Source organism: Amphiura filiformis, chromosome 1, assembly GCF_039555335.1.
Source record: "Amphiura filiformis chromosome 1, Afil_fr2py, whole genome shotgun sequence".
NCBI classification, from domain to species: Eukaryota; Metazoa; Echinodermata; class Ophiuroidea; order Amphilepidida; family Amphiuridae; genus Amphiura; species Amphiura filiformis.
In genome coordinates, this window is record NC_092628.1 from 70,396,461 (window position 1) to 70,509,965 (window position 113,505).

The window sequence follows — 113,505 nt, forward strand, 5'->3', positions numbered from 1 at the left end:
TTTAAAAGGGGTTTGGGAAATTCTAGTCATTGAAAACCACAAAAAAGGGGTTGTTTTTGGCCACATTTTGTCCTCGATTTTGCATGAAAAGGGGGGGGGTGAATTTGATGAAAAATCATTGCAAAGGGGGTCTTTAAAAGATTTGGTAACTCTCATGGTTACCAACTTTTGTGTTGAGTTGGGGGGCCTCTGTGGTAACGTCATTAATAACAATTTGAAATCCAATTGGTCCCAGTTTTGAATGTAACATACACAGAAAAAGAATCATTTAATTTCACACATGCTGCCTGTTGTGCAAAAAATGGTTCTTCTCACACCAACGTCAAAAGAAAGATATAAATTTATGATCAATTACTGACATGGCATATGTTTATAGTGAGAAGCTGGTGGTTAATTTCAGGAGGAAATAAACATCTGCACTGATTAATCTGTATACCTGCTTACACTATAAATACCTAAATGTGTGATCAAACACAGCTTGGCATAATAGTACTCACCACTCCTGCAATGGCAGCTGAGGCAAATGACACTGGAAAGGTTACCTCCTCTTGATGAAAGGCCTTCATTAATCTAGCTTTGAGTATCTCAAAATTGAACCACATTATACCTGAAAGCAGGAGCAAAACATGAAAATGGTTCAAACTCAATTTAAAATCACAATAATTCGCATTAAAACAAATAAAAGGGAGGTAAATGAAACAAAAGAGTAAACAGGAAAGTTTGAATGCTGGATAAAATAGTGCAATGTTAAAAAGGAGTACATGTATTTCGTGATCCTAGTATATCCTCTTTTTATGACATTTTCAGTAGATATCCATGACAAAAACTCATTCCCAAAATTTCAGTTGATTCTGATTTTGTGTTTGCGAGTTATGCATGCATGATTATGTGTATTACACTGCTCCATAGACATTGTGTTGTAATTTTGCTCAAGTGTACCAGAACATAATTCAAATTTCACAATATTTTTGCTAAGCGAATTAATCTGAAAGAAAATTTTTTGTACATTATTTTTTGTATAACACTAGTGCACCTGCAGCTGTGAGAGCCCTGATGCTGTGAGAGCACTGGCATGATAGCGATACTGTTTGACCCCAGATGACCTTTGACCTCGGTGTAATCTTTTTCATGCTCCCCTCATACGCACGGATTCCACCTATCAAGTTTAAGCCCAATAGGGCAAAGTTTAAATTTAGCCCCTACATGACCTTTGACCTCGTTTGACCTCAATTTTGTTTTGCCCATATATTCCCTCGTATCAACGACTCCACCCACGACGGTTCAGCCCGACAGGTAAAAGTTTGAAATCCATGACCTTTGACCTTTGACCTCAGATGACCTCCATATAATGTTTTTCATGCTCCCCTCATACGGAAGGTTTCGACCCACCAAGTTTGAGCCCGATCGGGCAAAGTTTGAAATTTGACCCTCCGTAATGACCTTTGACCTCAGTTGACCTCGATTTTATTTCAGCATTATATTCCCTCCTATCAAGGATTCCACCCACCAAGTTTGGGCCCGATCGGACAAAGTTTGAAATTTTGACCTTTGACCTTGACCTCCGATGACCTTCAAAACCACATGGCCAACATGCTTTTCCCAAGACCTATCTATATCCCAAATTTCAGCACGATGCGTCGAAGCGCGGCGAAACGCATAGCCGGACAGACAGATAGATACACAGATAGACAGAGACCGCTTATTATTTTATTAGTATAGATAGATAATATGAACCCTTTAGCAAAATAATAATGTATGAAAATTATTGTGAGTGGGATCAGAAGGCCCATAAAATTGAAATGTACATTGAGTTCTTCCAACTTCTAGAAACTTTATTAATTTATTCCACAATTACATGATGTTGATTAGAAGTTGTCAATGTTTAGACTCATTAAAATAGACAAGGGCCCTTAGATTGTCAGACTTGAGGGCCCAAATGGCCCTTGGAAAGTTGGGTTGATTTCAGTCAAATTCAGTGAACTGACTCTCGATAGCTTATTACATCCCCTGTAGACAAATGAAATTCTTACAAGCAAATGGCGCATCACGTAGTACTGTTGGTCCCCATCCTCTCCATAATGATAGAACACCTCCATCTTGAACTGCAGTTCTAACGCAACCATAAATCTCCTTGAAGGTTAAAGGTTGTGACAACATCTTCGTTCTGATAAGTTCCAATGGGTTTATGATACTTACTGCATATACTATAATTCAAATTAAATAACATATTATTTAAAATAAATATTAATTTATTAATTCAAAATAATGTTAAGGTTTTTTTTTACTGTTAAGGATTTTTTTCTACTGTTAAGGATTTTTTCTGCCTTAATATTTGAATTATTGCCCAAATGAGGCAAACTTTTTACTAAAACAACTTTTTAAAGTCAAAGAGTCCTAATTGGTCAATAATTAAGGCAAATATCCAAAATATGTTTAAGAAAATTAATAAAGATTGATTGACTGATTGTTTGACACATACCTCACTTGAAAAGAGTCCAAAGATTATGGAAAAAACACAAGGAAGACCAATATTTTTGAAGGAACATTTTCTATGTTATCATAAGAAATGTGGTTCAGGCAAAACACATTGTGATTTTCTTCAAAGTATTTGTTTTCACAGCAAATCTGCTCTTATATTTAGATTCCGGTACTCTATTTTCTTTCGAAAAATATTTACTTTCATATATTATCGTGCATGAATAATATATAGAAGTTATGGCACTTTTATTCAATGCATTTAGACTTAACAGCAAAGATGCATATACATATATATGCAGCAGAATACATCTCTATTTGATTTAAGGATTCCCAACTACACATACATTTAGAAGTCGTACTTGAAATAGCCTTATGTAGGTAGAGCTCAAGTCTGTGGTTGTATTGATAAAGAACACACAAGTACAGTAGGAAACTCACTTTACATTCAGGATTTCTTTTTACAGAATATCACTATATAGGCCAGTAAAAATCAGCCCCAAAATCTCCAAAGGTCAAAATAATTGCAACATGAATTCTATTTTCGGAAAATGTTGCTCTTAAGTCTCTATTTTAACATACTCAAAGTCTACCAAAATCAACCTCTGCAAAAGATGTGTAAAATTGACTTTTTCAAAATGGCAGCCAAAATGTCGTAAAAAATAAACAGTTGAGATATCAATATTATATGAGTGTCCATGTGGGAATTGGGTGACATTTTGACCTACAAATGCTCTTATGCCCTTACCGTTTCATAAATATTTATTTGTCTCATGTAGTTTTTGTTCAAAATTTCAAAATGGCCGCCAAATACGTTCATTATGAGTTGTGAATACAGACAGGGCAATCAACTTTTCACCATAGAAGCTGAATCAGCATTAAAATAGTACATGTAAGTTATGATCCACATATTATGTGTATCGGATACTTTAGAGTAAATATTTGAATGGTAATTGGATGGACGGTCCTAATATAACATTCAATACAGCGTCGTCAAACATTTCTCCCACAAAGAGCTACAGGGTCGATTCTAAAGACCTAAAAAATCAGGGGTGATTCGAAAAGGTGATTTAATTGTCAGCATGACTGTAATATGACTGTAACTTATTTTTACTGTTCCACTTGAATAATTCTGGGGGCGACGATATACTTCGCCAGGGTCCGGGTCTCTCCCATATGCTTGAGGATCGCTGATGTTTGATTATGCGCTCTGATTATCAGGCAGGCGGCATCGGTTCAGGCTCGGGTGTGGCTTCGCCTATTAGGGCTGGTGGCCAGCTGCTCGGAGCTGCCACTTGCGCACGAGGAGATACAGCTATACTTCCTCGGGCAGTTGCAAGCGTGGCGGCATCCTCAGAGCCTCATAATTCCGGTCCTCGGCAGCTCCACTCCTGCCTCTCCTGGTAGATAAATCAACTCAGTATGACAGCATGACCGCTATGCGTTTTACATCAACAGGGAGGGGGCACCAAAAGTTCCAGCTATCAGCATTTGCAGGGAGACAGTGTCCCTTCTTCTGTAGTGTTAGTGGAGGTGGTACGGAGCTTCGAACGGGGTTGACTCGCCGATTGCTTGTCGGGTTGGGTCAGTCCTCATCTCTCTTGTCTAATTGAGTGGCACCTCACTCAGTAGTATGCATGTATCGGTCCATCTTTCAGAGGTTAGATCGTCTCAGAACCATTAGCTTCCGCCTTTTTTCACCCGGCATTGAGGGCGGTAGGCCGGGACACCATGCAGGAGAGTTGGGAGGGCATATTCGGTATAATGCCTTCCCTCCCATTGCCATGATCCTTCTGGTTCTGCTGAAGGTAGCCAATTCTTGGAACTGATTACTCCTTTTAGCCGCTTTCTCTGGCCCAAGCAGTGGAATGTTCTCCGCCTCTTGGATCTTCTCGTGGGAGAACCAGTCAGTCGCCTATGCCGCGAGATCTTCTCACAGTTCCGCCACGCCACCGGCACCAGGTACAGATGGAGTTGATTAACAACCTCCACCTGACTGTTTGGCGTACTTCCGCCAGTCCGCCCAGACAGCGGGCCATTAATATTCGACAGTCAACTAGACAGAGTTACGATTCGCGACTTCGCCGATTCTACAAGTCACAGATTTCCTTACCACGGGGACCGTATGCCTCGTACCGCTTAAGCATACAATACTGTCATTATAGCGATTCATCATGACTGGGGGGGGGGTATATGACGGTGTTATCGAGTCCAGCACTTGCGGACCTCATTAAGAGCATGGTGACAGAAAGACCTCCAGTTCGCTCCCTGGTTCCGGAATGGAACTTCATGTTGGTGTTGCAGTATCTACCCAAGGCCTTCGAACCCACGGAGGACCTCTCTCGTTGCAAGACTTGACACTCAAGACTGTGTTCTTGATGGCAGTGGCCTGCGATCGACACTGTTCAGTTATGTACATGTTCTTTCTATAGACGAGCACCACCTACGCTTCACCACTGGGGTAGTCTCTAACCTTCCTCGTGCTGGGTTCCTGGACAAGAACCAGACCATGCCCAGTCCTCTACTCAAGTTATCCGATGTGCCTCACTGATCTGGATCTCATTGCGGGGTATATGCGATGAAACCGTCACGCCCAGTGAGGGCTCTGAGAGGGTACATTGCGCGTATCAAAGAGATCGTGGGAGGTAAGTAGAGTTGCTCAGTGTTTACCCCACTCAGAAGTGAGAGGGAGATACGCATAGCGCATAATACTTACCTCTCACGAACTGAGACTGACCAGCGTTTTAGGCGTTCCACCCTCAAGATTGTTATACGCTCATACGAGAGGGTCACAAGAAACGTGCGTTGGTGGGGCTATATGTCGTTAGGGTTTGGTGATACTGGTTATCCCTGTTCCTCTGGGGGTGTCAAAAGCTTTTTCTGTGGTACAGAGGGTTTCTTGTGGTCCCAAACTATCAGTTTGTGTTTACAAGTGCTAATTATTTAATGCTATATTTAGTGATGGAATAATGATCGCTCCAGCTATTTTGGCGGCCATTTTGAAAACTTAAGTGAGAAAAAGTCATTAATCTTATTTCAGACTCTCGAAGCATAGCTTGAAACATACGAATCATGTTACTATTACTAATAAGTGACACAGTGAGTCTGTTTTCTATATTTTGTCCACCATTTTAATCATTTTGAAAAATCGATTTATCCATAAATCGATTTATCCATATTCACTTAGAGGTTGATTTTGGTAGACTTTTAGTATATTGATAAGGGCACCTAATAAAAATGTTTTCCGCAAAAAAATTCCATGTTGCAATTTTTTTGACCTTTTCAGCTGATTTTACTGGCCTAATACACTAGGATCCACAACATGCTCATCTATCAAGGCACTTCTTTAACCCCAATACATTTGTACATTCATTGAATGACCTTTGAAAAATTGGGTACAAAAACTCATACTCTAAAACTTGAGGTTAAATTTTGCACTGTGTTGTTTAATTGAGGTTATTGAACTATGCCATTGGGATGAGGCCATTGTGGTCCATAGTGATATATTTCAAACAAAATCAATCTTTTACTATTGTAGCTTGTCATCTGAACCAAATATATATTTTTTACATTATACTAATAATTTTGCAACTAATATTTTGACTGATAAACAGTCACTCTACAAAATCATGCTCTTGCATACATTGTATATCAATGCACCCACAAGTTCTGAAATGTTTTTTTTTTTGATTTGTTCGGTTTTTGACAACCCTGGATAACCCAAGAAAGCCTCTATTGAAGCTTATTTCCATTGGGGTCCATTTGAACACCGGGACGGGTTGGGAACAGTCAGGGGTTAACACCCTACTCTTTTTAAACTGGCTGCGAGATACATGTACAGGTATGGCTCTCTGTACACGGGACCGACGGCTTAACGTCCACTCCGAAGGACGGAGTACTTTCATGATTCATTTACCCAATTCTAAATGAACCATGGGGAGAGCGGAAGTCTGAATTTAATCTACAGAAGTTGCCAATTAATTTCAGACTTTTTTTTCCAAGTCAATATCCCAGCAAATCGCCACCGCCGGGAATCGAACCCGGGACCTCATGCACTAAAGGCAAGTACCCTAACCATTGCGCCACGCTCTCCCTGATGCTTTCAAACAATGAATGAAACATGTTTTGACACTAACCTTTAGCAATGCAACCTGCAACCACTGGTACAAATGTACTGGATGTCTCATATTTATATCCCATAACATATTTCAGCTGATCATAAGCAGTGAGATACAATATTGTTGATGGTACAAACATGACTCTGTCGAAGAAATACAAGAAATTACTTAGCAGCCCATTACTTGATTATAATAATTACAGTTTATTAGCACTCTTGGCTATTGTACACATATAATACAGGAGTGATCATTTAAACATGTATTTTAAACATATAAATTTTATTTACCTCCTCTATATAAGGGACCGCTCACAAACACTTGTTAGGGGGGCTGATGCAAAAGGTGGGGGCCTGAAATTTTTGACCCTCCTAAGGGGGAAAAAAAAAAAAAAAAATGACCACAAATTTTCCTGGGAAAATTGAGTTTATATGCTTTTCTATGGGGTTGATCCATAATTTTCATGTCAAAAAGGGGGGCCCTGAAATTTTTGAGGTCTGTAAAGGGGGTCCCTGAAAAATTTTCACGATGAAATTTTTTTGCATCAGGCCCCCCTTACAAGTGTTTGTGAACGGTCCCTTATATAGAGGAGGTAAATAAAATTTATAAGCACAATTTTGGACTTGAAAGTTGACAAAATTAATGAACAGTACCTATATTTGGGTATGCATACTACATACATTGAATTATGTTACTTCTGATCCAGTTCTAGGCAGAAGAATTGTTTCCGACATAACTTGCCAAGTATACTGCTGATGTCAAATTTAAAATGACCTTTACCAGCTAAAATTAAAGATGCTTACAAGATTCATGATCAGGATAACAGAAAGCCAAATGTATGACTGTATGCTTAAAAATGGTTCTTTTCTACAACAATGATTTTGAACAATACTTACAGTGTTGGAATTAGTCCACTATATAATTTTGTGATCCCTTCTGTCCTAGATATTTTCAAGATTGCATCCTGTGTAAAGAAGAAAGAAAACAGACAGGTGTGATTTGTGACATTTTCAGATCACAAACAAGCTAGATACATCATACATGTAAGAGGTATTTAACCTGAGTGAGGTATCAGTGATCAATGCATTCAGGGATAGCGCTAGGCTGCATTTGGGGGTCCTGTGGACTCACCAAAATACAATTTATTTACCTTCTATTTTTAAATTTTCTTCAAGTTCAGGGGTTCTTGCAGACCCCAGTTTTTTTCAATATAGCGCTACATTTACCACAAACATACTTATGCTGCATTTGTGCAACTCTGACTCACCAAACTCTACTGCAGACCCCTATTTTTTTTATTTTCTGCAAGTTCAGGGGTCCCTGCAGAGTTTTTTGTTCTAGCGCTACCCTTGATTCAAAGCAATTAAAGGCTTGATAAATGTATGTGACCCAATCTGATTCACTCATGCCAAAGGCAGAAATTGTAAAATTAAGAAACAGGGAGAAATGGGGAGCTTAAGGGGTACTACACCCCTAACAAATTTTTTGCTTATTTTTGTGTTTTTCTCAAAAATTATAGCGCATTGGTGACAAGTAAGATATACATTATAGGGGCAAGGACTACAACTACGTCCTGCACTGAAAATTCAGCAACTCAAGGCAAGTAGTTATTGATTTATTGATCAAATATTGGTTTTCCTCATTTTTGACTGTAACTCCACAACTGTTGTCTGTGCTGAAATAAAAATTTCCAGTGTAGCAGTTGTAGTCCTTGCCCCTATCTTACTTGTCACCAGTGCTCTATAATTTTGGAGACAAATGCAAAAATAGGCACACAATTGGGCAGGGGTGTAGTACCCTCTTAAACCAATAAAATAAGGTAATAAGCAATATCAGTCATAAGTAACTTACTAGCACACCGTTAAAATGTCCACCTCTATTATAATGTTGTTTAGCTGCACTCCTCCAATCCATCAATTCAGGTAGATGCCACATACACACATGATCCAGTAACCCATTGCAGTGCCAAAAATAGAAATAGATATACCATATTTAATAAATTGGTAATGAAAATACTAATTTATGGGAACTAGATAGAAAACTAGAAAACATAAGAGGGAGGGGAGACATGAATGATAATTATAATAATAGCAATATTAATTGATAATGTTAATAATAATAATGATTAACATACCACCACCAATTGGTTTTTTAACTTGTGCTTGAAGTCTTATCTTCACAACATCAAGAGGCGTAACTGGAGGTAAGAATATAAGAATGTATGGTTTATAGATGCAGTTGTATACAATATACATGTATGTGACACGATCTGGCCAAAGGAGGCATTTTTAAACATTGAGTTACCGGTACCGTACTGTAATTATTACATTATTCATACAATAGGCTATCATTTACTGAAAACACCAAAGGTCTAGCATACTTGGTTCAAAAGTTATGAAGTTTTTTGATGTCCATTTTCTTATGTATTTTATTGTTTTTTACTCCATATTTTTGCATTTATCTCCATTTCAAATTTGCTGCCTTTGGCCCCCATGGACTAGATCGTGTCACATATTAGACTTTTTAAATGACCAAACTTCAAAGACATCAAGAATGTGCTAGAGAGATATCTTTCTAATTTTGATGAAGATGAAGTAAACAAACCAACACCTATCCCAGATGAACTTCATGAGTACAAGAGAAGTTATTGTTCTTGTCAAAAGTAAAGTGAATATTATCATCAACAACTTACAAGTTACATGATTTTTTTGTCAAGTGGTTCAAGATGAGGAAGAACCCTGCAGATATTGGTATCAAAAGTGAAACTTGAAATACCGTATTTGATGGAGAAATTATCAATGAAAAATAGACTTTTGTATACAGTGTAGACTAGCTGATATTGATACTTTTAAAGACACACCAGCTAAAGTCATGAAGCCAAAGAACGGCATATGCTTCAATAGCAAACTGTTGCACTCGATCTTGTCACCCTACTCCACTAGTCTTGGAGTGTTAAGTCCACTCTTACATTGGCAAGATGGGACATCCTTTTGGAGTGAGAGTTAAAGAACATATTGCAGAAATTTAGTCATTGACAGGAAATATAAAATAGAACTGTGTCGACTTCCGTACTTTACAAATCTGTTATAACTGACCATGTCGCAATAGAAAATCAGGTCATCAACAGAGATGAGCCTTATACTACTCAAGAAATATGGAAATCAACAAACAATACTCATAGAAGCTACACATGTATATGGATTAGAAGGTGGGGGGGACAAAACAGTAAACCGGCCGACATTGGTACAAGTTACTCTCTTGATCACGTACATATGATCCACTTATTAAAGAACTAAGCAAACGAGGGATAGGAAAATTGCCAGAAACCACAGGAAAAGTGGATCCTCAGTGGTCAGTCTGGGAATTGTCAATCAAAAAATCGGCCTGATTAAGCTTACCTGCTACATGTTTAAAACAGGTAAGCTTAAATTTAAATACGGTTCAAAATACTTATAATTATATCCATGCTCACCTAAGAGAGTTGATAATACAGCTCCAGTCCCTGATGCTATTATTTGCTGTCCTCGAGTAACACCAAGGTCAGCGTTTTGTCTTGATTGCATGGTCATGTTGATATGATGTTGACAGTCATGACAGCCTCAATGTGCTTTTTCAATGTAACATGTTGAAATCATCAGTTGCTTCTTTGAATACACGTGACAGTAGGCTTTCTTACATTGTGATCTTGGAAACAATTCTTTCAAAACAGTTCAGAAACACACGCTTTGCTAAATGCATGTAAGCTTATTATAAACAGTAACATGTGTGTGTTGTGTCTCTGCTCTGGCGTTGTGTACATACCGATGGAAATACAGTATACTTCCGGGTTCAATCAGCTGCATTTTTCAGGGCGCATACCACCAAATGTTCTCTCTATTAAAAAGCACTTTGAAAATCAACATTTTGGGCGACATTTTCTACCCCCCGCGTGACACTAAATATTTTGCACATACAACTTTACAAGCTTTTATAGGCTTCATTTGCTGATTTTTCAGTTGCCACTGGATGTCAAATTCTCAAGTGCCTATAGGGGGTGATTAACTCCCATATTCAATTTTCAACCAGTGCTCAGTGAAACAGCTTGAAACTTTTCCCCGGGCTGTGCCCCCGCCCACCCCCCACCCCCGGGGGGCACTCAACTTTAGAAGTGACGGGTATGTGCCTACCGGCGTCGCAAAGTAGGGGCCTATCGGGCACAAAGCGTTATTTTAAAAAAGGGGGTCATCGGGTACAAACAAAATAAAAAAGGGGGTCATTGGGTATAATATTTTGAAAAAAGGGGATCATTGAGTATAAGATTTCAAAAAAAGGGTCATCAGGTAGAAAATTTTGAAAAAATGGGGCAAAATTTTGAGATTTTCGGCGTAATTTTGAAAAAATGGAGCAAAATTTGAAAGTTTCGGCATTATTTTGTTGCATTTTGATGATGCTATTCTAGAAAATCTAGAAAAAAGGGGGCTCATTGGGTAGCCGCAACAAAAAAAGGGGGTCATTGGGTAGCCGCAACTAAAAAAGGGGGGTCATCGGGTATGACTTTTAAAAAGAGGGGGTCATCGGGTATAGGCGACTTCAAAAGAGGGGGCCTATTGACAGGCACATACCGTCACTTCAAAAGTTGAGTGCCCCCCCCACCTTCGGCAAAATTCCACTTTTTGACAATTCAGGCTGAATGTCCCCTCCCCACATTTTAAGCCGGATTGGTACTTAAATGCCCTCACCCAATGACATCTTTTTTGTTTACCATCACCAAAAGACCCTACACTCAGTCCCCCATTGCATTAGTATTCGTACGCATAGTGGCGTAGCCATGGGGGAAACTGCCTCCCCTCCCCGGTCTTCCAGATGCTGGCCACCCTAATATTTGAGACTTAGCCACCCTTAGGCCATTCTTTCCTGTTCCTTGAAGCCCATTTTTGACCATCACACTAGAACTTTGCTTCCGGCCGTACAGTGCGACTTGAGTACGCCCTCAATATTTTTCAAAATTCTGTTTTTTACACGATTATATTGGTCTTTATTAAACATGTTAAACCAACATACCCTGCAAAAATCAAGACCCTAGGTGCTCATACTGCAGTTACTGTCCGTTTTCCTATACACAATACACAGTGCTCATTCCCATTGACGCGTGACCTCTACAAATAGCCCTACGTTAAAAGTATGGGGATATGACTAGTTAACGTCGCTGTGTGAAAAATAACCGGCCAATATTAAAAGTACTCTTCTAAAGTTCTAGAAAATATAGTTTTTTAACATGTCCTAAATTTTTAGCTAATTTAGATGTTTGGAAATATTCGTACTTTGGTGTTTTAGTTAATGTTATAGGTAATAGTACATTGCCTAGTTAACGCCGCTGTGTGAAAAATAACCGGACAATATTAAAAGTACTCTCCTAAAATTCTAAACAATATAGTTTTGTAACATGTCCTAAATTTTTAGCTAATTTAGGTGTTTGGAGAGGGTCGTACTTTTGTGTTTTAGGAAGGACATGTAAACGACAGATAACACAAAAATATGAAGAAATTATTTCCAAACCGTGTTAAGTCAACAATCATTACGTTGCTCATTTTCAAGAATGCTGGTTTACAAAAAAGCACGCCATTGTCTGATTTCGTGAACAAAGCCACACATACCATTGTTTCCTTTCGTTTCCTTTATAATCGGTTACCCAACTGAAGCTATGAATACCAGCTTTATTGCGATATCGCACATGAAAACAGACACTTGTGCACAACCAGAGAAGATCCGATTTAATCAGTTGAGCTGTTTCAATGAGTGTTATCTTGGTTTAATAGCTTTTAATGGGGTTAAGTCCTGCAAAGGTCGAGATGAATTCTACTGTAGACATGACTGCATCATGTGTAGTTTTGTCCCGGGGGCACTCAACTTTGGAAGTGACGGTATGTGCCTGTCAATAGGCCCCCTCTTTTGAAGTCGACTATACTTTTGAAGTCGACAAAATAATTTGCAAACAAAAATAGAAGTCGACTATACCTGATGACCCCCTTTTTTTTAAAGTCATACCCGATGACCCCCCCCCCCTTTTTTTAGTTGCAGCTACCCAATAACCCCCTTTTTTTGGTTGCGGATTTTTCTAGATTTTCTAGAAGAGCATCATCAAAATGCAACAAAATAATGCCAAAACTTTCAAATTTTGCTCAATTTTTTCAAAATGATGCCGAAACTTTCAAAATTTTGCTCCATTTTTTCAAAATTTTCTACCCAATGACCCTTTTTTTGAAATCTTACACTCAATGACCCCCTTTTTTCAAAATATTATACCCAATGACCCCTGTTTTATTTTGTTTGTACCCAATGACCCCTTTTTACAATAACGCTTTGTTACCGATAGGCCCCTACTTCGCGACACCAGTAGGCACATACCCGTCACTTCCAAAGTTGAGTGCCCTCCCCCCCCCAGAGTTTTGTCAAAATCTGAGATTTTGAATAAAACGCAGGAACCGTAGTTTGATTATTATGATGGAAATATAATGCACAAACGATGTTCATAACACAGTTTTATACATAGCGTGCGGGACCGTGATCTACACAACAAAGGAAAATGTAGTGCTTGAGATGCGTTTCAAAAACCATTACCTCCGGAAGTACGTATGTACTATCCTATGGGGCATTGTTATACAAGCTTTTTGCTTCCATAAAACTGCTGGAGGAAAGGTCCATACCTCATGCTCTTACATTACTTTCACAAGATTTCAAAAACAAGTAAACACATGTTAGGAACATGATTTTTTTATTGTCATTAAAAATTTGTTCTGAATAATAAATATATATATACAACTTTGTGTCAAGTCTCTGCTTGCCCTTCAAAGAATGTACATATTTACAAAATTTAATGTTATCAAGATACAAGAAATGCATTATGTATAACTACCATTTTAAAATTCATTAGCCGAGTGTAAGAAGGCGGTAAGAGCTTTGGTACTATACCTTTATGACCGGCCTTCTTGCACACAGCTGAGAAATTGTGCATCTGGGTCCAATTCACTAAGAAACATGAGGAAATGCTAATATGCTATGCATCTTAAGCAAGTCAATGAACTTGTTAGTTCCTGAAGTTGGTGTTGGGTTGGGAACTTATTTATATCAGGGGTAACATTTTATAGTCCATAATTCAAAAAATAAATTGCATCCTCAAATGAAAGTGCAAAGTACAAGTGGAAATAATGTTGTTTGGTGTTGAATTCAGGGTTACAATTAGGGCCAGGTTGCCTGATCCTTAGGATTAGCTGAGTGGGCTGACACAAGGAAAACAATCACCAATTTGTTTGAACTTTGATCCACTTGTGGATGGCACCTGTGAAATTGGACCCACAATAGAATTAGCAACAGCATTCTTAGCAACATTGAACATAATTATGCATATTACATGAGTGACATTCATTAACTCAAACTGATGCCAAGATCTTTTAAAATGTTTTGCAAACAAAAATAGAAATGAAAAAATGAACATTTGCCGACAACTATGTTTTTGATTGGTGGGTTCGAGACCATTTAAACATGATTTGTTACTTCTTTACAATACATTAATACACATGTTATACAGGTCATCAAATGACGGAATCTTACTCTTTGAACACATACTAATTTCAAGAATACTATACACGTATACATGTGTATAGCTATATCAAAATGATATAAAAGTCATCACTGACATACACCTCTTTTTGGTAGTGCCACCCAAAATTATTATGTAATAATAATGGAATCAGAATATAAGCCAAGTCCAGGGCTAGGGTTGCTTGATTTAAATCGCAATTTTGTGTACAAACAAAAGTATCTATTGTTAAATCAAGATATGATGTAGACAATACATTGATGACTATAATGGATCATTTTGTACATAAACATTTCATTTGAAGATGTAAATCATGCAACTCTGTGACTTCAAGTTTCAATGCATTGCAGTTACAAAGTTACATACAGTGACTGAATGACAAATCAGTTTAGCTTATTTCTTCACTGAAAGCAGTTACATATCCAGGAGGGTCGGAAGGGATTGTGATCACCATAGGCGTAGATAAATCCCCCCAATATTTTGCCAGAGGGGATGGTCCATACAATCCCCCCATGTTGACACCTGTATGTTTCTGACCAAAATAACCTCACATTTGGCCATTTTAGCTCTAAAAGTGCATTTTTTTGCATGCTTCACACAAATTTATCACACTTTTGCACCATATTTCATCAGTTAAGTTTCAATATGGCAAAATTTTTCACATGCTTTTCGCGCATTTGTACCATAAACTTATTCTGTTGCCAAAAGGTGCTGGATTCACTATATTTCAAGAAATGTTTTCCACCCCCCCCCCCATGTCAAAAAGAAATCTACCCACTGGTGATCACCCTTGATTTAAAGTGGGTTGATTTTGAAGAAGACAGCAGGCTTGAGTCCCAAAGCCACCTCCTGGACATGCCAAATGGAAATGTCATAAATCACAATGATGCAAATTCTGAAATGTGTAGGCCTATGTCACTACATGTATGTGTAACAATGCAACATAGCTGCTTTCATGCATTGGAATAACGCATTAATTTTGAAAGAAAATACATAACTTTCACAGGTTAGGCAAAAATAATTCTTTGGTCTCATAGCTCATGCACATATTCATTAAATGTCTTGCATTAAATATTTTGAACTATATTTTTTATTTACTTTTTTTTTTATTCCTGACAAAGTTGACCATAATTATATGAAAAAGAAAGGCAAGTATTCGTAAAAAAAAGTTGTGCAGCTAATCTATTTCTATATCTGAAGCATACAAAAACAATATTGCTAGCTCGTACAATAGTCCCTGTATCAAACTGTCCTTAGGGTAATAGTATTTAGATACATGTTAAAATCCCTATAATTGAAGTCCAATGGTACAAAAAAGATCACAAAATGCATCAAGAACACAGTGGAAGAATGTTGTATAAAACCTTGTTGTGGCACCAGTTTGTTCATTCTACCTATGGACGGATCACAGCTGCATTCACCTCTGGTGTTGCTCATTATAGCGTTGGAAGAATGACTTTCCAAATTCATAGGACCCTATCATGATAGCACAAGCTGGTACAACCCTTCCTAGCCTTGGTATAAAACCTGAAAATAAAAGATTAATAAAGTGATAGAAATGTCCAGAGTGTGACTTACAAACTGTCATGAGTGGTGTGACTTTATCATTTGACTTTTTGGCAAGATTATAAACATCATTTCATTGAAAAATATCTATTTATATTTTCTGTTTACGCACTTCCAGTAATTTCATCAACCATTTTTTAAATATTGTTTATAAACTGTTATGAGCTCATAGCTGTTTCACATGAATGAGAATTCTGCTTTCAAAGCTGAGGTTTTTTTTCCTCAAAATGATCTACATGCAACTTGCATATGTCACATACATTTTGTTTAACATACTAAAAACTTTCATTGTAGTGGTTGATTCTAAATCTTTATGACCTATTAAAACAGCAGATATTTTCGGCTCCAAACGTATGGTTGAATGCATTCATCAAAAGGTATATTTTCTACAAAATGAATAGCTATCAACTTCCATGCTTCAAGAAATAGCCTACCATGTCCTTTCCTGCCCGACCCAACACTCATAAACCTGTGAGCCATGCACGAGTGGCTGCAACTGACCATCTATAGTCTATCTACCTCCAGTCACCGGCACAATTATTGAAGTTCAGCGCATGCTGCGTTTGCTTAGCATTGCTTCTTGCGTGTACATACACGCCACTTTGATTGCGCGCATAGAAGTATGTAGCGTAGCACACGCTGAACTTCAAAGCTAGTGCCGGTGACTGGAGGTTGATATATGGACTATATAAACAAATTTCCTGGATAAGCTTCATGTTTCAGATAAGTAATAGGTAAAGACAAGGTATTTTCCCTTGGCATATGGGCCCAACACTTCACTGCTTACCTGCATATAAGCCATTCATTCCACTCCTGGCATATATCCTTCTTATGATCAAAAATGTAGAGGCAGGATTCCTCTTTACATCTGGAAAATAAAATGTTTTGCTGATTGGCTATATTATGTCATTGACAATATAATATAATACAAATGAAAATCAATGTTCTGGCCACGCCGGTCGGTGTTCCCGACCTGCACTAAGCTTAAATATATTGGTCACCGACCGGTACAAAAATATTTGAAATCAAAGAAAATGCACAAGTTACAACCAAGATGTTGTGTTTTTTTACCTGAGAGAACAGCAAGAGATGCATTTGTCTGTGTAGGGAGATTAAGAGATGAATTCATCCGTGGTATAGCTGTGTGTCAGGAGGGAGAACAGCTACACCACATACGAATTCATCTCTTAATCTCCCTACATGGACGAATTCATCTCTTAATCTCCCTCCTTGCACACACTCAGCTACTAAAATTAGCCGGCACTAAAATTGTGCTGGCTATAAATCTCAAATAGAACATACACATGTATGCTAGAACAGATGTAAATCCAGCTTGATTGACAAATATGTCCTGGTCAGAGTGTATTTAGCTCAAAAGAGCTGATAACTTGCCATGCATTAAAACCTTCTTTTTAAATAGTCATTGACGGCATTTGACAAGATTAGGGTCAGGTTGCACTTTGATAGTAAAAACATGTTTTTCGAGTACACGGTATGGCAAATATAACTCAACCATATATACACAGTTGGATTGTAAAAGCTCAGTATGGTGGGTTGATATTCATGCTTGCCAATGTTTACATAGTGGTGAATATGTGGGGGTGGGTACGTGCAGGTGTGTATTGATGTATGTGTGACAAATATTTAGTGACAGTATTTACCTTTCAAGGCATCCATTTCTCCTAGTTCAATCTGTCTATGTGTCTTGACTACATCAAAGGGATTAGTGAAGAATGCAGCAATCTAAATAGGAAGCAATAAATCATATTCTAGTAAAATATCGTACAAGTAAACATTTGATGAATCTCGGGCAAACACAATCGGATCTTAACAACAGGTCTTTGACCTTGGTCCAAGACTACCTGTAGGAGGTACTATTGATCCTACATCCAGTGGCATAGCAAAGGGGGGGCAGTTTCCCCATGTGAGAAGTCTTGTTTCTCCTCCCCCCCCATGGCATGTTGCCTGACCCTAAAATTTAAGATTTTAGGCCTCTGTCACACTTTTTAGCCTAATTATGACAATTTTCTTCAAAGTTTGCCCCCCCCTTGAAAGCTGCCTTGCCCCCCCTCTGAAAAATCCTCACTACGCTACTGCCTATATTCTAATTGAAGGATGGATCAAAACCATAACTATGAGGGTGGGAAGTTTCAAGTAATTAATTTGTACTCACCCCTGCTGCAACGGCACCTGAGACAAATGACACTGGAAATGTTGTCTCTTCTAGATGATACAACCTCATTAGCCTAGCTCTGAGTATCTCAAAATTGAACCATAGTAAACCTGAAGCAGAATGTAAACATAAAATCACAATGATTCACAATAAAAAGAATTTCACAAGAGAAGTATGTAAGAAACTGATTTCTGGTTAGAAATGGTCAGAGAAGATGTTTAACAAAGAAAAGGAGATAGATCCAGCTATCCTCAAACAAAATATGTGTGTTGCCGCTCATTCAAAAGCAATCACGCAATTTAGGTTTAACAATAAAATACAACAAAAGGGTTTGAACCCATGACGGGTTGCTGCTTACTAGTTTTAGGGAAAGGTCAGTGTCTGTATACCATCAATACTATGCATACCATGCATGCAGATCCTAACATCCAGTTTATTTCAAATAAAATATGACCGAAGTTCCATGGCAAATAATAATTTTGCACGCTTGGTTACGCTTTCAACCTCTACGATTTATGATACAGACTATTTTCAATTATCAAAATATCTTTATTAGGTTTGCAGGAAATGACAGGAAAATACATAAAACAATAAAATATAGATGATCAAAAATCATCCCTTTTCTAACAAAATCCTAAAACACTCTCCTAAACAGGGGCGGCGCCAGGGTATTTTGATAGGGGGGCAAAACAATTTTTGAAATTTGTTATGCGGCGCGATAGCGCTGCCCGTCGCGCTTGCGCGACGCAGGGGGGTGTCTGAAAATTTTCAAATGAAAGCACAAATGAAGCCATTTGATTCACCATTTTCACCCATTTTAGGGTTATTTATTTATTTTCCAACCGCATATTTTTATGGAGTTCATTCACGGGCCCGACTTTCAGCCCGCTGGTTTTAGGTATGGACCTACTCTAGTAAATCCAGCACCTTTTGGCAACAAAATAAGTTCATGGTACAATTGTGCATGAAGTGGAAATGTTAAAGAAGCGCGAAAAAATTGGCACTTTTTAGGCTAAAATGGCCAAATATGAGGTTACTTTGGTCAGAAACCCATACAGGCGCGTCAACATTGGGGAATGATTGTATGGACCATCTACCCTATCAAAATATTGGGGGGATTTATACCCCACACCCCAGGTCGGATCTAGCCTATGCCTCTGGTCGCAACGCGGTGTGTTAAGTCAGTTGCATTGTATATGATATGCCGTTTTTTTTATAAATTGGCACGATAAAATGATATGAATGGGGGTGTCTTGAGTTATATTTCAAACTGAAAGCCGAAATCAGGAGCGTAGGCGGGAAGTAGTCACCCCCTATGATCACTAAAAGCCGAAAAGCTCCACTTTGCGAGCGTAGCGAGCAAAATAACAGTTTTTTTAATGCTTTTTCAGCAGAAAAGGACAACATTTGCCCATTTGCGAGTGTAGCGAGCGAAAAAAATTAGGTTCTAGTATGAGGTTCTAGTAATTAGGTTCTAGTAAAATGAGGCGTTCTAGTATAGGTTTTGAATATACAATGAAACCCCGTAAAAGTTGTGTGATATCGGACTGAAAGCAAACTTATTTTTAATGATTAATTGCTGCATGACACAGAAAAGTGACGTAGCCATGATTTTTCCAAAGTAAAGTAGTTGGGAGAAAAGGCAAGAGAGGCCATGTGACTTTTATGGGGGAAAATTTGCCAAAAATGGGCCCAAAATATAAAAACCAACAACTTTAAAACCGTGTAGGTCAGCATTCCACAAGGGGCAAGATGTCCGAAGGGGGAGTTTCATCCTTCTAACCATGGCCAGGGAGGGGAATGGCTCCTTTTCTTCTTCTCCCTCCTTCTTCTCTTTCTCCTTTTCCTTCCTTTTACCTCTTTTTTTGAAAATCATAGGGGGCAATTGCCCCCCTTGTGGCGCCGCCACTGCTCCTAAATAATTAATATATGTTCCAAAATGGGCGGATTTTTTTGGAATCTTTACAAAACTACATTTCTTTCTTATAGTATCCACATGTGGTATCCCTTCAGAGCAACATCAGGTACTTAACACACAGGTGTCATACTTTCTAGGGATTTCTATAGAAACATTGGATATGGTTTCAATTCTGAAAAGTGAAAATTAATCAACCGTAGTCGGCAACACACATCACACCAAAGGCTACTTTCAAGTAGATGTGTAACTACTTGAGAATAAAGGACTATGAATAGGGGCGACAGGATTACCTACGGGATTATCTCAAGGATATAATTCCGTTCTCCCTCCTTTCTTTACATCTTCTCTGGAAATGGTGCAATGCTATTTAAAAGCAATCAATATTGGTAATTCCTTAATATGACAGTATATCAAAACTATAACCTATAACATCTCCCAAACAAAACCATATTAGAATATTGACTATATTAAGGGTATACGAGGTATTGTTGGTCGAAGCAGTTAAAAACAAAAAACAAAAATCAAGGGGTGTAATTTTCATTATCTGAATCAATATATTATTGCAAAAGTTCATTCTACAAATCATATTCTTTGAAAACTTGCTGAATTTATTGTTGATAATGAGTTATGTACATTTACGTTTTACAAAAGTGTTGTTGTTTCAGCCCAACATAACTCAAGAACCACAGGACCTACAAAAGTACATTGTATATCTGTGATATTTGAATTCTTCTACACACTCGCTATGATCTAAGCAATGTAGTTTTTGCTAAAGCTCACTACCATTCGCAAGATGCTGTGAACTACTTTTTTTTTTTCTGCTGCTTCGACCAACAATACATCTATTTTTATCTATAACACCGATGTTGATTGGAAGTCATTAATGTTCAGGCTTATTAAACACTTGAAAATAAAATTCTTACATGAAAATGGTACATCACGTAGTACTGTTGGTCCCCATCCTCTCCATAATGATAGTATACCTCCATCTTGAACTGCAGTTCTAATGCAACCAACAATCTCTTTAAAGGTTAAAGGTCGTGACTGCATCTTTGTCCTCACAAGCTCCAACGGATTTATGACACTGACGGCAAATACTATAATTCAAATCAAATAACATAATTCAAATTAAACAGCATAACATTTATAAATCCCACTCAAGTATTCAAACAGCCCTCGAATTAAGGATCTGAAGGGGCACGGCAACTTTTTTAGGGCAAGTTGATAATTGCCGTGGATTTTCACTGAAAAGGCAAGGCAGCACGGCAATTTGTAATATTTCAAAAGGGCATCAAAGCAACTGTTGAAAATTTGAGAAGGGCACCAAGGCAATTTTTCAAAAGCGAATAGATGCATTGCCGTCAGCTGAATTCGACACCAAAGTAAAATTCGACTCTCAACTTTACACTAAAACTAACCTGATTGCTTAAAAAACCTGCTTTAAAAATAATACAAAGCAATCAAAAATCAACAGTTTAATTTACTTAAATTTTGCGATCCCTAGTTCTGAGCTGCAAAACTGACTCGAAACAGCGATGAAACAGCTGTAACTTTGGTAATAATATTGATCAAATTCGCCGGGATAAAAACTATTTCGTGCACAAAATATCTAGAGATGGGCTTACATGTACAAGATAAGACGATACCGGAAGGGTATCGCCATCGGTTTGCAATGGGAAGTCAATGTTTGCTAATCGAGAGATCAATTGATTTGCCCAGCGCTCAGATTTTGTTCACGACACGAGGTCGAGGAAGCTTAGCTGCTTAGTTACTAACAGCGTTTCTGATTGGTTGATAGTATGCAGAAGGTATTTCTCTGACCAATAGAGAAAATGAAGTCGGATTTCTAGCAACCAGATAAGCCGATGTGATTGGCTGAATATGTAAGCTTACGTAGGGGTAATGAATATTAATTCACAAGACACTATTGTGTATACTGTGATTGATAGCTGGGTTACGATGCTCAAAATAGCGATCGTGTTCAAGATTTTCGATTTAATTTTCCACAATTTTGCGGGGATTTAACCAGTACTTGTTAAGGGGCAGGGCTGGCCGGCTAGGGCACCCACGGCAACTTCATTTAGGGGCACAGCAAGTGACTGCCGTCGGTAAAGGACATATTTTGAGGGCATTGCGGCAATGGGGGTGGGCACCCACGGCAATATGCCGTCGGTGCCGTGGGTTAATTCGAGGGCTGTATTCAAAGAACTGATAAGTGACTATTTTCCCCTTCGTACATTAGAACATATCTCTATTTAGTTGAATGATTCCTATCTATGCATAAATTTTGGAGTCATAGTTGTGTAAAAATAAAGGGAGGAATATATGAGAAGTATAAGATTACTTTAATAGATTTACAGGGGACAGTTACAGGAATTTCAAACACTGTGGGCATCATTTTGCCAGAAACATTTTAGACCAATGTACAAGCAATCTACTAACCTCTAGCTATGCCACCTGCTGCCACAGGTATTAAAGAACTGGATGTCTCATATTTGTATCCCATAGAATATTTCAGCTGATCATAAGCAGTGTAATACAACACTGTTGCTGGTACAGCCATAACTCTGTCAAAGAAAAACAAGACATTTACTTAAAGCAATAATGTGTTGATTTGCATAAAGAATAGATTCTTATTTAAATGTTTGTTTTCACTGATCACATTATCCCCTTTTAATTTTGAGCCAAACAAATGAGGTTTAATTAGTGATAGGCTGTACAGCCCAAAAAAAAGGGGTGATGTTTTAAAAAACTTAGGGTACCAGCTGAATTGAAGCAGCTAATCCTCCTGAGCATTTTGACACCTTTAAAAAAAAATTGGTTGAAAAATGAGACAGTGCCGGCCAAAAAATGACGCATAAGGGGGATTTCGTGGGAACCCCCCTATTTTTCACTATTTTGACAATTATGGGCATTTTCTTTGCTGTTTGTTGGATTCTAATGATTATTTACATGATTTTGGGTCCCCTGGATATATTTATGCAATATTTACACAAATCGTATGTTTTGATGCACGTTTAAGAGCCAATTTAGGATGTGAGGGCGCTGTTCAGCCTAATAGCTGTTACGTATCCCCCCTACTGAAATTTTATCATTTCTTATTATCAAATCAAAGTTACTGATAAATAACATCTTCTGTCCAAATTTGAACTCTCAACCTTATTTCACTTGTTTACCCATTTGAATATATGTAAAGACGCTTCCATTGACTTACATATGATACAAAGTTCGTTGACCCCTGTATATTGCTATGGGCAGGTTACCCCTGTATTAAAAATTAGTGCCACGGCCACACCAATGTGTGATAAATGGCTGAAAATGTCAGAATATGGATGATTCATGATTATCTCTAGTATGATTAACTTAAAAATCAAAAATGGTTGCGAAATGGGTCGCTAAAAGGTAAAGCACCCTCACGGCCTAATTTTACCCAAAACCATTAAGTTATTACTACACCCTGGCCAATTTTGTGCCTATTTTACATTTTTTCTCAAAAATTATAGCACATTGGTGACAAGTAAGATATGTATATTAAAGGGCAAGGACTACAACTACTACACTGAAAATTCAGCAACTCAAGGCAAGTAGTTATTGATTTATTGATCAAATATTGGTTTCCCTCATTTTGACTGTAACTCCACAACTGTTGTCTGTGCTGAAATAAAATTTCCAGTGCAGTAGTTGTAGTCCTTGCCCCTATAATATACATATCTTACTTGTCACCAATGTGCTATATTTTTTGAGAAAAATGCAAAAATAGGCACAAAATTGGGCAGGGGTGTAGTACCCCCTTAATTTTAAGGACACTAAAAGATTTCATTTGACACAAAGTGCATAAATGACCTTCCTGGACCTAAAACTATGTAAGTAGATACCAAAAATGCATTACATAATCCTTAAGGGCTGGGGTATGAACGTTTGGACAGTATTTATTTTGGGACATTGGAGCACATCAGACATATCGAATTGCATTCTGAATACGAAGAATGTCATTCTGATATCAAATCATTTTGAATTTTGAAATTAGCAATTTAATACACATTTTATGGCAAATCATTAAAATTGATATTTTTGATATTTAACAGTACTTGAAGTAAACTTTATAAATCTGATGATTTATACTAAAAGTGTATGTAGGTGGGTTGAAAAGCCGACGATCAAATGAAAATTTTGACCTTTCGTATTGAAGATATGGATTTTTTTTCCCAAAACACCAAAAAAAATTAGTTTTTTTTGGGAAAAAAATACATATCTTCAATATATGAAAGGTCAAAATTTTCAATTGACCGTCGGTTTTTCCTCCCTGCTACATACACTTTAAGAATATATCATTAGATTTATATAATTTACTTCGAGGACTGTTATATATCAAAAATTCGAAAAATATCAAATTTTTATAATTTGTCATAAAATTTGTATTATATTGTGATTTTCAAAAAATGAAAATTATTTGATATCAGAAAGACATGCTTCAGTATTCAGAATACAATTCGATAGGTCTGAGGTGCTCTCATGTGCCACAAAAAATACTGTCGAAACGCAATAAACGCTCATTTTAGATCCCTTAATGTGATAAAATTCCCTTAAAACTAGAAAATAAGGGACAAATCTGCCCCCCCCCCTTGTGTGTCGTTATTTGGCCGGCACTGTCTCAATTTTTGGCCTATTTCAATGAAATTGGTGTCAAATTACTCAGAACAACAAGCTCCATCAAATAAGCTGGTACCCTAAGCTGTTTGCAACTACACCCTTATACAGCCTATCACTAGTTTAATGAAGAAAATTGCGATTAATTCCAACGCCTACAATGCGTGTACTACGCTCGCTGATCGTATTATATGTAACTGCACGGAGCATCGCGCTCGACGTGTGTACATACAAGCTGACATCCACGGTACATGTTAGCAAGCACTCGATCGTTGAACTCTGAATAAAACCGGGTCAACGCGATTTTAATACAAAAAGTTCAATTTTACGGTTATTGAAGCACTTCAGGCTTAGTCTTTTACGTGATATTTTAGTATACCACTGGGCATTACGATTATGCAAAAAGTAGAAATCACGAGTAAAATTGAGGGCGTCGCTGTGAAGCAAATCACACATTATGGCTTTAATCCAAGCTACTGTAAATGTCATCTTCATGAAAACATAAAATACTTAAGCATGATTGAAAAGCTAAAAGATCAAAGGTTTCTCTATTCTTTATGTCTCTCTCCAGCATGTTCTAAATTAACTGTTCCATATGGGATATTTGTAATTGAGGTGAACAATAATATTTTATAGAAATGCAGAAATTACTTAACAATACTTACAGTGTTGGAGATAATCCACTCCATAATTTTAGGATTCCTTCAGTCCTTGATATTTTTAGGAATGCATCCTGTGCAAAGAAGGCATATGGGGAATATGTTACATTTCAATTTTGCAGTTCTTGTGAAACAATTTCAAAGTTGGAGAAAAAAGTAACATAGCAAAAGATAGATTCAAATATGTATTGGGCACAGGATAAGAATTTCCAGTTTCGCATCTCTTGACCCAAGGGCTAATGCATAATTGATATTGACTGTTGTGGTTAGTAACTCACAAGGGACTTCGGCCCACTTGTGATCAAGCCATCAGACCAGGTATGGCCAAAGCTAAAGTAGTGAGTTACTTTTTCATTGGATTTGCTCAGCAGAATGTTTGAAATTATTTAATCTACAATCCTACAAAATGCATCTACTTACTGAACACCTCATAACTGTGCAACCATTGAAGTACACAAAGAAGCAATGATCTCAGCAATAGCACACTGGATAAATTGTTTAAACTAATTATGATACGGATTTAATTTTAACATACATTGTAGCTACATGTACATGTACATGTAGAGCTCTCCTTTGAACTTGAGTAGATAAGATTATGTCATAAATAACTTACTAGCACACCATTAAAATGGCCACCTCTATTATACCACTGTTTGGACACACTTCCTCCATTAATGCAGGTACACACATGATCCATCAATCCATTGCAGTACAGAAAACAATGACCTGAAATAGAAACTGATATATTGGTAAAGAAAATACTAATTTATTAGAACAAGACACAGGTAACTACATTAAAAATATAACATATAATAAGCTTACATGGTTAAAGTGATTGAGAGAGGGAGTGGGCAGTGGGGAGAAAAGAGAGTTCTGACTACATTGTACATACATGTAAACAAAATCACAATATTACAAGATGAGTTGACTATGGTAATACTTTTTTCATAAGTTAATCAGGCACATCAGGCATCTTATTAGTTGTAGTGACTACAAATTTCAAACTTTTGAGGACACTGTCGGAGCCATAAGTTCCAATTATTGGAACTAGGCATCTTATAGTATACAGATCTATACTGAAGTCATTTCTACATTACGACTACTATTCTATAAATTACAAAGTGGTATGTATTAACATTCCAACTTTTTTGATTGAATAAATCACAAATTAAATTAACAACCTCCACAAAATATATTCAATTGCATTTTAATTAAAGAGACAATATACGCTACATGTGCATGCATAATATGGGACTGGGGGGGTAATAGAATGAAATCAAAATTAAGTGGTATTGGACTAGACTAAAACAAGCTTTTATTTGATAAATAATAAATATGCTCAAAACAATACCATATATAATACACTAGGTACTCGGACGATTACGGTAATGATATCTTTATTATACTGATTATGTCCTGTTTTTCATCATTTTGTTTTCAGTCTAGTTGAGTGCCAGCTAATTTTACTATCAAATTAAAGCAAAGCGATGAGAGCCAACAATTCCAATGTATGTACATGTATATACTTGGAATTGTTCACAAAGAACAAAATTGATAGTTGAAACTAACCTCCCCTTGAATGAAAAGTTTGTTCAAATACTAACAATAACAATAATTAAAATAATAATGATAACAACAATAATCAACATACCACTGCCAATTGGTTTAACTTGTGCTTGGAGTCTTATCTTCACAACATCAAGGGGTGTAACTGGAGGTAAGAAGATATGTATGTTTATGTTATATGTACATGTTGTTTGCAATCTGTAAAGCATATTAAAAAGCTTAAACAAATTATTTCTGCAACAAATGCTACCAAATTAGCTACATATTTATACCTTTCACACTCTGCTTTCTCAAATCATCAAATTAATTACTCAGCATTGCAATCAAGTCTTGTCATGGGTGACTATAATTTTTATGTAGACTTCATGTGGCGACTCAGATGGCTAATCATAAAGTATGATTTTGACCCATAATATTTTTGGACAGCATAACATTTTTAGAAACATTCTTCAGTAAAAATAATTCTTATTGATTAAAAAAACAAAGTACCAGTACTGTAGGCCTACATAAATCAAGAAACTCATTTGTATTTTATTTTATGTAACATAAATACTATTTGTCACTCACTCGCTGATAAAAGATGGAGCACCATCTGAAAATTCCGAGGTAGGAATTATTTCCATGTGTTTGGATCAAAAGTTTAAATCAAAATCATAAATACTATTTGTGTTGATGGCGATCCTGACTTTAGACCACCCGAGCTATATTATAAGGACTAAATTTTAACTTTTGCATCAAGGTTTAGTTTTGCATCATGGATAAAAAGTTGCCAAATACTTTTGAGTCATTCTCAAGGTTTAATGTATTGGAAGGAGGGCAGGGCTTCGATAAATGAGGGAAATTTTGGGGTAAAAAACAAGGTCAATGCAACTTTTTGAAAACAAGTGAAAATAGCAATTTTTCTTGGGAGTTTTCGTCATCACTTCCGTCACATGAAAAGATTCATACCAGATGAGTGAAAAGTTGCAGAAACTTTGAGAAATAGGTGAATTTTCTCAGAAAAATAGATCACATTTTTTGAGAAATTCGCCATCTTGAATAAATGCAGAATTGCGTCATGCAGTAAAAAGATGTCAAAAAGCACTAGAAAATGCATGATTCGCTGGCGTAAATTACTGGCAAAACGCACAAACATCATGTGCTTGTGCTACGCGAATGCTTCAGAGCTGCATATAATTATAAACACCGGTTTTGCATCTAGCTCTTTTACATCAAAAATAGCTATAAAAACATGAATTTTTTAACAAAATAAAGCTTGTTCGAAAGAAAATAAAAGGTATGTTTGTACAGTTGAAACACAAGTTTAACCTAGTTGAGAAAGTTTAATTTGATAAATTAGCAACTTTAAAGCCTCCAGCATACTTTCCTGCCGCTTGCCGCTGCGGCAAGCGGCATGCGCGGCAGGGCGTTTCAACCAATGACAAGCCTTGATTGTGTCCGTTTGTCTGCAATACTGGCGTGTGACACGCCGCTCAGCGGCAAGCGGCAGGGTAGTATGAAACCAGCATAACCTTAGCTCAGCCTCTCAGGTGGTCTAAAAAAGTCAGGATCACTGACGCGACATGTGTTGATCAACTCGCCGCCGACACTGTACGGTATAAACGGTAAATTTGTGAGAAAACTTTTATTATAATTTGTTTCACATAATGCTCACCTAAGAGAGTTGTTATCATAGCTCCAGTCCCTGATGCTACTATTTGTTGCCCTGGGGTGATTCCAAGGTCAGTCTTCTGTCTTGACTGTAAAACAGGCCCTGCTGTTGTTACATTCTTTGTAGACTCATCGCCTTTTCTTATCATAGCTGGACTTTCTTGAAAATAAGGTCAAGAAAATCGACAATCGTTTCATAATAAGTGCCTTACATTGTGATCTTACAAACGATCACATTTCTTTAAAATCAGGCAAGCAATATTATAGGAAAGATAAGATTCACGCCACACAAAACGTGCACTAAATTTGCTGCTTGATCAATTATTAAAGCTCCTGGCCTTGCTTTGGTAATACAGTTCACTTCCGGGTCAAAGTCGATCAGCTGATTTTTGGAATTTTGTGATTTTCTTCACTCATCTTTTACTTTTCAATAAACATGTAAAATGTAATGTTATAATATATTTTACAAAAAGTTCCAATATCATTTATTTATCAACGGTAGGAACATACACCACGGATAAGTTTATTTTGACCTTTGCTCCTTGACCTGAGTTTTGACATTTGTTTTTGATTACGCAATCACATGTCATCATACTGCTGACTTCCAATGATGTAACTTCCAATTTTATTTATTTTATGTTCAGGAATCGTTAAACATAGTAGTAAAAAGGTGAGGGTGTACATGTATAACATGATTACAAAGATAATAACATATATCATGAATATTACAGTAAAGTTACAATCATCAATAAATTAAAACATGGTCATGGTGGATCTATGTACTGTCTGAGGCCGAGGCTGAGCATGCTGAGTGTTTTTAAATTTTACTATCACATGATCATGCAATCAAGATTTAGGGGTTCATTCATATATTTTCATGAAACGATTGTTTATAAAATAAACAACGTTTAGTCATGAAAATATGTTCATACATGTACATGCGCAACATTCATTAAAAAATACCATTGTTTTAAGCTGAATTTATACTCAATCGCTTTTGCAGAAAAGCGATTCTCACGCATGCTCAATGTTTACTTCCTTTTCAGAGCGTCGAGCCGATCAATCGATACAAATCGCCGAGGGCGAGGCAAAAACGATGTCGCCTTTGCAAGTTAAAGAAATCTCAACTTCCCAGCGATATCTCTTGACACGTGAATGCGTCAACCAATCATATACAACCAACTGGATCTATTTTGCTAATTAATTTACATGTCTCGATTATTTACTTCTGGTGATGAATTAATTATAATTCAAAGCAATAATTATTGACAGCCTGCAGCAACTGATGTTTTAAAAATGTATTTTGTGGCATTTCGGATATTTTAATTGTCGTCTGCAATCGCTATCACCGACTCGCCATGATAAGTATAAATGCAAAAGCGACGAGCGATGCATCGCAAAATTCGGCGATTGCCCATCGCTTTCCAAAAGCATTTAATCGCAATCGCTCGGCGATCGAGTATAAATTCAGCTTAAGACTAGAAACTACCAGTTATCAGTTCCTTATTAAAAGTTTTTCCATCGCTAATTGTGAGAAAACGTTTACTTGCTCAGCTCAGGACATCATGTTTGGACGTGCGCGAATATCGCATACATCATGCATCACTCGCGCTTTGTGTAAAATTAGCTCACGAGCATACATGCATATATCTTATAATCCTACTCGCGAGATGTCATCGGTTCTAGCGCGGCTTGTTTACGACCAGAAAGCCGGGCATAAACGTTATTTTTGCACGTATGCTGAAAAAATTGCTGTTATATTATATGTGACCCCTCGGCACAACTGAGCCCGGATGTCGCCAGTGCCACTATTGAGATATGCTCCATCGAACTTAACAATAAACAATAGGAAACAAAGGATTTATTGACTGATTTATTGATTTTTCACTTCTTAAATGTCAAGTACTATAGACATGATATACATCATTTTAAAGCTAATTTCAAGCAGAATATTTTGGTTGAATATCTCAAAAATGATGATTGGCGACTTCAGGGCTCAGTTGTGCCGAGGGGTCACATATGTAGCGCGTATGAATTAGGGGTTCATTCATATATTTTCATTCATGACTAAACGGTTGTGTTTATGCCCAAGGGTCGCTTTCGGCCTGAGGGCATAAACAACTATTTACTTATGAAAATGTATGAATGAATCCCTAGTTCATGCATACACGCTATGTAAGCGCACGAGAAAGCGCACGCTCTCAACCAACAGTTCAAATCTGTTTTCAACTGTGAAGACCCATCAAACATCCCCAGCAAAGGTTCATCACCTTTTCCAATCATTTCGAACTTAACCATTGGTGTGGAAGGCGTGGCTAAACAGTTTGAAGAAATAAAACCTCATAAGGCCCTGCGGTCCTGATGAACTTCCGCAAAACTACTTAAAACGGTAGCAACCGAAGTGGCCCCGGCTATGCAGTTTCTTCTTCCAACAGTCTTACGACCAGGGTGTGATGCCTGATGACTGGAGCAAAGCCTTGGTCACCGCCTTTGTACAAGAAAGGAGCTAAACCGATCCCGGGAATTACAGACCAATCTCGCTTACATGCATCTGCTGCAAAATCATGGAGCATGTAATTCTCAGCCATATTGCCAAACATCTCTCCAACAACAGCATCCTTCTGGACAACCAGCACGGCTTCAGGGAAAAGTTGTCAACAGTAACCCAACTCCTCGATTCCACTCATGATTGGGCGCCTACACTCAACCATCGTAGTCAGACGGACCTTGTCCTGCTTGATTTCAGTAAAGCGTTTGACAAGGTCCCCCACCGTAGGCTGGCAGTCAAATTGGAGTACTATGGCATCAGTGGTCCCACACTCGGCTGGATTAATTCATTCCTGAACGGAAGAAAGCAAGCAGTTTCAGTCAATGGCAGCCACTCCAGTTGGGAGGATGTATCATCCGGCGTGCCCCAGGGGTCAGTTTTGGGCCCAGTGCTCTTTTTGATTTATATTAACGACATCAACCAGCATCTTAGCTCACAAATACGTCTCTTTGCGGACGACAGCATAATTTACAAAGAAATAAAAGACCCATCAGATCATATAACTTTGCAAAATGACCTCGACACCCTATCTACCTGGGCGGATACCTGGTTAATGAGTTTCAATGTTGACAAATGTGCCATCATGTCCATTACTCTAAAGAAGAAACCTAGCCTCCATCAATATTTCATCAAGGCAGCGGATCTTCAAAGAGTTAAACAGCATGTTTATCTAGGGGTCACAATATCAGATGACCTCAGCTGGACTACTCACTGCCAGAAGACGGTTTCTAAAGCCAGCCGCACCCTGGGTATGCTGAGGAGAACGTTATCTGCTTGCAGCAAAGAGGTGAAGGAGAGAGCTTACCTGTCGCTGGTTCGTCCCCTCAACTGGAATACAGTGGAGAGGCATGGAATCCATACACCCAATGTGACATCAACCGGTGGAACAAGTTCAACGCCAGGCTGCTCGTTTCGTCCATGCAGACTACCGGAGAACAACCCCGGTAACTCCTCTAGTTCAAAACCTACAATGGGATACACTTCACTTAAGACGTCTGATGAACCAAGCTACCATGTTCTACAAGATACAATTCCAACTGGTCAACATCCAATTTCCGCCATATCTCCAACTTTCAACTTTTTCAAGCCGTAACAAGCACAACTTCAAGTACCAACAACCAAGTTCAAAAGTAGATGCTTATGGATACTCATTTTATCCACGGACGGTCCGTATCTGGAACAGACTCCCTTCAGTTGCAGTCAATGCTCCATCCATCCAGACGTTCCGGTCGGCAGCACTCCCAGTTCTTAGGGAGATGCGCCCACCACCCAGCCTCAGAAGTCTCTAAATAGCAGCACAGCATCCGCACCAGCACATTTTCCTGTATTATACACCTGTTTGATGGCACCCGTCTCCTGAGTTTCTTTATTCTGCACCTTAAGTTGACACTGCACCGGCCGAGAGGTCATCGGCAAGTTACCTCCTAGTTTAGCCTTCAAGGCTGCTATTTTGGAGTACCGACTGAAGACTGAATGTAAGGCACTTGAAACTTGATTCTGAGTTTAGCGTCCACCGCCCGCGTTATGAAATTTGTGCCGCGTTTGAGATGTAAAATCTGAAAATAATTCATTATTTTGCAAATTACTACTAAAACCAGAAAGAAAATTTGTTCTGCAAAATTTTTAAACCCCTTTTTTGTATAGAAAGCCTTGAGAACTATTAGATGAAGCCATCTAAATATTTTAGCATTAAAAATATACAGGTTTTTGACCCTTGCTCTATCCAATTATTTCAATTATACCTTTGGGATGTAGACTAGAAGAGAACCTAGCCAAAATGTTTTTACCAGATGGACATTGTTGATGTTGTAAATAATTTAACTAGGAAAGCCCTAGTTTTGACAAATTTAATTGGTGCCAAAAATTTATTTCATAATGTTCTGCATGATTGTTATTTTTGTATAAATGAGTCAATCCTCCCCCTCCCCCATTTCCCTCTATCCCCAAATGTATATGGAGAGTTTAGTACAAATTGGAGTGAAGAAGAATGGCATGGTATACTTTGGAATACATTTAGTTTGTTTTAAAACTTGAAAAACAAAAAGCAAGATAAATTATTATACTTTTATAAATGTTTATGTGTGTTTGTGACATTATATTGCGACTGGCGATACCCAATTAAAATGAACAAAAGCGCATTTAGCATCGGTAAAAGGCCGCTGATATGAAACCTTGAAAATAATGAATAATGAAATAGTTGCCTCATTATGAGCTGAAAAAAATGGGATGCTAAACTCAACATCAAGTTTCAATAGCCTAACAGCGCGCATGATTGGTTGAGAGCCGGGCATAAACAGCGTTTATGCCCGGTGTCCCGGTTGTGAGATTGCCTGTTAGGGAAAATGAAGGAAAATCATGTTTTTTGATAATGTTATTTGTAATTTTTGTTACTATTTTGATGAAATAAGAATCACAAAATGTTCTGGTATGTATGAACGGGGTGCATTCATATATTTTCATGACTAAACGGTTGTTTATGCCCTCGGGCCGCAGTCATGAAAATATATGAATGAACCCCTAATTCATACATACCAGAACATTTAACAAATTAAATATTTAAGTTATTAAAAAAAACATGATTTCCTTCATTTCCCTACCTGGCGATCCCTACCCAAGCATGCAAGTGCTGCACCAGTACAGCGTGCTTTTGCCAACGTAGCAAATAAAAGCGCACTACCTCATTGGTGCTGGAAACCATTCGTTCGTCGCTCAGCGATGTCCTAAATTTGGCTTTAATAACTGTCAGGAAAGGTTTCTGTCCAGCTTAAAATAGCAAGGTGGAGTGAAAGAAACCCTACTGTCTATTTTGGCCAATGTAATGTTCACATGACAATGACATATGCATTAAAATTGATAAAATAATGATGATAAATGTAAAAAAAATCAGGCAATACGGCATATTGACTGTGTTTAACCAAACATATCAAAAAATCAGGTTTGAAAAAAATTTACCAATAAATTTCATATCGTGAAGAGGCTTTAGAATTGGCTCTACTTTTCAAACCTGGGTGTATTGATCAATACATTTTGTATATCAGATGTTTTGTTGTGTTTTCTTTTAAGCAGGACAGTTGAAACCATGACAAAAGGAATGCAAGGAAGATTCCTGTTGTTGTATGGCTCTCAGACAGGACAGGCTAAAGCAATAGCAGAAGAAATATATGAGAATGCTCCACATCATGGACTGCAACCAGAAATACACTGCCTTAGTATGACTGACAAAAAGGTAAGTTTGTACAGACAGAATTACACATAATTTGACCTTTGTTTCCAGTTCAGTGGCTAGTGCATGGAAAGACCAATGGCTTCAGACTCCTCACCACTCCAGTGCTTTGTCACAGACCCAACAGACATCATCCCAGTCTTCAATCTACCCAGGTCTGCTTGGACAAAATTAAACCGCCTGAGAAGTGGAGTTGGACGCTTCAATGCCAACCTGTTCCAATGGGGCTTAAAGAAAAGCCCAGCATTCTCTCGGTTTAATATTTTGACTTTTTAATGTTTTGACTTTTATATCTTGTTTCTTCCTGACATACGCAAGAAGAAGAATACACATTATGTATTCCTATGGCAGTGGCAGGGAAATCAAGGTTGACAATTATATACTTAAAATTCTTTGAATTATGTTGAAGAGAAAACCCATTAAATTACAGAATTTTACAAGCTGATGCTCATAAATGTTTTGGATTGTAAATCTGAAGAACAAAAAAATTGTACATATTTCATGAAGTAGAGAATTATATCATTTCATTTGTTGATGGTACTGGTAGATCTGCGATGTTAGAATTGTAAATATTGCTTAGGCACTCAATTGTGCTAGTAATATACAGAACACCCCATCAGTCAGAAACACCGTCAATCTGAACCCACATCAGTCAGAAAACCCGTAAGGGTTAGGCTTACCCTAACCCTAACAGGTTTTCAGACTGACGGTGTTTCGGACTGACGGGGAGACCCGTAAAATACTTTAACCTATAATTTGCATACCCAAAGATAATTATTTAGTGACTGACCGATCAGGTCCCTATCTGAATCGGCCGATTGGCCGATCAATTCCCTCTTTGATCTGCCGATTCGATCACCGATTACCAATTCCCCAATTGTAAACAATGGCTGCCATCGCCATGAGTAAATTTCACCTGTATGTTGAAAGGGTACTCGTACGCAAAGTATTACCATAATTATGTATGCTCTGAGCACAAAAATAAACTCCCCGTGCTCATTTACAATACTTAATTTGACCATGATTATTCTAAGTTCAATTTACCTTTTCCCCTGATATCCGAGTCCGTCGAATCATTCGACGCCCCATTTTAATATTGTGTTTACGTTCAAGTCAGTATTGAGTTTTGCAGACGGCCCGTAGCTCTCTCCAATCTGACACGCACGTGTATAACCCAGAAGTGTTGAGTTTTGCACACGGCCCGTAGCTCTCTCCAATCTGACACGCACGTGTGTAACCCGGAAGTAAGAACTACAATTGTACATGTGCATGCGGGGAATTACCTGATTATCTCAGCTGCATGCCTGAATCACGGTATGATTTTATGTTTATCGCCTACAAAGAAGCTTGTTCTTTTGCTAAATTTCGCTTGATTTAACTAGAGACTAATTCAAAGAAATATACCAATAAATGAATACTTGTTAAGCTTCAACAATTACTTTCATGATATTGGGTGATCGGTGCATTACATCGGCGGATGAAGGAAAATCGGCCGATGCAGATCACTACCGATAAGCTAATAATCGGCCTGATCGGGAAGCTACCGATCTGATCGGTCAGTCTCTATAATTATTAGACCCAAAGACAACTGTCTCTGCCATGTTTGCATGTTACTCTTGGAGGCTAAAATAGTGTAGTAAGTGTATTTCTGGATTATATCATCATGCGCCTATCAAACTTCTATTTAAAAAGTGTGTCCATTGCATGAAAAGTGTTGCGCCAGTAACCTGCTAAGCATTGTATATGCACAAACTTTTGTACCACTCAAGCTAAAGTTGGACGCAAATTATTGTTTGATTTCGGACTCGTGACGATAAATGGCAGAGGTGCACTATTTTGTTTTCCATCCATGGCAAACCAATTGCAAATTACCGTGTAGTGTTATATGCAATATGGTAATTCTGAGTTGGTTCTCTTTGGGCCTAATTATGTGTATCCCCGGTGGTGAATTCTCAAAATGGTCTGCCAAAAATCGCTGCCCCCCCCCCTCTGGCCGTGCCAAAAATCTTTGCCCCCCTTTTGACGTGCCAAAAATCTTTGCCCCCCCCTTTTGATGTGCCAAAAAATCTTTGCCCCCCCCCCCTTACACAGCAAGATTTTTGGGAACCTGAATTTAAAGCCTTAAATTGTCTTATGATATAATGCGTGCGCTGCGAGCAGGAAATTTTGCATATTTGAACGTGTTCCTAACATTTTCCTACACCTTTTTAGGGCGTAATATAGAAACAGTGTCCAAAATATCTGTGCCAAAAATCGCTTGCCCCCGCCCCCATTCGACCTGCCAACAATCGCTTGACCCCCCTTCCGACCTGCCAAAAATGCTTGCCCCCCCCTTTTGGCCTGCCAAAGAATATTTCCCCCTATAATTCACCACCCGGGGTACATATAATTCTCGCTATTCGCAATAAGGGCGCCGCCAGCGGTTTGCGGTGTAGTCGTGATGTATCATGGGAAAATCGTGATGTATCATGGGAAAATTCGACATCAAGTCCCCATAGAATATTACCATGCTATTACATAGGAACACGTGACAATATTTTTTAGTTTGTCAATATAACGGTATTACACGCAAATCGATAGAGAAAAAATTAATTGTGCACATTTCAAATCACATTATTAAGTATTATTGAGTATCGATGCGCGTGTAACACCTTTATTTTGACAAACTAAAAAAATATTGTCATGTGTTCCTATGTAATAGCATGGTAATATTCGTATTGCGCGGACTTGGATGTCGACCTTTTCCCATGATACATCACGATTATCGCAAACCGCTGGCGGCGCCCTTATTGCTATAATAGCGAGAATTATTGCACCACCCCTAATCTGTATGGTTTTACCTCAGACTGGTAGAGATACACTGTTTCTAGAGTTGGTTACAAAGCATATTTATCATTGCATTAGTTGGAAAATCATCTGATGAAACTTGTGTGTTTGATAATATTTCAGTTCAGCCTTGAGAAAGAGGCATGCATGGTGATGGTAGTGTCAACTACTGGTGATGGGGAACCACCAGAGACAGCTACCAAGTTCTGGAGACGACTAAAGAAGAAAACCTTACCTGGTGATCATCTAGCTCATTTAAACTACGCTATATTAGGTAAATGTAAATTTCTTCTTTGTTTGTTATTTTTGCTGAACCATGAAATGGTATCAGCCTATATGAGTGAATGTTACTAGCTTACTAGCTTACTAGGTTACGAGCTTACTAGCTTACTAGCTAACTGACTAACCATTTGGTCTGAAATGGACATATCTCTAAATGCCACAAAGGTATGACGCCATGAGTGGTGTCCGGGTGGTGTCATATGAAAGAGGAAAACATAAAGAATATAATAAAAATATTTCCAAACGTCAGAGGTCATCCAGGGTCACAGGGGTCAAAAAGGTCATTTTAACCGAAAATGCTCGATTGAGCTTAAATTTAAATGCAATGATCCTTATGATATTCTAAACATGTTTAAAACATTTAAAAATTTCTTTAAGGTCATAAAGGGGTCAAAGGTCAAGGTTTTCAAAATGCTCCAATTGAGCTGAAATTAAAATGCAATGATCCTTATGACATTCTAAACATTTAAAAAATATTTTTGAATTCATTTAAGGTCATTAAGGGGTCATAAAGGGGTCAAAGGTCAAGTTTTTCAAAATGCTCCAATTGAGCTGAAATTTAAACGCAATGATCCTGATGACATTCTAAACATGTTGGAAATATTTTAAAATTCATTTAAGGTCATTAAGGGGCAATAAAGGGGTCAAAGGTCAAGTTTTCAAAATGCTTCAATTGAGCTGAAATTTAAATGCAATGATCCTTATGACATTCTTAACATGTTTTAAATATTTTAAAACTCATTTAAGGTCATTAAGGGGGTCATACTGTGACAGTGGTATAGGCCTACCACAATGTACTGCCGAAGCCACATGGTTCAGCTATGGTGCGGTTATCGCTCTTGTTGTACTATAAAAGCCAATTATAACCATTTAGGTCATAGAAGGGGTCAAATATTACAAAGCTAGGACCAGGAGATCGAGAGAAGAATCAGAGCTACTGCATATTAAAGCAAGGAAAGGTGCATCCTTGTCATGTACTGTACAAATTGGAATACTCAGGGGAAAAGGAAAGAACAAAAATGATAAATCAAAGACACTAGACTTGATAAGTTATTGTGGATGCGAATATTGATTGCAATTCATTGCTTTTTGTCCTGCCTTTGTGTTTAGGTCTTGGCGACTCCAACTACAACAATTTTTGCAGGAATCCTAAGAATTTTGAGCAACGTTTTGAGGAGCTGGGAGCTAAACAATTCTACCCATCAGGGTTTGCTGATGATGCTGTAGGGTAGGTTTATCCTCTGTAGCACTTAGAGTGTATAATGAAGGGACACACAAAGATTTCCTAATTTTTTTCCTAATTGGTCAAATAATTGGAAAGTAACATAAATAGGTCAATTTAACATACTCTTTTCATAAGATAGCTAGTGTAATTCCTTTTGTATTATAGTATGTTGGCATATCACATAATCACTTCCTCAGTATTGTTATGTTGAGCATGATTGCCAAATTAAACTGCCGTGCTTACACACCGTTTCATTTTTGCTACACGCTTATTTCAACATTAAAACATTATTTCCAGCTGATTCACTGCAGGCGAGAAACTCTGTGAATATGCAGTATAAACACATACAAAATGAAGTGATATATGAAGAAAAGTTTGTATGATCTCTGCATGTCCCTTAAAATCAGAATGTCAAGTTTTGCAACAACACTGAACCCTGCATGAAATTAGAAATGGAGTGACAGCAACAGGTGCAGCATCAAGTGGTGGCTTAAGATTCACTCCTAAATTTAAATTTCAAACACTACTGCTCTAGTATTCTGACTCATTTTGAAAGACATCTTGGGAAAGCCAGTAAGTTTATATCATTCATTGAATGCCCTTTGATACCAAATGTCAATTTTATTTTCAATACATTACAAGATATCAATTAATATTATCTTGGATGATGGAGAGTTTGAATATCAGGATCTATGGTTTGAATCAGCACCATATAAATTGTAAGTCCAAGGCATTAACCTTTTCCCCCTGAGTTTGGTAGTGATGAAGGTGTGTATTTCATTTGAATTGCTTACCCTAACCTAATTCAGCAGAGCATACATATACTATGATCAGCTCTTAATAGGCGGGAATTATTCGGGTTTTTTTACTGCGCGAGTCAATAAAGTTCCAACTTACGCACGCGTAAATTCACAAACCCACGCGTCATTCACGCAAAGCGCAGTTCGCGTAGGTGCTGCGCCTAGCTGTGTGTACGCCATTCTGTATTAATCCACGATGTTATGAGTCCCGCCTATTACGAGCTGATCAGAGTATACATGTATACACATAAGTGTACAAGGGCAGCTTTTTGGCATGCTTTCGGCAAAAACTTTTAAAGGCACTCCTTCTAAAGTGTAATTTTGGACACATTCTTTAGCATGTGATTGGCTTTGTGCCCTAGCATGAATTAACCAAATTGCCTTGAAAATGGGTGCCCTTACAAAACGAATTTAAATCTCGTAGGGTATTTGATGTGATAATTTCTCTTTGAATTACAGGTTGGAAGTTGTTGTTGAGCCTTGGATTGATGGTTTATGGCCTGTACTACGGAAACAATTGGGTCTGAGTAACAGTGATTGCACGTCTAATGGTGTTATGGAGCCTACAGAAAACAAAGCCATTACACAATCTACAGGAGATGACAGCGATTCCGGTACCGATGTAGATAATCCATATGGACACAGAAAATCACATCAAGATGCTGAAAAAAGAACTTCACCAGATGTGAAAACCCAAACAGAAGTAGCCACAAGGACTATTAGTAATGATAACAGGACTAACCCAACAACTTTAAATAATGACACTGAAAACGATAAAGCAGATGCAAATCAAACTAGCACTGACAGTAGGACATCATCTCTAACACAGGATTCATTAAGAACTAGCCAATCTGAGGGTGAAACTGTTGTTGATTCTACACAGGATAAAGGCCCCTCGTTGACTTGTTCAGTGCCACCTTTGTCTGAGAGTGGATTGACTTTGCCTCTCTTACCACCAGCATATCTTGAAGTGCAATATCATAAGGATCTAGTAATGGTAATTAGCAGGTTTTGTTTTCTGTAATTTTATCTTGGAGTTTACATTGGCGAGTGCAAAAGAACAAACTCTGTATTTGACTTCAATTATAAAGAAAAGTATGCATGTCACTACCTCATTCCATTATGCTGCATATATCCTTTTACTGGAAGTTGGTTTATAGCATGGCAAAGTGTAAACATGTGTCCCTCCTTTAGAGAGACTTTGACATTATTTGCTACCACAAGTTCTTTCATTCCCAGAGAGTTCACATGTTTTCAATGTTTACCCACTTATTGTACAATGTAGGCCTATGATCTTGTCATACATGGCATAAAAAAGTTCAGATCGGGTTTTTGGCTACATATAAACCATGTCTGTATGAGTACACCTGGAATAAGAACAAATAAGTTTGAAATAATTTTTCACTGGTAATGCCATTTTCTTCAACATCAAAGAGTGTTACTAAATGTAGGGAGAATTGCAACCTATTTAGTTATTTGATGAGTGTAAGATGATATTGAGCCTGAAAATTAAAATGTGCTAAGGCAACAAAAAAAGCCCTGTTCAATGGGTCCGACCAACCTAGAATTTGCGTTTTGGAGAATTTTTTTTTAATTTTGCTGAAATCAAAACTGAAAATGTTTAGAAAATATGTTCAGTATGTTCAGATTTTGGTGAAATTAAGCTCCAAATTATGCGCTGCTTTCTTTTTTATATCACTGTTTTCTTTCTTTGTGTACTAAATTGAATCTGGTGGTTTTATTTACAGAGTCCAGACCAACTCGCCCTTCAAGGAAGTGCTAGTTACCCATCGGCTCAATCAGCTGTTTCCATGGCAACCATTGTATCAGCTACTAAATTAACCAGAGATGATGCTGTCAAAACAGCCTTGGACTTGGAGCTGGATATTTCAGTAAGTTCCTTGGAAAGTTTCCGATTCAAATCTTGACCATTTCTGTGGGATGGATATATTCCACTTACACTAAAGCTTACACGTTTGCATATCATGATCACAGTAATACATTCTACAAATGTAATTACAGGGAAGCCTACAAATGCTGGCAGAGAAGAATGACACTCTCTTGCACTGGTTAACACCCCCTGTTCCTGAGCAACATAGAGGGGATTTTGTGACCCTTTATGAGTATGAGACAAAGCTTTGTTGCAAAATCCGCCAATCAGATAAGCGGTCTGTTGTTTTGATTGTTGAAGAGAGTGCCATGCTTCTGTCAGCAAATGTAGCTTTTTGTAGTAATGAGATGATATCCTCTTGTTTTGCCATAGACATCCAATACTCGACTGAAATGTCATGCAGTCATCTTTTTGTAATAAAATCTAATCCAATCAGGCCAAAGGAGACAATATTGACAATTGAGTCATCATGTTTTCCTCCCTAGTGTTTCCTGAAGCTCAATTTCATAATTGCTGACTTTGGCCTGGATGGAACAGATAGCATCAAATATTGGTGCAAAAATTGCAACTACCTGCAACTTTTCAAAGCAGTGGCATTTCACTTTTGGTCAATGTTTTCAAACATCATCAAAATAAAAATATTCTACAATGCTCTGTTATTAGTTACCAATCATGATTCCTTGTTTGCAAACTTTAATTAGTAGCATACACTCAGACACATATATATTTCACTCATCTTCTCACAGGATGCACCCATTGACTACCAACCAGGGGATGCCTTCAGCATCATTTGCCCTAACCCATCCACAGAAGTTGATCTCCTGATACAGAGACTTGGACTCATTGAGCAAGCAGATAATGTGTTCTCTCTCCAACTCATTGCCAATACCAAAAAGAGAAGGGCAACTATACCTGATTACATACCAAAGACTTGTACTGTAAGACATGCGTTGACCCACTGCTGTGATATCAGAACACCAATGAAAAAGGTAATACAAACAATTTTTCACTTCAGTACTTCTAGATCTTGTCACATGCTGAGGCTCACACTGACAGATCATAATTATGTGAACATGCCAATCCTTCTAGTTTCAGTCATTTCTGTTGCCGCAGACACATTTCAAATTCAGAAACTTGCAGAGAGGCAATTCATTCAATTTTCTACACTACAAGACCACACCTTGAACTGTACTTATTGATTCGTCCAGGCGCTGTTAAGAATATTTGGGATCCAAAATGGGACACATTTGTTGCCTTGATGAGAAGTGACAAGTCATGCTCAATTCTTATACATACCTTGAGGAACATTGGAATGGGTAATGGATCTTACTTGTGCAACCAACCATGAGCATTTGCATCATGTACCTATTACATTAAAAAAAATATAGAAACTTAGCCATAAACATGTTTGTTTATCAATGTTTGTGTGTACTTCCTGGATCATTGCAGGCTGTTTTGAGAATGCTGGTGGAACATACCGAAAATGCAAGAGAAAAACGTCGCCTGCAAGAGCTGTGCAGCAAACAGGGTATAAATGACTATGGTGCCTTCATCAGGGAAGGATGTTTATCTATATTGGATGTCTTGATAGCATTTCCATCATGTAACCCTCCATTGGGAAGGTTGTTAGAACATTTACCAAGATTGCTACCAAGACCTTACTCAATATCAAGGTGAGTGCATTGCAAGAAAACAAAATCTTTGAAATTTTAATTGGAAAATAATGTTTTGATTGATATTGCCCACTGGTATTATGTGAACATTGTTATGTTGGGGTGATGATAAACTTGAAGTCGTTAGGACTTGAATAATTCTTCATAATAGGGAATGAGGACACAAATGTTCAAAATTAATATCATCACGTTAGGAAATCACAAACATGCAGTTTTAGTAAACTCTAGTTTGATTTATATTCTATAACCTCCACAACCCATTTTTCAGAATCGCGCACTTTCATTTGTTGAACATGTCACATGAAAGACCTTAAATTGCAATAGAGTGGCCAAGGCAATGAATTTAATGTTGTTCTCGCACAACCGCGCACAGCTAAGCATGATGCAGTAAGCACCGTAACACATTCTACGCAACGCATTATTGGGTGTAATAAGGATATTGCATTACCCTTTATTTCTGTAATAAAGTGTTGTACCAAAGAAATTCAGACAATTAAATGTAAAAACTTAATTTCATATTTTTGTAATGTTTTCCTTGTGGTATTCTTTTCTTACATCTCAAGATATATTTTTCTTCTTTGTATTTCTTTACACAGTTCACCTCTAGTTGACCCAAAAAGATTGCACTTTGTATTCAACATTATTGAGTTCCCTCACAGCTATGGAAGGGCAATGGCAAGACAGGGTGTGTGTACAGGGTGGCTAAACCATAAGACGCAACCAATACAGCAACAAGTCAGCACAGATGTCAAAGGTCAAGATGTTGAAATGAATATGGCTGCCTTATCTATATCTGAAAAGATCAAGGTATGTTTTAACTGTGGCTAGATCTCAATGTTACTTAATTATTTTTTTTGAGGTAATAAGACAATTTATTGGTGGAGGGGAAGGAAAGAAGGGAGTGGTTTTGACACACAAACAGTGACAGTGCATCATGGGGGGAGCATCTTTCTGTGCCTATATGTGCTATTGCATGATGATGCAGTCGCATCATGTGGGATATGTGTGCTGACAGTTGATTGGTATTGTAGCTTTATGTGGCTTCAGGTCCTGTTAGGGTTAGCTTACATTCGCCACTAATTTGTTCTAATTTACATGCTTTATAATTATGATGCTGCTGGCATCACTATTAGTACTATGCACCTCAGCGTTTGCATTACAGTTTGCACCTCATACTAAGCTCTTGCCTCAAGTACAGCAGGAATGGTCCGTTGTCCTGTGAATGTCAGTGTTAGTAATTTTATTCAAACCTCTGTGAGACCTAATCCGTAACCTCAAAGTTTTACTTTGTTAGAGTGCTCTATTGTCAAATAATCAACAGCTTGCATTGTTAAACTTTAACTTAAAGGTTATTAAATTGCAATTCATAACCTCATTAATAAACGCGATGCGTGCGATCCAATTACATTTAGTTATTTGTGAAAACGCGAACGCAAATCGAGGTCATTAATATCTCACAATTGACCGCAAAATGCGTAAATGTTCCAATGTCGCACACAATTGACCGGCGTTTGCGTGTTGTTGTCGTCGAACAAACTCTGCTGCGCTGGCTGTCGATTTGGATTGCGGCGCTTCCATATTTGGACAGATTGTGATACGCGCTTTTGTTATTGGTCGTCCTGTTTTAGCCTGATCGATTTTTGGAAAGGGAAGATATAAAAATCATCTATTTTTATAAACTTTTGAGCAAAATTTTGTGTTATTTTGTAAGGTGAAGAGATTACAGTGACGGTTATGAATGAGGTTAATAACTTTGCATCGGTAATTTGTCGGGCATTGTGAAAAATCTAAACATTTTGCTTTGGACCTCGGAATATCCCTCGGGGCTGCGCCCCTCGGGATATTCCTTGGTTCCAAAGGCAAATGTTTAGATTTTTCACAATGCCCTCCAAATAACCGATGCGCAGTTATTAACCTCTAAATGATAATACATGTACAAGTTGCTTTTCAAAGAAAGAGGTAGCATTTGGACATTTTATATGTTGAAGGGTCACATAAAGAAGGAATTCAACATAAGACAGCTACCCAAGTAGCCCTGAAACACAATTAAATATCCAAATGATCTATGAAAGGTGTAAGTGACAGATGAAAGTAAAAGCATGGGCATCCTAACCATGCTAACCCATAATCCAAAGATGTTGTACCAATGACTGACAAGGTAGATTACCTTTCACAAAACCTGCCAGGTTAAGGGATGGGGTATGAATGTTTGGACAGTATTTATTGTGGGACATTAGAGCACATCAGACATATCAAATTGCATTCTGAATAGGAAGAATGTCCTTCTAATATCAAATAATTTTGATTTTTTGAAATTCGCAATGTAATACACATTTTATGGCAAATGATTAAAAATTGTGGGATGAACAGCCGATGATCAATTGAAAATGTTGACCTTTCGTATTGAAGATATGGATTTTTGTTCCCAAAACACACACACACAAAATAGGTCTTTTTGGGAAAAAAATCCATATCCTCAATATGAAAGGTCAAAATTTTCAATTGATCGTCGGCTTTTCCTCCCGGCTACATACTCTTTAAGAATATATCATTAGATTTATGAAATTTACTTCGAGGACTGTTATATATCAAAAATGTGAAAAATATCAAATTTTAATAATTTGTCATAAAATTTGTATTACATTGTGAATTTCAAAAAATGAAAATTATTTTATGTCAGAAAGACATTCTTCGTATCAGAATGCAATTCGATATGTCTGATGTGCTCTCATGTCCCACAAAAAATACTGTCGAAACACTCATTCCAGATCCCTTAATTGAACCTGAAAAAGTTACATATTAAACACCTGATAATATCCTGCTTTATTATTATTTATTTCAACAGGTTTTGATCTTTGCTCGGACAAATACTCACTTCCGTCTCCCAGAGGATCCATCAACGCCCATCATTATGATTGGACCAGGTACTGGAGTAGCACCATTCATAGGGTTCTTAGAACATAGAGAAATGCAACTCAACAAGGTAGCAGAGAATGGTGATGACACCATCAAGTTTGCTCCATCATGGCTATTCTTTGGATGTAGACATAAGGAGCGTGATTTCTTATATAGGTGAGGTTTTTGCTTTGTATGTGACTGAAAGTTTGTTTGTGTGTATGTGTGGGGGAGGGTGTATGAGGGTGGTTTTGTTTTTTGCTTGTTTGTATATTTTTGGTTGCACCATGCAGATACATGCTTGGGTTCTGACACGATCAGACTCAAACAAAATGCTCAAGTCAGACTAAAACTCTTATATGTGACCATCCACCACGAAGTGGTAGTAAAGTCGGCCCAAGGTCATTTTCTTTTTATTACAGATTTTGAAAGAGTGCACTTTCAGCTTCAAAATGACACCTCAACCAGCTTCATCGGACATCTGGAAGTGGAAGTTATGGTTCATCAAAGATCAAATTCCTAATATATTTTACATAGAAATCCATCTACTGTTTTTGATTGTATCTCAAAATGGAAAATGCCGACTTTACGACCAGTTTGTGGTGGATGGGCACATATAAGTATGCTGGCCTAGAGAAAGAAAAGAGAGAAACATATCTGAAGAGAAAGATCATGGAAAATAAGGCCAATCCCAACAAATCAAGTGAATAATTTGCTGTCACCTTTTGGGTTAAGATTAAGGAAATTCTTAATTCAATCCCAACTGCTACTATAGGCTGGAGGTTAGAAGGGATTTTAACTGTGGAATTATGACACTATGTAACTGAATAATATAGTTAAGAAAATATCAGTGACACTAATTAACAAATTCCAAGTAATTCCTATATCTTTATAAGTCAGTAATTACTTTGTATTCCATGTATGATATTTGTAAAGTGTTTCCAAAAACAAGTTCCCTAAGCTGAAATTTGACTTCACATTATTGCTTATCACTAAAAAGTGTCATTCTAGTTTCATTATTTATTGCTGTATTCCTATTCCTGTTTACAGGCACAAGCTAGAGCATTTTGTCAAGACTGGAGCACTCTCAAGGCTACATGTGAGCTTTTCAAGGGATGCCACCAATGGTACAATAGCACCAAAGTATGTTCAGGATAATTTGAGGCTTCATAGTACAGATGTGTTGGATCTACTTCTGGAGAAGAAAGCTATTCTCTATGTGTGTGGGTAGGTATTGTAACATCTTTTGTAAGTCAGATTGCAAGTGTATTAGGTATGGGAGTTCACAGTTAAATTACTATCCTTTTAAATGTATGTTTACATGGGTGTTTGCACCATAACCCAGTTGCTTTATTCAGGGTTGCTCCTAATGGTCTAGTGGTGTGGTCTGGTGAGTGTTTTGTAGGCTGAAGATTTGAGCTCAGTTGGACAGGGATGCATGTTTCTGTGCACCATACCAAGCTTTAGTCAATGATAAAACACGTCTGCTTTGTATTCTGCCATGTAAACAGTGTGTCAAGGTCGTTGTTGTAAAAGTTCTGTGTCCTCAGCACTTTCAATTTTCCTGTGCGCAACACAGTCATTTGTAGCAAATATAAAGCTATGGTATGACATCACAGGTTATGAGCACTTTTTACCTCGGAAATCATTAGAGATAACAGCCAATTATAGCCGAGTACAAATATACAGCTGTTATATTTATTTAATCTGGGACTGAACACTAAACTTGACCTTTGTGGTCTTGGTCAACAGCCAGAGATTACTTTGATAGTCTATTAAGCCATTATGCAAACTAAACCAGCACTGGGATGCAAAAGCATAGCACCTTCTTGCTAGATACATAGTGTTATTGTACTTTCAGACAGGACTGATTTATGTTACAAAAGGTCAATTTGGTGAATTTTGGGCAAAATCTAAAACTAAATTTTGAGTGCACACTAATGTATTCAGTAATCAGTGATATTGTGATTGCTGGTTTGATTAACAAAATGTATGCATTGTTTATCTGTTCCATTTGTTGTACAGAGATGCCAAGAATATGGCCAGGAATGTGAATGAGACTTTGCTGGAACTTATTGGAAAGCACACAGGAAAGGGAGCATATGATGCCACCCTCATCCTAGCCAAACTAAGGGAAGAAAAACGCTATCGTGAGGATATATGGACTTGAAGGATGTTACACGTACAACGGTGATGCTAACATGAACAAGAATGGAAATGAAGTAGATGCTTATATTCATTGATATATTTTATTTACTGTTATACTGGTAAATCGGTGCTAAGTATTTGGTATTTTGATACAACAAAAACTCATCAGAGACAGTAGCGTAGCCAGCTTTGGGGCAGGGGGGGCAGACTGCCCCCTGACAAAAAATGAAAGAAAAAAGTGCCCCTCTGCCCAAAAATGAAAGAGAAAATCTGGAGGGGGGAAAGGAAAAGAAAAAGGGCAAAGAGCCCCTTTTCTATCAAAATTCACCCTGATCATGGGCCAAAATAGTGTAAAATACAATTTTTTTGCGCGCTGCGCACGCACATAGTCTCAATAAATCCATTTTTATCCCGATCATGGGCAAAAATAGTGTCAAAATCAAACTTTTTGCATGCTACGCACGCATATCATCCCAATAAAGCCTTTTTGGAAGCTCAAAGACATGTACAGTCTCTCTAAAAAACAAAAATTGCATGATGTTTTTTTCAGGTGTACCCCTGAAATTTTATTTTGCCACCCCTGACCAAGAAAGCTGGCTGCGCCGCTGATCAGAGAATAGATTTATCAAGTTTACTCATTACAATAATTACATATCAAGTAAAAGTTTCTGAAACGTGAAAAAACACACAAACTCAGCAGTGAATAGATTCATAAGACTTTTATACAAATATCAAATTAACAAATTTAATTTTTGAATATTTGAAACACACACACCTATTTATAAACACACACACCCCGGACAGAGATACACCACTTTGCTTTTTATTACCAACTGGGGACTCTTACATCTGAGTTTTATTTACCTTACCATGGACTCTTTTTAAGTTTTTGCTACTCGCGTACAACAGAAAATACACAGCTAACTGCACTCGTTGCTTATATCCATGGTTCCTGTGCATCCAGTGTTGCACACAGACATCTCATATGTGTATCCTCATTTCCCTGTGTTTACAAACACACACCCAAAACCACCCCGTAACATGTGATTTTATTGTCAGATGTATTACATTGGTTTGAAAAAATCAAAAAGAATAAAACTTTTTGGACTTATATTTCATGGAATTAAATTAAGAGCAAGTGTTATTTTACTAGTCACAAACATGAGATTTTAATGGCTAGATAGAACGTGTGAGGTAATGTCGTTAGACATGCCCTGATTATATTGTGCTGAGTATTTATCTTGCATTTGTAAACAATACTAAGGACATTTTCTGTCCTTATTCAGCTGATATGCCTTGCATATATTTTAATATCAAACGTTTTATTATAGTTATTGATTGACTTTGGTGATGTTTAATCAGAAGATAATTGAGTTTAGATCATTGGAGCAAAATGATGATGAATGCAGCACTTTTTACACTTGTGACACCCTTATTGAACCACAGTTTAGTTAAAAGTTTTCAAAAACTGAAGCATAAATATTACTTCAGTATATATATACTTAGTACAATTATATGTGTGTGATAATATGTCCTAATATATTATTATTAAAGTGTGTTGTTTCAAAGGAAGCATGAGAGTGCTTGATTTGGGATATTAATATGTAGGGTTATCTATCATTCATGATGGTGAATGACAATTTTTGCAGGCAGCGGTTCATTCATGGTTAAATGTAAATTTACAATATCTGACATGATCAAGACAAAGGAGTCCTTTGTTTGCTAAAATTGGATTTTGATATATGGCCAATGTAGAAGTATTGATTTCATATTCAATTTTACATTAGAAAAGTAAGTATATCTGTTGGTATATCTGAAAGTCTAATATCAAGAAGACTAGCCAAAGAGGCAAAAATATGAAATAATGAATGAACATTACATTGAATTTGTGTTACAAATGACTCGCATGGCTTGATTATCTCCTGTAATTATGTGTAAATGACACAGAATTATTTGCTTCAGTATGCAAAGCAATGTACTAACATGGTCAAGTTTGCTTTCAGTCAGAAGGAACTGAAAGCAGTTGTTCATACTTAGGCCAAAAAAAAAAGATGTTTGCTTGCCCTCAACCGACCGACCCTAATTTGGAAATCAGAAAAAAGGTTGTTTTTTTTCTATTTAGTGAACAAAAGAATACGACCCTATTTTTGGAAATTCCTGAAAAAGTTTTGCATTCTGAAGATGTAAAAAAAATGTATTTTAAAGCTTGTGTTCAACATTTTAGTTGTTTTGTAATGTTAGTTGATTCATTTTAACAACAAAATTGTCTGATTTTTCATATTTTGAGCCTTAATTAATACAAACAGTAGAGTTTGCTAGTAATTAAAAAAAAAAGAAAAAAGAAACAAAAAGAAATCCCGACCGACCGACCCAATTGTTAAAATTCATTTGAGGGCAAGCAAACAATTTTTTTCTTGGCCTTATGGAAGATCCTCTCTGGCCATTATACCCATTATAATAAACAAGTGTTCAAAGGCACCTGTCATGTTATAACCTGACATCAAATTGATTATATCTTGCTGCTCAGCATAATTATTTTGAGATAAGAAAATCATGCTTCAAAATATTTCTACATATTATTTTCTTATTATTTCAATGAATAACAATCACTACATATTCAGTCATGCAAACATTGTGTTTATACCTTTGAAATGGATCGGGCATATATTAAGGGATGCCCTCATTTTAATTAATGAACCCTTAAACCAGAGGTTTTTAACTTTTTAAAGAAGACAATTTGGTTAAAAAGCTGTACCATGAACCATGCCCTCATTATTGTCAAGGAACCCATAAATAGTACTGTTTTAAGCAATTACAAGTTATTTTGTATTGCAGTTACATTTTGTGTCATTTTCTTATCAGCACAAATTATATTACATTCTGTTGAGTATAGGTGAAGAGTTCCAATAAATTGTAAGTGTGCTTTACTAAACAATTCAATTTCAGTTTTTCCTGTAACCTGCCCAGCATTATTATGTGATGTGATCAACAAAATGAGTTTGCATGTAATACTGATGACACACATTATAATACTACATTGTACAGAAACTGAAGGCTTTTACTTTCGAGGTGAGAGCAGTTACTCTCCTGAAAACTTGATTTGAACTACAATCAAAATGTTTGAAGCTTGAATCATAGAAAACAGGAAGCTGCATACCCAGTGAACACAAAACTTTTACAGAAAACAGTTAAATGTAGGGTTATAAAAGGGTAAGATGTTTAAATAACATTTTTGGAAACTTGCTGCAAAATTTTCTAACATAATGTTATTGAGTTGTTGACAAAATATTTCCAAAAATGTTTGCCCAAATATATTTTGCCAAAACATTTTGACAGTATTTTTTAAATGTTTGAGTGTGTGTTCATGTAAAAGATTTTCATGACCTTCACATAACCCAACATTTAAAGGGGCATTAGCCACATTTCGTGATCCACAGCCTCATCCCCCACTTTTCTCAAAAAAAGTTGAGATTTTTATACCACAAGAAAGCTCTGGCTACATAATGTTTATGTACAATCAATTTCTTGCAGATTAATTCGTTTAGCAAAAATATCGTGAAATTTGAAAAACGTTCTGGTATACCAGAACAAAAGTACACACAATGGCCTCTGGAGCAGTGTAGTACACAATCATGAATAACTCATAAACTGCATACTGAAAAATGTCACAAAAAGAGGGTGCTAGGATCACGAAATACTCCTTTAAATTTTATTAGAATATTTTAAAAACATTTTTGTGTTTGTTGTTCTTGAAATTAGGATCCAACCATCCAACTCATTGTTCCTTAAAGGACAATAAGTGATTGGTTAAACCAGAACACCCTCAAATTGATCAAAATTGATTAAAATTGATTGTGCTAGTGAACTGGTAGAGCATTTGAATAATGACAAGATCGGATAATTAACACGAACGTATGACAAAATTGTATATGTAGACCTACCTATACATTGTGTATACTATATTCTCACTCAAGTCAGGATGTCGGATTCAGAAACCATGGTCAACTTTTGAAGATAAGCAGATAATATTGGAGATAGCCATTAAGGGGTAAATAATTGAGTGTTGTAATGTTTTATGAAATAAGTATTAATAATGCTTGTTGAATATTTGATGGAGCAGGTTAGGCAGTTAATATTTTGTGCAGAAAATCATGATTGTCTTGGCTCATATTATGTGTTTCGTACAAATACAACACTAAGCTTGATCAAAATTGCATTGAGGCAATCTTATCTTGAATCCAACTCTGCTCAAGGTGTCATGTTTAGATAGGTGGCTGTAGCATCATCAGGTCCGTCCATTGCTTCATACACATCTGAAGTCTCCACATTACCCCTATTCATATCTACATACCGTCCAGAGTATACTTTGTGTATTCCTTCATACCCATTGTTGTTTGCATTTTCCAAAGAATTCACATTCAGATTCATTGGATACTTTTCTACTGGATCTGCATATGTATAAGAAGTACTTGGCTTTGGTTTAGGTTTTGGTTTTAGTTCAGTCAAAGGTTTTGGTTTAGGTTTTGGTTTTATTTCAGTCAAAGGTTTTGGTTTAGGTTTTGGTTTTATTTCAGTCAAAGGTTTTGGTTTAGTCTGTGGTTTATGGCCAGTTTCAGGTTTTGAGAGGATGTGATCTTTGTTTTTGTCCTTCTTTGATTTATAAGCCACGTATTCATAGCTTTCTTCACTGGGTTCACGTTTTGAATCTCCAAGTTTAGGTGCTCTCCTTAGCGGTCTTGTGTCCAAACTATTGAATATTTTGCTCTCCTGTCGTAATTCTGTATACCCATTACCTTCTGCTACTGTTGGTGCCAAGTAGACTTCCAAATCTTTGTATTCGTTACTCACAGTAGATGATGCTGTATGAATACAAAAAGTGAATATTTGTTAGGGAAATCAACATTGACAAGCAAGTTAAAGTTGTACAGGCAGTGAGATACGGACTCCTGCATATCGCATCACGTTATGAGTTAAGAAAGCTGAATTATCCAGAAAGGTCTTACTAAAACAACAGGTGGTCATGCAGGGTAGACCTTTTTAAATTACAAGATATGAAAAGTTTCATCATATAGTAATTATGTTTTATATACCTTTCCTGTCTCCTTGATAAGGCTTTTCTGACAGTGTACTCAGCTCCTCTTGGGTATTTGAACTAAAAGAAGGAAAAATAACATTTGTATATATATTATGAATCAAAGTTCTGCATCACAAAAGAAAATGGAGGATCGAGGGCCTAACATAAGGAAGTGTTACTATTATCCCAACATTGGTTAAGATTATTAATAATAATGAGAGATTTAATATAGCGCCCAACGCAAATAGCCTCTGGGCGCTTTACAAAACATAAAACCCAGGGAACAAAAAATTTAAAAACAATATATAGCCTAACTTAAACATACTATTACACATACACAATATTGCAAGAAAATGACCGGGTACATTGCACAAGATTGGAAGCACACAGCAACTCTTAGGTGGGGAGCCGAGCCGGGAGAAGAAAACAGAGCAAAAACAAGGAGCCGGCAAAACGCAGACCAGTCCACCACCCTGAGTCACTATGCAACTCCAATCAAGTACAAATAATAATGGCAACAACAACAATGCATTAACAAAATTAAATAAGTTAAAAACAAGAATCAAATCAAAAGCAAAATGATTCCAAGAGTCAGATCATGCAGTGCTCCGCAGCCGGAGGCACAGAAGAGAACTCAACAAAAGGAAACGGAGAACTGCATAATCCAACAACATGAGAAAAATACAGAGCGGCATAATGGCAAAACCATCAGATTTTATACGAGTTTGATCCAAGGCACAATAATAAAAAATATAAATATTATATCAGCTAACAATTATAAACTGAGCTCAAGAAGAAACTTGTAATTTTTCATAACTTGTGAATCACAAGGTCATATCTTAAAATCCAGTCCATCAAAATGAACCAAAATTACACACATGATTACTTCAATACTCTATTCAAAACACATGTCAGTAACCAAACAGTCAGTAACCAAACTGCTTAATTACTGACCTATATTTAGAGTAGAGTATTGAAGCAAACCTGTGTGTAATTTTGGTTCATTTTGATGGACAGGATTTTAAGATATGACCTTGTGAAATGTTTCTTTTTTTAACTTAGTTTATATAGGCTGAAGTAAGCTAAGGTGAATCATATTACTGGGAAGAACAAATCACCCCACACGGTTTCATTGTCTAGGTTAACATGTCACCTCTTCTATTATTTCCTGTTATAGGTGTAATCAGGTAATGTAGAACGCATTTCCGACTGATAATGCTAGAAATAAAGTTTGTGTTGCATATTATGCCGCTGGTATAGTAACGGTGGATAATGTTATTGTAATACATCATACAAATAAATGATACCAATGAGAAAACGCTTGTCTACCAAAAACAAACCATGCTGCTCATCGAGTACTTAGGCTTCAACGATGTTTAAATATTTATAAACTGGAATAGTTTGAGGAAAATACTATTTCGTTGCACAGCTACAACCTGTGTCTGTTTCTCATTAATGTCAAAACCATTTTCGTTAGATACCTTGTTTCTTGCCTTCCTTGATATTTCCGGAGATATTTCTCTCTGTGTCCCTTGAGTTTATGTTTGCATTTGATCCATGCAACAATCAGGGTGATAACTATAGCTACAAGTAAGACAGCTATTACGATGACGGGAATCACATATGGTTGTGGACCAGAGGACCCTATTATGAAAAACAAAGTACAAAAGAAATTTGGCGAAGATCGTTTACGAGGATCAGATCTAACAGTGTTTAGAGATGACGATAGGCATATAGTTAATGAGTATTGAACTTCAATTTTGCTAGGTTTTTTGCTTTTTGCGACATTTTCAAAAGACTTCAAACATTCATAATTATGTGAGGTTTTTAAGATGGTTATGTGAGTGACATACCTGGAGATTGGCTTGTACCGCGACCATCCCGTTTGTCATGTGCTGAAAAAAAAGAAATAGTGAACCTTGAAAAGTATTTTATCTATTTTAAGATCAGAATGATTTACTGTCAATGACAATAAGTGGACAAACCGCGTTTCACTTTAATATCATTACTTTAATAGTATAGATATACAATATATTTGATGAGATTTGTTGTCTAAGTCGAAGAGGCGAGTGAAATAATAATTACAAAATACTGGTGAATTTAGGGATTCAATAACATGATTAATGTGGAAATAAACACAACATACCAATAATGCAGACATCTCCCGCATCGATGAAACCTGCAATACAATCTTGGCACGTGTAGGATGAGCCACTCTCGATACAAGATGTGTAATTCCTGACTTGACAGTCAAATATGCCTTGAATACATGGTGATACTGGGGCTGGATCCATTCCTGAAATATGAAATATAACATAATTATGTCATGACGCATGGTTCGACAGATTTTTTAGCCACGGACCAACTCAATAAAGATGAACCGTGAAAGTCCAGTAGTCCACCTATACAATCGCGAAACCCGAAAAAAATATTTACGCCACTGATAGGCCTACATATAATTATGTTTAAGAATTCATTTAGGTAAAAGAAAGCACAGTTGATGATGAAAACTGTATTTCGAGGGCTTAGAGCAAGAACTAGCTATGTCCATTTGTTTTCTCAAGTTACATGTTACTCATTTCGGCAACAAATGGACGGCTAATTATGCCCTCCATAATAAATGCAAGTGACTTTGGGATATATGCAATTAGGCCTATGCATGGTCACTTGAACAGTTAGTTAGAGGCAAGTGACCATGCATATACGCCCAAAGTCACTTACATTTTCTTATGGAGGGCAGAATTAACTGCCACTTGTTACCGAAATGAGTAACATGTAATTGAGAAAACAAATGGACATAGCTAGTTCTTGCTCTAAGCCCTCTTTCGATCATCCTATGAAAAGCTTTTGTCACTGGCATACAAGAAGGGAGTACAATCTTCACCTGAGAATTACAGACCTATTAGTTAAACTTGTATTTCATGTAAATGAATGGAACACATGGTCTTGTCACATATCTCCAAACATCTTGATGTGTATATATCATCATCATCACTATTCTCATCATCATCATTATTATTGCAGTTATTATTAGACATATAATTTCAGCTTACTTTCTAATTTAGTACATTCACCGTTTACTTGTTCCCATCCCTTGCAACATTTGTGAATTTCGCTGTCCACGGACCTGTTATTTATCCTATAAGCAAACCGTGACTCCAAACTGAAAGAAAAGGGAAACAATATTTACAAAACAGCTGTTACATTAAAATGTGGCAGCTTGGGTTCAAACACAAGATATCCTAAACACCTGCACCATGGGAGAAATTGATAAAAAACACGATAAATTAGTTCGATCTTTCGATCGACCATCGATGCTTGATCGATCATTATTCATGAAATCCATTGACTATTGTTAATTGTGTTTAATTATAAATCTTTGCCTGTATTGATATTGAAAAGTATAAATTTCGCATTAATTCTGATTGATAAGTTGTTTGTTCATTAATTAATAACAAGCATCGAAGCAGCATCGACGGTCGATCCAAAAGATCGAACAAATTTGTTTCTGGTGCAGAATGTTTTATAGTAGATCGGGTGTATCCAGATCGGGTGTACTGAACTTGGGAGGCACTGAACTTGAGTGCCTCCCGGAATACACCCGATTCTGCACCGGAAACAAATTTGTTCGATCTTTGGATCGACCGTCAATGTTACTTCGATGCTTGTGGTAGAGGTGTGTGGCGTGGAGCCCTGAAATCTGGGATCTAAGAACTTCTTAAAATGGGTCAAGTTATACAGGGTGTCCCAATAAAAAGAGAACCATCAATGCACCCTCTTTTTCTCCTATTTCTGAAAAGTTGATCAAATATTGTTTTTGGTATGTAAAGAAACCTTAAACTGTTAGCTTTAATAAACCAGAACAATTATTTCAATCGGCTCACAATTTTTGAAGATATCCCCTCTTTAAGAAATGTACCCGTTTTTCACTGTGTCCACGGATGAGGTTTGGCTACATCAAAGATTAAAATGAACCTCCAACATCTTCGCAACCGTATTACTGCTGCATTCGCAAGTATACGGCGCACAAGTAGGGTACGGAATGCAATTGATGCAATGAAGACATGGGCTGAAACCTGTATTCGTCAAGGAGGCAACCATTAACCAGGTAGAGGGTATAAGCAACACAGTAAACTCACTTCAGAAGTAACCTCCTCCGTGGACAGAGTGAAAAACGGGTACATTTCTTGAAAAGAGCACATCTTGAAAAGTTGTGAGCCGATTGAAATATTTGTTTCGGTTTATTAAAGCTAATGAATAAAGGTTTCTTTACATACCAAAATATATTGGATTAACTTTCCAGAAAAAGGAGACAAAGAGGGCGCAATGAAGGTTCTGTTTTTTATTGACACCCTGTAGGTTGTAGAGGTATAACCATTCATTTTCCTCAAAACTTTGGCTAAAGAGCTATAATTTTGGGTGTTTTACAAATTGTAGCTAATGAAATTGAGCATGATCCTAACTGGAGATCTCAGCAACTGCTGGAGAGTCTGAAAATGGGACATTTAAAAAAACAATTCAAGCATTGTAATTCTGCTTTCAATGTGCGTACATGGTGTAGATCTTGGCCTTACCTGTAATATGTACACGTGTCCCACTTCAAAAATCCACACGCCTTTGTTCTTCGTATTTCTACGTATGACACGTATGACTCAACGTAAGACACGTTTTTACTGTATGAAATATAAAATAATTTTAATTATTATGCATTGTTAAAGTGTGATGTATCTTTTTTGCTGCCAAAAAGTATAGATCATTCCTATAATTGGCACTTTCCTGCTGTTGATAGTGTGAACTTTGATATCCCGCCCTTCTTGTCCCTTCTGTTGTCAAGGGACAATCTTCAGTGAACGGCTCTTTTTAGAGCCATCAATAGGCAAGGGGCAGCCTACATGTCTCATTCCGAGGTACTTTGTCCTGAAGAAGTCAGAGCTACTCCTGGGACCACCGAAAGCTTGACAGTTCTAAACTTGTTCGACGGCGAACCCGCTAAAAACTTACTAACAATATAGTATCATTGGCAAACAAGACGAATTTATGAATGATGGAAGTCTTTAAGATGTCAATAACATACAAAATGAATAGGGCCTAATAATGGGCACAGGATTGATCCTTGGGGTACTCCATATAATTATATTTTTATACTGAGATTTACCAGAATTGTAAGGGGCTGTGCATGCAATAATTATGAGCCCCCCTTCCGAAAATGTCCGAACGGCCCGCCAAAATCGCCCCCCCGACCTGCCAAAAATAGCTTGACCTCGGCCCGCCCAAAAATCTTTGGCCAGTCCCCTTTACACATGCCAAATTTTTGGGATCCCAATTTGCAAACCTTAAATGGTCTATATAATGCTGCGAGCGCAGCGAGTAGGAAAATTTGCATATTAAAGCATTTCCGTACTGTTTTCCGAAGCCTTTTAGAGCGTTTTATTTAAAAGGCGCCCATGAATGTGTGCCAAACGTATAGTTTAAACAGGTCCAAAACCATTAAAAAATGCAAATCATGATAAAATTATGCGTATACCTGTCATGCCTGTATTGTTCATGCATTGCCACAAAACAATGAATGACTTCATCATGATTACCAACACATATATCTTGCAACAGACCGCCCCATTTCCTAAAGATGACCCATTCAGGAAGTCCGATTGTGTATACTAAGAGTGTCTACCCGGGCAGTGTTTTCTCTCCGCGGTTTGTTAAATTAACCACAAATTTGTAAAAATAAGTTGAAGTCATCAAATCAAAACTTAATCTTTTGACCAAAACAACATGTTTTGATTTTAATTATATGAAAATCAGCAAATGTTTTCTTGCAACCGAAATCGTATATCACGTGGCGAATAAACGTATTATATAGTATAGCTGCCAAGTTCCAAAATTTGGTACAATTGTGCAGTTAGTGATAAAAGCATGATAATTGCCACATCAAGTACATGATACAAATTTTATTTTAAGGTGTGGAAGCATTTTTTTTTAGGTTTTGACCGTTAGAGGTCACAAAGGGCCGCACAAATTTGAACAGCACATTTTTGATTGTACACTGTGCAGACATTTCAACTTACTCCGATTTTGACGAACATGGTGGAAATTGTTTGTTTTGACATAAGAATCAAGAAACGGTATAGTAAGTACTAAATGTGCTCGATACTTTTTCATGATTCCTTTCAGCAATTTGCTACCATTTTTGTCAAAATATATTATTAAATCATGATGAACGCATTCAGTTGGACTCGAAAGTGTAGGCCCTAATATTGATGTTTATCATAATTTAAGTATTCAATAAATGGTCACTAAAAAGTTTATATAATTGACATGCAGTAAAATATAAAGTACGCGTAAATGAACATACATTTCTTGGCATAATGATAATGTGGACTCACTTACTGAGCAATTATGATTTTGGGATCTACCAGTTTAAGCCTATGGATCGCGTAACCAGAGTAAAAATCCACTTGGGAAGCTGGCAAACAGAGGGAGTACAGTGACTGAAAAGATTAGATATGAATATCTATTCAATTGTACACAAAGTAATACAAATTTTTTATAATACAAAAGTTTTATGCATAATGTAATAGCCAGAGTAAAGGCACAATGGACAAGTGGACTACGGGGAAGTCTATCTTGATCATAGCGGCAACCATTTACTTAAAACCACACTACCCGGCTTGTACATGTATATCTACGATAAACATTTGAAAAGCTGTGAATGATTCGGGCATTTAAAATTTGGTAGAACTTAAAAACTTAACTAGATAGCCTTAAAGTAGGAAACTATTATCAAATGGAAGCACACGTACCTTACAACAGTTGTACATACACCAGGTGATCCCGCTGTAAGCTGCTGTGCCTCTACCAAATTCGTACCTCCAAATACCACAAATAAAATGAGATACAAGAACAAACGCAGGTACAGCCTAGACGATCGCCACAAATGCAAACGATATTCCGTTGTTTGTGTATGTGTTATCGTATGTAAATGTAATACACGTAATTGCAAACAAAAGCAATATTTATTTATGAAAGAAATTATATCAAGTTTGTTATATAAACCTCCTTTCATTTGCAGTAAGGATTTAATATGTGTCCCGAATATTCCAGTGGAGTGAGTTACGTATATATCCATAATATGTGTATAGTCAAAACACACAAATGAACTTGAACTAACAGATCTACAAATCTGATAATGAAAACTAACAAAAAGTTTCATAAATAGTGACTCCAAATTCCAGTACCATTCCTAGCTATTCCTCATTCATGCAGTACCTGTAGACTACATCACCATATGCACGAGTGGGTTAATTACGTATACGTTGTACGTCATAAGCTGTCATAGTCTGCAAAAAGTTGCATATCATGCAAAGTGCGCTTTCCAGTGTTCACACACTACACCGTCAACTTTTTTTAAAGGAACTACAATAGATTTAATTATAATTCTATAAGTATGTATAACTTTGAAATACATCTGCGGTATTTTATTGCATGTCTACTATGAAAGCCACCATTCATGCTATAAGACTTCAATTCAACATCGATCCATGCATGCTGTAATTGCGAATCTCAAGTCTTAGGCCTGTATTATTAAGTGTCAGTGTAACATTTACAACTTTGCAAATTGAGTTCGGGCCCCCCTTTTTTTCTTTTTTTTTTTTTTAAGCAATGATATATAGTGTAAAAATGATGCACCAAATGGCTTCAATTGGACCTTCATTTTGCAAATTTTCCAAATTTCCCCTCAGACACCCCTCTCATACCCCCACTCACACATCCACCATGACCATGACCATTTTCCAAACTGGAAAGCACCCCTCCCATACCCCCACTCACACGTCCACCATGACCATTTTCCAAACTGGAAAGCACCCCTCCCATACCCCCACTCACACATCCACCATGACCATGACCATTTTCCAAACTGGAAAGCACCTGCTAAGAAGAAGACGACTGCCGTGAAATGTCCATTTCTTCGAAAACAACAGATGAGCTGACAAAGACTTCGCACCCGGTCCCGACAATGCCGTGTCATTAAATGAAAGAGCACACTTATATTGGCCATATTAGAATTCCGGATTAGAATGAGCAATGGCCAATTCTCTTTAAATTGCCAATCTTGTGCAAAAAGTTACTGATTTCGCCTGTTTTGTCATACGGTTGTAAATTCAATGAACTATGACTTTGCTAAAGAGCGCTTACAAATTGATATGAAACGTTTTCTGTAAATTGTTTTTAAGCTTGCTGGGTATGTACATGCGAGTAAAGAACAGCGATACCATCACTATATAAACACGAGTCCCATATTTTCGTTCAATATTTATTGATTTAAAACATAGAAAAGAACAGATATCAACATCGAATTACATAATAAGATACACATAATCATGTAGCCACAAAAGATGCCTCAAATAAAAGTTCAAATTTCCATTTACGAAAACGAGAATAACGTCTGATGAATAAAATATATCATTAACATAAAGTATAAACAGAAGTGGGTCCAATATTGATCCCTGTGGAACACCACACTATATTAAGCTGTCAAAAATGTATTTCAATTATTTACAAACAATAAATCTACATACAACTACCACTCTCCTTGGCGTGGTACTCGTGTTTATAAAAATAATATTGTACGACAATACTTCTGGAATAATTTTTAAAGCACATTTATAATTGCAGTTCAAATTCCAAGATCCATGATCTAACCTTGTTAGTCATGAGCGGTCTTTCATTCCATCTACAGCCCGCACATGGAATGCACTCCCGCCTCACATTCCTGGAATTGTGAAACGGACCAGCTTCAAAAAGGAGGTTAATAGCTATCTAGGCGCCAACCCGTCAGCTTTATCGTAATCATAACAGCTGTTAATGCCTTCATATGTCTTGACATAAAAAGCTATAAAAAAATAATGCTGTATAACGATGTTTATATACAAAGATTAGATATTTAATTTTAACAGACAACATCACTATCAAATCTGCGTATGCTTACAAACATGTATATTCGTCTCAGATGAGCATTGCTCTCAAGGAAAGTGTAATTATTTCATTATCAAAATATTTTATCATTAAACACGAAGATAAATATTTAATCAGTTCAAAAAGACTTCATTCCGATACATACTGATACATTCCATTTGTATATAATTAATACAAAAGTCGTTTTTAAAAAGAGAATAGACCTACCTATAAAGTGGAATTATGATGGGTAAGATATTGGGTATTATCAAAGTATGAAGGAAACAATTATTTACAAGATCGAGGTAATTCATAGTAAATCTCGAGTGAAAGATCATATTTGGAATGCAATTTTATCGTGCTTATGGCCGCCAATTTGATCACATAAAGAATGCATTCATTTATAATTATATCAATAATCAACTATTGCCATGTTTCCGAGTAAAAAATATCAATTCTATATATACATGTATTAAAGCCATAATCATGTAGCCACAAAAGATGCCTCAAATAAAAGTTCAAATTTCCATTTATAAAAACGAGAATAACGTTAAATGAATAAAATAAACAGAAGTGGATCCAATATTGATCCCTGTGGAACACCACAAATAATATATTAAGCTGTCAAAAATGTATTTCAATTATTTACAAACAATAAATCTACATACAACTACACTCTCCTTGGCATGTTTAAAAAATAATATTGTACGACAATACTTCTGGAATAATTTTTAAAGCATATTTATAATGCTGTATAACGATTGCTCTCAAGGAAAGTGTAATTATTTCATTTAATATCAAAATATTTTATCACGAAACACGAAAATAAATATATATTCAGTTCAGTTCAAAAAGAACTTCATTCCGATACTGATACATTCCATTTGTATAAATTTAATACAAAGGTCGTTTTTAAAAAAGAGAATAGACCTACATATAAAGTGGAATTATGATGGGTAAGATATTGGGTATTATCAAAGTATAAAGAAAATAATTATTTACATGATCGAGGTAATTCATAGTAAATCTCGAGTGAAAGATCATATTTGGAATGCTATTTTATCGTGCTTATGGCCGGCAATTTGATCACATAAAGAATGCATTCATTTAATTATATCAATAATCAACTATTGATTTCCGAGTAAAAAAATATCAATTCTATAGGCCTATACATGAATTAAAGCCATACATATACGATTTGCGTCAAATTTTAATTTTGTTATTCTTTACCCAAAATGTTGAAATAATGTATATATAACTGTCAGGAAGAGGTTCTGCTCATTTTAAGTGAAAATATGTAAAGTGAAAGTCCCCGCCACCCCGGGTATTTGGCCGTTTACAGTGGCGTAGCCAGGGGGCAGCTGCCCCCCCCCCCCCCTGAGAAGTTTGGGAGGCCTTTTTTGTAATTTTGAGCCCATTTTTGACCATTTTCGTCAAAGTTTGCCACCCTCCCCTTGCCCCTTGCCTTGATGAAAATCACATTAAACATAATTATGTTAAATGGTATTCGACATTTAACATTACTGAAATTACATTATACTCAGGCTATTATACTTTGTAAAATATAAACGCCCTCTTTAACTGGTTCAGTATCTCATTTGCACTGTAAACAACACTGCGTATAGACGAATCCAAATCCACGCATTCCTACACCTGACTAGCAGCTAGTTGGGTAGCCGTCGGCTACAATACACCCAAAATGTGAAATGATTCGGCCTTGGCGGAAATTTTAAACTGCATTCCATCACCGTTTTACATCTTCTGCGAAAACACAGGTAGACAAAAGAATGATTAAAGTTTACAGCACAATAGGCCCTACAGTTCCCTTTTGCAAAACACACAGCTTCTACATGGTCTATTCGCTGTTGAAGTGACATAATAATCGGATTAACTACACCATATCAAACGCTACAAATAAATGGATGTACTTGCGAATAAAAGGACTATGTATGAATAGATGCGACGGGATTACCTGCGGAATTATCACTATTGTATTATTCTATTAACCCTCCTCGTCCTTGCATCTTCTCTAGGTGTTAGGCGGCTTTTATTTGCACAATAGGGCGCTCAAAACACCGGGTTGGTGCTAGCGGCTACCCAAAGATGTCCGACCAAATCAAGTATTTAAGAGACCTGGGCATTTATCATAAGTAACCATAGGTACTGAGCAAGTTAGTAATAATTAAATTTTCAAAATTTCAGACTTTGGCCTGAGTGGATCAGATCGGATTACAAATACTATACTATACTATTTTGCATCAACATAACACTGTGTTTTGCCGTGACCACTTCACATTTGGGGTCCACACCCCATAACAAAATCTGTGAGTCCACACACCCCGGTCTGTCGCTGGACGTTCATCTCCTTGGAGCAAAGGGCGGTGTCTGTCTCCTCCAACATGGAAAATCACTAGCATTGACAACACAGTTGCCCGCTGAATAGTAGTCGATGAGTTCCCCCCACTTCTTGTGAGTCTGAAGAAGCCACTTGTTGCCTGCAATATTAATAAGATATTGTGATTAATTAATACCATGTAATTTAATAATGAAACGAACGATATTAGTGTTATTACCACTTGGAATGTGGAGCAAACTTGCTTTGGTGTGAACATCCCTTTCCTCGTGCCCTTTATTTAAGGGATCTGTTTTGAGCGTTTCGACAGTATTTTCATTTTTTGAAATTCACGATATAATACAAATTTTATGACAAATTATTAAAATTTGACATTTTTCACATTTTTGATATATAAACAGTCCTTGAAGTAAATTTTATAAATCTAATGACATATTCTGGGAGGAAAAGCCGACGATCAATTGAAAATTTTGACCTTTCATATTGAAGATATGGATTTTTTGCCAAAAAGACCTAATTTTGTTTTTGGTGTTTTGGTGTTTTGGGAAAAAAATTCATATCTTCAATACGAAAGGTCAAAATTTTCAATTGATCGTCGACTTTTCATCCCACCTACATACACTTTAAATATAAATCATCAGATTTATAAAGTTTACTTCGAGTACTGGGTAATATCAAAAATATCAATTTTTAATCATTTGCCATAAAATGTGTATTACATTGCAAATTTCAAAAAAATCGAACTTATTTGATATCAGAAGGACATTCTTCGTATTCAGAATGCAATTCGATATGTCTGATGTGCTCTAATGTCCCACAATAAATACTATCCAAACGTTCATACCCCACCCCTTAATCTAATGAAGTTCAACAAAGTAGGTAAACAGGAATAAGGAGAATCATACCAACAATAATCAAGCCATGCTTAGCTCTCGTCAAAGCAACGTTCATCTGGTTCTCATCAGTGATGAAACCAAGGAACTTCTTCCTCCAACCAACGTTTGGCTTCTCTTCTATTTCAACTCGGGGAAGGGATCGCACGGTTGATAGAATAACGAAGTCCCATTCACTGCCTAAATGGGAAATAAATCAATGTTATTCAAAGTTTAGCAGCGGTACTCTTCTATTGCCATTTCTCACTCAGTTAACTTATTAGCATTATTTGTCAGATAATACAATATGATAAAACATCCAAAGTTCAAATATCAGAAAAATCTAGTTTTGAGAAAAAGCCTCTTTTGTATGGTAAATCTCTTTGATTTTTTTTCACAACTTAAAAGGGCTAGCCTATATTCCACCAAGAAAGCATCATATCAATTTTAAACCATTTCAAATGAAAGAACTGTTAAAGTAGGCCTATAGGTTTTACATTGATGTCAAAACAAAATGCCAAAATTAGGTCCACATTTTTGTAGCCACTTGTTTTCATAAACGTTGGGGGTCATACAAACCCGTGTACCAAATTTGTCATTTTTTGTCACTCGTGTAACGATCTTCGCCTTGTTTGACTTTAAAGCACTATACTATATGAATATTTTCAAGAAAAATGTTTGACAATAACAGTCCTACTTACCCTGGCTTTTAATGACTGTCCGTACACTGATATCATTAAGGCCATATGAGCGTAGTTGGTCAAGTATCCTACTACACTGAAGCCGATACTGAGAGAGAACGACAATCCGAGATTCATCGAGGCCGCATCTTCTGACCAAAGCAACTGCAATACGAACCTGCGATTATGGGGGAAAAGACTTAGGTACTTTAATGCTTCACATATAACATGTAGCCTAAACGTAAAGAAATAATATCATATCGATTTGATTTCTTCAAAGAGACGAATCAGATATATACATTTGAGAAAGGAAATATTGACAGTAAATATGGTGAATAGCCATCAAATGGATAGAGGGAGGGGCATTGGAGATACCTTGACACTGGACATTGTCATCAATTTTACAAAGGGTCGAAGAGATAGGCATATTATATCTATCTAACTGTGTTTGCCTTACATACACTATACGAATACTTTTGTTTCTTTAATATTTTTTGTCCAAACATGTATTGGAAGAAATATGAATTTTAGCTTGCATGTTGATTTTCTGAAATAAATACTTATTTCTGAACAATAATACTTACAACATTATTTGCTTCCTGCAGGTTTGCTTTAGACATTTCATTGCCTTCAGCCGTGCGGACACTTAGAGTTTCCTCGGGACCTGAACTATGACAGAACACGTGTGGAGCATCACCTGGCCATATTGGATGTCGAAGAGGCGATGGTCGTCGTCTTATTGTTTCAGGTGTCACTAATTTGCCTCCGTAGAAAGCTTCCGATGGGAAATGACATATTGCCTGGTGCTGAACAAATCAAACGATTCAAACTTACAATTTTATTTTCAAAAAAGTATATTCAGATCGAATGTTATTTCCAAAAAGTGCTTTCTGACTCCTAACAGCAATTAGGGTTAAAACTATATATAAATTGTTTGTTAGAGAATTAGGATTAGTGGTAAGAGTTAGAATTATTTATGGATAGGCCGAAGATGAACAATAACTTACCATGCGATATTGTATCGTGAGCATTCTCATTTCCCTCTTGTATCTCTCTAGCAGGGATATTTCCATTTCCAAGACTTTTGCTGTTGGCTCTTGAATGATTGGTCTGGAATTAAAACAAGTATGCTATATTTGAGGTGTGAATAAAGCAAATTTGATAGTAAAGTGCTCTTTCCTGTCTCGGGATATCCTTACAAAAATATACTTGTGATGACAAATGAACACACAAATATACTCACAAACCAACCTGCCTTCAGAATAATACTACCACTAATATGCACACACCCCACCCCCACCCCCACACAGACCCCCCACCCCACATCACACACAAACACCCCCCATCCGCACACCAACAACCCCCATACCCCCATACACACACACACACCGAGCTGCACGAAACATCTATTACTGTGCTGCTAATTTTGATGTGGGAATAGAGCAACTTTGATAGTAAAGTGCTCTTTCCTGTCTCAGGATATCCTTGCAAAATATAAACTTGTGATGACAAATGAACACACAAACATACTCACAAACCGATCTACACCCATAATACCACACATTATACGTACACCCCCACCCACTCACCCCACATTCACATCCATCATGCACACCCCTCCCCCTACACACCCTCATATACAGATACACAAAAGATCTTTCACTGTCCTGCTATATTTGATGTGTGAATAAAGCAACTTTGATAGTAAAGTGTTCTTTCCTGTCTTGGGATATCCTATCAAAAGTAATACGTTTGATGACAAATCAACACACATATACTCACAAACCAACTTGCCTTCAGAATAATACTACCACTAATATGCACATACCCACCCACGTAAAAGCAATTCACCACACAATAACTCTAACACACCCCTCCCAACACACCATCATATTACCTCAGTTGTTTTGGGTCCCCAATCAACACGACTTGGACGGGATTTGAAGCAACCAGTGGAATAAGTGTTTCAGGCTCACTGCACATTCCAGCTTCGTCTACAACACACTGGATTATGTTGCTTGAACGCCGTATACGAAAACTTCCAGCTGCATTGCAAGTACACAATATCACTTGGTGCCTCTTAATCTCAATAGCCTATAATGGAAAAATGTGTTTGTTAAATAATTGTTACAACAATGATGTATAATTACAAACGACAGGCTCGCATGCTTGTCTCCGGACTTATCTTCACACTGTAGTTTATACACTTTTATCAAAATTTAAGGCTAGCTAGTAGCTACATAGATATAATGATTACAATGTTTTGCTTCCTGAAACAAATAAATGATCATACCTCGGCAGCACTCACTAGCTTCCTGTACTCTTTGATCTCATCAGGCAATGGTTGATAACCTGTCCTGAATTTGATGTCATACGTTACAATTGCCTGACTGTTAGGGTTGGTCTTCTGTCTGATCAAGTGATGAAGTGAAATTTGCTTGTGACGTGGATCCATTTCGACATCACGAGATTCCAATTTGCCTGCTGGCTTTGGTTCTCCCGGAATCGGAAATTCATTGAATTCAATTGCTTTGCTGTAGACTCGAACGATGGAGATTGTTCTAGCAAATCTCTTGAGGTACTCTGTGATAAAGGTGACACGCAAATTAGATTTATTGCTATTGAAGGAACTTCTCTTAAAACAGCTTTTGTTTTCTATAATGAATCAACATTTTGACAGACACCTTAATGCTTTCAATTATATATTTTCCCCAACCAAATAACGGAAGAAAGAAAACCGCAAACCTGTAATCACGTCCACAGATTTGTTGGAAGGTCCGCAGTAGAGTATTTGGGGTCGAAGGTCAGATGGAGGTAACTGCTGGTTGTGGAGACTGAAGAAGTACACTAGCTGTGCTCCGGTGACAGTTTTGCCAGTACCTATGTAGTATCACATGATGAAGAGTAGAATCAAAACATATAATTATTACTAAATACATATCACTTATAAAAAAAAGAGTAATCTCCTGAACTGATTTTCCCACAGCTTCTGATGTAAGTTAATGTTTGATGATTTGTGTTTTTGAATTGAGCATATATGAAACCTACCTGGTGGACCCTGAATCAGCGTGAATTCTTGTAACATGGCAGCTTTTAGTGCTTCAGTCTGTGAACTATTGGGATGAAAACGAGTGCCTTCAACGAAAAACTGGGTTCTCCTTCTTGCCAATTCCTTCAAAATTCCCATCAGCTCCTTTCGTTTCATTTCCGTCTTCATCTTTTTCTCCATCTTCTTTGGATTACCTATCTGCCGACCTTTATGACCTTGAAATATAAATAAAACATCTTGTGAATGGAAATTAGGGCACATCATGTCGCAATGCATCGGAAACATACTTTATTTGTGTACATCAGTCTATATAACGTATAAAGACAATGCAAGTATTTCCACTATCGCGATACGCAGTTTTTACACATTCCCCTCCCTACCCACCATGAACACGCACATGTGAACACATGATTGAATAGTTTTGTTATTCACTTACGAGTAGATTTGTCAGTTCCACTTTTCAGTAAGCATATGTTCTGAATCAAGTCGGGAGTATCGTCATTGGATAGGTTCTCCACTGCTTGCCGTAGTCGACTGTGATGTGAATAATAATAATAACATAACCAATGAAAAGAATGAAAACTGTATTTTATTACATAATATAGTTACGGAGAAACGTATGTGACGATTTTGTAGCAATGTTCGGAGCACTGGGTATATTGCCGTAATTGAAATACGGAAGGTCTTACTGAAGGACCTAACCTAGAACAAAAACCTTTTTAGAGTTAAAACCACACCATGATTATAATAAAATCTAAATGAAAAAAGACACAATAGTTGGCCTAATGACGTTTTCCAGAAGGTTCTTTATCTATGCAGATCTCTTATTTTCAATTGGATTTTTAAGTTTCCATATCTTACCTGCTAGGGTAGCTGTATGGGATGAACTCCACTGTCCACTCCTTGATTTCATTCCGTTTTGGTCTGATCAAACTCCTAGGAAAGCTTCCCATTGATGTCTGGTTCACTTCAAAAAAGATGGTAACCCTGTCTTTGGTTTCATCCTCTTTATTTGGGATCTGAGTGGCATCCGGGATGCAAGCATGTGCAACAAAGGTAACCCTTGTGGTTTTGTTACCAGAGCTTCTGGGTGTCTTAGCCTTTGTAAAAATATCACTTGGATTGCCGTCTGTCTTTGGGACCTCCATTGTTGAGTAGCGCAAACACAACCATGCATGTTTAAAGGTAGACAGGTCCTCGTAGTTGATGTGTCGTGCATCGCAGAATGCCCTAGTGAGAGAGAAAGATCCACACGGCAAGGTGTTCTTATCTTGTTGTTGAGGCTGCCACTCGATGTTTACACGCTGTATGATGAAAGTGTTGTTCTCTGAGACAGAGCTGTAGGCGGACTCCATTTCAATAATGGGCAACCATGTTTTCTTGTACTGCAACAGGTTGGCTCTGTCCGGTAGTCTTTCCGCAACAGTGGTGAAACAATTCACAGGATCCGCGCGGTGTTCGAAGCAAAAATCCACAGACGGCGTAATGTTGAGGAGTTGAACACCGGGTGACAGAAGGCCTCTGGTTTTTGCAGAATGAAGTTGGACTGACAGGACATCACCAATGGCAAACGGGCGTTGGAAATTGACATACTGTCTACGTACTCTGCTGATGTCGTCCGTATTAATCTCACATGTAACATCTTGGACTGTGCCTTGTTGGTTTCGATTCGGATCTACACGTGCCAAATTCCGTTCCACAGCTTCGACAACCTCACATGTTTTCTGAGTATCTTCAGTTGCAACAGCTTCCTGAAGTTCCTGCCACTGACTTACAGGGATTGTGTGGGTGAACCTTGCGTGTGTATCCAAATCTTTTGTTCCGAATCTTTGGTTTCTTCTAATATCGTCAGGATCCAAAGTATGTACGCCTGTCAAGCTGTAAACTCGTTCTTTCCATTTCATCGTTACATTTCTGTTCTCCTCGACATTTGGACTTTCAATTGGCTTCAGCAAATTATACGGGACCTTTGCATTCTTGAGTGCCGGAAGAATTTCTGGAGGAAAGATGACTTGGAAGGATCGAGGAGAAATACCTTCGATGAATGCATGGGCTTGGATTGGTTGACTCAATGCTTTCATTGCCATGTCTAGTGCGCGTGCTTTCAGTTCGAACTCTCGTGCTCTGAAGGCCTGGATATTGCACGTGTGACATATGTCCCCTACGTCTTCTTTGCTGTGGGGTGGTGTTTTCTTCCTGCCTATTGCTGCTACAAGTTGTCTGTGTGTCACTATGTCAATGTATCGTCGTATCGGCGAAGTGAAGTGGGTATATACGGCCATATCTAAACTTCCATGTGTATGTGCTGCTGTTATTCCTGAACACACGTATTCAGCTGGTTGGAGAATCTTGTGCAGCGCTGAGCGAATTGGAGCAAGCTGTGGATGGTATTGATCGGTACTGATGAGTCCAGCTAGACGAGTAAAGTCTTCAGTGCTTGCCGATACAATATTGTGCCAGATGTCCTTTGTAATGCTCATAGTGTTTGGTCTAGCACCCTGGTCATCTGCATCATCATTCTGTGCAATTGCGGCACACTGGTTTCGAAGAAGATCTTGACGACGTGATAGGGTCATACTAATGCCGATATTGCCCGAGTTGTTTCTCTGCCACTCTTGAAATTTGTCGATGTCAGGATTAGGTTGTCTGCGAAGAGGAGTGCACTCCGGATATGCATTCATAACATACTTTGCTACTTGCTCATTAGCAATTAGCATCATTTCCTCGACCAAGCAATGTGCACGGAATGCATTGGCTGCTTCAATGGTACCTTCGTGCGAATATCGCTCGTTCTGAAGCCTTTGTTTCCTTCTTTCTGTTGCGAGTTCATGAAGTTTAGTTATTCGACATCTAACTTCGATACTTTGATCACTGTGATTTCCGGAAATGATATTCTCTGCGTCATCATATGAGAGTTTGGCACTTGATGTTATTATTGTTCGCTCTATGCGTACGGTTTGGTCATCCACGTTACCCATCTCATCCATGGTAAAGAAGACTGACAAGGTGAGCCTATCCTGATCTGGAAGCAAACTGCAAAGGTTGGTGCTCAGATGAAGAGGAAGCATATGAATTGGTTCTGTGAAAGACGGATAGAAAGATGTCGCTCGAGCTCTGGCCTCTTTGTCGAGCTCTGAATCAATACGGACAAAGTAACCCGCGTCAGCTATATGAACTCCGATTTCATTCTTCTCGTTTGCCAACTTTTCGATACTGAGGGCGTCGTCAAGGTCTTGCGATTCTGGTGGATCTATGGTAAAGATGACGCGTTTTCTCAAATCTGTGCGCTTATTCTTGAGGATTTCTTCTTTTGGAATGACCCAATCTTCGGGGTAATCTTGAAGAACTTTCTTGGAGGCTTTGCTTTCAGAAACATCGTAGATATGTTTCAGGATCATTAAGCCATCTTCCAAGTTATTTCCCGATGGCAATTCTTTCGTTACCATGCCTAGTGGATATGCGAATCCTGGACTCCATTGCAGCCATTGAACTTTGAAAAGCTTGTGTGGACGATCTTTGGTGCTTACTTCAATTTCACGGACACATACCGCCTTCCGATAACGGAAACGGCAAATTCGTACCACAAGAATTGCCTTTGACCTGCCCTTCTTGCCAGATCCACCCGGTTCTGGTCTCAGCACGTATATCTTGGGCAGATGTCGTTCGATTGGTACCATCAAATTATCTGTGAACGGGTCGGCTCGGCAAACAATCTCCTTGTCGCGATATTCTATGAGTGGTGTCACTACCTCGATGACTTTTCCGTACACCTTGACTGGTTCATCAGGGCGACTCCAATCGGTGTTTTCAAGAATCTGAACTTGAACCTCATCCCCATTCATAGCTGTTCCTCTGTGGGTATTATTGCTTATACATATGTCTTCAATGTCTTCTCTTGGCTCTTTTGGTATTGCGTATCGCCTGGTATCACGATCGATTCGAAACGTACAAAGAAGCGTTTCACCAGGCTGCGAACTGTCCTTGCGATGGCGTCTTTTATCTTCATCTAACCGTACATGACCATCCTCTTCTACCATTACTAAAGTTGTGTCACGATTTCTCCTTGGTAACTCATCATCATTGGTATCTAATTGAGTGTTGTCAGTCACTTCACCTCTATCTACCATTAGTTGACGACGAAGCTCTTGCAATATTATGTCATCTCTGTTTAGCTGATTATCGTCTTCTTCATCTGATTCTTCTGGAGAGACTTCCGACAACGTGTCTTCATTGGTCACCTCTGACGCTGTGTCGGGGTTCTGGTCAGACCGCATATCACTTCTTATTTCGGGTATCTGTGTTTCGTCTCCTGTCATTCCCAATGGAACAGCATTCCTTTGACCATGGGTAGAATAGCCTCTCGAGTAACCTTCAGCAAATCCCAAAGCTGAGGTGCCTTCCAAACGTGTTGCTGCTCTATGGCTTCTAGCTCCTGTAGGAACAAAAGACTTGGCATGAGGATTCAATGCCTTCTGTGTTGATCTCTGCAAATCTTTGTATGTCACATCTCCATAAAGGCCGCCATTGTCTGAACATTCCTTTATGTAGCGCTTCCAGACGTTGCAACAGTCTCCGGCAGAACAGAGAGCGAATGGATCACCAACTACAATAGCCAAGGATCGTGTTCTTGTGAGTGCAGTATTCAGCTCCTTTGAGTCTGACAGGAATCCCAGATAATCACCCGAGCCAGTCGACTGACTGTTGATTGTGTTCTGGGTTCTCACTGTGCTAATAATTACCACTCGAAACTGTTTGCCTGTACAAATATTTTTAAAAAAATATTCGTTTAAAAAAGAGCATACATAACATTTTACTGCATGGCAGCAATGAAGTGTGACAAAATGTAAGTTTCAGAGCTTACCATGACCGACATTTATCAAGTCAAAGCTGAGTATGCAAAGTTGTCCAATCTAAGAAGATGCTCACATAATATGCTATTGTCTGTTTCTGTTACATAACCTTGAGAAACTAACCTTGAACAGCTTGTAGCCTGTCTACAAATATCTCACCAAGCTTGCTTCTCCGTAGCTGGTCACGTATCAATCGTACCTAAGCATAACATGTAAACCATCAATATGAAAAGAGCAATTCAGATATTTGTGATACAAAATTTGAGTAGCATTATTAAATAAAAACTCATAGAAATTACCAGACGATATTAAAACCTTTAAGCTGTGTTGCTGGCAAAATAGACACACTTGCAATCCAATCTGCCCCTACCGTTCAAAAAGATCAGTATGCCGGAATTACCGGCAACCACAATTTAAGGCAATAGTGCGCCTTAAACTAAGAATGTCTTTACAAGTTATTTGTACTGACCTGTTGTTTGTACGGTGTGAGTACTCCTATTCCTTCAGGACATATCGGACCCCAATCAGCAGGCCAGTGCTGAACCAGCTCCTGTACTCTCCTGACAATCTCTTGTCCCTTTAGAGAGTCAACCAAAGAAGGAAATAGTGTCAACCATTTACTCGCTGAACATACTCAAGCATATCAACATATTCCTGAATCTTAGTTCACTGGGTTGATAGGATGAACAAATTTTAATCTTTACCCGCTGGCTAATAATAATTTGTTCATATTCCTGAATCGTTTAATTAATATGACATTATTATTGTGTGCTTTAAACTGGCTTGTCTTTATCTTTACATTTTACAGAATACTATTCAATAGCAAGTCGGTCAACTTCATTGTACGTGTATAGTTGAAATCCTACCTCATATGCATTGATGTAAGAGGTCCCGAAGGTTTGGTCCTCTCCAAAGACTTCGCGAAACTCAAGCGGATACCAGAATGGGTGCTTTACCAGATTACCACACGCTTCAATTTCGGCTGCTGTGTAGAAATTCTAAATCAAACCAAAAAAATAAATACCGCTTATAGGTGATTGTTGTCATATTCTCGATTGTCACCATAATGTGTATCACACAAATTTGTTGAACATACAGCCAAAATTGTTTCGTTACACTATAAGCTGTGTTAATTTAAAAATAACTCAAATATTTCCAACAAACCCCGTTTTTTATAACATAACTGTACCTTTGAAAGAAATGTGAGAATTTCTGGGCATGTCCTGTAGTTGGCCGTCAGTAATATTTCTCGTCTGCACTTCTTGTGTAACGAATGCTCAAATAATCTCTCCAGTAGAGATTTGTTCAAGTTCATCAGGCGCGCTTTTGATGAATATACCTATATGATAGAAACATTGATGAAATATTTCTCATTCGTGCAAAATTTAGTTGCGGGTCAAACGTAGAAAAAAAGAAACAATTTGAAAGATACAAATGGTAGTGACACTACCTTTATATTAATTATAAAAGGTCGGTAATTATAAAAGCTGATGAAACTGTACTAAAACTAATCAAACAACCGGCGATCCAAATTTGAATGTGTACCCCTAGTACTCATCTGCTAATTGAACTAACAATGGCTAACAATCTCATAAGGTGGGGGAGGAGATATTTTAGGTTTTCTTATAAACCAATACTCTAATCATTTGAGTCGACAGCCTCTTACCTTTGGTCCCATTTGTAAGTGATCACCAGCTAGCACAATACATGTTCCTGTGTCTGCCAGCGCAAGAGGAGTGATGCATTCTGCCTCTAAGATCTGCCCTGCTTCATCGATCAAGATATGTGTAAAATGACCTTTCAGCTCTGGTATTGCCGCCAGTTGCATAGCTGTTGTTGTTGTGGCAATGACAATCTGGCATGGTTTCACATCGGCTGCTCCTAGCTCTTTTGGTTTCTCTGGATTATCATCATCGAACAGAACGTACTGTTGCACTTTCGCAGAAATGGTTTCTTTCTTTCGCATCTCTGTGATGATTCGCCTCATTATCAGTTTCCCTTTGTGTTGCTTAACGAAATCATCAAAGAAATCTGTTATGTACAAATCAGCCGCACTGGAATAATAAAATGAAAAACAACCCGGATAATCAATACGAAAGAGAACATTATGTGTATCCATAATGTAAGAATTAACTTTAGTTCTTAAGCAATGTAAATTACACTTCATCGAGTAAGCCATGTTATAAACTGTCTATGATATCGTAACCTGAACGCCTAAGACGGAGACAAGAGTGAGAGAGAGCGAATAATGTTGAGAAGTTAACACAGATTACAACACAATATGTATGGATGATGCCACTATGTTTTCTCTAGAGACCAAAAGAGGGCTTCATTTGGAAATCACATTTGTGAGGAAAACACTGCTAAAATCTTACGGATTCGTGTGGGTACATATCAGGATTCTCGGTTGCTGTATCATATGAGCTCGTATTGTCTGCATGACAGCATTAGCTAGTGTATACGTCTTCCCAGTACCGAAAGGCCCATAAACCAGCAAAATATCGGGTCCTTGTTGATGTTGTCGTCTCCAGCTGGATTCTATAAATCGTACAGCTCCCTTTTGTCTGCTGTTCATATCCTTGCTATCATCGCTTGGGTCTGGGCATCTATAGAAATGAATCAAAATATGTTAGGCATGTCATGCATGAATATCTAAGGACACCGACTTATTTAGTGTATATACAACGTATATTATACATTGAACCGAAACCGAAAATATTAAATCAATCAACATCCAATCCCTCGCTTACTCCAACTATGGTTACCTATACTACCAGTATGGCCTTCTTTTAGTCCTCTCCTCTACCATCTTTTATCACCATCTAACAACATCTCTATATACTCCCATTGTTCTTACTAAGAATTAAAAGAGTAACTATAGATGTGTAGAAAATATTATCGATCTGTGACAGCCAGTTGCAACCCCATTAGTAACCAGAAAATAGTGGTATTTAAAATATTTGTATAGCTATCTCTGATACATCTACCTCTTAGTATTTAAAATATATATTTATCTACTTGGCTCTTACATTAAAGCAGGATGCTCATTTCTCGTAGGGAAAACCACATCAGGGTTTATTCGATCGACAGCGAGATGCTTTCTGCAGAATTGTAGCCGATCGACACAGAACTGAATCCCAACATCTACCTTCGTTTTGACTCTCTCAAGCAGGCTCTCTTGTGTAATACACTCGGAACTCAGACAAACAAAGATACTCTCTTTCGTCAGACCACCTTCGTGACTAGTCATTATCTCTGCTTCGTAGACTGTGTCAGATGAAGCATCAAACTGTAATAAGATGAACTGGACACTTGTTAGAGCGATTTGGCTTGCTTCTGAATCCCCAAATATTGGTTGAGTGATGTCAATCTGCCCGAATAGTTGTCCAGGTTGAGCAGGTACTAACGTTGTGCCGGCAAATGATTCCATTAAGGCCACGTCTGTTATCAATATGGTCGTTTCATGTTTGAAGCTTTAAAGAATGAATTTGAAAACAAAATATTTCGTCATATGAGCGCAACACAAACGTATATCTGCAATAGTTGCTCGTGCAATAAGGTAAAATTGAGATTAGGGATCCGGCTCCTCCTGAGATGGTTTTATGGGACCTGACCGAGCTGCCCTAAATATGTTCTGCTAATCAAGTAGTGAGGAGCCAGTTTGGTCCACTGGATATAGAAGAATGAATGGAAGGAAACCTGGACGACCCACCCGAAGCATGGATGGGAGGAAGCATGGATACCGAAGCATGGATGGGAGAAAACCTTAGCGACCCACCCTTACTCATACATTGACATCCTCAAGGAAGACATCGCACTGGAGGCAACATGTTTCAAGAAAGCGATACAGGACAGAAATCGTGGAAAGTCTTTGTGGTTAGGGACAATCACCCACCATAAGTAAGGAAATAAGAAATAAGCAAAAATCCACACCAACATAGTTAGCTGTTATGTTTGATTTTTATCTTTACACATTGCTGTAACTATATAAATGCTCTTGAAACTGATGAAACTCAAACAAAATATGGAAGTTTCATAAAAAGATTTCCAAGAAAAGCATCGCGAGATTTCACATAATTTGCTGAATTTATGGTTAGAAACAAACACACAACTGTATTAATGAGTAACTTCAAATTCACAGTTCACCTTACCTGGCTAGTCTTTCCACGTATTCGTTCTCTTCCAACCGCAACATATGATGCATCACATGCTTATAGTTGCTGATGTTTAACTTGGTCTCACCAGTACTGTCAATCTCAGCCTGAAACTCAGAGAGTTTGTATTTGGGTTCTAACTCTTCGCATTCCTTGTCCGGTCTTTCACAACGGATAACACGGGTATTAGCGCTGTTCCACAGCGGTTGACACACGTTGGATGGGGTTTGCGGAATGGACTCTCCACCAATGCTGACTGAAAGCTTTCGTATCAAGACCGGCTTCTCATCAAAATCAAACACGATCCATTGCTTGAAGATACCCAGCATGTGTGACTCAAACTTCACAGTGATTTGATAGTGCGTCTTCTCATCACGCTCGTGTTGACCTATAATCGCACCGGGACAGACTTGTGGCTTCTCAGCATTCCGTGGGCTTGAAAGGTGGAAGTGCGTTCGGTATGAGTCGTGAAGTAAGCCAACACGTTTGAGTCGTTTCTAGAAGAAAGTAATGATGATTAAACAGGTAATTTCGGGGAACCGTCACCATAGGTCATTGTTCCAGATATTTGTAATCGAGGGGAAGTAAAGGGTAAACACAGTGACTAAGGGAACACGTCTGGACTCTCTTCACAAATATTAGTACAAACTGCCACTTTATTTGGAAGAAGGGGTACAGAATGAAAAAGTCGTGAATGAAGGGCATAAAAGCCCCTTCCACGTCGAGCTACACCACATGAATCGTTACATAAATTATACATAGCCAGATTCTCATTTGTGGGTCTTTATATGATTGAAATCTTAGATATCTCATATCAATCTTAATACCATTCAACAAATAAACATTATTGATTATGTGAAATGGTTCTTATTCTACTCACTCCATTCGAGGTCTTGATGGAAAAGTTCCAGGCTACAGTACTGGAACTATCCTTCTTTTTGACGTGGTCTGCTACCGCAATACGTTGGGTAAGATCATTGTTGCACTTTACCTCGACACTCACAGGGTCTTTCTCGGTCATCTGAAATTACAAAACAGACTTTACGAAACTATCCCAAACACATACACCACAGTTATTATGTATGTCCTTGACACTGACTCTGTACACATTGAAACTATGATCTGACAAAATGGCCTTCAACCATTTTATCAATATAATGACTACTTACAACATCTCCTTCTGACATTGAAAAGTTGTACTCTGCCAGCAAGTCATCCATGAAAGAAAACATCTTCTGCATCTTTGCTTTCTTCATCTTCATCCTACGATAACTGTGTCTGTCTTGCCATTCCTTAAGTTCATCCTTACTGTGCGCTCTAGGGCACGGATTGTCATCAGGGTCCATATTGGAGAAATTGCAAGTTCCATCTGAGGCACTGTGAAGGAAATCAACAGAAATATCTTATTGAAATGTTCGTTCTTGTATTGCCTTTGTTTGTGATTACATACATGAAATGAACTGAAAGGTAACAGATTGATCTGATAGCAAAAAAGGCCCCGATTCAATTTCAATAAAGTTGTTGCTGTTTATGGTGTGTGATAGCTTGGGTACAAATGCTTTAATGAGGGGAATGTTTTCACAAAAGCATAGTCGGCTATAATTACCTTTGGCAAAGTGTATATATCCCATTGGTGACATTGGATGGAGGATCGCGGTACTTCCATGGTCGATCACTGTCAGATGTTATGTTGGCTTTATGATCTCCAGTATTGATGTGATCTTCAAAAGCAGTCTTTTCAACGAAAGACACGTTGCAGTAAGTGCAGCAGTACCCATCGCTGGTTTGCGGCGATTGCTTCACTTTCGACCCACAGTGCGAGACAATATCGTCGTATGAAATGTTTCCTAAACCCCATATCTGACGTTCAAAATCATTGTGGGCAAATTTGCACTTATCTTCCAAATGGCAAACCGATGTCACGTACCAGCACATTCTTGCTTTGCCGTAAAAAGCTTTTGGTCGTGATCGTATTTTGACTGGAGCTTTGCCTTTGGCTCCCGGCAGATAAGCCATCACTTTTGCAGTGGACCATGGGTGTCGCTTTGGATTATTGCAGTGGTTTGCCGTTTCATGTTTTCGCGTCATCTTGGGGTATTCTCCAGATAAGCAGTTATTGCAGAGGAAGGTGACACTACCAGGCTTTGTGTTTATCATACGATCCAGAGAGGTTTTAATCATGGACGTCAGTGGCTTTGTTTTATTTCGGCTTGGTTGGGTTGGTTGATGTTTTTGACGCTGCGAGGTGGGCTTTCGCGTCGAGACTGACTGCGAGACTGGCTTAATATTTCTGTAAGAACGGTATGATGTACATTTAGGCCCGCTCTTGGATTTACGAGAACCAACAGTTTCCCATTCTCCTGGTACTGCTGCGTCGTCGGTGCCTTTATAACTGCCAAACATAGAATCTTTAAAAAACAAAAGATTTAGAAGTATAAATCATTCATTAAAATATAGGCATATCCCACTGAGCTCATTAACTTCAAAGCTTATAGTCTTTACACCACGTCACACAAAGTTTCCAAAAACCATTGAAAAAGGAAGCAAACCGAACAAAATACAGTGGCAGCGAACGATTAATTGTTGTTTAAATTGTTTGACAATTTTCTTTGAAATTTATGATCATTAACCATGAGAGATGATACACTGAATAGACTTACAGTGTGATTCGGTTTCTGTTTGAGCTTGACCTATTTCAGATTCTGTCTTCCAGCTAGCGCTGTCTGATTCATCAGAACTGGAGGCTGCAAGGGTATCGAATACGAAGTCCAATTCTGCAACACTGGAGGACTTTTTTTTTTTTTTTTTTGTACTATGCTTTGGTTCTTGAGCCACGTCTTTGTCATCATTTCCGTCTTCGTCATCGCCGGCATCGTCGTCATCATGGTCATTATCGGCGGCATTAGCGGCTAGAAGCAAAATAGTCAAACTTGGCCTTTATATTTCAAATGCACATACAAAGTGAGATGGATTAACCTCTGCGCTGTATGCGTGCATAACAAATGAGATGTATTAACCTTCGAGCTGTATAATTGTTATGTTAGGGACCGTTCACAAACACTTGTAAGGAGGTGCCTGATGCAAAAAGGGGGGGCTGAAAATTTTTGACCCTCCTAAGGGGGAGGTCATGAAAAAAATGACCACAAATTTTCCTGGAAAATTGAGTTTATATGCTTTTCTATGGGTTTGACCCATAATTTTCATGTCAAAAAGGGGGGCCCTGAAAATTTTGAGGTCTGTAAAGGGGGGCCCCGAAACATTTTCGCGATGAAATTTTTTTGCATCAGCCCCCCCCCCCCCCTTAAAAGTGTTTGTGAACGGTTCCTTATGTATAATGGTCGCCGGACATCGCATAAAAGTGATGTTTGCTTGGGTGGGAGCAGCTGGTGGGGCGACCGGCACATCAGTCAAGAAATCATATACAACACAAAAATGCGAGACTAACCCGTGCGGCGACTAATACTAGCGGTATTGTTATGCAATACGCCTATTACCTTGTGGGAATTAATCTGGCTACACTGACTTCCGATAGAGAACCCAAGGATCCACGTATATTGTTATTTGGTGCAATAATGCTCTTTTTTATATCATTGTAATGAGTATTGATGTCGACATTATGTAGGCCCTACCACTGCATCAGGGTAACTGTTCTTACCATGATGTATGAATTTGTACTTCTTAGAAGCCCGCTTTGGTTGTTGACGAGATCCCTTGCCTTTGCCTCTGCCTTTGCCTTTCTTTTTGCCCTTCTTTTTCTACGTAAAATGAGTTGAAAATAAAAGTGTTAGGAAAATACCGTGACTCTCGCTATATGATACATAAAACTCGCTATATAAAACATGATAAACAAGCACATTTCCATATACTAGTATATACATGATAAACCTATATATACATGATATGCATGATTCATCAGAATCCCAAGATCAAAGTCGTAAGGTATACACCTTTAAAAGGTTGATCCCTATATCTTACTTATTAAAAAAAAGCGCAGTGATTTATAGTGCGCTACGCACAGGCACAACGCCTAGACGTTGATCCACAAGCCTCAGCACACTTTTACTGGTTGTCGCTGACCACTACGGCCCCACATCATTCCATGAACCATTTAACAACAACTCATGGACTTTGTTGCTACAAGAGAGCGCACATCCTAGACATTCCACAAATAACCCTCGCAACCAGGATCAGCTCCCCGAGTTTCGTACGGGTTACAATGAGACAATTAGCAGTAAGTTCCTTGTCCAGGGGAATTGCAAGCTAACTCATTTTTTCCACGAGATCGTATTACTGATTAAGCATCGCCAGGGTTCGAACCCGCAACCTCTCACCCCATAGTCGAACGCCTTATCGATTGAGCTAACTTTATCATTGTCAGAAAAAGTACGAACTTGGAGGAACCATAGACCCTAGAAAGAATGGAGGAACCTACCTTGGCTTTCTTTGATTTCTTGCCTGAAGAACCGGTCGCCTTTTCCCCACCAACTGCTCCCACCCAAGCAAGCATAGACGATTCACTGTCACTTTTATCCGATGTCCGGCGAGGATGGCGGGCATCCGACTTTGGAATGTCCAGAGCTTCCTTTATTTTCACAATATCAGGGTGTGTTTGTGCCTGAAAACAACCATTACATGTTAAGTATTTAAATGTGTGATCAAAATATATCTTCAACAATAATACAATTCATTTGCAAAGTTAGTTTCAAATAATTGTCAAAGAAAGGTTTAACCAAAATTACGCGCAGCTATGACCTTTGAGCATGAGCACTTCTTTCATCTAACAGGCTTGACCTTAAACCTCTAAGTTAACCTTACTGACACTTCCCTGCTGACCTTGAAACTTCTAACCGCTATGACCTTGAAGCTTTCAACTAACCTAGCTGACCTTGAAACTTTAAACAATTTCTTCGGTAAACTTTTTGACGCAGATTTCCAATTTTGCATACTGCACATAAGCATTTTATCTATGGCTACAGCGCAGTGGTGTGGATGCTATATGATCCGCTCCCTCCACTCGGCTGCGGAGAATACTATAGCTATTAATGAGTGTAATGTCTATAAACATGTTTATTACACTTACCGCGTGTGTCAACTCACAGATCATTTGACAAATGGTTACAATTTTGGCCTCAAGAGTCGGTGGGAAAGAAAGACCTTTTTGAATCAGTGTAAACATCGAAAGTACCGGAAGGACTTCCATTGTAATGTTGCTGGGATCCACTGTAATAACTAGGAACAGAAAAGGAAAAAATCACTAGTTCTCAAATGATTTTGTAAATACAGGCCAGGGACCACAATGTAGGGGACCAAAATTTGGAGACAAAATATTGTGTTTGGGAACAAACATAACATCTACTGCAATGATTTACCCTTCCTGTCTCCCCCATCAATCAATGTTGGAACACATTGAGAACTGCTGAAGACATTGGTATTTCTCAACAGAGGGGGTGACAGGTTTTCATTCTTTGCACGAAAGTGTTCCAAGACTTATTTCCAAGATTGTAGATCCGATCCAATTATGTTGCTGTGTCCAGGGGCAGCAAAATGTAAATCCGGCCCGGTGTGAATAGAAGAATGGGAGAGCGAGTTGGCGCAGCGGTAGTTCCTTCGCCTTGCACCACTGAGGTCCCAGGTTTATATGTGCACTTAGTTTATCCCGATTCCATGCTCGCTCTCGCGGGTCTTCTCCGAGATCTCCGGTTTCCTCCTACTTTCAAAAAATCGATGATCAGTAAGTTGTTTGGTTATCAAAAAAACTTCCTTACCAATGGAATTTGGAGAGCTGCACAGATAATTGGTGGATGTTTAATACAATCCATAGTGCGGATATAGGTTTGCACTGCAACCGGCCGCGGCCTAGTTGATGTGATCTGATTGTGATGATTTACCATGGCAGCGAAATTGAAGCGTTTTGAATCCTCTAAGATCTAGTGACTCGTTACAATACTGGTATTCCTTTTTATCAAAACTAAAAACTTACCTCGGTAACATTCCTCAGCTCCACGATTAAACCATATTGCTTCAACTTGGCTCTGGACAGCTCCATTAGGGATACACTGGGCCTGAAAAAAAAGGCACTTTGCTATTAATTTATCCTTATTTCGTAATATTAATCCTTGTCTTACTCGTGTATTTTTGTTTGGTTCTCCGCTTTACTAGGGGGATTGTACTACCCCATGCATTTCTGTATCAAAATCCCTTATATCGACTGCTCACTGCACTCATAGAAATGACTTGTTCGCCTTGTTGGCGCAATTCAAAAGGAGTAAGTTTGGACAACTCAAAATAGTGTAAAAGCCAAAACAAAATTCATTTTAGTTATCCGAACTTAAAAATGCTGAAAAAGCTCAAAAGTTCCGTCAACTAATCAACTTTGTTGACATTACTTAAAAAGTTGATGTAAGTCGTTGCGTCAACTTTTTAAGTAATGCCAACTTCTGAATTCAAGTTCAGGGAACTTAGAAAAATATACAAGGTCCAAAGAACCAATTAGTTGAGTTATTGTAACTCCACATGTAAGTTGATGTAACTCGTTCATATTAAGTTACTGGTACTTATTGTTTTGAGTTATTCCAATTTGGTACTTTGTTACTTAATTTACGTAATTGGATCATTTTCTGCACAATTAGCAGTATTCAAATATTTATTTTTGTAATCAGTGCAAAATTTTGTATACTATAGCACACCTCTAGAAAATTATGTTAGGCTAGTTTCATTTTCTGAGTTGTAACAACTCAATAAAGTAAGTGCAAATGAGTGCGACCAACATAATGATATCGAGTCAGCGTTACTCAAAATTGTACGCGTTGGCATTACTCGGAAAGTTGACGCAACGACTTACATCAACTTACTGAGTAATGCCAACGAACAATTTCTATAAGTGTGCCAGAAGTGGGTAAGTGCAAATTGCATAAATACACGTACTGCCAAAAATTAAGAATAACTACGGGTAACCTCATCAGGGGCGTAGCCAGGATAAACAAGACTCTAACTCGGGCTCTACACTCCCCCCCCCCCCCATCTCCAACTTGAGTACAAAATAGAGCGAAGTGAGCGTATCGAGCCGGGGTATCGAGCGGAGCGTTTCTCGGCGTGGGGTTCAAGACATCATTTTCGACATTATTCGCAAAAGGTTATAAAAGGTTGTCAGAAAACGTTTAAATGTCGGGTTATATAAAGGGTATATTAAGAGTATAAAACGTATTCATAATCTTAAAAAACATTTTTTGATAATCTACTTCTCAGCAAACAAAAATGTTTTACAGAAAACGTTTAAATGTCGGGTTATATAAAGGGTATAAAAACGTTTTAATAACATTTCAAAAACATTCTTGAAAACTTGATACAAAAAATTCTAAACAGAATGTTATTTTGGGGTTGAAAAAATATTTTGCGAAAAATGTTTGCCCAAAATGTTTTCAATAACGTTTTAAAAACGTTTTCATGACCTTTATATAACCCGACATTTAAATGTTATTAAAAAAAAAAAAAAAAACATTTTAAGAACATTTCTGTGCTTGCTGGGTTCAAATATTTTAACATAATGTTATTTAAGTATTGACACAATATTTTGCAAAAATGTTTGCAAAAAGTGTTTACAATAACATTGTTTGAAAACATTTAAAAATATTGTTGTAGTGTGTTTTCATACAAAACGTTTTAAAACGTTATCATGACCTTTATATAACCCGACATTTTAATGTTATTAAAACGTTTTACCTAAACCAAAAGCCAAAATATAACTTATTTAAAATGTTTTTAAAACGTTTTTGTGTTTGCTGGGTACATATTAGAATGATCTGAAAATGTATATAATTAAGCCTGTAATTTAATTGTAAATAGGTGGGAATAAAAAACTCTGTGTAAACTCTTGATCTATACTCAAGGCCCGTGTTTCTGTATATTGAACTTGCCAATGTAGCCTACTTTAGAACAAAGAAAAAAAATATGCATTAAAGTATTTTGGAAACCTTATTTCTTCATCTTTTTTTATTTATTATCTTTAATCGAGAATGGATTTATACCCATAACCCAAGTGTCTTTCAGTATTATACATATAATTATTTATAATAATGTTCATTTTGAAAGACGGAAATAATGGAAAAGGATTAACCGAAACTGGACAAACATTATATATACTTACAATATGAAAACAACATTCAGCAAAACCTTGGTTAAGAGAGAAGTCCGCTTCATTTTTGCCGAGGTACTTATTCAAATTGCGACCAGCACCAAATAGACAATACGAATCGTCATAATGTCCACATTGTTGGAAACATTTTGCAATTCTTTTAATATCCCGCTGGAGAGTTTGGACGAATACGCGAAGCTGAAACAGTTATAAACATATGATCAATATTAAATGTGATTGCTTTTAATTTTCCCAACGTCGGTGTTGTTTGGCAAAAAAAAGTGCAGCTTCACGGCGGCGTCGATGTGGTAGGGTATTCTAAAGGTACTCCAAATAAAAATTCATTCTTTATGCGCGATCATTAATAAATTTTATTAAAATCATCCATATAGGCCTATGGGGTCAAAAGTCAACTTTCATTACATATTGACCACCCCTCGTATACACAAAAAATATTAGTTTGCAGACTAATAATCATGAAGCGAGGGATAACAAAAAAAAATCCTATACATTTTAATCGGGCCTATACTCTACCTGTATATTATTGCAATTAATTACTGAGGATGTTGTTGGTGGGTGTTTTTTGTTTTTGTTTTGTTTTGGTTTTTTTGGTCTTTTTTTCAGGTACCGTACAGTATAGACAAAAGCACACGAAACGGATCCTGTTTTTTACATTTAGCTGTCTATATTGATATATTACCGATGCTGATTTTATTATGTGGTTGCTTAATTTTTCGTTTATTGCTTTATTTTGCTCTATAATTTCATTTTAATCATGCTCTTTAATATTAATCCTAAAACTACGAGGTGGGTTGTACCAACCGTCATAAAAAAAAAACGCGCGTTTACGCCCAAACGACCTAAGCTAATCGCAGATCCATTGCGCTCATTTTAGCGATACAATTTGTACCCCAGCACCTTACCCGTAGGCCTATCTTGAATGTTAGGACCATAAAAGGAAGCTATGAAAAGTTGGTTCTGATTACTTACAATTGGTCCATCAGGTAATAGCGAAGATCTGTAAATAAGTGATAAATGTTTTGTTTCAAAAACAAATACAACAAAAAATACAACAACAAAAAATCCAAGGAGTTGTTTCACATAAAGCTTAAATATTTTGTTTATAAAATTCCCTAGTGTGCCAAGAGCAGTTTGAATTTATATTAGGGACCGTTTACAAACACTTGTAAAGGGGGCTGATGCATAAAGGGGGCTAAACTTTTTTCTATGGGGTTGACGCTCATTTTTTATGGCCAAAAAGGGGGCCCTGAAAATAATTTTAAGTCCGAAAGGGGGACCCTGAAAAAATATGTGATTTTTTCTTTTTGCATCACCCCCCCCCCCTGTTACAAGTTTTGTGAACGGACCCTTATCGTACTAGGCCTACACATATTTAACGAAGCAACTTTGAATTGCCATGTTAATAATTTCTGCATTGGATAGGCGTATGTGTGGGCGTATGTCATGTTAAACTGAATTGAATGGAATTTCAAATGAAAGACAAAGACAGTGCAGTTACCAATCAAAATTCATAAATTCGACACAGCTTTTTATGCCAATTTCCTTCCGAGAATCAACATTTATAAAGCGGTTTATGGAAATAACTAATGGCGAATAATGCAATCACGACCAGGCATCATAAATTTAATAATAAAACTACTAGGTTTACATTATTTTATTTTAAGACAAAAAAAGAGAAGAATTGTACAGACTCTAGAAGCTCAAGGCGATCGTACACGCCATCCAGGTCGGCTTGATTAACTCGATGTGCCATTTTTCCTCTGAAGATTAAAACAAAAGATATTTATTTCAATTAATTGCGCAGCTGTAGTAGGCCCTATAGTATCTACATTTAAATAGTGGTGGTATTGCTACTAGTATTAACAGCAGTAGACTACTATTACTAAAGATACAAATTTCAAAACCTTAAACCATGTTTACACTACTGTGCAGAAAAAAAATACATCCATTATGTAAAGCTTAATACATTTTGTATAGTACCTATAAATTAATACAAAATTATCTACCTTTAAGCGTCACAGATTCACAGCCATGATATGACAGTCATGTTCAACTGGAACACCGTCACCACATGAATAATAATATACCGTCTGGTCCAGGTATTTGTCTGGTAAACAGGTATCTTGTGTACGGTATTTATTCTGTCAGAGCTCTACATAAATTTGTCCCAAGTGTAAACTTGAATTCCAAATATAAATTACTAACACCAATATTCCTGATATTTCTCAAACCTTTTAATCAATTTCCTACTAATATTTCATGATGTTGTCAATTTCGTCAAATAATCATAAGACTGCGCAAAGTGGCTTCCGCTAAATCATGCAATATCTACAATGACGTCATCACAACATTGACAGTGAACTTAATGACCCGAAGTAAAGTGCTTAATTTTGTAGACTGATTAATATTCACAAATAGACAAATAATTGTTGTATTTTAGATTGGTATTTTAGGCATATTTACAGGTGCAATGTGCATGCTTAGTAAACCACGCAATAAAACATTTCATAATTATGATAAAATTATAATCACCCTAAAAAGTCTTCTTTACTAACGAAAATATAAACTAAATATAAAATGCTATAACTATGAAGAATCAAAGATCAATTATGAATACAATGTAAGCAAACAATGATCGACTTGGTAATAATCATGTTTACAAATATTAATACGTGTAATATGACTGTGTTAAGATATACTTGCAGGTTGCAAGGTCAGTGCAATGTTAAGGATGTGTATTGTTATTAATTTATCCTTTTTTTAGTTATTTCTTTATTTATTTATACCAGTTAATAATTCTAAAATTAAAATTAATTAATTAATTAATTAATTAATTAATTAATTAATTAATTTATTTGTTTATTTATTTATTTATTTATTTATTTATTTATTTATTTATTTATTTATTTATTTATTTATTAATTAATTAATTAATTAATTAACTAATTGATTAATTTATTAATTTATTTAATTTTATTTATTTATTTATTTATTTATTTATTTATTTATTTATTTATTTATTTATTTATTTATTTATTTATTTATTTATTTATTTATTTATTTATTTATTTATTTATTTATTTATTTATTTATTTATTTATTTATTTATTTAAAATACAGTGGTCCTTTCGATTCCATTGGATTTGATTTCTTATATTGTTGTTCCCTACTCCAGAAAAATACAGCACTAATTTTTGGGGGATTAAAAAAAATATTATCCCGTTTTGCAGAGCTCAATCCTAATCCTTTAATTATTCCTAACTAGCAATAAAAGTCAAATTTTAATATTTGGCCAATTTTTGGAAATAAGGGCCAATAACATTTTTTCAGGGTGTTTTTCGTATGCTGTGACATTCATGCCTGAAGACTAAGTGTAGTTTATAGGCCTACATTGGTTGTTTGGTTTTTCATGTCTGCTTATGTTCACAGTGATTGTCATTACTTGTTCTAGTGCACTCGTGCCCTTTTTCTTCTAATGCCTATGTTGTCCCCCACTACGTAGGCCCTACTGTCTACTCTGTATTTTACTTGTTCCCCCATGTCAAGTTGGTGTACCTTGCTTTTTTTCTTTCCAGTTGTTCATATATTCAAGGTATCCTCTTGTATCATTTATTGATCCTTGGTGTGTTTTGTGTCCTCGTCCGTTGGATTCATCATTCACCATTACCCACTTTTAATGTAGGCCTAGTATTAAAGATTATTTTCAGCTGCATTTGGAAAAGACATGTTTCATTCTTATATTACCGGTACCAACCATTTAATTAAAGTAACACAAAAAGTGAAAATTAGAGCAAAATTTCGGCATATATACTCAAGATTTTGAATGCTGAGACTTGTTTCAAATCTGTGATTTGTGACTCGAGTGTCAGAAAACATGACGAAAATGCATGTTTTTGGCTCTTTTTTCAAGAAATTGGTAAAATAGTGAACTTTTTCTTTTATCTCCAGTTAGGACTAAATGAATGCTTAGGATTGAGCTATGTTTCATTTGGCAGAACTTGATAATATTTTCTTAATCCCCAAAAAAATTAGTGCTGTATTTTTCTGGAATAGGTAGTATATACCGTAAACGTTCGCCTAATGGCGCTATAGAGTTCATGGAAATGAGAGAGCGCCATCCCTATAAAAGCCGACTATTATCACTGATCATTAAGGGTACGTGTAGTTAAAGGGTGAAACCTATCGACACATACAATTATGAACAAGATCGAACAAACTTGTTCATGATAATGCGGTAATCATTCACCTGATACGTTGTGGCCCAGTGAGCAGAGCATTAGACTATAGCGCGAGGATAAAGAGAACTTGTGGAGAAAATTGATGGTTCGAATCTCATGCAGTAATTTCTGACAGATTATGATGTCTGTCAATGTTTTTTTTTCTGATTTGAAGAAATTTTATTCTCGATTTTCTCGATTTTATCTTTAACATTGTTTATATAATTTTATTATTTTATCTTGTATGTGTCTTTTTTCATGATTCTTTGTTTTTATCGTTTCATTTTAGAGTAACTCAATCCATTCAATCAAATGTTGTAATGAACCTATTTGATTGGCATTTGTTATGTGTGTCAGACCATGGTCAGACGAACTGTCGCGTGCGACAAGTCTTTCAATTCGCGCGAGTGTCCTTGCCAATGCATCAGTGGTCATAAGAGGTATACCATTTTATTCGAAGGGGGGGGGCAAATATACGGGGGTCATAAAGTCTTGGAAAGAATAATAGGAGGGGGTCATAAAATGTTTTATGATCAAAATGTAGGGAGTCACACGATGACCACAGAAAGTGTGTTATTTTATTCAAAAAGACTGATTTCAATACAATTTTGGGGTTTGGGATCATAACATTTTTGTTGCCGAAATAGGGGGTGCACAATTTTATTGACGCAAACTTTTTGTAAATTTGGGACCCCCCTTCCGAAAAAAAATGATAGCCCTCTAAGAGGATTCAAAAGATAACCTCTGCCCCAATAATCCCTAGCTATATTTGTTTGAAACTGTTCCACGGAGGATGTATCATAATAGGCCCAGTCTTCGAATGATATAAATATAATTTGAATGAGTGAACGAACAAAATCATACAACGACCAACTGAATAGAGGCTGTGCATATGACGTATCATCCCGTAAATATGGCGGACTACTCAAATGCATTCAACAAAAGCATGATTGCATCTACCGCGACAGTTCGTCTCACACACATAACAAAATGCACTGCGATCAAATAGGTTGATGACAACATTTGATTGAATGGACTGCACTGCGCCATGATTACGGGGAAGAAACCGGTTCAAATCCTTTGTTTGGAGCCAATCGATAAACGCAAGGCCTCTATTCAGTATCGAAGTTACGTAATGTTACTATGTCAACGGGATCACGCGCTAGAGTAATGAACCACGATCGAAATGATCACCACATAAAGTATATGGCACTCGAAGGCATACCAAAGTAGCGTGATCCGGTAACCAAGAGAATTACGTAACCACTTCGATGCTGAATAGCTATCATTGAATACTGGCTAGGATTCCACAACACAATGAGAACATGTTATAAGGCACTTTGGAAGGCACACAATACCCCAATGGATTTCCATATTATGTGCACTCAGCAACTATAGAGGCCCTGCATGAAATTATCGATTGGCTCCAAACAAAGGATTTGAGCCGGTGTCCTTCACCGTAGTTATGGCGGAGTGCAGTCCATTCGATCAAATGTTGTCATCAACCTATTTAATAGTAGTGCAGGGTTATGTGTGTGAGACGAACTGTCACGGTAGATTGCAATCATGCTTTTGTTGAATGCATTTGAGTAGTCCGCCATATTTACGGGATGATACGTCACATGCAATTCCTCTATTCAGTATCGAAGCCCGGTATCGAAGTTACGTAATGTTACTATGTCAACGGGATCACGCGCTTTAGTTATGAACCACGATCGAAACAATCAGTACACAAAAAGGCATACCAAAATAGCGTGATCGTTATGATCGCCATACAAACAGTGCTTGGTTCCGATACCATCACGGAGTTACGTAACTACTTCGTGGTCTGATAGTTATATGATCAATGGTCTGATCTACTTGAGTTCGATCCTTTTAAAAAAGAAAAAATACATGATCATTTATAATGCATAAATGAATAAAGTAATGTAGTTACACAATTTGAAACATTGAGGCCGTTCTATTTTTCAAAGGTCATTTAACTGTTAAACGTAGTGGAATATATCACGATAGGTAGCAGGTGGAGCAAATTTTGTCAGCGATTTTTGTTGCCGTTTGTTCGCAGTGCCTATTTATCTTTAAAAAAATAAGAAAATTAAAATTAAATTAAAAAATATTCACAATATTCGTTCGTAAAATGGGGACAAAATCCAAAAACATTTCTTGACCCTTCATCACATAAAAGTGGGGGCAGAAATCAAGATTCGAACAAGAACCATTCACCATTCAAGGCGCACCCTCTACCGACTGAGCTAACGGGTAAGACAACAGAAGGGTGTAATTTTGAACTGAAGAATATAAAAAACATGAAGAAATTACAATGTTATAAAAAGATTTACCTAAATGAGTTAGGTATAACGTATGAATCGCACTTTGAGAAAGAATAGGCCTACCCCAAAACATTTGCTACTCTAGCAACTAACCTAGTGACCTAAAGTATTGGGTCATGTCACGATATTTTTTCTGAGGCATTATGTCCAGGTTGCTCAATTTAACATACACGTATCCTTATATTAGGGATGACCAATGAACCATCAACTTGATTAGAACACTCCCATAGACATGCAGGGAGCTCAACTGTGCACTGCTTGCACATACATTTCTAAATTGATCTCATTCTTTTATTTTTCAATATTTTTCTGTAAAATTTGGGGAAGTTACTGCCAATTATATTTTGTAACTATCTTGCAAATTACAGCAACATAACTTATTTTGTTTTTCTGTAAGTGCGAGTCAAAATTGGTCCATCGCCACAGTGCGCTTAATTGCCAGTGGCTGAGTTTAGCACTGCTCAAGAATGGCACAAAATATTCAAATCAGTAAGATCAGGTGAAAAACGTGGCCTACTGAGCTGTAATTTGGCAGAGTTGCTAGTAATACCTCTATCATACCCTCTGTAAAAAGGTTAAAAATTGAACAAGTAGATCTCGAGTTACAAATTAAATCACCAGCTTCCCTTTGGAATTTTTATATTCCTTTCAAATCATGTTAAGAAGACACCTTTCTGAACATAAATGTGAAGTTTCGTGCTCATTCGATGTATTGTTCACCTGATCTTAACCCTAAACGTTTTCTTATATTTAGGCCTATAACATCTACAACTTGCTGCTGGCTATACCTTGTTTAGGACTTTCAAAAGAAGTACCTGAATGTGCAACCATAACTGTTTCAAAATAGCCCGCGATAGTCATGCAGGTAACTCCGAGGTCAAGCATTGAATTGGTTTGAACAAAGATACTCATAATGTATTGAGTGCTACTTTGGTTTGAATGAGGAATACTACAGGAATACACATGAGCATGATGAGGATAATCTCTATTGTTGTGAATGAGTCAATGACCTTCAAAACTTAAGATTTTGTTTACATACACCTACTAATTGGTCATATTAAACCCAATAACATTGAAATTCTTGGTTGTGAAAAAAAGTTCACCTACTTAGTGCAATTTTGATTTTGTGCCATATCGGCTATCTTGGATGATTTTTGGCAAATGTCCTCTAAATGCATGATTTCAATGCCTTGGTTTGAAAAAATAAGTTATGCCAGTGACTAGTTAAGTGCCATTTCATAAGAAACCCTTTGATACTTTCACAATATGCTTGTTTCATGTTTGCAAATATGTTAAAATAAAGAAATATATAAAGGTAAATATATGCTTATGCCAATTTTGCTCCCAACTGCTATTTTTGGACCTTGTCATTTTATTTCGTTCCAATGACCGGTCAGAATGGGAAACTTTGATAATTCATAATTCGAAAAGTTTTTGACCGATTTTGACCATTTAACCACCAAAATACTTCTGTTGATTAGTTCTACTCAGAAAACAATCTTTTGTAGCAATAGGGTCAACATGAAATTTTGATGGTTATCCCTACTTATATAATGCTGTTGAGATTTTACAAGGATGGCGCTCTCACATTTCTAAGAATCCAAAAGCGCCATTAGGCGAACGTTTACGGTAGTCCTGCTGCGTGGAGAAGACTTGACCAAATTAAATTTCATTGTCATCAGGTCATTGGCCACGTGGCGGCCCATCATAACTTGCTTTCACAGTCATCTTGTGCATTCTATCTCAGATTCTATACAAATCCTATGTTTTTCGCATATCATCAATCACACCGTCATCATCCCTATATCTTCGTGTTAAAAATTGCCGTGGTAGTACGATAAATCCTCACGTTTTTCAACAACTACGCATGGTGATTTTGTTCGAGATAGGCCGTGCGACTCAGGCTATGCATACAATTTGAGATTTTGAGAGCCGGCCACACTGTTTCTATTCTATGTTTTACGATTTTCGCATGATCAGTATATGGCTGGCCGTAACCGCCACAACATGGAGCTGCTACGCGTAGCTTACTTTTCGCTTCGCGGAGCTAAATTGACCAATCATGTTAGATCTTTTTATTACGCGGAGCCAGTTGATGCATAATCGTTCCAGAGAGAAAACTCTTGCCAAAATTAATGTTTACTATGTGGATTTTAAAAGAATCGAATGTAAATAAACCACCAACAGTTGTACAGGATCAATACCATTGTTTGATTAGTGTATAGTCAATGTTACCTTGCATGCATGTGCCATGTGTGTGGCGTGTTTGTTTGTTTGTCTACTGTGTCAGGCCAGGATCACTGACACCCACGGTACTGATACTGTCATACTATCACGGTGATCATATTGTTGAATGTTGTTACTTTAAAATAATCATGATGCAGTCATGTCTACAGTAGAATTCACCACGACCTTTGAAGGACTTAAACCCCATTAAAAGCTATTAAACCAAGATAACACTCAATGAAAACAGCTCAACTATGTTACATCAGATCTTCTCTGGTTAAATACACACTGCACTTGTGTCTGTTTTACCTGTGCAATGAACAATGAGCTGGTATTATAGTTTCAGTTGGGTGAATGATTATAAAGCGAACGCAAGGTAACAATACTGTCTGGGCTTTTGTTTACGAAATGAGACAATAGTCTGCTTATTGTTAACCAGCGTTCTTGAAAATGAGAAGCATAATGGTTTGCAGACTTAACACGGTTTAGAAATAATTTGTTCATATTTTTTGGTGTTATCTGTCGTTTACATATCCTTCCTAAAACACAAAAGTACCAATATTTCCAAACACCTAAATTAGCTAAAAATTTAGGAAATGTTACAAAACTATATTTTCTAGAATTTCAGAGAATACTTTAAATATTGACCGGTTATTTTTTACACAGTGACGTCATATAGGCAATGGCATAATACTTCTAACATACACTAGGTCACGCGTCAATGGTGAGCGCACTGAGTATTGTGTATAGGAAAACGGGCAGTACCGTAACTACAGTATGTATGGCCTACTACTAGTATATAAAGTAAATCCGAACTGGTTTGCTGAAGGTCGAATTCCGCAGGCCACGCCGCGCAAGATGTACAAATCAGCTCCCGGCGATACACTGCAGATCGCAGAATTGTGTGCATGGTTTACCACCACTCTGCCTAGCTATATAGTTGTGTACAATACTGTATGAGTTTCTTGTGAGTGCATGTCCATCTTAATAATAAGTCGGTTCGTACTTTTCATAAATTACTTTTTGAATCATAACTATCGTGACCGAGGATATCTTGCAACAACGTGAAGCTCGTCTGGCAAATTCTTAATGACTAAATTCGCTTCACGTAATGAGTAAGTCGTACTTGATTGGTCAGTTTTACCTCCGAGTAATGAAAAACTCTAACATGATTGGTCAATTTGGCTCCACGGAACAAAAAGTCAGCTACGCGTAGCAGCTCCACGTTGTGGCGGTTGCGGCCTACCATATCAGTATCCCATATGATATTTCTATTGTAAGAAAATTTTATTTGTTGTCACGTAAATCACAGGTTTCGTTTAAATGTACTAACTGGAAATTAAATGTACTAATTAGTGAGGACCGGTATTTTGCTGTGGATATGTTTAACTGCAATTTTGATGTAAAACATTTGAAATCCTGAGTAAAAATTTTGATAATATTTAACTCTTTGAGAAAATTATTTTATAAAGGAATGCTGGTAAAACCAGGTGCAATACAATGTACATTATTGACACACTATCACGCTCTTTATCTTCGTCAATAATAGAATAATCGATTTCAATCGAATTGAATGCATGAGTTTGTAGTTGACTACTGAGCGACCTAAGCGATCGATTGCTAGCCAATCAGATAGAACTCCTTTTCTTGCGTTCAGTGAAATACCACTCGCCTGTCGCTCACTACCACTCGCCCGTCGCTCACCAACGGAGTATTAAATTTATATTTATCGTATAGGACGTCGACGGTGTGCAATAGTTCTTCTAATCGTTATCACATTTTGATTTCCAACAGATAATGAAATAGCGCTTTATAAATGCGTATGTTATTTTATGCAATGTGTCCATAAAAATTACCGGGTGCTTTTATTTTGTTATAACTTCAAAGGTACACACTGGAATCCCAAAATTAAATAAGAAATTTGAAATACAAGTGCAAAATTACATTTGATTTGGTTCAGGGGTACAAAGAACTATTTATGTAACGAATGTCACAATGCAGATTCTTTGATGTCGTCGTTTTTGTTCATTCAAAATGATTTCACATTTCTTAATTTGGATTGAGTAAACTTTTTGCAAAAAAAGAAAGGAAAAACTTATCAACGCACAATTAAATAAATGCAAAATACTTAGATAATGAAAAACGAATATTGACATCATCAAATAACTCCATTAATGAGCGCGTATGAAATGTCTTGTTAACAAACTTGGAATGAACTGCAGTGTGACATGCGAAAGCAAATTGATCTGATATGTAGGAAATATATTGTGTTATTTGTTTCCTTTTTAATCTTGTGATTCTATTCTAATATGTACTTTTGGAGTTACAACCAAATAAAAGCATCTGGTAATTTTGATTGGGACGCACTGTATGTAAGCAATAACATTGTTACATTTCTTGTGCGTCTCTGAAAGTTTATTACACAATGAGCATTATATGCAATGTTGAAAGAACTGTGATCAAATAAAATTTGAAAGAATAGTGTTTCCAATTTCCTGCTTTTGATTATAGAAATTCCATTCCGTCAGTCAAATGACAATAATTTGAGGGAGTAAATGTTTATGTTGATATTTCTTTTGATTGGCTGTGATGACAACGCTAACTAACACACGAAGGGGTGTGTGCGGATATTAAACTTCTATAGTATTATACTGACTGACTGTTCTGTATTGTTGACGGTTGACCTAAAACACGTTCAATGAAGGAAACAATGCAGAATAAATAAAGTAGCCTGACCAACAACCTGTGAACGGAAAGACAACATTGGTATTGTTCAAGAACCCGGGTTCAAGAATAACAGGGAGCGCGTAGGAAAAGAAGAGGGAGGAGGAGGAGGAGAAGAAGGAAGAGGAAGAGAAGGAGGAGGAATAGACGATTATTTAGGCCATATAAGACAAGGCGAGAAATGAAGAGAAAAAATGTAGAATACTGTAGTTAATTTTCGCAGAACTTTTGTTGATAAACAAAATATATGGGAATAAGCCCATCGGCATTGTAACCTCCGGTTTTTGTGAGCAGTTTTGGGACACTTAGACCTCTGACATGTCGGGGAAATTGCTGTAATTATTATTTATTCATTCATTATTGTATAATGTTATCATTAACAATATTTTAAATATTTGATTAATTGTACAATCATGTTTTTTGGCAATATTGATGATAATAAATTGATGTGTTTTAATTATAGCCTACCTTTAGTCCGGTTCTTTATTTCCATTCAATCACGTTCTTGATGATAATTAATTTAAATTTAATTTCTTATCTTAATAACTCCATTGAATATAATAGGTTGCTAAGTTTGAAATTGAATTATTTCTTGTTTATGTTGATATTGCTGATAATGATATGCTAAAGAATCTGTTTAAACCCGAATGTGTCAATTCTACTTTGATAATTCACTTGATTTTGATGTATCATTCAGTGACAGTTTTTCAATTTAACATTGAAATTAACGTAGTTTTAATGAAAACCGTAAAAAACATAGAAATTGTGATCATACTATGTTTCCGCTTATTGATCGCCCCACCAAGATTTCGTCAAATTCTGCCTTAATTCTTGAGAAAAATCTTCACTAATATCTCCATAATCTTTGACAAGAAAATTAAATCTGGTATATGTGTGTCTGACATCACGGATCATTGCCCTATTTTTCAATTTACTGATTCTATTTCACTGAAATGTAATTTTGTTGGTTCCATACATGGTCGTTCAATTACTCAGCGTAACATTCATTCTTTTACGAATCACCTTCAATTAACTAATTGGAATCAGGTCGTTAATGTTCATAACATTTGCCATATTTATTTCATTGAAGTTAAATTACGATTTCGGAGCAGGGATAAATATCACACAGTAGGCCCTACACAATGGTATAAGAGGCTAAAATTATTAAAATTATTTTGAGCAATTTTAACACAAACTCTGAAAGAATTCATAGAACCTGTGAATTTTGCTTTATATTTAATATCTGAAATTAATTCCAGTTCCGAGCATATCCCACAACTCACGCAACTACAAAATCAAATAATACATTTTACTATCGCTACATTACAGATCATAGTAATCATAAAGCTTTTGGAGCGTTTAAATCCTTCTTTAGTTGAAAAGCGAGTGCAAAAATCGTAAATTTGGCCTTATATTACATGTATCTGAAATTCAGAACACATTTTACGGCTCATCTCATGTTGCTATAAACATGATAAAATTAAATATAATTTTGCTAACTGTTTCTGTTAAATTCAATCTGGACATCGTTAAACTTAAAATTGTTCTCTTAACAATATTTCTGTTTGGTTTAAAGCTAATTAGTTGTCCCTTAATGTTCAGAAAAGGAATTATTTTTTAAACGCCATTATAGCTATTGTACCTATCACAATACGCATATTTTTATTGATGGCATTGATTGTACCAATATGGTTTCAAGGTATAATGGAATTGTATTTCTTCCTACGCATATTCTTTGTACAATACATTAGTTATGCCTCATTTATACTACTGTAATAAAAATTGGGCAGATCCCAACAATCGTAATTTGAATTCTATTTTTATTAATAAAAGAAAATTATCAGGTTTTTAAATGTACCAATTCAACGTGGCCATGTTGCCAGCAATAGTATTAGAAAACACCCAGCAAACACAAAACGTTTTCGACATCATTCGCAAAAGGTAAAAAAAGGTTGTCAGGAAACGTTTAAATGTCGGGTTATATAAAGGGTATATAAAGGATATAAAACGTTTTCATAACATTCAAAAACATTGTTTGATATTACCTACTACAAATATTTTAACATAATGTTATTTTAGTGTTTGAAAAAATATTTGGCAAAAATGTTTGCAAAAAATAGTTTACAATAACATTTAGAAAATATTTTTAAAATATGGTTGTAGTGTGTTTACCCTTGGACAGAGAACCTAAAAAGCACAAGGACGCAACGTTTTGCTTGCATGTTGGTAATCAAACACGACAACCATTTATTTCACTTTGATCAGACCCTCACCCGTACCTATGAACTCAGCCGTGTTATAAAAGATATTCTCAAAATTGAGTGACTGCCCCAACCCAAAACTCTAGCGGCACAATGGCCAGAGTCGCAAAGAGAATTTAAATTAGATCGGAAAATTTGAGATGCCAGTGGGCACCCTGGGGGGGCACATCAAAAATTTTGGTGGGTATGCTCCCCGGAATTTTGAGGTGGGGTCTTTGGGAGCTGACGGCGTACCGGTAAAAGTGGGTCTTTCGGAGCTGCGAACCGGGCTGTGAACAAGTAAAATGGGGTCTTTTGGAGCTGCGAAAAGTCAAAATCAAGGGTCTTTCTTGGCTTTTTGGTTGAAAATCGCCTGAAAAAACAAGAAATATGAGGAATGAGCAATTTTGGGTCTTTTAGAGCTGAAATTATCAAAATCAAGGGTCTTTCGGAGCTGTATTTTGGTCAAATATAGGGGTCTTTCGGAGCTGCGAAACCCAAAAGGGGTCTTTCCGGGGAGCATATCCGTATGGTCATTTGTGTTGAGTGCCCCCCGGGGTGGGCACCGACTATCCACTTTATCGCAGCGCCATGCCGCAATAAATTTTTCCATACGACAACACGTGATCAAAACTTGCCGCAGGTGGCCATCACCCAAAACCCCTTGATCATTAACACACAAAATCATGGCTGGAACATCAACAATAAATAAAGGTACTATACAAGGGTGAATACAGGTCAACTGCTCCCAGACGACGTAGCCCAAGACTCAACAGGCGTGTGACCTGAAGTTACAATGGATAAATTGTTAATTATTAATGTTACATTCTATAATATGTGCATATATATCATTATCAATAAATCAGAACCTGGGAGGGCGAGTTAGCGCAGCGGTAGTTCCCTCGCTTTGCACCACTGAGGTCCCGGGTTCAAGCCCCGGCGCGGCCCAAGGACTCATGTGCACTTGGTTTATCCCGATTCCATGCTCGCTCTCGCAGGTTTTCTCCGGGATCTCCGGTTTCCTCCTGCTTTCAAAAAATCGGTGATTAGTTGTTTGGTTATCAAAAACTTCCTTCACCCAATGGAATTTGGGGAGCTGCACAGATAATTGGTGGATGTTACAATCTAAGTGCGGATAGGTCTGCGCCTGAGGTTCGGCTGCAACTGGCCTAGATGATACGATCTGATTGTGATGATTCACCATGGCAGCGAAATTACAGCGCTTTGAATCCTTCAAGATCTAGCTGGAAAAAGGCGCTATATAAATCCGAAATTTATTTATTTATTTTATCAAAACCCCATCTTTTGTCGCTTGTACGAAGCATTCTGTTGTTTATACATGAAGACATGCTCTATTATATCCTTGATGACACCTGTACCTGCATGTAAGGCTTTGATATTGATGCACCACTGCCATCAATGAATATTTGAACTAAAATACTGTGTATCTTTGAAGATCTGTGATTTTCCTATAAAATACTAATGAAAATTTGGTATTAATAACCACTTATTTAAAACATATGTTGGAAACATATTCACGTACTGTGCATCTTTGAAGATATGAAATATTTTTCTTGTGCAGTGTTAATCTGGAAAGTGAATTCAATTTTAATTCACATGCACACATTTTCCATTTATGATGAGCAATTAAAGCTCTCCCTTCATAACTAATTATTTTCAGGGACAATCATACTTCTAAATTTGACACATACTTAATTTACTGCTACACATACATGTACTTAACTTCCTTACATAGCTTCCCCTACATGCCCGCAAAGGGAGTGGCGGGTGGGAAAGAAAAATATTTAGATGTTGTCATGTCCGATTTCCAATCAACAGTGAAAAATACCAACGAAACACACCCCAAGCCCGCGAAAGGCGACGATACCCATTGGTCCGGGTCAAGTAAACAAACACGCTGCCATAACAATTGACCTCTGACCCAGAGAACAAAACATGGGATCGATCAATATTTTCTCAGCCAGGGTAAATTGAGTTTAACTTGTTGCACATCGTTAAACTTTATTTCCTACAAAACGTTTAAAAACGTTTTCATGACCTTTATATAACCCGATATTTTAATGTTATTAAAACGTTTTTATCTAAGCCCAAACCCAAAATATAACTTGTTTAAAACATTTTTAAAATCATTTTTGTGTTTGCTGGGTTTGTTAAGCGTAACTATAAAGATTACTTCATTTATTTATACTCTCTTACTTTCTTTATACAATTTTTAACAAGTTCCCTGTATCATTGTACTATACTTGTATGTTAACATAAATTTTTACATTTATACTTCAATATTTCTCCCTAACTTTTTATATATATGACATTGCCAACGTCTTTGTCTGACTTCACTATTCCTGTTAGTCTACCGTTTGCACCCCGTCTGTAATCTGTAGGCGTCTTTTTTGTTTTGCACTAATTAGTTTTGCACTAAGTATTCTAGCCATGATGAGCAATCACATTTTCAGCGCTCTGCTCTTGTGATTGTCCTTACCATCCTTTTCTATCGCATGTTTTGTTACTGTTACGAATCGTACTGACTCAAAGCCAAAAACACCTTCTCCCAAATTCAATTCAGAATGCACACACAGCAAAAAATAAAAGCTCAATATTGAGTAAAATATTACTCATCACGATAGTAAAAAGGGAGCTAGTCGAATTTTGAGTAATTTTTACTCAGCTTCGGTTGATTAATTGTTTACTCAGCACATGTTGATTAAACTTTACTCAATATTGAGTAGTTCCCTTTTTACTCAAAGATTAGACTAACATTTACTCTTTCACTTGGAGTAATATTTGCTCAACTTTTGTTGAGTAAAATTTACTCAAAATTCGACTAGCTCCCTTTTTTACTCAAAGATGAGAGTAAATTTTACTCATTGACTATGGAGTAATATTTGCTCAACGTTTGTTGATTAAATTTTACCCAATATTGAGTAGCTCCCTTTTTTGCTCTGAAACAAGGAAAAATTTACTCGTTTAACTTTGAGTAAAGGTTTACGCAAGTGTTGATTAAAACGATTACTCATTATTTGAGTAAAACTTAAGTGAAAAGATTTGCAAAATGATGAAGAGTAAAGTGTTACTCAACATTTTGAGCAACATGAAACGTATTTTACTCAACAAATATTGAGCAAAAAACACTTTCGAGTTGTATTGTGGCTCCATCTGCAGCTGGAACAAAGCAGTATTTTAAACTAAAAGAATGAAAAGAATACGAAATTAAATATAATATTCTGCATTTTCCTGGTTTTATTTTCAAAATAGGTATCAAATAAATCACAATATAGCATGTCTATTGTCTCATTACCCAATGTGAGCAAACATAGAATAAAATAGAAGCCGGTCACCTCTCCCAAAACTTTTGATGTGAAAAAGTCATTTGAAAATTAATGTTATAGATGCTGAGTGTTTTAAAAGGGACAGAAATTAAGTCTTCACTTCATTATGTTTTAACACTCAAGAATGGTCTAATGTTACCAGGTTCTTTAGTAGCTGATATAGTGTCCAGGAACTGCCAAATAGCAGTGATCAGCCTGTACATGTACTGGATATGCTAAGTCATTGTATGTGAAGGATTTGGTATATCTTGTGCACAAGTTCTACAACTTTCATCACTGTTGCGCATTGAAAAAGCTTGCCTATCCATTATATATAAAAACACTGCTCTGGATTCAACTTGCTTCACAAGTATATAAATGGCAGCGTGCGTCCAGTAAAGTTGGCGAGGAACCAGTCCAAAGCTGTGCCTTCCTGAAACATGTAATAAAGGACATTAATTTCATGGATTGGGACTATTCAAGTGAAATAAAGCCTTAAAATAGAAAATCCACCACCTTTTCATTGTATCAACCATAAATCAAAATGTGTTTGGTACTCGAAAGTGATGAAGTAGATGGAAGGTTTAAAATATAAATAACCAAATTTATGGATGTCTTATTTAAACTGTCTATAATTGGTCAGATGGTATGTAACCAAAAATGAAAACTCTTGCTGAAATTCTTGAAATATTAAAGCAAATATGACATATTTACATGTAATTTACATTGTAATCACCCATTGCATTGACATTTCTACTTTCATGCGATTTTGCAAATATTTAAAATATCTTTATAATTATTATATTATTATTCCTGTGATAGCGGGCAATGCTATTTTCAAGGGGACACAAACTTTAGGAGACAAGAATTTACAGAAATGGTAAACAAGATAATTATAAGATTCGCGCTTGATTATTCAAAGTTCACGATAGCCAACACCTGTCGGGTGAGGATGAGAGGTTCTACATGGAGTTTTCCCCTTGGCATTTGAGGTTTCATGAACTACACATTCAATGAACTACATGTATTCTGAAATGTACAAAGAAATTGGCAAGTTAAATGCAACATTATTGATAGAAATTTACCTGTTGACTGACGTTCGTGCATTTTTCTTCAACACCTTTCCTGGAAAGAGGTAGGGCAGCACAAAAATCCCGAAGTCACATCTGATCTGTAAGTAAAATATAGATCAATATTATAAATGCACTGAAAAAGAAAACTGCCTATGGAAAAAAATTTCAAGTGATATTTTGCAATGGTTTCACTCTCCTACATAAATTATAACTGCAAAAAAAGTTATGTGGCACGAGTCAACATCAGGATCAGGGACGTAGCAAGAGCTTTGGGGCATATGGACAAGGAGTAGTGTGAGGCCTTCTAAATATCTCCTTTATCAGCCCTATCCCTATCCACTTCATTTTCGCTTTTGCTCGGGCCCATGGACTTTGTCCACCCTATCCGCTTGCTGATACGCCCCTGGTCCCCGGGCCTGGTCCACATCAGCGTATGTACTTCGAGGTTGCTCAGACTAGTACATAAGATATACGATCGCAAATATACAAGTACACAGCTAGCATGGTGAGCCGATGCCCATACTGATAAGCTTAACTAACTTAAAAACCTGTCTATATCCGGTTCAAATCATACAATAAGATTTCTAAATTGTGTAACAGGTATATGGACATAAAGTTATGAATAATAGTAATGAAATTAGTACCTTCAAATATTGGTTGTACTGCTGACAAACTCCATTCCACCAGCAGACACTGCACCTCCGCATCCCGGCTCCGCTTTTATACGCCATGATGACATGAATTTTAATACGTCGTCGAATTAAACTTACTCCGCGTGTTGAATTTACTACGCGATTTGAGTAAAATACAATGTGGCGATTAAAATATTTTACTTCTTTCCATTGACCATTTTTTACTCTGGCAAAGAGTTGTGTCAAATATCGTCTTTTACTCGTTGATGAGTAAATAATTTGTCTATTTTTTAATCAACATACTTTAGTCGGTAGCACTTTACTCCTTATTTTTTGCTGTGCAACAAAACACACTTATCCAGCAGCCTTCTTCTTGTTGTTATTTACTAAGTCTATTGTTCTTGATGTTTATCCTGAGTCACTTATCCTGCGAAGATTACTGTTCAGCGAAGTCCACTGAAGACTTTTATAATCCCATGCGTAAAATCCTTTGCGTATAAAATCCTTGCTCAGAAATGGTGCTGCTTTCTCCACACTTCACTCCTTGCGCAGTTCTCCAAACACTTTTAAGTTCAAACTCCTTGCGCCGTTCTCTATCTCCAAAATGGTGCTATACTTTCACCTTTCACACACTTTCTTCAGGAAACAGGACTGCGTTGCAGTTGTCCCCCTGTTTCCACTTATATTGACAGATGTGTTTTTCATAAACCAGACTTCAGCAAATCGACAGAAGAATATAATTTCCTTTCTTGGAAGAGGTACGCACTTTGACGTAAACTAGATCCTCTCCGACGTCACTGGCAGGTAGTAGTACATTGACTACATAAAATATTTCTGGTTCGTTGAAGGAAATGGACTGTAAGCACATTAGCTAGCCCAGAACAACACTATAAACTGTGAAGAATTATGTTTACATTTTCTTATATACCATGCAGCATTGGGAAATCCCATTATTTTAATAGCCAATTACTATTCTACAACACATGATGTAATCTTGGAAATTCCCAAGCCTTAATTATAACATTAATCTTTCACATAACAGCACTTCCTGAGGGGATTCCTATGATGTCATCATATCCATTTCACAATCTCAGGGGAATTCACCAACTGTCCAAAATTTGTTGTTGCTCAGCTTGATGCCTGAGAGGGGAATCCCTAAAATGTCTCATGAAATAGACGTAAACAAAGATAAATAATACAAAAAAAATTACTCAGGGCACATCACATTGCCGTATTTCTGATTGATGATAGTGAAATAAACTTGAACTGTAGGGCAGCGGGCAACCGACCTTCGGGAAGCGTTAATGAGTCTGTTGATGATGGGGACGAGCACCTCCAGAAGCTATCCTTTAAAAGCCTTGTGGGAACGGTTCGAAACTAACATGACTGTAAGGGATTCAGAGATGAACTTTAAACATCTTCCGGGTTAGATTGACATGCTGAAACTAAAGGAACGAAGTGTTGCAAGACTCTGAAATATTATCTTTTAGAGCCTGATCCGATGTCATTGATCTTTGAATAAAGCGGCAAATATATACAAATGCGCCGACAGGGAAGCATTTTCAAAAGCCTGTCGTAAAATATTTTTTATGTAAACCTGTTTAGCAATTATAAACTTTAAATTGCACATCTTTTAAAAAAGAAAATAACATACAATAACACAATGGCACCCAATTGGGTGAAACCGCAAAAACTAATAAAATCATTTATAATTATTTTTGTGCTTTATTTATTTAATTTTCTTCCCCTGTGCAATCACTAATGATGCTTTTAGACTATGCTTTACTTTGTAAATAACTCAAATATGCATCGTTATTTTCAGTGCTAAAGTTATTGTCCGTATCTTCTCACTACCAATAGAATTCTAAATCTAGTATTAAGCTAACAATGTTATTGGAAATTCAATGTATCAGAGATGACACCTCTATAGGAGACGGTTGGACTTGATGTTATATCGGAAAATGTAGTATACAATGTATATTATACATGAAACCTTGATATAAATTATAACTATATGTATGCATATGGAATATTGTTTTTCTAATTAATCGTTTAATATATTCCTTTTAGCTGTACATCATACAAGCTATAACATTTGACGTTCGTAAGCCTTTTATATATCTTTCCGATGTTGTTATTGGAGACACGATAAATACAAGGCTGATAGGCTATTTATTGGACACTAATGCCCTTACATATAGACTAATTGATTACACGCATCATTTATTTTACAAACTATAAATCTATGATACAGGGTGTATCAAAATGATTGGTACCCATTAATATCCACTTAGTATGGCAAAGACTGTCACATCAACATACAGTAAAATATCCCCTTTATTTGTGGATTTATGTTATAACAGGTCATAAAACTATAATTTGCAGTCATTTCAAGAGGATCTAACGTTGAATTTGGAATTAAAGCAGGCGTTTCATTGGACAACAAGGTTGATGGGTACCAATCATTTTGATACACCCTGTATGCCTATATAAATTTGGAACTTTAAGTACCAATGTCTAGTATTAAACACATTTCCCATACAACTTTGCCCAAAGATGCAATCAAACGTTAAAAGGTTGTATCCACGCTTTTAGCCACTGATCATATTGTATGGGAGCACGGTGGCCGAGCGGAACGGGCTACGACTCATAATCGGAAGTTTGCGGGTTCGAGCCCCGGCGACGCCATCGTGTTGTGCCCTTGAGTAAGGCACTTTATCTCGATTACTCCTCTCCACCAGGTGTGAAATGGGGAGCTGTTATGAATACTGTCCATTGAGCGCCGCCCAAAGGTATGAGCATGCCTTGGGCATTGTATGGCAGCTGACATATTCTATCGACGGCGGAATAAATGTAAAGCGCTTTGGTACATGTTCACATGTGAAAGGCGCTGTATAAATATCAACATTTATTTAACATTTATTAATGTTTTATGCGCTTTCATGACTAACCTGTTAACTGTTATACGAAAAGCACGATTATTTTAAAGAAAATGATGATTAATCATGTATCCAAAACCACTATAATTTCTTGACAAATTGACAATTCTTGACAAATTTGCGTAGAAACTGCAGAATAATATCAGTATGATATTGTAGGTTGTCGAGACAGTCAATCCTGTGCCCAGTTGAAAATAAAGTGTTAGTATCTGTTGCCTAGCTGTGTCGCAGATATTTGGACTATTGCAGAGAGATACGAAATAGCAAGCTGTGGTAAAAACAAGCTTTTATTCATTGTGTCATTAAGGTATATCTTGAGGAGATTACATTGCTGTTTATCAAAATAATATTAGTTTGTTGCTTGCAACAGGTCTTGGTTGAATAATAAATATCGCGTAACCACCGGTTTGAACCTTTGCACTAGCTGACTATAGCAGATCAATATAAAAAGGGAAAATTGGCAATAGCGTGCTATATTTGTAGAAATTATTCTAAACATATAAATTAAAAGAAAGAAAGAAAGAAAAAGAAAGAAAGAAAGAAAGAAAGAAAGAAAGAAAGAAAGAAAGAAAGAAAGAAAGAAAGAAAGAAAGAAAGAAAGAAAGAAAGAAAGAAAGAAAGAAAGAAAGAAAGAAAAGAAAGAAAGAAAGAAAGAAAGAAAGAGAGCTGGTAGCTTAATGGATAGAGCGTCCGTCTGGTAATCGGAAGGTCGTGGGTTCGAATCCCATGCCGGCACATTGTGTGTCGGTTGGGATTTGTGTTTATTTTATTGTCTTGTTTAATTGTAACACTTGGGTTGGTAAACTATTCTTTCTTTTTTATTAATTATATTCGGTTTCTCTTTTCTAATGGTACAGGAATTTGCCCTATGTTGCATTGATCCACACAGAGGGAAAAGGGCACGGCACTTCTCCGTCTGGCAATCCCCACTGAACATTTTCACTGTCCAGAAACAGCCCGTGTGATACATTCTCAGGATTCCAGATACCAACGGTAGCCATATCAGATGTGTTATCATCCCTCACCTGCCAATTTTTCAACGTGTATTTACCAAATAGATCACCGTTTTCATAAAATGAGAATTGTACATTAGAGTTATAAATAACCGAAACATTGAGCAGCTAGTTACGTTGTAGATTCTCACCCAAAGTTCATTTTCACGCTAGCGTCCAATGCATATTAGCTATCGCAAATACTGCATTAATAACTTGAGTTTCAAGATGGGGAATCGGAATAGGGCAAGAACCCCAATCTGTGCAATTATTAGCCACGTAGATATCTATACCATTGGCTAGCATTCTCGTACACCTGTAAGGTTAATTCTAGGATAAACTAGTGAAAGACCATTGTAAATTGTGCATAAAGTCAGATAAATATACTGTCATGTAAGAGTTTTAGATGTGACGATAATCATGTCAATAACATCAAAATTAGGTCCCCAGGCGTCACTCAACTGGCGATGCCGATAATGGTAAACTTTCTATCTATACCAAACTACTCTTCGATAGCTCTTAATACCGCATGTGCTGCAATCCACACAAAAATGTAACAATAACTATTACTCTTGTTCTCTAAAGTTGATTTGATACCGGCAAATGGCCACAATGCAGATATCAAAACTCTCAGCTTAAGTTTGAATTTGGCGTGCACCGTGTATATTATAATGAATCTATCGAATAGAATAGTGCAATGTACTTCCAATTGTAATGCAACAGAAAAAATATGATTGTATTGACTCGTATGGTTCTTTTGGCCCCTAATTTAATAACGAATTAATTAAATTTCTATATGATTTAACGCTAATAAGTTGTCCCTTAATGTCCAGAAAAGGAGTTATATAATATTTAAAAACCGTCATAGGAATCGTATGTATCACAATACCCATATAGTTATCGATGGCATTTGAACTTGTTAAAGTAACTCATACTACGTTTGTGGGTGTTAATTGTTCTTGCAGTTAGCAGCCTGGACAACCGATTATTTTGTTTAGCAAGGCTCACTCAGTCATTTAATGTGGCAATACAAACGATCGAATTTGGTGTTGAAACGAGCTAAATTTTGAGTTACACTTTTCAATGTAAAATTAATTTTCTCGGCCAAATGAAATGCAATCATTTTAATTTTTTCAGTAAATGTCAGGTCAAATTGTAGTGCTTGATACTTATTTTTTTTTTCAAATCCTAGTGTTAAACTTAGGCGTGAAATTCAGTAATTTCGTGTAAGATTTTCGATTTTGATAGGCTTAAACTCTGCCCGCGAGCCTTTTCTTGGATCAACCTTTTAGCTTTTCAAAGTAATATAGTACGCTAATGAAGGATTTTTCCCAACTTTCTAACGCACATCACCGTGAGCGATATATCATAGTTTTGTCAGAATTTACGTTTTGATTTCACCATTTTTTCACCGGCTGAAATTTTTCAAAATCAACGCGTGAAATATAAGGCTAATAATACTAGCATTGTGGATCGATATCCCTGGGTTTAATAGGAATACCGGCATGATACAGTGTTGCCAGAACTTCAATATAGCAACGAAATTCCCAGGCCTAGCGCTCCTATACTGATCATGTTTATAGCACGATGAGGATATTTCATCATCACGTGAGTGATTCGGACCAATGTGTTGAAATTTGCTTCTCCTCAAAACAACTTTGCCCGAAGGCTTACATGCAATTGGGCAATATTTTAAACAAAACTTTCTTTTACAAAACATTATATTACGCTGTATGTTTTATGATCAAGCAAACTGTTTGGAACACACTTCCAAAGAAATAATCTTCGTAACGCCCCGGCGTAACGCCCCAGACTTTCGTTATTTAAACGCCAGAAATAGATTGTCCTTATAAGAACCATCAGAGATTGTGGCTTATAAGAACCGTTCATTATCATTGTTAACTTAAACAGGTTTTTGTTTTTAAACATCTTTATAAATTGATTGTTTTTATGTTTGTTTGTAAATTTCGTGCTTTACGCGCTTTGAGTTCCTCATCAGAGATTGTGCCTTATAAGAACCATTCATTTTCATTGTTAACTTAAACAGGTTTTTGTTTTAAACAAAACCTGTTCAACAATTATTTAAAATTGCTTGCCTAAAAACAGAATAACTTGGATGTTAATACTTGACGTAGTGTTTCAATTGTCATGAAGGTGACTGGGTATGGTGCCTTTTGTTTGTGTTTGTTTGAAACTGCTTTTGGAAACCCACCGAAAGTCATAGGCCCTAATGAAGCAGCCAAAACAATACCAGGTTAAACATGGAAGTTTATAAAACTTATTAAATAACCGTAAGAAAAAAAAAAAAACCATTTGTGGCAACAATAAGCCTTGCATTGAAAGTCATGGTTAAAGTGTGTTGATTACCACACCAAAGTTTCCCTACATACACCCCCACTACCCACCTTACACACCTCTGCACCCACCCCACCCTATAGGCCTACATGTACATGATATTACATAATAATATATAGCATAGCTATACATTTAGGTATAGCGCTTAATTATGACAAATATGGTTAGGCCTATATATAGGCCTACATGTCAAATTAAAACAAACCCGAACACTGATGAATCTCTACAGAAACCCGAACACAAGTCTGAAGGGTGTAATGAAAATGGCAACCCGCGATGGGGGGGCGGGGGTAGGTCATACAAAATTCACATGGAGATAGGAGGGACAGAAGATTAAAATCCCCTATAATAACACGCTAATTTTTCTAGGTTTGGACCGTGGATTTTCATGAACCTCAAGCGTGCGTCTCTTAATACGGACTAACCTAGGTAAACAAACACACAGACAGACAAAATGGTTTTCATAATCATGGAATCCATATAAATTGAAATTGCAGGCTATCACCGGAGCAAATTTTTAAAATTCACCTCATTTACCAATTGGGGATTTGGGCTACCAAATCGCTAGTCGGGCAATCTTCATGATCTTTGCTTTTCAATGGAAAATTGCCCTGGATGACAACAATGAAAATATCGACTATTTCTGCTGGTTGCGCACGAGATAAAAGCACCGAGTTTGACATTTTCAGAGCATGAAGGGAAAAAGGGTAAAATAAAACGGAAATTCTGACAAAACTATAATATATAGACCCACACGATGTGCTTTACAGAGGTGGGAAATATCTTTCTTTAGCAAACTATATTAGTTTGAGACGCTAAAAATCAATTCCGTAAAAAGCTCGCAGGCGAACTCAAGGCCTATAAAAATCAAAAATATCACACTAAAAGATACAATTTGATGCTTAATTTTAAAACCAGGATTTTAAAAAAAATGTATATCCAAGCACCAAGTTTTTAACTGACATTACTGAAGAAAAAAAAATATTGCTTTATATTTGACCGAGAAAATTAATTTCATAGCAAAAGGTGTATCTCTGAATTGTGCTGATTTTAACATGTATCGATCGACTTTTAGCGCGACTAAGCATTTCTAAAGAATCGGTTGTCCAGGTAGGTGACTGCTTGATGAATCTCTAATACATGGGTATATGATTAAGTAATAATTCTTTTGTTACCAATATCGTTTGAAAGTATATTGGCATTTCGTCTCACGTATATTCCTCCGTGTAATACGTTTTTACCTTGTATAATACATTATACCGTAAAAATTGTAATTTCTATTTTTGTTAATAAAAGAGAATTGTCAGTTAGATACCAGTTAAACGCGGCTCGCCCACACACCACCTTTATTCTTTCAGCTATACTTTGAATATTTTGACATTCATAAACTAATCAAACTATAAGCTTTGTTAAAATATAATTCACAACTTGTAATTTTGTCAATTATTGGTCATTTTACAGTTATTCCAATCGCTCATCCAATTTGTTTCGGGCCAGATATACTAATAAAATAAAATAAAAGATAGGGTTCATTGCTTTGGAATTCCATCCCCGATGATATCAAAATAGGCTTGTCTCCAAATTAATTTAAGCGCAACTATAAAGATTACTTAATTTCTTTATATTCATAAATTTGTTGTATTCACAATTTCCAACGAGCACCTCCAGAAGCTCTCCCTTTAAAAGCCATGTGGGCACGGGATCCAAAGAACATGACTTTGTGGGGGATTCAGAGATGAACTTTTAACATCTTTCGGAGTGACATGCTGAAACTCAAGGAACGAAGTTTTGTAAATGTGACGTCTGCCCAATTGACATTGATCTTCGAACAGAAGAATGCGGCAAATATGTACAAATACGCAGATATATTGAAAGGGAAGCATTTTCAAAAGCACGACGTAAAATATTTTTTATGTAAGCTAGTTTAGCAATAATTAATTTAATATTGCACATCAAAAGAAAATAACATACAATAACACCCACTGGCACACAATTAGGCGAAACGGCGAAATGTAACAAAACCAATTATAATGCCATTACTTTTGTGCTTTATTTATTTAATATCCTTCCTATGCAATTACAAATGATGCTTTAAACTATGCTTTATAAAGTGACCATTTAGTGATGTGGCAGTAAACACTTACCTGGCGAGGTTATAATTATACCAATAAAATATTACGATAAAATACATTAGTGCTACATAACATAATCAAAGACGGTACCTCATCTAACATTTATGTATAACAACATTAAGGCACGTCGAAGAGGAGGCACGACCTTGCACTCAAATATTGAGGCAAATAATGCTGACACATAAGAATAATGGAATGAGTAGTATAATGGAGATAATATGGATTTAATATCATTTCTGGCTCATGTACATGATGTTTCTCGGGGACGAAATATTTTTTTAAATATTATTGGCCTTAAGTAAAGAACCACAAGACCTATGGAAATAT

At 37.0% G+C, this 113,505-nt stretch overlaps 5 protein-coding genes and 1 long non-coding RNA gene across 9 annotated transcripts in view; 1 reads left to right on the forward strand and 5 right to left on the reverse strand.

The window, feature by feature from the left end:
• The window catches only part of LOC140152328 (mitochondrial glutathione transporter SLC25A39-like), a 13,725-nt gene extending 3,373 nt beyond the window's left edge, over window positions 1–10,352 (reverse strand). Inside the window, exons 1-7 of one of the 2 annotated variants that reach the window (XM_072174633.1) lie at window positions 10,063–10,352; window positions 8,725–8,787; window positions 8,442–8,485; window positions 7,487–7,554; window positions 6,612–6,736; window positions 2,031–2,204; window positions 498–607 (exon numbers count right to left, since the gene is read on the reverse strand). In XM_072174633.1, the coding sequence (XP_072030734.1) occupies window positions 498–607; window positions 2,031–2,204; window positions 6,612–6,736; window positions 7,487–7,554; window positions 8,442–8,485; window positions 8,725–8,787; window positions 10,063–10,159 (681 nt within the window). In that variant the 5' untranslated portion in view covers window positions 10,160–10,352. The remainder of the gene's footprint in view (window positions 1–497; window positions 608–2,030; window positions 2,205–6,611; window positions 6,737–7,486; window positions 7,555–8,441; window positions 8,486–8,724; window positions 8,788–10,062) is intronic. The other variant, XM_072174639.1, reaches the window with a different exon arrangement.
• Window positions 10,353–14,913: 4,561 nt separating this feature from the next.
• LOC140152365 (mitochondrial glutathione transporter SLC25A40-like) lies at window positions 14,914–28,698 on the reverse strand. Of its 2 annotated transcripts, none has more exons than XM_072174680.1 (10): window positions 28,350–28,698; window positions 26,781–26,840; window positions 25,743–25,855; window positions 25,136–25,203; window positions 22,266–22,390; window positions 20,747–20,920; window positions 17,906–18,015; window positions 17,394–17,475; window positions 16,520–16,600; window positions 14,914–15,693 (listed from the first exon to the last, which is right to left on the reverse strand). In XM_072174680.1, the coding sequence occupies exons 1-10, from the start codon at window positions 28,492–28,494 to the stop codon at window positions 15,584–15,586; spliced, it is 1,068 nt and encodes a 355-aa protein (XP_072030781.1). In that variant the 5' UTR covers window positions 28,495–28,698; the 3' UTR covers window positions 14,914–15,583. The 2 variants fall into 2 exon arrangements, with proteins under 2 accessions (XP_072030781.1, XP_072030774.1); XM_072174673.1 differs by having other exon boundaries at window positions 14,915–15,693; window positions 25,743–25,867.
• Window positions 28,699–28,890: 192 nt separating this feature from the next.
• Window positions 28,891–50,791, forward strand: LOC140152343 (methionine synthase reductase-like). 2 transcript variants are annotated; one of them, XM_072174650.1, is made up of 12 exons: window positions 28,891–29,015; window positions 33,960–34,119; window positions 37,066–37,216; window positions 38,335–38,452; window positions 39,709–40,246; window positions 40,998–41,141; window positions 41,887–42,129; window positions 42,590–42,813; window positions 43,410–43,620; window positions 45,659–45,885; window positions 46,759–46,935; window positions 47,734–50,791. In XM_072174650.1, the coding sequence occupies exons 2-12, from the start codon at window positions 33,973–33,975 to the stop codon at window positions 47,876–47,878; spliced, it is 2,325 nt and encodes a 774-aa protein (XP_072030751.1). In that variant the 5' UTR covers window positions 28,891–29,015; window positions 33,960–33,972; the 3' UTR covers window positions 47,879–50,791. The 2 variants fall into 2 exon arrangements, with proteins under 2 accessions (XP_072030751.1, XP_072030758.1); XM_072174657.1 differs by having other exon boundaries at window positions 28,905–29,015; window positions 33,957–34,119.
• Window positions 50,792–52,093: 1,302 nt separating this feature from the next.
• LOC140152357 (uncharacterized) lies at window positions 52,094–60,355 on the reverse strand. The gene is made up of 8 exons (XM_072174664.1): window positions 59,731–60,355; window positions 57,505–57,603; window positions 55,984–56,093; window positions 55,077–55,226; window positions 54,784–54,825; window positions 54,412–54,574; window positions 52,947–53,008; window positions 52,094–52,715 (listed from the first exon to the last, which is right to left on the reverse strand). Exons 1-8 carry the CDS (start codon window positions 60,138–60,140, stop codon window positions 52,105–52,107), a joined length of 1,647 nt encoding a protein of 548 aa, XP_072030765.1. The 5' UTR covers window positions 60,141–60,355; the 3' UTR covers window positions 52,094–52,104.
• Window positions 60,356–62,649: 2,294 nt separating this feature from the next.
• LOC140152380 (3'-5' exoribonuclease HELZ2-like) lies at window positions 62,650–88,110 on the reverse strand. Its single transcript, XM_072174689.1, has 31 exons — window positions 87,999–88,110; window positions 87,684–87,752; window positions 86,962–86,989; window positions 85,984–86,169; window positions 83,821–83,902; window positions 82,921–83,069; window positions 82,273–82,455; window positions 81,496–81,595; window positions 80,501–80,749; window positions 79,447–80,248; window positions 79,010–79,217; window positions 78,721–78,861; window positions 77,838–78,337; window positions 76,716–77,159; window positions 76,062–76,292; window positions 75,353–75,740; window positions 74,876–75,025; window positions 74,553–74,684; window positions 74,156–74,263; window positions 73,810–73,885; window positions 69,698–73,592; window positions 69,273–69,370; window positions 68,836–69,051; window positions 68,533–68,667; window positions 68,081–68,370; window positions 67,685–67,881; window positions 66,795–66,897; window positions 66,372–66,593; window positions 65,809–65,965; window positions 65,141–65,308; window positions 62,650–64,377 (listed from the first exon to the last, which is right to left on the reverse strand). The coding sequence occupies exons 2-31, from the start codon at window positions 87,743–87,745 to the stop codon at window positions 64,241–64,243; spliced, it is 9,837 nt and encodes a 3,278-aa protein (XP_072030790.1). The 5' UTR covers window positions 87,746–87,752; window positions 87,999–88,110; the 3' UTR covers window positions 62,650–64,240.
• A 15,292-nt stretch (window positions 88,111–103,402) lies between these two features.
• LOC140166837 (uncharacterized) lies at window positions 103,403–105,033 on the reverse strand. The gene is made up of 3 exons (XR_011860903.1): window positions 104,773–105,033; window positions 104,141–104,226; window positions 103,403–103,488 (listed from the first exon to the last, which is right to left on the reverse strand). It is a non-coding gene; the product is annotated as an uncharacterized lncRNA (long non-coding RNA).
• Window positions 105,034–113,505: the final 8,472 nt, after the last annotated feature.

Excerpts from the sequence above, each read along its gene's own strand:
- LOC140152343 (XM_072174650.1), top strand. The coding sequence starts at position 33,973 with ATGACAAAAGGAATGCAAGGAAGATTCCTGTTGTTGTATGGCTCTCAG. Across the intron at positions 42,130-42,589 it reads TCAGAACACCAATGAAAAAG|GCTGTTTTGAGAATGCTGGT; the intron begins GTAATACAAACA and ends GGATCATTGCAG. Across the intron at positions 42,814-43,409 it reads AGACCTTACTCAATATCAAG|TTCACCTCTAGTTGACCCAA; the intron begins GTGAGTGCATTG and ends TTCTTTACACAG.
- LOC140152365 (XM_072174673.1), bottom strand. The coding sequence starts at position 28,494 with ATGATAAGAAAAGGCGATGAGTCTACAAAGAATGTAACAACAGCAGGG. Across the intron at positions 26,841-28,349 it reads TATGATAACAACTCTCTTAG|TTACACCCCTTGATGTTGTG; the intron begins GTGAGCATTATG and ends TCTTACCTCCAG. Across the intron at positions 18,016-20,746 it reads ACGTGATGTACCATTTTCAT|GTTTACTATGGTTCAATTTT; the intron begins GTAAGAATTTTA and ends ATTCTGCTTCAG.
- LOC140152357 (XM_072174664.1), bottom strand. The coding sequence starts at position 60,140 with ATGAAACTTTTTGTTAGTTTTCATTATCAGATTTGTAGATCTGTTAGT. Across the intron at positions 57,604-59,730 it reads GTATGTACAACTGTTGTAAG|TAAAAACGTGTCTTACGTTG; the intron begins GTACGTGTGCTT and ends TATTTCATACAG. Across the intron at positions 54,826-55,076 it reads GGGAGATGTCTGCATTATTG|CACATGACAAACGGGATGGT; the intron begins GTATGTTGTGTT and ends CTTTTTTTTCAG.
- LOC140152380 (XM_072174689.1), bottom strand. The coding sequence starts at position 87,745 with ATGGCACATCGAGTTAATCAAGCCGACCTGGATGGCGTGTACGATCGC. Across the intron at positions 76,293-76,715 it reads AATGAGCATCCTGCTTTAAT|ATGCCCAGACCCAAGCGATG; the intron begins GTAAGAGCCAAG and ends TCATTTCTATAG. Across the intron at positions 75,026-75,352 it reads ACTTACAAATGGGACCAAAG|GTATATTCATCAAAAGCGCG; the intron begins GTAAGAGGCTGT and ends TCTATCATATAG.